This window comes from Ustilaginoidea virens, chromosome 3 (assembly GCF_000687475.1).
Source record: "Ustilaginoidea virens chromosome 3, complete sequence".
Taxonomy (NCBI): Eukaryota; Fungi; Ascomycota; class Sordariomycetes; order Hypocreales; family Clavicipitaceae; genus Ustilaginoidea; species Ustilaginoidea virens.
In genome coordinates this window covers 3528229-3657717 of record NC_057318.1, presented here as the reverse complement: position 1 = coordinate 3657717, position 129489 = coordinate 3528229, and the positions used below count along the sequence as shown (strand labels likewise).

General features: G+C 47.8%; 35 protein-coding genes across 35 annotated transcripts; 18 read left to right on the top strand and 17 right to left on the bottom strand.

Annotated features, from left to right (window-relative positions):
- Window positions 1-2516: 2516 nt before the first annotated feature.
- On the top strand, window positions 2517-7129 carry UV8b_03877 (uncharacterized protein; the record flags this gene model as incomplete). Its single annotated transcript, XM_043141375.1, has 4 exons — window positions 2517-2739; window positions 2893-5591; window positions 5657-6407; window positions 6525-7129. The coding sequence occupies 4 exons, from the start codon at window positions 2517-2519 to the stop codon at window positions 7127-7129; spliced, it is 4278 nt and encodes a 1425-aa protein (XP_042997309.1).
- A 4060-nt stretch (window positions 7130-11189) lies between these two features.
- Window positions 11190-14145, top strand: UV8b_03876 (uncharacterized protein; the record flags this gene model as incomplete). The annotated part of the gene is made up of 4 exons (XM_043141374.1): window positions 11190-11361; window positions 11487-12341; window positions 12408-13000; window positions 13069-14145. The coding sequence occupies 4 exons, from the start codon at window positions 11190-11192 to the stop codon at window positions 14143-14145; spliced, it is 2697 nt and encodes an 898-aa protein (XP_042997308.1).
- A 15357-nt stretch (window positions 14146-29502) lies between these two features.
- UV8b_03875 (uncharacterized protein) lies at window positions 29503-32074 on the top strand (the record flags this gene model as incomplete). The annotated part of the gene is made up of 4 exons (XM_043141373.1): window positions 29503-29870; window positions 29997-31071; window positions 31198-31371; window positions 31454-32074. 4 exons carry the CDS (start codon window positions 29503-29505, stop codon window positions 32072-32074), a joined length of 2238 nt encoding a protein of 745 aa, XP_042997307.1.
- A 5647-nt stretch (window positions 32075-37721) lies between these two features.
- UV8b_03874 (uncharacterized protein) lies at window positions 37722-38870 on the top strand (the record flags this gene model as incomplete). The annotated part of the gene is made up of 1 exon (XM_043141372.1): window positions 37722-38870. One exon carries the CDS (start codon window positions 37722-37724, stop codon window positions 38868-38870), a length of 1149 nt encoding a protein of 382 aa, XP_042997306.1.
- Window positions 38871-40014: 1144 nt separating this feature from the next.
- On the top strand, window positions 40015-40658 carry UV8b_03873 (uncharacterized protein; the record flags this gene model as incomplete). The annotated part of the gene is made up of 2 exons (XM_043141371.1): window positions 40015-40132; window positions 40336-40658. 2 exons carry the CDS (start codon window positions 40015-40017, stop codon window positions 40656-40658), a joined length of 441 nt encoding a protein of 146 aa, XP_042997305.1.
- Window positions 40659-42332: 1674 nt separating this feature from the next.
- Window positions 42333-43226, bottom strand: UV8b_03872 (uncharacterized protein; the record flags this gene model as incomplete). The annotated part of the gene is made up of 5 exons (XM_043141370.1): window positions 42333-42353; window positions 42460-42783; window positions 42862-42945; window positions 43036-43074; window positions 43152-43226. The coding sequence occupies 5 exons, from the start codon at window positions 43224-43226 to the stop codon at window positions 42333-42335; spliced, it is 543 nt and encodes a 180-aa protein (XP_042997304.1).
- A 158-nt stretch (window positions 43227-43384) lies between these two features.
- On the top strand, window positions 43385-44462 carry UV8b_03871 (uncharacterized protein; the record flags this gene model as incomplete). The annotated part of the gene is made up of 4 exons (XM_043141369.1): window positions 43385-43405; window positions 43890-43922; window positions 44159-44259; window positions 44414-44462. The coding sequence occupies 4 exons, from the start codon at window positions 43385-43387 to the stop codon at window positions 44460-44462; spliced, it is 204 nt and encodes a 67-aa protein (XP_042997303.1).
- Window positions 44463-45390: 928 nt separating this feature from the next.
- UV8b_03870 (uncharacterized protein) lies at window positions 45391-46128 on the bottom strand (the record flags this gene model as incomplete). The annotated part of the gene is made up of 4 exons (XM_043141368.1): window positions 45391-45567; window positions 45652-45822; window positions 45879-45976; window positions 46062-46128. 4 exons carry the CDS (start codon window positions 46126-46128, stop codon window positions 45391-45393), a joined length of 513 nt encoding a protein of 170 aa, XP_042997302.1.
- A 656-nt stretch (window positions 46129-46784) lies between these two features.
- Window positions 46785-47055, top strand: UV8b_03869 (uncharacterized protein; the record flags this gene model as incomplete). Its single annotated transcript, XM_043141367.1, has 2 exons — window positions 46785-46803; window positions 46865-47055. The coding sequence occupies 2 exons, from the start codon at window positions 46785-46787 to the stop codon at window positions 47053-47055; spliced, it is 210 nt and encodes a 69-aa protein (XP_042997301.1).
- Window positions 47056-47938: 883 nt separating this feature from the next.
- Window positions 47939-48590, bottom strand: UV8b_03868 (uncharacterized protein; the record flags this gene model as incomplete). Its single annotated transcript, XM_043141366.1, has 4 exons — window positions 47939-48271; window positions 48328-48448; window positions 48499-48532; window positions 48587-48590. The coding sequence occupies 4 exons, from the start codon at window positions 48588-48590 to the stop codon at window positions 47939-47941; spliced, it is 492 nt and encodes a 163-aa protein (XP_042997300.1).
- Window positions 48591-48974: 384 nt separating this feature from the next.
- UV8b_03867 (uncharacterized protein) lies at window positions 48975-51269 on the top strand (the record flags this gene model as incomplete). The annotated part of the gene is made up of 4 exons (XM_043141365.1): window positions 48975-49257; window positions 49315-50410; window positions 50527-50788; window positions 50841-51269. The coding sequence occupies 4 exons, from the start codon at window positions 48975-48977 to the stop codon at window positions 51267-51269; spliced, it is 2070 nt and encodes a 689-aa protein (XP_042997299.1).
- A 45-nt stretch (window positions 51270-51314) lies between these two features.
- Window positions 51315-52020, bottom strand: UV8b_03866 (uncharacterized protein; the record flags this gene model as incomplete). The annotated part of the gene is made up of 3 exons (XM_043141364.1): window positions 51315-51467; window positions 51623-51702; window positions 51795-52020. 3 exons carry the CDS (start codon window positions 52018-52020, stop codon window positions 51315-51317), a joined length of 459 nt encoding a protein of 152 aa, XP_042997298.1.
- A 451-nt stretch (window positions 52021-52471) lies between these two features.
- On the top strand, window positions 52472-55535 carry UV8b_03865 (uncharacterized protein; the record flags this gene model as incomplete). Its single annotated transcript, XM_043141363.1, has 5 exons — window positions 52472-52668; window positions 52744-52846; window positions 52921-53797; window positions 53892-54451; window positions 54576-55535. 5 exons carry the CDS (start codon window positions 52472-52474, stop codon window positions 55533-55535), a joined length of 2697 nt encoding a protein of 898 aa, XP_042997297.1.
- Window positions 55536-56211: 676 nt separating this feature from the next.
- UV8b_03864 (uncharacterized protein) lies at window positions 56212-57138 on the bottom strand (the record flags this gene model as incomplete). Its single annotated transcript, XM_043141362.1, has 1 exon — window positions 56212-57138. One exon carries the CDS (start codon window positions 57136-57138, stop codon window positions 56212-56214), a length of 927 nt encoding a protein of 308 aa, XP_042997296.1.
- A 1088-nt stretch (window positions 57139-58226) lies between these two features.
- UV8b_03863 (uncharacterized protein) lies at window positions 58227-59084 on the top strand (the record flags this gene model as incomplete). The annotated part of the gene is made up of 1 exon (XM_043141361.1): window positions 58227-59084. One exon carries the CDS (start codon window positions 58227-58229, stop codon window positions 59082-59084), a length of 858 nt encoding a protein of 285 aa, XP_042997295.1.
- A 1204-nt stretch (window positions 59085-60288) lies between these two features.
- Window positions 60289-62495, top strand: UV8b_03862 (uncharacterized protein; the record flags this gene model as incomplete). Its single annotated transcript, XM_043141360.1, has 5 exons — window positions 60289-60556; window positions 60644-61335; window positions 61430-61738; window positions 61830-62213; window positions 62304-62495. 5 exons carry the CDS (start codon window positions 60289-60291, stop codon window positions 62493-62495), a joined length of 1845 nt encoding a protein of 614 aa, XP_042997294.1.
- A 670-nt stretch (window positions 62496-63165) lies between these two features.
- UV8b_03861 (uncharacterized protein) lies at window positions 63166-63441 on the bottom strand (the record flags this gene model as incomplete). Its single annotated transcript, XM_043141359.1, has 2 exons — window positions 63166-63270; window positions 63313-63441. The coding sequence occupies 2 exons, from the start codon at window positions 63439-63441 to the stop codon at window positions 63166-63168; spliced, it is 234 nt and encodes a 77-aa protein (XP_042997293.1).
- A 664-nt stretch (window positions 63442-64105) lies between these two features.
- On the bottom strand, window positions 64106-66569 carry UV8b_03860 (uncharacterized protein; the record flags this gene model as incomplete). The annotated part of the gene is made up of 2 exons (XM_043141358.1): window positions 64106-66506; window positions 66559-66569. 2 exons carry the CDS (start codon window positions 66567-66569, stop codon window positions 64106-64108), a joined length of 2412 nt encoding a protein of 803 aa, XP_042997292.1.
- A 466-nt stretch (window positions 66570-67035) lies between these two features.
- On the bottom strand, window positions 67036-68794 carry UV8b_03859 (uncharacterized protein; the record flags this gene model as incomplete). The annotated part of the gene is made up of 10 exons (XM_043141357.1): window positions 67036-67158; window positions 67247-67327; window positions 67381-67716; window positions 67769-67927; window positions 67975-68116; window positions 68167-68258; window positions 68308-68402; window positions 68455-68517; window positions 68573-68586; window positions 68658-68794. The coding sequence occupies 10 exons, from the start codon at window positions 68792-68794 to the stop codon at window positions 67036-67038; spliced, it is 1242 nt and encodes a 413-aa protein (XP_042997291.1).
- A 464-nt stretch (window positions 68795-69258) lies between these two features.
- Window positions 69259-70537, top strand: UV8b_03858 (uncharacterized protein; the record flags this gene model as incomplete). The annotated part of the gene is made up of 3 exons (XM_043141356.1): window positions 69259-69526; window positions 69580-69815; window positions 69896-70537. 3 exons carry the CDS (start codon window positions 69259-69261, stop codon window positions 70535-70537), a joined length of 1146 nt encoding a protein of 381 aa, XP_042997290.1.
- Window positions 70538-70857: 320 nt separating this feature from the next.
- Window positions 70858-73096, bottom strand: UV8b_03857 (uncharacterized protein; the record flags this gene model as incomplete). The annotated part of the gene is made up of 5 exons (XM_043141355.1): window positions 70858-71319; window positions 71428-72293; window positions 72377-72615; window positions 72674-72923; window positions 73081-73096. The coding sequence occupies 5 exons, from the start codon at window positions 73094-73096 to the stop codon at window positions 70858-70860; spliced, it is 1833 nt and encodes a 610-aa protein (XP_042997289.1).
- A 563-nt stretch (window positions 73097-73659) lies between these two features.
- On the bottom strand, window positions 73660-74716 carry UV8b_03856 (uncharacterized protein; the record flags this gene model as incomplete). The annotated part of the gene is made up of 5 exons (XM_043141354.1): window positions 73660-73868; window positions 73924-74111; window positions 74180-74261; window positions 74324-74461; window positions 74539-74716. The coding sequence occupies 5 exons, from the start codon at window positions 74714-74716 to the stop codon at window positions 73660-73662; spliced, it is 795 nt and encodes a 264-aa protein (XP_042997288.1).
- Window positions 74717-75534: 818 nt separating this feature from the next.
- Window positions 75535-78299, bottom strand: UV8b_03855 (uncharacterized protein; the record flags this gene model as incomplete). The annotated part of the gene is made up of 5 exons (XM_043141353.1): window positions 75535-75708; window positions 75828-77137; window positions 77194-77316; window positions 77423-78065; window positions 78186-78299. 5 exons carry the CDS (start codon window positions 78297-78299, stop codon window positions 75535-75537), a joined length of 2364 nt encoding a protein of 787 aa, XP_042997287.1.
- Window positions 78300-79154: 855 nt separating this feature from the next.
- UV8b_03854 (uncharacterized protein) lies at window positions 79155-79670 on the top strand (the record flags this gene model as incomplete). The annotated part of the gene is made up of 3 exons (XM_043141352.1): window positions 79155-79204; window positions 79261-79440; window positions 79538-79670. The coding sequence occupies 3 exons, from the start codon at window positions 79155-79157 to the stop codon at window positions 79668-79670; spliced, it is 363 nt and encodes a 120-aa protein (XP_042997286.1).
- A 182-nt stretch (window positions 79671-79852) lies between these two features.
- Window positions 79853-80631, bottom strand: UV8b_03853 (uncharacterized protein; the record flags this gene model as incomplete). Its single annotated transcript, XM_043141351.1, has 3 exons — window positions 79853-80030; window positions 80098-80192; window positions 80296-80631. The coding sequence occupies 3 exons, from the start codon at window positions 80629-80631 to the stop codon at window positions 79853-79855; spliced, it is 609 nt and encodes a 202-aa protein (XP_042997285.1).
- A 462-nt stretch (window positions 80632-81093) lies between these two features.
- UV8b_03852 (uncharacterized protein) lies at window positions 81094-82925 on the top strand (the record flags this gene model as incomplete). Its single annotated transcript, XM_043141350.1, has 3 exons — window positions 81094-82221; window positions 82281-82422; window positions 82477-82925. The coding sequence occupies 3 exons, from the start codon at window positions 81094-81096 to the stop codon at window positions 82923-82925; spliced, it is 1719 nt and encodes a 572-aa protein (XP_042997284.1).
- Window positions 82926-83332: 407 nt separating this feature from the next.
- On the bottom strand, window positions 83333-84108 carry UV8b_03851 (uncharacterized protein; the record flags this gene model as incomplete). Its single annotated transcript, XM_043141349.1, has 6 exons — window positions 83333-83440; window positions 83493-83507; window positions 83588-83680; window positions 83735-83803; window positions 83929-84011; window positions 84078-84108. 6 exons carry the CDS (start codon window positions 84106-84108, stop codon window positions 83333-83335), a joined length of 399 nt encoding a protein of 132 aa, XP_042997283.1.
- A 672-nt stretch (window positions 84109-84780) lies between these two features.
- On the top strand, window positions 84781-85671 carry UV8b_03850 (uncharacterized protein; the record flags this gene model as incomplete). The annotated part of the gene is made up of 3 exons (XM_043141348.1): window positions 84781-84857; window positions 85043-85258; window positions 85371-85671. The coding sequence occupies 3 exons, from the start codon at window positions 84781-84783 to the stop codon at window positions 85669-85671; spliced, it is 594 nt and encodes a 197-aa protein (XP_042997282.1).
- Window positions 85672-86042: 371 nt separating this feature from the next.
- UV8b_03849 (uncharacterized protein) lies at window positions 86043-87956 on the bottom strand (the record flags this gene model as incomplete). The annotated part of the gene is made up of 1 exon (XM_043141347.1): window positions 86043-87956. One exon carries the CDS (start codon window positions 87954-87956, stop codon window positions 86043-86045), a length of 1914 nt encoding a protein of 637 aa, XP_042997281.1.
- A 1229-nt stretch (window positions 87957-89185) lies between these two features.
- Window positions 89186-92135, top strand: UV8b_03848 (uncharacterized protein; the record flags this gene model as incomplete). The annotated part of the gene is made up of 3 exons (XM_043141346.1): window positions 89186-89850; window positions 89904-90624; window positions 90774-92135. 3 exons carry the CDS (start codon window positions 89186-89188, stop codon window positions 92133-92135), a joined length of 2748 nt encoding a protein of 915 aa, XP_042997280.1.
- Window positions 92136-93352: 1217 nt separating this feature from the next.
- UV8b_03847 (uncharacterized protein) lies at window positions 93353-94512 on the bottom strand (the record flags this gene model as incomplete). Its single annotated transcript, XM_043141345.1, has 3 exons — window positions 93353-93829; window positions 93922-94190; window positions 94410-94512. 3 exons carry the CDS (start codon window positions 94510-94512, stop codon window positions 93353-93355), a joined length of 849 nt encoding a protein of 282 aa, XP_042997279.1.
- A 16567-nt stretch (window positions 94513-111079) lies between these two features.
- UV8b_03846 (uncharacterized protein) lies at window positions 111080-111532 on the top strand (the record flags this gene model as incomplete). Its single annotated transcript, XM_043141344.1, has 2 exons — window positions 111080-111214; window positions 111281-111532. The coding sequence occupies 2 exons, from the start codon at window positions 111080-111082 to the stop codon at window positions 111530-111532; spliced, it is 387 nt and encodes a 128-aa protein (XP_042997278.1).
- A 544-nt stretch (window positions 111533-112076) lies between these two features.
- Window positions 112077-114707, bottom strand: UV8b_03845 (uncharacterized protein; the record flags this gene model as incomplete). The annotated part of the gene is made up of 3 exons (XM_043141343.1): window positions 112077-112297; window positions 112391-114512; window positions 114603-114707. 3 exons carry the CDS (start codon window positions 114705-114707, stop codon window positions 112077-112079), a joined length of 2448 nt encoding a protein of 815 aa, XP_042997277.1.
- Window positions 114708-115395: 688 nt separating this feature from the next.
- On the top strand, window positions 115396-115911 carry UV8b_03844 (uncharacterized protein; the record flags this gene model as incomplete). Its single annotated transcript, XM_043141342.1, has 3 exons — window positions 115396-115490; window positions 115692-115708; window positions 115784-115911. The coding sequence occupies 3 exons, from the start codon at window positions 115396-115398 to the stop codon at window positions 115909-115911; spliced, it is 240 nt and encodes a 79-aa protein (XP_042997276.1).
- Window positions 115912-115999: 88 nt separating this feature from the next.
- Window positions 116000-118093, bottom strand: UV8b_03843 (uncharacterized protein; the record flags this gene model as incomplete). Its single annotated transcript, XM_043141341.1, has 2 exons — window positions 116000-117760; window positions 117827-118093. 2 exons carry the CDS (start codon window positions 118091-118093, stop codon window positions 116000-116002), a joined length of 2028 nt encoding a protein of 675 aa, XP_042997275.1.
- Window positions 118094-129489: the final 11396 nt, after the last annotated feature.

Genomic DNA, 129489 nt, shown 5'->3' with positions numbered 1-129489 from the left:
GATTGTTTACGGTACAAGAGGCATACACAAGTGTGCCACCGTGTCACCGTCGACGTTTGGAGCGGCTCGACATTTTAGGAACTTGGGTACGGGACAAGTCTTGCACGTCGTCTACACGGAAGTCTGGGCTGTGGCAATGGGTGCATACGCCGAGGGCATTTTCGGTGATGAGACAAACGAGGGGATTGATTGGTAACGGGCTTGGAAAGTACGCAGTGCTCACCATGATGGGTTCATGACACGGGTTTAGAGTAGACCAGACCAGACGGTATAGATGAGATGAGAGTGGGTAGGAAACGTGGGAGATGAGCTAGTTCCCTGTCCATGTCTGGGATTTGTGGTGTCTTGATTGCCACGTTGAAACTTGATGTTTGGTACGGCTGGTGAAGCAAGCAGAATGGGAACTCTCCGAGCCATGCATGGGTCATCGAGTGACCATGACTTCAACTGGCAGTAAGAAAACGTTTGAGGCCTCCCAGGCCCTATGCAGCGCTATGACGAGGAAGCGGAGGCGTCAATGTCAAGGTATTGCTGGAGCTCGGTGTCCAGAACTGGTGGAGGAAAGCGGTTTTTGTCGGCCAGAATGAAAAAGTCGGTGCCATTGCCTAGGTGCCTGACCGTCTTTGAAGGGACTCTTGAGGGAAAGGGCAAGTCAGAAGTGAAGAAGTCTCTGGGTTGTCTCGGTTGTCTTGGTAGTCTCAGCTGGTTGGTAAGTCTTGGAAGTTGGAACGTGACGGACGACGTTGGGGAAGAGGTGGGGGGGGGAAGGGGGCGGGTTGGTGCGAGGGATTGCGATGCGAGTTGACGTAGGGCAACCAAAACCCACATGCACCTGCGTGGATCCAGGACGGCGGAAGGGGGTTGGCCAGCTTGTAAGCGTGGCCTCAGGGGGTTGGTTGCCAGGGCCAACTTGATCTGAGTTTTTGCTCGAAGAATTTGCTTGATGCTTTTGCTTGATGCTTTTGCTTGTTTTATGATTTTTGCCCCGCGTGTGTAAGTGAGTTTGAGCTTACCTGCTGGATTGGTTCCGCGAGAGGCACTTGAAAGGAGTTGGCAGGTGCCTGGCAGTTTCTCTTCTGTCGTCTGAAGCTCTTTTCTCGCTGCCGTCGCTGCCGTCGCTGGGGCGGGTCCCGAGTTTATTCCGAATACCTCTTGAACACTTAGGTACCTACCAGGCATGTCGTATGTACGGAGTACCTTCTTGGTGCTTGGGTGCCCACTGCCTACAGCAGCGCAGAAAGGGCAGGTAAGGCGCCTTACGGCGGTGGAATACGGCGGATACCGGCTTGGTACATGCCTCTTTGCTAGGGGGAACATTGACATCTTGCAAAAAGATGCTGCCCATCGCTTTACAGGCCTTTTTTTTTTTTTCTTTTTTTTTTCCGATTAACGAACCCAGGTACCTTAGGTACATTAGGTACCTATATCTCCCAGTCAACTTGACCATAATTTCTCCATTCCCTAACGAGAAAAAAACCCGGCTTGCCTGAGCTCTTTACTACCTCGCCACATGCACGTGTGGCGTTTATGTCTGGTGCCTTTCGCCGTCAGTCAGCCTGCAGCCAAGTTGCCATCAGTGGGGGTCCCTTTGACCAGACTCCCAGCTGTCGTCGTGTTTGTTGTGGCCAACTTGCCTTGCCTTGCCTTGCCTGTATCCGCATGGTAAAGTTTTGCCCTTCTCCCCCTCCCCTCCCCTCCCCTCCCCCACCCTTCCCAAAAAGCCCTGTGCTGTCTTGTACCCCCTTGGTATACAGCCGGCATCGTCTACGCTGTCCTCCGTACATGTAGGTCTAACGCCTATTTGCTTCATGTCAAGTACCCACATCACCCACTTGGGCAGTTGGTAACACCCCCCCCCCCCAAAAATCTGAAATTCCTTTCTTTCCCTCGGAGGGGGGTTGTTGCTGATTCACACAGTCCCTGACTCCCTGGATTTTTTCATCTCCCTGTACCACGACTGCCGAGCCGCCCCAAGCCCATTACTGACTGATACGTGAGGCTCTGTCGCGTCTTGAGTTGCGACACGCAGTAGGTTTCTGCAGCGTTGCCTCTTGTCAACTCTTGCCCTGCCCAAACCCAACCACCGCCAAGAGCTGCCCGGGCAGCTCGCTCTCAAGACGTCTTCCTCAAAGAAGAGAAAGCTCGCCCGCCCACAGCAATCTTACCCGGCAGAATTGGACCCGGCCAGCTCGCCGTCTTCTGAATCCATCTTGACCTCGTGCGAACCCGATGACGATCCTACGCTCTCCTTCTCTGCCGAATCTTTAGTACCTGGACTCGAGCCTGATACAGCTCCCTTCTCCCAACCAGACTTACTGCCCGTTCTGAGCATACCGCGTCGCGTGCAAACCCTTGCTTCCGGCCTCGTCTCCTCCGACTACGCTTCATCCACCGCCTCTTCGCCTTGTGCCTCTGCCTGCGCCGAGTTGTCTCTCGAAAACGACAGAGACGACACAGGCTCTCTCGGGTGCACAGGCAGAAGCCACTCTCCCTTTTCGGTCCCTAGAAGAGCCATTATGAATGGCGGTGCAGAGTTGCCTCATCGATCCTCGTCACCGCTGAAGAGAAGGGCGTCAAGTATGAACCCAGACACCGCGCCGACCGAGAATGGCATCATGGATGTCGATGGCTCTGAACATGGCCGAGACGTGTTGGAGGCGTCCTCGAGGCAGTTTTCACGTGCCATGAGCGTCGACAACCCCGATGCATCCGGGCAAGAAGAACCTTGCATGGCTCAACGTAAGATGAATCCTTTCAACCATTCAAGCTGGAATCGGCTGAATGCCCTTTCCGTCTCTCTTTCCCTGCTCTCCTGCGTCCAACATGCGATAGTTTTATCTACATTTGCGTCAAAGAAGCCGACGCAAATGACTGACAGCCTTGTTTTTATAGCTCAACCTCCGTTGCTGGAACAGATCAAAATCATCGAAATGCTTCTAAAAGCATTCGCCGAGGCCCCGGTTCGAGAAGGCACCGTGGCGTATTTAGTATCGCGAACATGGGTTGACAAGGCCCTCGCGTTGCGGGGCGGCTCCAAATCTGCCTCAGCAGTTGCTGCTGAAGATGTATCCTTGGGACCGGTTGATAATTCGGATATCGTGCTAGAGGTGATTCAGGATTCCAGCGCCAAGCCGTTTGTGCGCCTATTACCCGGCCTAGGTCTCGAACACTTTGAACTGTTCCCGGAGGATGCTTGGAACTTGGTCATGGACTGGTACGGCATAAAAGAAGGCCAAAGCCCCATCGTTCGTACGGCCGTCAACACGGCCGATAGCAAGCACGTAACCCCCAATATCCTGTTCGAATTTCACCCGCCAGTCTTCTACATTCACCGGGCATGGTCGGACATCAGCCCCATACCCATCGAACAGTCTCTCAAGGCCAAGAATCCACCGCCTCTGGTGGTGGCAAGGAGCTCGGCAGCGCATGCGCAAACTTTCCTAAAGGAGATAAAGACCCTTGCTGGAATCAGCCTGGAGCGCAAGGTGCGGCTTTTTACAGTCCCACCCACGGTGACGATGCTAGAGAATGATGCTTCGTCGGCGCCCACGCCGCCCGACTCTCCCGGAGGGGCTCCAGGGAGAAGTGCCGGACGATTTATCTGGCCTACCATGCTGGTGGATAGAGCTTCCATTGCGCAAGTTCGCGACACCAAAATTTCGGTGCCTCTCGCTGACCACACCACAAACGACAAGTTCAACGGCCAGACGGCTTTGCGGCATTACGACTTGACAACCGACCAGACTTTAATCCTAGATGAGGCCATTGGAAACGCCTACGTTAGCAACTATTCGCGTCGAGTAAGGAAGGTCGTCTCCTCCCGCTTAGCTGTTAGCTCAGTGTCTTCTAAATCCAACACCAACAGTAACCGAAGTAGCCCAGCTCGTGAAGGTCCCATGACACGAGGCCAAGCGCAGAAGAAAAGGCTTGGAAAAAGCGCTGGCGTTGTCGGCCTGCACAATCTCGGAAACACCTGCTACATGAACTCTGCACTACAGTGCGTGCGCAGCGTTGAAGAGCTGACCAAGTACTTCCTGACCGAGTCGTATTTTGACGAGATCAACAAGGCAAATGTGCTCGGATTCGAAGGTAGAGTTGCCATTGCCTATGGGAGCCTTTTGCGGGAAATCTATGCTGAAGGTCGAGGCTCCGTTAGCCCGCGAGACTTCAAGGCGACTGTTGGCCGCTGCCGTCCCACCTTTTCGGGATGGAGTCAGCAGGATTCTCAGGAATTCCTGGGTTTCTTGCTGGATGCCCTTCAGGAGGACTTGAGCAGGATCAAGAAGAAGCCATACATTGAAAAGCCCGACTCCACCGACGACATGATCAACAACCCAGCAGCCATCAGAGAGATGGCGGAGAAGGTCTGGGACATCACTTGCCGCAGAGACGATTCCGTCATTGCTGATCTCTTCACTGGCCTGTACAAATCGACACTGAAGTGCCCCGAATGCGGCAAGATTAGCATTACTTTTGATCCCTTCAACAACTTGACTCTTCCACTACCGCTAGAAAACATGTGGTCAAAAGCTGTCAAATTCTTCCCACTCAACGACTCCCCTGTCAAGATTGAGGTCGAATTGTCAAAGCACAGCTCGATCGAGTCCCTCAAGCAGTTCATTTCGGATCGAACCGGTGTACCCGTTGATCGATTGATGGGCGCCGAGGAGTTCAAGGATAGGTTTTTCAAGATCTACGACAACAACCAGGATGTCTCGGAGGAGATTCAGTCCTCAGACACTCCAACAATTCACGAGCTAGAGGCGGTTCCAACAAACTGGCCGAGCAAAAACCCCCGGATGAAGCCTCGTTCCATGTTGGACATCGATACTCCTCCCGAATCGTCGGAGTGGAGCGAAGAGGAGTGCGATACTATGGTGGTTCCAGTTCTCCATCGAAGACCAGAGATGGGCGCCCGAGGGCCAGAAGGCGTCTCCCCTCCTCATTTCATCACACTGACCAGAGAAGAAGCCTCAAGCTACGGGTCGATCCAACGCAAAGTGTTGCAAAAAGTCGCTACGTTTTCTACATGGTCCAAGTTCAGAGACGATTTCAATCCCGACACGTGTGATGGGGCTGACGGAGACGTAGTTGTTACCGCTTCCTCAGATGCCGACTCGTCTGGGGACAGTAAAGTTGCTGCCAATTCGGTAGAGGGTGAAGACGATATGGTTGATATAACCATGAAGGACGCAACCGACGGGACCTACAAAAGAAATACCAACGCTGCTTCACAGTCCAAGATACTCCGTCATTTCAACACGGTCGCGCCGAAATGGGCCCATCCTGGCACTTTTCTGAATGCGGACCTGCAAAACCTGTTTGAACTTTGCTACTTTAGGAACGATTCAGACGGCCCCGTTCCAACTGGTTGGTCTAGTGTCGATAACACCAGAAGCCTTCCCAAGCTCTCTGACCGCATACGCGAACCCAGCCTGAAAGACGGCGATCAGCCCAGTCCCGAAAGTTGGAACAGTGCGGGCTCCGGCAATGATGAAAGTGCTGGAGAGGAATACGAAGCAGCACCGGAATCCACCGCGACGCGTATGGTGGAGGAGTCCAGCGGTGAAGACACGCCGCCAACAGTCAAGGTAAGACTCATCTGTCCGAATCCCGCGTTGTACAAACCCATGACAGCTCACGCTTTCCATCACAGTTCAATGGCCGGCCTGGCAAACACAACGCCAAATTCGGTCCTGGGGGTCACAAGAAGCTCAAGGGACATAGAACCTACGGGAAGAAGGGCAACAAGAAGCGTGACAAGCATGGCCGGGGAAGCAAACTCGGCCAACGAGCCAACGCAATCGCTCCCCAGCCTATGCCTCCCGCAATCGCCGACGGTGGCCCCCTGATTCGACTTTTTGAAGGCATCGTAGTCGACTGGAGCGAGGAGGCTTGGGACGCTGTGTTTGGGAACAACAGCAGGAGACCAAACGCTTCGCAAGGAAGCAGAACATTTATTGACGTGGACACCCTGCAGGACCCTGATCTGAAGATGACGCAACGCCGGCGAGCCACGCGCCGTACTCGCGGCATCACGTTGGAGGAATGCCTCGACGAGTTTGAGCGTGCAGAAATTCTATCGGAGCAGGATATGTGGTATTGCCCTCGATGCAAAGAGCACCGGCGGGCGAGCAAAAAATTCGATTTGTGGAAGACGCCGGACATTCTGGTAGCACACCTCAAGCGGTTTAGCAGCTCCGGTTGGCGTCGCGACAAGCTTGATGCCCTCGTGGACTTTCCCATAGAAGGCCTGGACCTTACGTCCAGGGTTATACAAAAGGAGGAGGGGAAGGCGGAGATTTATGACCTGATTGCCGTGGACGACCACTTTGGCGGCCTCGGCGGAGGCCACTACACAGGATACGCCAAGAATTTTGTAGACGGACGATGGTACAATTACAATGGTATGTGTTTTGCCCGTTGCTGCAACGAGTTTTGAATGCTCCCACGGAGTTTTTTTTTTTTTTTTTTTTTTTTTTTTTGCCTATTGACGGGCTTCTGACCTTGATGACGCCAATCAGACTCGACTGCCCATGTGGTTTCCAATCCTGCAGCGGTCGTCACCAACGCGGCATACTTGCTCTTCTACCGTCGCAGGAGCAGCGAGCCGTTGGGGGGGCCTCGGTTCAAGGAAATCATGGCAAAATTCGACAATGAAGACTCGGATCATGACGCGACCGAGTCCAGCGAGGACGGCGCCACGGGTCGATCAGGCAAGACAGCCCCAAGCCTTTTGACGGGAACTGATGACGACGAGCTCCTCCCGGGATACGGCGGCAACACGGTTCGTCGAAGCATCGAGGACGAGGGACCCGGACCCCACCAGCGAGTCGGGGCCAGGTCATTGGACATGACGCAGGCATGGAGCTTCAGCAGCCTGGACCGCCAGCCCGGCATGGACGCCGCCGAAGCAGATTATCCGAGCGATGACGCGCAGTTTGATTCCTCGGGAGATGATGGCGGTCAAGCACTGTCCGAGAAGGACGCGGAGATGGCGTCGACGGGGCCCTTTGAGGATAACGCGTCGTGGGACAACCAAGATGTCATGGCCGTGCCAGCCGACGGAACAAGGGAAGGGAGCTTGGACGAAGTAGCTGAGATTCACCTGGAAGGAGATAGGGCTTGACGCAGAGTGATTGATGAGAGCGGGGGAGCAGACGGGGCTGGAATCGAATAGTAGGCATACGGCATCCTCAAGACACCAGCCCTCTTTATGATTATATCACATCACAGTCTCTGGCGTTTTGCGTCTCGAGAAATATGCTACAAGGGCTTAAATGGAAAAGAAAAGAATAAGGGGAGGGAGAAAAAAAAATAGAAGGGAATAAACAAGGAAAAGAAGAAAAACAGGGCGGCAGGGCGGGTTTCAAATCAAAGAATGGAGTTGAGAGCGGCACGGTAGCAAATAGATATTAGAAAGCGTCTTGTCAAGGCGGCGCAGCGGCATGAGAGACGGCGAGATGAGGGCTCGTCTGTGTCTGTCACAGCGGCAGGATCGTTGCTTGGCGCTGTTGGTTTTGTTTTTATCACAGCATTACACTAGGTAGAATGACGGGAATGACGGCATGGGGAGGGGGATGGAAGATGGGAATACAGCTGCATGCATACTTGACACGGCGTGTGGCGAGGTGATGCAGAGACCCATCCATCATGGCAGCGAGCACGTCAGCAGCTTTGCCCCGGGGGCCGGGGGGGGGGGGGGGTCACGGAGCCACGGCGTCGGTGTCGAGGTCGGGACGAGGCAATACCAAGACTGTAGTGTGTAGTGTACTGGACTGACTCGTACTCGGCGCGGGAAACCGGGGTGAATCAGGGTTTCAAGGATGCGCATCCGGGTGGCCGTTGCTTCGTGATGGGAACCCATGTCAGGCGGCAGAAGTCTCTCGCTATAGGGTAGGAGGTACCTGGGTCTGGGTGCTGGAGGTACAGGCCCAACTGAACCGCCAGAAAGGCCCCGAGGTAATGCGGGCCCGCAGATCAGCTGCCGGATTCGGCGTGGTGCCCCCGGTGGGGCATCGGAAATCCGACCATGGAGCGTGCCAGCTGGCCCCAAGTTGCCTTGCCGTGTGAGCAAACCAGACAGGTGAGGTGCAGAGGACTCCTCTCCAGTCTGCTTTGTACCCCTGGTTTTAACCGCTCACTCATGCAGGTACTCGAGTCGAAACCAAGCAGACGGAGCAGATGGCCTGCCGTGAGCCGAGCCGAGTTGGGCGGCGATTGACGGAGCACCGTTGTTGGTGTAGGTGTTGGAGTTTGTCTTGTCGTGCGCTTGCGATCCGGGCCTAGGTTAGGTACATACATGTATCATCTTGCCCGAGGAAGGGTGACCGGTTACCTGCGGACTCGCGGAGTACTACACCTCTACAACTGCCCGACAGTTGCGACTTGAGCGGTCGATGGAGCCCGGCAGGCAGGCAGGCAGGCAGGAAGCACCCTGATAGCAAAGGCGTCGTCTGGTACGTACATTTAACCAGCTCTTTCCCCCCCGTTGCTCAATCACTAGGTTGGTCCTGCCCCGAACGGGGACATGTCCGATATCGCACATGTCCATCTGTTAGACATATGGTCTATGAGACGCTGCCTGCGCAAGCGCAAGTGCTTAGGGCGTCTTCACCATGGGGGATTTCGACGGTTGACCCTGGGTGATGTGGTTATCATTAACTCATTGACAACTTTGCGCCCCATCAATCAGAGCTGAATCTTGCCCCTCCCCCCCCATCCTCCGTCCAACCGAGATCAGCGCCCTCATAGCTACCTAGGTAGGTAGGTATGTATTCCCCGGGACGGGTGCATGGTTGGACGACAGTCTGGATTGGGTCCCGCCATGGCTGGGAAGGAAAAAAAAAAAAGAAAAAAAAAGGAAAAAAAAAAAGGACACGGTTGAAGCTGCGCCTTTGCCCGAGATCAGATTCACCAGAGACCAGAGAGTGGGGAGTTGATTACGATTACGGAAACAAACATGCCGGACGAGGGATTCTTGCGCGCGGTTGACCCTTTTTTCTTTCGCAGGAGAATATCTCGTGCCGAGTACACACACTACGCATACATACTGTACATATACGTACGTACCTTAGGTACCTAAGGCTCGTACTGTAATTGTATTGTATGTAGTGTGCAATGTTTTAGTCTCGCACTGGGCGTCGTCCCTTTGCCCACGGCGCAAAGCCCGCCTGGGCCGTCTTAGTCATGTCCTCTGTCAGAAGGTGGAGCTGTCTGCCTTGTCTTGCTTGGGTGGGTTGAGCAACTTGACTGTATCGAGTACAGTACAGAAGCACGCATGATTCCGACCAATTGCGAGGCGGACGGAAACACGAGTTGCTTTGCATCTTCACTCACTGCGCCGCTCGACCTAGTCGTCCGCTGAGGCATGCATAACTCGTCCAAGTGGCAGTGACTGCTTCGGCGCCATGGCAAGCGTTGCGACGACGCCTCGTTCCCTCGCCGTGGGGTGTCATGCCGCGGCAGGTACCGAGGTACATGCGGTACTTGGGCCAGTCCGCCCAATTGTCCGGCAGGAGCCTCGCTCGGGATTTCGAGAGGCATGGCAGGCCAATGGCGAAAAGCGCCTTGATGCCGCTACACTTTTTTTTCAATATTCCGTCAGTATCCTAGACATGGCCGCCTCGGGGCCGTGCTGTGCTGTGCTGTGCTGTGCTGTGCTGTGCTGTGCCGTCGCTTCTCGTTCGATCTCGAATGCGCGACGGTACCTGGCTGAGGCTTGAGCACGTCAGTCCATGTCGCCTTTTTGGCGGATGGGATGGGATTCGACGGAATGAGAAAGGGTCCACTGCCGATCCCTTGCAAGACGCTGACATCAGTCCCCAAATTCCCATCCCCACCCTGTCTCCACCCCGTCCCCACCCCTTCGCCGGTTGTTCTTTCCCTCTTCGAACCGTTTGACTTGCTAGCCACCAGACGCAACACACCCACTCGTCTTGTCGACTTGCTGCATGGGCCTGCCTGCTGTCACGTATCGTACATGTAGGTATCTGGTATCTGCCATGGCTGGCATCTTCCGTCTCGCTTCCACTATCCGCCATCCGCCATCCGCCATCCGCCATCCAGCTTCTACCCTACCCTACCCTCTAAAATCGTTGCATCGTGCTGCCTCCTACGCCAGCCGAGTGAGGGTTTCGGGCCAAGTATCGTCTCGTCAGATGTCTGGTGCCTTCCCCCCCCACCAACCCCTGTCGCGCCCAGCTAGGAGGAGGTAGTCAACCAGGTGTGCCCCAGGGCCCTTGCAGCGCAGCGCACAGTTGGTTAGCGTGCGACAGGCCGTCGCAGCAGCCCCCTTGTCTGCCGCCTTCTGGAATTCTTGACCCGAGTCCTGAGGGAACCCTCTTCCCCCCCCCCCTTAACCCCCCCCAATCCACTCCCCCATCCACTCCCCCATCCACTTGCTGCGACATGTCGACGGTCGCGCCTGTCGTTTCTTCTCTCGACCTTCTAGATTCTCCCAACACCCATCCTCCCCACGTGCGACCCCCTCCAAACAAACCGGTCATTTTTCAAGATCCGTTTTCTCTCCCTTCCTTCTCCAACAACCTCGCTCCTTTCCTTTCCTTCGTCTTCTTTGTTTCTTGTTGTTTTGCCTTTGGATTCTTTTTCTCGACAACGCAATTTTTTCAACTAGGTAGTCGGCATTTCCGTTCTTCACAACGTCCGCGCAACGCTTTCCCTCCCCTCCCCCCCAAAAAGAATAAAAACAGAAATCTGGGCGATAACTTTCATCCTCCTCATGCCACTTACCGCCACTCGAGTCTCCTCTATTGGCAAAAAGCTCGCTTGTCAATGCCGCGTACCACACCTCTCTGCGATCGCAAATAACGAATGCATTCCTCCTTCCACAGGCTCCAACAACTTTTACTTCTTTTTTTTTTTCCCCCCACACGGACCCCCCGCCTCAACTCCGTTACTCCAGTCGCGCGACGAAATCTCTCTACTCTTGAAACAATACCATTGATTCCATCTTGAGGTTGGCGAGCGCCACCCTTGCGATTCACGTCGTTGGCCGAGGCCTGGGAAAAGGATCAACCCAATCGCTTCCGAGACTAATCTGACTTGCGCGTTCAGTCCATCTTTCGAGAACATAGTTGGCTGGGCGGGCTTGCTTTTCGCTTGTGGAAAACCCTGCCCGTGTGGTCAACGTGCTCCAGTCGCGAGGCTGGCAGCCTCCCGTTGCCACCATGGACCGACTTTCTTGCCATGTTATATACGTGAACCGTGTCGTTGGCGAGGACGGCTTGATACACGCCTCGTCTGACGTCTCCAACCCCCCTCAACCTTCCAATCCGTCCGAGTGGAAACGAGATCACGTCCGAGAACTGGTAAAGCCTCTATTGGAGGCTTTCGGCGACGGTGAGTTTCGCTCTTCTATCCTTGGCTTGTTTCCTCCTTTGCCTAACCCCCGCCCCCCCCCCTTCCGCTGCCCTCTTTTTTCGTCTATTCCACCGTCATGGCAACAACTAACAGCATGCTTGTAGTTCACATCTGTAGCTCAGGTTCCGCCTGCTTGTCAACCTTGTTTCAACTTCAAGATGGGTCCATGACCAGCATAACGCCAACCTTGGTACTACTCGACACCCCGTTCGACGACCATTTACAGGATCAACTTGCTCGATCTAGATCGTCGTCCCCTCCTGCCGCTGCCGCTGCCGCTGCCGCTGTAACCTCTCTCACTTCGGAAATTCACACCCCCAACGAGGAGCTGTATGGCTTAGGTCTGCTGCAAAAAATCATTACCGAAGCCCATCTTCGCAGCATGTCGAAACTTGTCGTTACGGTTCCCGTCATCAGCTACTCGGGTTCATCCATGTGCAGTACAGGTCACGAGATGACGGACGGTGCCTCTGAGAGCCCTTTGAGTCCAGAAGCCATACTCTCAGTCAATCGTCGGCTGATACGGACATGTTTGGACCTGGGCGCCGCTGACGTGCTCATCAGTCCCATTAGTTCGAAATGCGTCACCACTCTCGAGATATGTGCCTATAAAGCTCAAAGAGATGCGACCAAGGATCAGCAAGAGATACTGGAAGTCACCAAAGGTCGAAAGCGCTCTTGGGTCGGAATCAATGAACAGAAGCCTTTTGCCTACCTGCGTGAGGCCATGGTTTCCGGACTGATGAATGGTATCTGTCGACTGGATGGCAACGACGGCCAGATTACTGGAGCACATGTCGCTGTTTCCTCTCGCCGCCAAGTGGAGATTGCCCATGCGGTGGGGCATTGGCATTTCTGCGCTCACTCCTTTTCAGACGACGAACTGTTAGTGGCGGCCTTGGTCATGTTCAAGCACGCACTGGTCTTGCCCGAGTTGGAACCGTGGCGGCTATCGGCAGGTATGGGCGAAGAAACGGCTGGCTAGAACTTGGCTTGTAGCCCCTCGCGCTAACTATTCATCGTAGATCAGCTCGTAAGCTACCTTGTTGCCTGCCGGGCAGCTTACAACAGTTTTGTCCCATATCACAACTTCCGCCATGTCGTGGACGTGCTGCAAGCTACGTTCAATTTCCTCGTGCGAATCGGTGCGCTCCCGCCTTATCCCTCTGGGCACGAGCAAAGAAGCTTTGCGGAAAAGTCACCCATGGCAGGATTATTGACGCCGTTTGAGGCACTCACGCTCTTGATCACCGCCATCGGTCATGACGTCGGTCACCCCGGAGTTAACAACGGCTTTCTGGCCACTCTCAACGCACCACTGGCGCAGCTTTACAACGATAGGTCGGTGTTGGAGTCGTTTCACTGCGCCGCATACTCGCAAATTCTTCGTCGCTACTGGCCATCCGCATTCGAAGACCGAAAAATGCGCAGCTTGATGATTAGCTCGATACTCGCGACGGACATGGGCTTACACTTTGACTATATGAAGAAGCTTGGGGATGCCCAGGAGCGGTTGCAGCATAACAAAAGTATCAAGGGGTGGAGCGGTCGCCAAATCGAGGATCATAAAGCCCTTGCCTGCTCGCTTCTGATCAAGTGTGCCGATATCAGCAACGTGGTGAGTTATTCGCAGAGTGGACTGTCGTACGCTCTTCATGGACGTGTATCCTGACCCGTCTGGACTAGGCCCGGCATCACGATGCAGCCCTTAAATGGATGTACATCCTGTCGGAAGAGTTTTCCAGACAGGCTTCCATGGAAGAGGAATTGGATATCAAATCATCGCTTCTTGCCCAGCCCAAGAAAGATATCCTGTCGCTGGCCACTGCTCAGCTTGGCTTCATGAACGTGTTTGCCATTCCCTTGTTTGAAGGCGTCGCCGATATCATGCCGGCAATGCGATATGTCGTGGATGAACTCGAAACCAACAAGGGGCTTTTCGAGAAGAAGTTGCAAGAGGAAAAGGCGAGGCAAACAACCGAGGTGGCGAATTCGAGGTGTGGAATCTGCGAGGGCACCTTGCCTCCCAGGACGCCGAGCCGTCTGGGCGAAAGCAATGGCCAGCCATATAAATCTAAAGTAAACGTCCCGGCGGAGCGGCCTGAAAGCACGACGGATGGAGCAAACGAGGAAAGCGGAGGATCCCCCCGAGCTGTCGCCGACGACGTTCAACAACAGGCGCGATGTGCAGTCGACGAGCTCGCAGAAGTTGGCGGAGCGATGCCAAAACTTCACTATACGACGCACGACGAGAACGCCAACGCTTCAGCAGTCGACAGCGTACGGCACTTGGCTGATAACGATCCGTTCAACTTTCGGTTTCAAGGCGATGGCGGAACGGAGAGCAAGGCTACTACGCAACTCAGTAGGCAGCGTTGCAGCGAGAATACGGAAGGCAGCACGTTTGGTGCCTCTTCTGGAGATTGGCAATCACAGGCTACGACAGCCACCACGGGAAGGCTAGCGCTCTCCCCAAGCACGCAGGGTACCAGCATTGTCAGCACCGAATCTCTGGAACGAAGATTGAGCGCCACCGGCCTCAAGGTGTCGCCTCCCAGCACTTCGAGCCATGAATCCCCCAGAACCGTTATTCGCGAAAGCGTGGTAATCGGGGACAAGTCGGCCCACGGAGGCAGCATCGGCAAGGCAGAGGGCAAGTCACTGAGGAAAAAAACGAGTCGTTTTAGGATGAAGGACTTTTCTTTTTTCAGGAGACAGAAAGCGGCGAGCCCGCCCCTTCCAAGCTCGGATACCACGACCTGATGGTGATGTGACGGGGCACGCACCATCTTGAAGTCGACCAGCTGTCTTTGTTTGGATGTCTCGAGGCTCATTTGACGACGCGAGATGAAGATGGCGGAGCCACGGGCCAGTCCCTTTGTTTCCGCCACGGTTGCAACACGTGTCTGAGCATGGATGGAACGGAACCGACTAGGCCCATTCGTGAGGATATTCTCGTTGACCTCCCGAAGTCGACACCCAAGTCGATACCTCTGTCGAAACTCTTGGTACTGTACACTGGCAGCCTCCGGCCGGATTGTTTTGGTTGGAGACGAAAGAAGATGTGTCAAATCAGACGGCTGGCTGTTCAGGCCAAGTGACCATGGCACTGCGACGGCACCAGGCAATGCTTGCAGAGGTATCCTTTACGTCTCGCCTTTAGAGTCCACTGTACATAGTATTCCCCCCCGGTTCCTTTGTCACAGCAAGCCGTTGTGCTTGTTGAGCAACGAGTTTTTTTTTCCACAGGGAAGGGAGGCTTCTATCATCGCTTTTTACCGTTGGTAGCATTCCTCCCGTGTTTCTCTCTCCTCTCTTTTCTTTTTCCCTCCCCTCTTTTCTTTCGTCCCCCTCTTTTTTTTTCTTTTTTTTTTTTTTGTTCTTTCCTCATTTTCCTTTTCTTCCTTTTCTTCGGTAGGGGTGCTGTATACCTTAGGTGAAGGAGGCGAGAAGGGTTTGTACAACTTTGGAAGCCCAAAATTCAAAGGATGGCGTTTGTTCTTTCCCTCCCTTTTGTTTCGTCGGATGGTAAATTTAGCGTAGGCCTATCCCGAAGGCGCGGGAGTGCATCGTGGCTTGAAATTGGACGTCATGAGGCATGTATGTGGATGAATGGACAGGACAGCATATGACGATCAGGTGGTTTATCCAAAGTAAGCTGTCCGAGGCAGTCGGATCTAAGCAGCAGATTCGAATCTGTTGGGAAGCTTGGCATGGAGGAAACGAAAACATGATCAATGCAAAAAAAGCTTAACCGTACCTTTCTTTACCGTGCCGGTGTGTATCACCAAGTACAGTAGCATCCAAAGCGGCCATTTTTGCGTTGCATCTGAGTTTCTGATTTCGCAAAGTCTTTGCTTGGCCTGCCCGCCCCCGGTTGCGACTCTGGAATACAGCGCACGTGCTGCAACAAGTCCGGTACATGGTATGTGGACAGTGGGCACTGTATCCGCACGGAGTACGAAGTACGGAGACTCGTACATACCTAAGGTACCTAGCTGGTCGATGCATGGAGGGTATAGGTCAACCGACCTGTGTCCCCCCCTTGTCATCCGACCCCCCCATAATAACTTAACTAACCTGACCATTACTATAGGCTGTATCATTAATGCGATTGGTTTCTTAAGTCTGCGCATCTTTCCTAAATAGTTATAATGAAATAAGGCTTATATCGCTAAGAGATTGCATTATTCGTATTCCTAAATTGATCTTGAATGCAATTTAATTCAATCCTAAATACATCCATCATAGTACTAAGTTATCCTATACCGATAATAACTTTAGAAAGATAAACTAGACGCATTTTACTAATAGAGTTTAATATAGCACTTCCAAATCTTCAGACTGAAGATAGCGATATTGCATTTACAGTCATCTCATCAGATAAGGAAGATTATTTAGACCATTTTTTAAATAATAATAATATATTAGATAATAAAATCGATAAAGTATTAAATGTGCCTCAAGTAAGAAATATTAATATCTACAAAATATAAACTATTAATAATATAAAATCAAGACTGAATATTACTAAGTACTATTACTTCTTTCTGTATTCCCTTAAGTAAATAAATGCTTAAGATTAAGTCTTACTATATTATATGCTTCTAAGGTTATTTATACTGTATCAGTACTAGAATACCTGCAAACCTCAATAAATTGTATAGTAATATTTATTCCAATTGAAGCATTATCTGAGGATGAAAAAAAAAAACTATAGGAGGTAATTCAATATAGTATATAATAAGCCTTTCCTAGTAAAGAGACAACCTTAGCTGTATTTAGAGGTAGTTAAGTTATACGAATAACTTATCGCTATACTAGTGGCTTAGTATGTCTATATTTGCATAAAGATCTCCGCAAAATATCGCATATAGCTATTACACCTAAGTTGGTAGAGATATTATTTAATATTCGAGAGTGTATATTAAAGATTACGCTTAAAAAAAAAGCTGTAAGCTAGGCCTTTGCTATTAAAGGTCAATTTTATTTAAAGACCTTATATACTAATTTTCTACTAATATGCCGCCTAATTATCGAAGAGTCATCTTTCTAAAGTATTACTAAGTTTAACTAAATTTATATACATTATATTAACCACCTATTAATATTTGATCCTAATAGTGGTAATTATTTATATTTAGTACTAGATATTAATTTAAAGGATGGATTTAAGATTATACGCTAAATTTTTAAAGATATATATAAAGATGATAAGGTTAAAGAATATTTATTTTTTGTAAGCCGATATAAGCAAGAGAAGAAATATAGTAAAAAAGAAATCCCCTCTTTAAAAAAATAAATAACTAATAATTTTAGAATATAACTATATAAGTTAAAATACTCAACTTAAAGTAATTAAGTGTGAAGTATAATTTAACATTTTCATCCTAAAATTACTAAATATAATACTATAGATTTTAATCGCTTTATATAGGGAATATAAATACCTACTATCTCTACCCTTAAAAGTTCCCTAATTAGTTATTTAAAGCATTATAAAAATAGTTCGATAAATTAGCAAACCTTATATAAGTCTTAGTAAGTACGATTATATTATTTTCAAATGATAATACTAATAAATTTTTTAAGATGCTTTTAAAAAATCAGCCGAGCTTAAACTCTTTCTTAATAAATATTATAGCTAATATCTTACTGATATTTATAAAGGTCTTGCAAATAATAATTTTATTCGTTTAATTATCTAGAAGGAATAAATTATTATATTTCCTCTAGGAATATTACGACTTATAATATTTTATGATTATTATAAAGAATAAAAAGATAGATACTAGGTAAGAATTATTAAATATTTTATACTCATTAAGAGTTATTATTAATTATTTAGTGGATTCAACACTTTACCGATAATGGTTACTATTAGATGGCAATCTATTTCTATAAATAGTAAGTTAAATAATAAAATCAAATAAATATAAATCATTTTATTTTTAATGCAAATTATAAGTAGCTATATAGGTTAGACGAGATTGAGATTATTTAGTATTAGTATAGCTCAATATTAGAAAAAGGTATGCTCTTTACCTACTTTAAGATCCTAAGTTAATTTATTACAGCTATTCCTCTGGTGCGTATTTTTATAAATAGCGAAACACAATATATATTTCGCTATATATTTACAATAGTATTTAGTATTTTTAAAGAAAGGTATAACGTAGACGTTAAATGGAAATATCTTCTACTAGAGGATATAAGCTTAAAGGAAAAAAAGTTAAATCTTTTTAGTATTATACTTAACTAAGATTAGGCATACATATAAGGTAAGACTTAACTAGATTAAGTTCTAGATAAATTTAGGACTAATTTAGGCCTGATTTCTAATTATCTAATATTTATTATTAACTTATAATAGGATTAGGATTATACTTAAAACATAATGTTGATTAAGAGTATTGCGAATAGGATTAGTAGATTAAGAGATATATACGATTCTGCTATATGCATTTTAAAAGAGGAGTATAAAAACTATATGCTAAGAATGATTGAGGTTATACTAGTAAATATGAAAGACTATTAATATTATTATTAGCTAAGTCTAAATCTTAATATGATAATTTATACAATTTAATTAAAGGTAAGTTCTATATTTTATAAGTATTATTTATTATCTATTAATAAGTATAGAAACTTAGCCAGAGTTAAAGGCATAGGTTGCGTATAAACGACGACCGGTTATTTGCTTAGGTCTTTATCGAGGCATATTAAAAATCCTTATAGCTGATTGGGACCTCCTTCCGATAATAAATAATATAGTAGAAGTGTCGGAATCGCTGTCGCAAGGTGCCCAATTGGGCACAATTGGGCACATTGCGACGGATGTGCCGCGCACACCCGTTGCGCACGATATGGCCACTTTTGCCCCTTTACCCCTGAGCCCGGTAGGGCACGCGGGCAGCCCGGCCCGACTGCGCCGATGCACGTGACAACGGCACACGCACAAAAAGGCCATATCGTGTAATTACCCTCTTTTGCTTCCTTTCTTTCCTTTTAGATATTCAGTCATTAGTAAAGTCAATAAATCCTTTACTTGGTGACCTTATGGTACATAATACCATACGCGCGACCCTACGTATAACTAGGTACCCCGAGTTTATATTAACACTGATTAGTGGTGATAACTACCACTTATAGGATAATTATATCCCGCAAAGAACGGTGCATTATAGATTAGTAAGATATTGATTTCGAAGAGGCAGTTGAGCTTTCTTAGCTATACTAACTAGAGGGAGAACGATTTATGACCTCTCTTTCCCCTCGTCTATCACGAGGAAGAATAAGATATACTAAATATCACGATATTTAAAGATACCCTTAGTATTTAGGAAGAACGATTTGTGACCTCTTCCTATTCTTTCTTTCTTTTACTACTATGGTAAAAGCCCTTTCGAATCTTGCACTCTTTGCAATATATCCCCCCCCCTCTCTCTTTAAACCCTCATCTCAACACTATGGCCTCATCATAATAACCACAAGAGCTACTTGAGAGGATATAACGATTTGCCTCACTCTTTGACGATAATTAGACTAACGCTATAGAGCCCATCGACCCTGATAATGCTATAAATATATAGCTATATAACCGTATCGCGTTCCTTATAGATACCTATGAGGAAAATACCTACCTGGATGATGATCTTTGGGAATAATTCCGCGAGGATTATAGCGAGTGGAATGAAGCCCTATTCCGCCGTATTAACGCTCAGGTTTTACGGCAATTCCGCTCAATATTATAGGAATGCGGCGTATATATTGGAGTATCGGGTTCCCTAACAATACTAACCCTACTTGAATGCCTTTAATAATAACAGAATCCACAATGGCCTCAAGAGGAAGTAACCCAGCAACTTACTCGCAGCGTATTCCTATCCCGGCTCAACCCTACTAGGGAAACCTCACTACCTATCGGTAATACCAAGCAAGAGATGCAAAGGCTCCAAAATACGCCCTCATATATACGCATAAGGCCCTTATTATCATCATCATGAGCCCCTACAATAGTTATGCGAATCCCCTCACTAAGGCTTGCGTTACGGCTCTTATAAGCCCTATTAACGCTAAGGGAATTCGTAATACCAATAGCATAATCACAGTCATAACAACCTATCGTCCCCCCCTCTATATCAAAGAAGCATTATGCCCCTATGCCTGCCCCTATTAAAGAAGAAGAAGATAGGGGCCGGTCCTAATAACCAAAAGGGAAAACGCCTATTTATAATAGGCCGCTATTCGAAATAAAGGAAAGCTCCCGCTATTAACAACAATATATAACGGCCGATGATTATAGCCTATAAAACCGACCCGATGAAATATATTACTCTAGGGATTATACCCCTAGTAGGGCTAGCCGAGGCGGCTATCTTAATGCCCCTCGAGGTTATAGTATGCCTAATAAGGGTCGAGTTATAGGCCCCGATAATATGCTTCTTTTAATAGAGGACCCTAATGACGATAATACCCTCTAAGCCAATACCGCCACCGCCCGTAATACTAGATATCGGGCCTAAATGCCTTATCCGATAATGCCAAAATTAGGCACGGCACCTAGCCCTTCCCGTTAATATCGCCTTACCTAGGCCGATGAACGGACCGTCTTAATGGGAGGACCGGTAAACTTAGACCGACCCGGGTTATAGGATAACCTAGCTAGAGCTCCCGCCAGCCTACCGTAAGGCTACCGATAAGCCGTTCTGGAATACCCTCCGGAATAATAATACTACTAAGAAGATTATACCCGAAGAGCCTACGTAGAGGCTAGGTTTAATGATATATCGAAGAAGATATCTGACCTCTTACGTAGCTATCGCATAGAGGATAGATATAGCGGCAAAATAGATGACTTTATTATACCAAAAGTCATTTCTTTTAAGAGTAAGTACCGCCTATTAGGATTACCCGATAATGTATTAGCCAGAGCCTTCTAAATTATGCTCATCGGCGATACTAAGACTTTTTACTTTAATAATATTGAACGCATTCGTAATACCCTTACTTTTAACGATATAGTCCGCAAAGTTAAGAGCCATTTCGAAAATAAAAGCATAGAGCAATTCTATTTACACTATTAGAATAGAATAACGCTCTAATTAACTATCGCGAAATATCCCGATAAGTCAAAGCTAGAATGCCTTAATATCCTATTAGAAGAACTTCAACGCTTATATTATAGTCTTTTTCCCCCTTTTATAGCTGATATAGAGCTTTATCGGCAAGTGCTTAACGCTATAAGGGATACCCCTAAGTATAGCTAGGCCTTATATCGTTATGCCCCTATATTCGAAGGCCTTGCCGCTGACCTATAGCAATCCCTTTCTATCTACGAGACTACCTATATAACTTAATAGCATCATTTCCTTTAACAGCAGCCCTAATAATATTAGGATGTTAAAGATATTGATGGTAATATGGCGTTATTTATAGATCATAGATACGGTTAATCTTATAATCGGTATTAATGCCCCTAACGATACGGACCCCCTTAATAGCAATAATAGAATCGCGCCTTTCTAGCTAGGCCCCATCAAAAATATTGCTTTATTTGTAATAAATCAGGATATTGGTTATCTAACCATACTGATAAAGAGTAATAAGAATTAAAGGCATAATAGCTAAAGAACCGCTCCAACCGGACCGCCCCTAATGATAAGAAATTCTGTATTTTCCTATAGGAATATAAAGGGACTATTAATTAAGCCCTCGAAGATGCCGATTTTGATAATATCGTTAAAGATATTAAAGTTATAATAGCAGGGGTTACACATTAGGATACAGAGGACGCTATCGCACTATAAATTATAGCCACTTAGTATTTCCAAGCCCCCCTGCAAATAGAGGCATTACTAATTGAGATATTGCAAGCCTTACAAGATAAATTATGCCGATATTGTCGGAATCGCTGTCGCAAGGTGCCCAATTGGGCACAATTGGGCACATTGCGACGGATGTGCCGCGCACACCCGTTGCGCAAGATGTGGCCACTTTTGCCCCTTTACCCCTGAGCCCGGTAGGGCACGCGGGCAGCCCGGCCCGACTGCGCCGATGCACGTGACAACGGCACACGCACAAAAAGGCCACATCGTGTAATTACCCTCTTTTGCTTCCTTTCTTTCCTTTTAGATATTCAGTCATTAGTAAAGTCAATAAATCCTTTACTTAGTGACCTCACGGTACTTAATACCACGCGCGCAACCCTACGTACAACTGGGTACCCCGAGTTTATATCAACAGATATACCTTCCTACAAATTGACCCCTTCCGAATGCCCTTACCCGACTATAATTCTGCCTTTCTAGAAGAAGAACAGTATAGTGACTACACCTTCTATAGAATCCTACTGGATACTAGCGCTTCCGGCTTATCAATAGCAGGCCTAGGTCAAGCAAAGGCCCTAATAAGATTAATAAAGACCCTAACTATCGAGGCAACTAATAAGAAGCACACAGTAAACTTTAGCGCTAGTTCTACCACATCTTCCGGTATACTAAATATCCTAACGATATTCGGCAATATCCCCTTTCACATCCTTAATAGCGGCACCCCTTTCCTTTATTCTATTACGGATATAGATCGGATGGGTGTAAAGCTTAATAATATTAATAATCTATTAATCCAAGGGGATATTAAGGTTCCAATTATCAGGAAATAGGGACATCTATAGTAGGCTCTTAATACTATAGATACTATAGCCTTCTATCTATCGTCATAAGAAATCTATTAACTATATCGTCGATTCGGGCACCCTTCTATTAATAGGCTTACTAAATTGCTTTAGCGGGCTGGTTATAATGATATTAATCGTAATATTATCGAAAGCATCACCTATATATGCCATTAATGCTAAATAAATATAAAGGCACCCAGCCGATTCAAATTCACGCTTAAGGATAACGATACTAGCCAATTCAACTATAAAATTATCATCGATATCCTTTATATTGATAATCGGCCGGTATTATATATTATAGATGCCGCGATAAGCTTCTAGGCAGCCAGATTTCTTGATCCATAAAGATAGAAGGCCCGCGATATTTAGAATACCCTTAAGGAATGCTGGATAGATACGTACCTTAGCCCGCCGGATTAGATTATTCATAATGCCGGCCCTAATTTCGCCTCCGCTAAATTCCATCATAATGCCCGGCTTCTATCTATCAATATAGATAAAATTCCTATAGAAGCCTATAACAGTATTAGCAAAGTCGAAAGATACTACGCCCCGTTACGCTGAGCCTATACTATTATTAACAACAAAGTAGGCGACCAAATAATAAAGGAATAGAAATTACAGCTTACTGTAAAAGCTATTAATGACTCAGCTGGACCTAATGGTCTGGTGCCTATATTATTAGTCTTTAGAGTATATCCTCAATTTACGGATGACTTATTGCTTAGCCTATTAGTATTATAATATGCCTTAACGTTACGAAAGGCTATTAATAAAGCTAGAAAATGCCTTACTAGATGCTAGGTTCACGATGCCCTCACCTAACGGAATAGCCCGGATATATGGCCTATCCACCGACTACCCCTATAGTCTAATATATAGGTATAAAGAGAAAAGGGTGGATAGTATAGACCGTACCGGCTAATCAGCCTCGAGGGTAAGACCTATATTGTGCAAATGCCTTATGGCCCCGTTAAATTTAGATTAACGGTCGTTAAGCCCTATAACCATGATTTTAATATAGACGATCCCGAAGATATCGTCTATACTAAAGGCCCGGCCTACCCCGGCAGGCTAGAAATCAGAATACCAGCTGCAGCCGCACCTCTAGCCGCGATATTATCGCCGACCCCTAATAGACTACCTGCAGCCGCGGCATTATCGTCGCCAACCCCTGGCCTTAACCCTACTAGGATACCGATGTTACGGCTAATATCACTTTCACTAATAAGGGTGGTATCCAACGTTATGATTAATAAGGACCAGGAAGAGGCTCTCATTAATGCTATCGCTTTTAATACCGTTATCGATGCCTCTTTCCTAACCGCAAAAGAGTAAGCCGACCTATAGCTTACTAGTCAATTATACCGGGAAGGGAAGATAATAACCCTAGGAGCCCCCTTCAAACAGTCTAACCGTATAGAGGTAGAAGCGTTACAAGCCCGCGATATATTCCGATTTATTACCTTTGATATCGGTAAATATAGAGCCTAATATCTCTTTAACTTATATATAGTACGAGAGATTAAGGGCAAAGGTATAGATACGCTATATAAGAAGTTACGACTCGTTATATAAGGTCATAGTAATAATGAAAAGCAATTAATATTAACTCAGTCCCCTATAATCCAACAGGCTAGTTAATGGTTACTTATATCATTGGCCCCATCACTATAACGCTCTCACGGCTTATTCCTCTGGATACGTAATATTACACAGGCTTACATACAATCATCTACTACCTTTAATAGATTGATTATCGCTAAGCTACCTAAGCAGATAGCGCATTAATACCCCGATAATACGATTATAGAAGTGGTAAAGCTATTATATGGAATAGCTGAGGTAGGCACCTACTAGTGGGCGACGTATTTCTGGCACTATCGTGAGAAGTTGGGTATGACCATATCGACTTACAACCCCTGTTTGCTAATATCTGCCGGTAATAATGTTCCTGACTATACTGACGCCCCTAACCGTACTAATGCTCCTAACCATACCGGCGATACTAGTATATACTTCGGCATTATGGGTATGCAGACTGACGATACCCTTGGCCTAAGTAATAATGCCTTCTTCTAATAGGAGGAATTAAAGCTTACTAAAGCAGGCTTCAATACTAAGCCTAAGATAAGGCTATCGCCAATCATACCCCTAATATTCAATAGATATATACTAACGGCTGACAATAACGGTATGACCTTATGCTAGAAAGGGCAAAGTAAGAAGATCACGACTATCAATAAAAATACGCCTATAGCCCAGCGTAATTATATCGAATAACGCGCTTATAGCGCTTATATGGCTATAGTCTGCCAGCCCGAGGCGTCTTTTAACCTATCTATCGCAGCATAATACTAGCAACCTGACCCTGAAGATATCGCGAGGTTAAATAAACGCCTTTAATGGCAGCGTAATAACCAGGATCGTGGCTTGCGGTATATCAATCTGGCCTTTACTATAGCCAAACTCTTTGTATTTATTGACGGATCCTTTGCCAACAATAAAGATTTAAGCTCCTAGATTGGTTACGTAATTATGCTAGGGAATAAGGCAGATACTGCGAATAATATCTTCTAGCTGACCGGTAATATTATTACTTATAGCTCTACAAAGAGTAAGCGGGTAATGCGTAGCGCACTCGCTTCGGAGCTATATAGTATAGTGTAAGGGGTCGATATCGCATATACGATAGGCACGACCCTCAATATAATTACTAGCAGGCTGGGATTGCCGAAGATCCCCACGGTTGTGTATACAGATTCGTTTTCGTTGTACGAATGCTTTATCAAGCTAGGTACTACTAAGGAAAAGAGGCTTATAATAGATATTATGGCCCTGCGATAGTCATACGAGCGCCAGGAGATATATAAGATCCGTTAGATTAATGGGAATAATAATCTCGCCGACGCAATAACTAAGGGAACGCTAAATAAAGCCCTTAAGACCTTTATCGACCGCAATCAGGCTATTATATATATGGAAGGGTGGGTGAAGAGGCCGGTTAATATCTAACTGAATTTAGGTATGATTGGTGATATCATAGGTGGCAAATGTGTGGATTTTCCTATGTTTAATATTGTGTGCATTTGCTGCTTTTACTGCGTTTACTATTGCCCCTTTGTTTTGGCTACGATATTTAATATACCGGCTATACGGTATAATGCCGGCCGCGCGGCGCGACGATATTATCGCCGGTATAACCTGCCGAGACCGCGCCGCACTCTTCTTTCTATATGTGCGCTTTATATCCTAGCGATTCCGATATTTGCTTCTATAAAAAAGAGAAGCTGCCAGTATCGGAATCGCTGTCGTAAGGTGCCCAATTGGGCATAATTGGGCATATTGCGACGGATGTGCCGCGCATACCCGTTGCGTACGATGTGGCCACTTTTGCCCCTTTACCCCTGAGCCCGGTAGGGCACGCGGGCAGCCCGGCCCGACTGCGCCGATGCACGTGATAACGGCACACGCACAAAAAGGCTATATTGTGTAATTACCCTCTTTTGCTTCCTTTCTTTCCTTTTAGATATTCAGTCATTAGTAAAGTCAATAAATCCTTTACTTGGTGACCTCACGGTACATAATACCACGCGCGCGACCCTACGTATAACTGGGTACCCCGAGTTTATATCAACAAGAAGTCTTATATAAAGGCTTATATAAATAGGTAGGGAGATATATGCCTTTAAAATATGCAATTAATGCTAGTCGCGATTATAATTAGGCTTTATTATAAGTAGATGCTAGAATATATAAGCATTAGATTCTAATATTATACCGTAATACTTTATTATGAGGTCGTTTTATATATTAGGAGAATGTAAAAAGTAAGTTATAAAATTTCTTAATAATCTTTTTATTACTAATTTAAATTATAGAGTATAAATGCAACTAGAAGCGTAATTAGAAGCGTTATCTTAGTAATAATTCTAATAATACTAATGAATAAAGTATTAGTCGTATTAGATTAGATAGCCTATAGGGTATAGAAAGGTCTAGTAGCTCTAATAATAATAATTTAGTTTATAGTATATCTAGTAGTGGTATACCTTAATATCGAAGCTAAAGCCGTTAATAAAGGTAAAGAAATTCATCCTAAATTCATCCTAAATTTACTCTAAATTAATCCCTATAGTAAATAACCACGACCTTAATAATCTTAATTTAATTTTCATCAGAAGGCAGCCTAAATTATAGGCCAAAATACTCTTAACTATGAGAGATACTAACTATAAATGCAATATAAACGGGCTATTTTAGCCAAAATTGAAGTAGAAACTTAAGAGATTAAGTAAATAAAAGAATAGAAAAAAGAAGAATATACTTTACGATTTTATCTTTTATATTAAGAATTAGAATCGCGAATTTAATTACTCTAATAATAAACGCAACCTCTAGCTTTACAATTTTAATAATAAATATAACCTCTAGCTCTATAATTTCAACAATAAGCATAATCTCCAGCTCTATAGCTTCAATAAGTTTATCTTTTATTTCAATAACAATTAGTAGAAACCTTCATAAGGATATTACCACTCTATCCAGACTAGTAAGGTTTAAATTAGGTTAGAAAAGAGAATGAATTATTTACTTATACTTAGCGTTTTCTAATGTAAATAAATTACTTAGTTATATTTTATCGCGGGCATATTTATAATTTATTATGTGTATATTTGCATTTTATCGTGTGTATATTTACAATTTATTATATGCATATTTGTATTTTTTTATATATTAAAGGAAAAGAGATTCCGACTCAACCGTATTAATTCATTATACGAAAAAAAACTAGGATATATATCCTTAGGTATCTAATTATATTTAATTTAAAAAAAAAAAAAACTGCGTTTGGCATCCCTTCTAATTAGATTTTTAAAAAAATCTAATTATCTCCTAAATTTATTTTTTATCATTATCTTCTTTATTATTAATAGTAGGAGTAGTAGGATAGGCAGAATTAATTTTGCGACCTCTAGTGATCTGCTTCTGGATATCGCAGGCATCTAAAATATATTAGAATTAAAATAAAATGTATTATTGAAAAGATATACGGGCTCTTGCGGTAGTATTACTACTATTAGGGTAGCGAAAATGATTCTAGATAAGATACTTATCGGTATGATTGGCAGGAGGATAATTTCGAGTTATAGTTATACAAATAGGGCATTTATATGCTAGCGTAACGCTAGCCTGCTTATGCATTTTTTCAATATCTGGCTAAAATTAAAGTTAGATAAAATTAAATTAGAATAAATATAAGATAGAAAGACTTACTATATACGCTACGTTAAGGGGGATATCGGGCTTAGTCGAGGTGCGATATATACTATTATCCTTACTCGGTATATTTAAATTAATATCTATACCTATCGCCAATTTATGCAGATTTTTATAAAACTTTAGTTGGGCAAAGAATTAGTCTCTAAGTAGACTAAAATTTATTCTAAATAAACTTACTAGTGGCGCTAATATTATTAGTACCCAAAAGGGCACCTATTGCAGAATCGGTTGTGGTGGCTTTATAGAACGTCTTAATATACTTTTTGAGGGACGCGGTTGATGCAAATATAGTACTTTAGGAGGGGTAAAAATTAATTAATAAATCAATAAAATAGTAGAGTAAGTTACCTTTAGGCATAATTCCTTATTATCGAGCTCTATTCGATAATAAATTTCACTAGCTATAATAATGATTTTTCCTTCCGAATTAGTCTTATATAGAGGCAAATATAGTCGGCACTCTTTTTTCTTTTTGTTTTTATACTAAAGATATGCCTTCTAATGAAAAAATAGATTAGAATTAATTCTAAATCAATTCAAAATTAATTTTAGACGTACTATTCGTGTATACGCAGACATTTTCGTTATAAAAAAAGACGGTAATAATGTGTATACTAGAGGGATTTAAATGTGTTAAAAGGAAGGGAAGAAAAATAGCATAGGTAAGTAGGCGTTTACTTTAGGGGTTACATATAACCTGCAGACAATTCATTCCTTACTAAGCCAATCGCAAATGGATTTTAAGTGCACTCTTAATAATATAATCTATATTAATCTCGTATTAATTTTAAATATCCCTGACTAGTAAACCAATTAAATTAATGATACAGCCCATAGTAATGGTCAGGTTAGTTAAGTTATTATGGGGGGGTCGGATGACTAGGGGGGGGCATAGGTCGGTTGATATGTAGTCTCCGATGCATGTACCGTCATCACCCAAGTACCTACCTTACCTACTACCTCTTGGCCAAAGGGGAGGATCGAAATCCCGAATGTCGCAGATTTAGCGGCCCGTGCTGTATTTTTGCTGTATTCTTGCTGTCAACAGTGCAGACTTGAGGATCCACTACTTTCATGTTTGCGTTTGCGTACTCTCTGTACGGAGTACTCCGTAGTCAAGGTGGGTACGCGTCTGGGACGGGCAGTTTTGCCGGCTAAACCTATTATAGGCATCTTCGCGGCCCTTGCTAGCTCGTATATTATACACCTGTAGGCACCTACCTAGGTACCTTGCATGTACCTAGGTTATGCGGGCTTATGCGGTAATTGGTGAAGCCACAACCTCGCTCTTCAAACCAACCAGACCCTTTTGATCTAACCTTACGAACCGCCCCTACGTTATATCATTCAAAGCGAAAGGAACGGGAAAACTGTCAACAGCTTTGAAGAAGAAGCGACCTGATGCGTGCTGATGCGACCAATCGCGGTGATGGCCATCGTCCCCGCGCCGGCTGCTCCACAGGCTGCTCCGCACTAGTCATGGAACTATTGATTGCTTCGCTGTCGATCGTCGCCGCACCAGACATATTGAACTTTGCACCCTTTGCACCCGTTGCACCCGTTGCACCCGTTTTTGCGACCCGGCAACGGTGCCTCGGCAGAAGAACAAGCTCCCGTCCTGGTCCCGGCCGTGCCTCCCTAAGAACACATGCACCCTAGCCAAGCCGAGTCGTGTCTGGATTCATCTGGTATTCATGCAGCAGCTTACTTTACGACCTCCCAGTACGCCTACCTCGGTAGGGGTAGGTATTCAGGGCTCATGAGGCACAGCGGAGGTCTGTCTGTCTTCCACACCCGGCCCTTTGCCTCCCAACTTTTTTTTTTTTTTTTTTTTTTTTTTTTTTTTTTTTTTTTTTGGCTATTCCAGAGCTAATCCGCTTATTGCCCTTGCCGCAGTGCTTTCAAAAGTCCACGGCTCCCATCCCAGACGCATCAGGGGCTTCTCATAACTGCGAATCCGAGCCCGAGTTTTGTCGACCTGCTTTACCCCAAAACCTCGCCGCCTCGTCTGTCCAGCTCCACTACCAACTGTCCGGTTTTGCGTCTCCTGTCCTCACGCCGAGGAACTCACCTGTCGACTTTGCCAAATCGCGTGAAGACGCGTTCCCCCAGCGAAATCGGGACCGACTGCTACTGCTTGATAAATCTCCTGCGGCATGGCCAATTCCAATGCCGAGGGTCCCCAGCCAACCCTGCTGCCGGATGCTCCATCCAGGGACTTTATGACGGAAGCTCAATGGGAGACCTTGTTTGCCCTTGTCGATGGCATCTTGCCGTCCATCACCTCGGCTACCTCTTCTGCGGTGACGGACAAGAGGGGTAGCATTGTTCTATCAGACAGGGACTTCGAGAAGCTTGTCGACGACTGCGTCTCAGCTCTTTCCAAGCCCCCCCCGAGAAACAAGGTCAAGGACTATCTCGAGTACCGTCCTTCTCAGGATGCCAACGTTAGAGATAGCTGCCTACGGTCGATTGCGGATAATCCCCAGCGTGGCCAGTTGAGCACAGTCTTGAATCTCCTCGGGTGAGTCTGGACCTCATGTCATTCAAAGGCTACCACAATGCCGTTTTCATGCCGTTGAAAAGCCGCTTCGCTTCTGCGCAACTCGACATTCTTCATCCTGGCTGACTCGTCATGCGCTTGCGACAGCGGGTACCTGGGTAGCAGGCTCCTGACTGGGTATTGGACTCCCATCGCCCAACAGCCCACCAAAATCCGACAAGAAATCTTGCAGTCTTGGGCCTCGTCTCGTTTCACTGCTCTCCGGATGCTCTGCAAATCGATTGCATCACTGGCCCAACTGGCAAATTCTGTCCAAAGCCAGTGGTTCCGGGACATCTCGGGCTATTCAGACGTTCCTCGTGATTGGAAGCCAAACCAAGGCCACGACTACGACTTTCTCCAGGTGCCTGCCGGAACGGGGATTCACGAAATTTCGACCGACGTGGTCATTGTCGGATCGGGATGCGGCGGCGGTGTCTCGGCCAAGAACATAGCCGAAGCTGGACATAGAGTTATCGTGGTCGACAAAGGTTACTACTTTCCGCCAACGCAGTTGCCCATGACTCAACCTGCCGCCTCTCATTATCTTCTTGACGCCGGCGGCGCCTACTTCTCGGATTCCAACAGCACGGGGGTCATTTGTGGCGGCTCGTGGGGCGGCGGCGGCACCGTCAACTGGAGCGTTTGCTTTCGATTGGAAGATCATGTCCGTGACGAGTGGGCCGCGAGTGGGTTGCCGCTGTTTGCCTCGAGCGACTTTGACGACAGCATGGATCGGGTTTGGGACTTTGTCGGCGCCAGCAAGGATGCGATCCGCCACAATGGGCGCAACCAGGCCTTGCTGGATGGTGCCCAGAAGCTGGGCTGGAAGGGCGGCGCTGTCGAGCAGAACACGGCCGGCAAGGAACACTACTGCGGCCACTGCCACCTTGGCTGCGGCTCAGGCGAGAAGAGAGGCCCCGCCGTGGCCTGGCTCCCCGCTGCCGGCAAAGCCGGTGCCGAGTTCATGGAAGGATTCGCCGTGGACAGGGTCCTTTTCGCCGAGGACGGAGTCACGGCAACGGGAGTAGAAGGCTTGTGGACCGCACGAGGCGAAAATGGGCATCTGCATGAGGCGACATCCTCCCGAACCCAGCGACGAGTTGTCATCAAGGCCAAAAAGGTCATTGTGTCTGGCGGATCCATATGGAGCCCCGTCATCCTTGCCAAGAGTGGCGTCATGGTGAGTGACTGACGGGAGAGGGGAAGTGCTGGGAGCGAAATAGGGGGGCTCAAGCATCCTTTTTTTTTTTTTTTTCTTTTTTTTTTCGCGTGTTCCTGACACATTGGCATTTGCGCGAAATATTAGAACCGTCAAGTCGGAAGAAACCTTCATCTGCACCCGACGAATCTTGTTTCCGCCGTCTTCGGAACGCGGGAGATGCTGTCGTGGGAAGGAGGCATCATCACGTCCTACGTCAGCGAGTTTGACAACCTGGACGGAAAAGGCCATGGAGCCAAGCTGGAGCCTACCTGCAACGTTGTGAGTCGGCTCCCGTCTCTGGCCGTTGTGCCGCACGTTGAATGTATACCCACGCTGACCGCGAGCAAACTTGTCCGTTAAGCCCTACACGACGTTTGCCGTTCAGTCGTGGAAGGACGGTGTCGATGCCAAGGTGTTGGCGCTGAAGTATAGGCACCTGGGAACCTTCATTTCCTTGGTCAGGGACCGCGACACTGGCCGCGTGTATGCAGACCCCGACAAGGGCACGCCCCGGATCGACTACACCATGTCCGACTTTGATCGTCAGCACGCCCTTGAGGGTGTTGTTGCTTTGGCCAAAATATGCTACGTCACAGGAGCCACCGAGATCCGACCCCACTACCATCACCTGGCACCCTTCACACCCAAAGACGGCGGCAAGAGGCAGGCCGAGCTTCAAGCCGGCGAGGACCCAGAGTTCACTGACGCCGACTTTGCGGCATGGATCAGGGAGCTCCGACGGGTCGGAAACGAGCCGCCGGTGGCGATATCTCTATCGGCTCATCAGATGGGATCCTGCCGCATGAGCGCCGACGAGGAGTCCGGGGTCGTGGACATGCATGGCAAGGTTTGGGGCACCAGCAACCTGTACGTGGCCGATGCCAGCGTTTTCCCCAGTGCAAGCGGCGTCAATCCCATGATCACGACCATGGCGCTCGCCGACTGGATCTCACGAGGCGTGGCCAGGGAGCTGGATGGATGACCAGGCGCGGTGGACTGGGCAACACATGTTTTCTTTTTCTTTTTTTTCTTTTTTCTTTTGCAGCTTTTTGTACGGACATGGAGGAATTTATCTTGGTTGACATGCTATTCCATGTCCAGGGCGGTTCTAGCACGGCATTTCAACTTGCGCAGCACGTTACTCACAGACGACATGAGGCCACGCTATGGCTATTATCGAGGAGGACATTTGTGTGGTGGTGGTGGTGTGTGTGTGTGTGTGTGTGTCCAATCAGTGAGGAGCAGGAAAACACTGAAGTGATGGAGATGGGATGGAGATGGGTTGGGATCTGAATTTGATAATCCTTATTATTTCTTAATCGGGGACTCTCTGTGACTGGGACTTGAATTCGCCGCGTGGCAGTGACTGATGCAGCCAAATCAGGGCACCCGCAACAAGACACCACACTGTCGAATCGACAAAGGCATTCCATTACGTCCAGCTGCCCTTTCGCAGCAGCCAATTCCCCGCGCTTCGACACGTGCGCAACACGGCAGACGAGGGAGACGTTTCGCATCTGGCCACCTGATCGAGCCTCCGCGGCGGGGTTTTCCCAAGATACGGGCCTGGTGCTGCGCAATTGGCCCGCCCCAATGCCATGCCGAGGTACGCCGAGCCGTGGTGGTTCCGGGTTCCTGGAAGAAAAGTTCTGTCGGTGAGGGGAGACGGGCGGCTGGTCACGGGACGAGGTGTCACTCACGATGGACGATTAATGACATGACGGCCCTTGAACTCTGAAAACCGACGTCATGACGCGGTGAGGGAAAAAAAAAAAAAGGGGGGGGGGGAGGGTTCAATGGGGCGGGGGCGGGGGCGGTGGCGGTGGCGGTGCGGAGAAAGCCGGGAACATAGCCACGCGGCGGGGTGTGGGGGGGGGTGGGGGGGAAGGCGCGTGTGGGCTATTGGGCTCATCCGTAGTTTCCCGTAGCCGCGCAAGGGTGGGGGGGCGTGATCCTATCCCGTGCTCGGAGGCTGCGGGGGATCTTGTACGGGCCGGCATTGTCGACGTGCGCAAGTTGAGGGCTACGAATTGCTGGGGTGACATGACGGCGCTGGCATGGCGGTTTTGAGCGGTGGCGCTGGGGTGAGACGAGACTTGGCCTGCTGGGTGTCGGGGGCTGCTACGGAGTATGGCGTCTCTTGTAGGCAGGTGCAGAGGTGGTGCAGGCAGGCGCAGGCAGGCGCAGGCAGGAGCAGGCAGGAGGAGCAGGCAGGAGCAGGCAGGAGCAGGCAGGTGCAGGCAGGTGCAAGCTGCGATTCACGTTGCCGCAGGTCTAGGGATGGAGCAGCTGGATTGTGCACGGGCCAGGGCCAGCGGCGGCCTGGCCATGCCCTGCATGGATGGATCGCTAAAGGTTGTGGCTGAGTACTCTGCAGCTCTCGATTCTTTGCTTCCTGCGCCTCGACCCAACTTGAAGTCTTCCATTGCGGCCAAAGACAACAACAACAACAAGCTCCCTCTCCCAGACGCCAGAACCCTGATCCTGGGCGCATCGAGACTCCTACAGGGGTCGGAACTTGGTCAGAGTCTTTCAGCCGGCATCTTCCAAAACCCCACCAGGCATGGCGTGGACGTTTGCCATTTCCATCTCGGATGGAGTCGAGTCGAGTCGCCATACCGCCATCGCGGCAACTGCTCCAGAGGCGGCTTGATGCGCTTACCAGCGAAAACATTCTTGTGGTCACCGAGCCAGCGCCGACGCCACGCAGAATCTCTTGCCAGGGTGCGTGACGTGACGGAGCATGATGCGAGAGGAACGCACACACCAGAGAATGGAAGCAGGCAGGTCCACGGCCGTCTACGGACCCATAGGGCTGTCGAATGCCACCACCATTCCAGACATTCCCCTGTCGCGGTAATCCCCGTTGAACGTTGGCGCTCATCCATAATCCGCTTCTCCATCAGATTGGCGACGCGACATTACGGACATGTTGCCTGTTTCTGCCATTCACCTGGTTTCTTCTTTTGGTCGCCCTTTTCGCCGAAGCGCTAGCCCCCGTGTGTTTCCCGAATAGGACACACTTCATTGCCGACTATTAGGGAGGCCGCCCGTCCGTCGACGGGGGAAAAGCCTCCCAACTGACGACTAGTCGAGTATGCCATCACCATTGGCCTCTTCGCAGTGAGTTGTGGCCAATCATGGCGGCTTCGTTGCGGGCAACACCTGCGTCAACTCCACCAGCACCACATGGACTCGCCGTGGTCTTGATTTCTGGAACCAATCACAAGCCGGACGTGTTCGGGTTCCTTGCCGTGCTTTGGCGGTTTGTCGCCTCAATACCTTGCTGCTCTCCGGATTTCGTGATCCCTGGCAGGCAGGCAGGCAGGCAGGCACCTTTACTGCCATGGTCTCAGGCCGAGCTTTTGGCGAGACTCCCATTGCTGCTGGAACCCTGGATATGTGCGCTAGCTTGTGCCGAGCGGCAACAGCCTCTGACCAACCGCATGGCCAGGACCCTGTGATGTTTGATCAATCATTAAACTCTGGACATTTTAGTCTTGCGTTCCATTTGCTCAGGGATACCTCAACGGAGCAGGCTTCCTCCAGACGCATCCGTCGGCAGGCGGCGAATGGCTATCGCCGGATCCGATTCCCACGAGATGAGGTGAAAACGCCTTGAGGGGCTCGTCATGTTCAGGGGCAAACGGCAATCTCCCAGCTTTCCAAGAGGCGGCCATTGTCTCATGACTTACTGGTCTCTATCGCGAGGTCCGGACCACGATGACTCTACCCCCCCTTGACTTGGCCGCCCGACTTGTAAACTCACCACACTGTGTTGGGCGGAAATGGTACATACCCTCTGTCCATAGTATCCGGTTTAACATGTCTCGACGATTTAAATTTCGCCCTTTTGATGCAGCCCCCGCGTTAGCTTGGTCGGCGCGTCGACGCGTGTCCGGACTGATGCGCATACGTGAGAGCATGTGGCTCTGTTGACCCCTTGGTTTGGAATTGTCTAGGCTGCTACCAGTGGATGTGGCAAAGCGTTCTTTGGCGTCTGCGCCACGAAGGAAAAAAAAAAAGGTTCCCCGTAGATCTTTTACAAAGATGCTACATCGCAGGGCTTACTTGCCCTGTTCCAGACTCAGAGCCAAGGGGGGGGGGGAAGGCTCGTTTCCGCCAGAACAGGGAAGCCGGATATAGACGAGGACGGTATCGGATACGCCGTGTATGCTGCAAATCGGCATATTTTCATCTTGTTGAGAAGCCTGACCTGGAGCTACGGAATACAGGCAACTACGAACATGATGCGGACAAGGTTGATTCAACCACGGGGACTTGGGGGTTGTTGGGAGCGGGTCAAGAACCTGCTTCTTTGCTTCTGCAGCGTTTGCACCAACCTAGCTGCCAGGCAGGAGAGGGAAGATTTACGTGATTGAACAGAACAGAACAAGCCTTGCCTTTGCCATTCCGCTGGCTGCCGATGCCGCGCAAGTTGCACTCTTCACCTCGTCGGGAGTGGAGTGAGAAGATGATGTCTCGAGCCTTTGCCGCTCTGGGAGAGGGGCGATCCGGTAGGTGTCATGGGAGATTGTGGGATTTTCTGACGGCTACGACGACGCGACAGGTTGAACGAAACGCCCCCAGTACCAGGGATGCGCCGTGTGTGTGGTGCGATGGAGTGAGTAGGCGGCACAATGCATCATGACTCGGTATCTGTCTTCAGTCAGTCAATGCCAAAAAGTAGCCGCCGTCGGCTTTCAGGACGCTCATCTTGCGGCCATGGATGGGGGGTTGGCTAACCCGAGTCTCGTTTTAGGACAAACACCTGCATAGGTACCTACGGAGTACTCGGTACTCTGTCCAGCAACGCAACTCCTCCTGTGTTGAATGCTTCTGCTTTTGGTTCGACACGAGGCTCTCTCTCTCTCTCTGCCTTGGGTCGGCTTCCTCTTTGGCTCCCTCGCAAGAGTCGAGTGACGGGTAGTATGGGCGTGTCGTGTCGACTTTGCGCAAACCAGGTTCCCTTGTTTCCTTGCGCTTATGGGGAGTGGAGTTGGGATTGGCATACCGGAGCAATGCCAGACGTGGACTTTTCGGCCGTGGAAAGGAACAAGGATACGAGTGCCAACAAGCCCACTCGCGCGGCAAAGCGAAATCGGACTAGCAGCACCGCGGATCAAAGGACAGGGCAACGTTGTGTGGTGGCGTTGCAACGCAGCTTTCAGCTACGGAGTAGGGAGTACGGAGTACTCGGCAGACAAGACAAGATGACGACGGGGGACAGGAGAGCAGCAACCCGGAGTAGCTTGAAATGCTCCGAGTTCTTGGCGCGCACACAGGCCGCGCAGGCAAGAATCATGAAGCAAGAAAAGGGGTCTTTGCTGGGTGGTCGGGCCGTTGGGTCCAGATGGATGGATGGATGCCGTGGATCCAGGATGGCAGCCAGCGGGCGTGGCAGATGGGAAGATGGGATGATGGCGCAGATTGATGACGGCACACCCCCCAGCCTGCCGATGAGATGCGGCCCGACCTATTTTTGCACGCCACGACCATCGTAACCCAGCGGCGCTGAGCTTGTGTACAGAGAACAGAGTACAGAGTACATAGTACGGAGTACGGGTGTACGGAGCACCAAGCTGCGAGCTCCAGCTTCCAAGTTTGCAAACCCTGGTTCGGTAACCGTCGCGCGAGGAAGACGGCTGGGACCAGACGACGGGACAATCCAAAGTCAACTGGGCTGCTGGCACCGAGGGAGAGGCGTCTGGGTTGCCGCCAGCCAGCTGGGCTTGCAGCGTGCATACATCCAAACATACCTAAGGTATGTACCTATGTAGGTACATAGGTGGGCGTGGCGGAGTCAGTCTGGGCATGATGGAGTTGAGTTGACCGTTTTGACGGGGTTTCCGGCGGCGCATAACCAGGGTCGATCAATGGGGTCGGTGCAGGTGGTGCAGGTGCAGGTCCAGTCCAGCGGTCGGTCGGTCCAAGGCAAGCCCATCAGACGCGCGCTGGCAGTCAGTTGGCAGATCTCGTCAGTTGGCCGCAGCTGGCCGTGATGCTCCAGCCACTTGCATGTGCCTTGCTGACCACAAGATTGGTTACCAGGTACCTACCTACCTCCTTCCTTACCTTAGGTACCTAGGTATGCACCTAGGTAAGGTACCTAAGGTAGGTACCTAAGGTATGTTAAGCAGACTGGAGAAAGTATATCTCCACCTGGCCGCCACCCCTCCGCATTGCTGAAGCGCTTCCTCCCAGCTCTCCACCAACACAACAACCTTCGTCCGCCCTTGTCTTTTCTGTTTCATCTTTTCATCTTGGCCGCGGCCGCCCAGCAGGCGACGACATCGTGCCATCTCCACGGCCAAACAGCTGCCGATAAAACCGCCTGCTTTGCCTCGCCGCCTTGGTCATTTTCTCTCTCTCTCTCTCTCTCTCTCTCTCTCTCTTTTTTTTTTTTTTTTTTTTTTTTCATTTTTTTTCTCACTTTTTCCCTTTCTTCTGTTTCTCCCCCGCCTGGACTGGACTGGACTGGACTGGACTGGACTGGATGTCTCGCCGACTCGCCGACCGCTGACCGCTGAACCATCTCCGACCGAAACACAAACCGCCCCCCCCCCCCCCCTCGTCTCTCAAGCTCTTCCGCTGCCACCCAACGCAACGCTCCCAACCGCTCCCAAGACATGCCAGTCCAGCTCCTCCCTGCCTCGGCTGCCGCCTTCGCCCCCAGGGCCTCCTCGGTCAATGTCGTGCTGGGCAACAAGGTCGAGCCTTGGCTGACGCAAACCCTGAAGCGAGTCAGTCGCGTAAAGCGCCCGCTCAACAGCGTTCCCCAGCACCAGAGATGCCTGGCCGACCTGCTGTCGTCGCCCAACGCCATCTGGACCCTTGCCTCGCTCATGCTCCCCAACCTGGCCGACGCCGACCACCCCGACGCCGACCTCGACGCCGATCCCGACATGCCTGCCGATCCCCTCGAGCACCACCTCCTCTTCAGCCATCGCCTCGTCCACGTCGAAGCCTACATTGTCCACGTCGACATGGTGCTCCGCAACGAAGTTGCCTACAAGCTCACGCCCGACACCATCGCTGCTCTGGTCGGCTACCACGAGCAGGTCCACTGCGTCGACGCCAAGGCCAACACGTATGACTGGCCCGACAAGGACCAGCAGTGCCGCAAGCTGCACGACGACTTCGTCCAGGCCGTCAACAGGTTCGTCTATCGCGCCCACGCCACCGCTCTGGAAGGCCTCGAGGAGGAGGGTGCCGGAGAGCTGTTGATCGGCAAGAGCGACGAGGTCAAGTCCAGCCTCATGGCTCTCATGAAGCCTCTGCTGCCGCCGCCGCCGCCGCCGCCGCCGCCGCCCCCCGCGCTGGCGCCTCGCGTCGTCCATCTCGTCCGCCAGCCTCCGCTGCTGCCCAGCTCTTCTCCCGCCAGTGCTTTCTGGTCGCAGCCTCCGCCAAGCAGCTCCCTCCCCGCAGTCGACGCCTGGCGAGTCCTGCCTTCGAGCCCAGGCCTGGCCACCTCGTCGGCCGAATCCGATAGCACGCCGGTGTGGACGACCCTGGGCATGAGCGACGTCCAGATGCCCTCCTCTCCTCCCGCCCTGGCCTTCACCCAGCCCTACTCGTCAAGCCCCTTCTACTTTGGTTCGCCGCCCATCCAAGGTCCGATGCTCGCAGCAGCGCTGCCTCTGCCCAGCATGCTTGCCTCTTCTCAATGCGGCGTGAGCGTGGGCGTGGGCGTGGGCGTGGGCATGGGCGTGGGCATGGGCATGGGCATGGGCGGCTTTGGCTGGGATCGCTACCAGGAGTATGCGACCATCATGTGACAACCACAAACGACGGCATCTGGGGACGGCCACGACATGGTCACGACGACGACGGCGACGACATCATCATCATCATCATCATCATCATCATCATCATCTTCATCGTCTTGATAATATGCGAACTGCGGCTTATGAATTCCAACTTCCATTCGGGGCAAACAGCGGAGCAGGCATCTTGCACCATTCACACAGCGACATAGACGACACATTTGAAGCGGCATCCTGCGACTTGGGCGTTTTTTATTCCATGATGTTCTGCATTGGGAAAGGAGTTTGAGCAATCTCGACTGCAAATACCACTCTTCAAGCACTCCTCTTGCTTTGGGTCTCTTGCCTTTTTTTTTTTTTTAATCATTTCTCTTTTTTTTCCCCCGTGTTTTATAAAGCAATCTCGGCTCTTCTCGTATCTTGCTGTTCGTTTTTCATGCATCGAGTCAAGCTTTCAAGCTGGACATGTTTTCGGCTAGTCGGGCAGGAATCCTGACGATGCCATGCCGTTCGCCACCCTTTCTCTTTCTCCTTTCTGCAGTGTTATTTTCCTTTTTTTCTTCTTTTTTTTTCCACCCCCAATCATGTATTCTTCTTATTTTGGATATTCCTGGGCTTAAGACAAGAGGAACCTGCAGCAATGCACAACACTCGGCATGGACCGAGGGTCTTCTTCACTGGATTTGCGATTTCCTGGCATCCCGATTCTTCATCTTTATTCCAACTGTTGCCCCCCCGCTGGCGGGTCGTACAAAGACACCTCTGACGGACGTACCTTGGCCGCTCACAACGTCAAACTCCCATTCAGCTACCCCGGGCTTCTCCCCCTGTCTTTCAGCTGTTACCGGATTAACGAATGCTCATGGACAACCAACGAGCCACAGCGCACCGACATGCATCACAATACGATAGATAGCTTGTGGGAGGCTACGGAAAGCATGACGTCGCTGGGCTTGATGCTTGGCTGATTGACTGACTTTTTTCCATGGCCCCTTACGAAGTTAAGTTGGTCACTTTTGTCGCGGAACAAGGACGATATCAAACCGGACTTTGCAATTCGGATCCTTTGTTGCTACGACACTTGATTTTTTTTTCAAGTAATTTTTTTTTTCTCCCTTCGTTATTCCGCTAGCTCGGGCAGTCGTTGTCTGGAATAATGCTGCCTGAGCTAACCCCCGACACTGACATGGCAATGGAAATCGAACAGCGCAGAGTCGACCCGCTAGTTCGGGGCGGCCAAGACGCTGAAACCACGGGGAAGACTGCGGAAGAGGGTTTCTAGGCGACTCGAAGAGCTGGGCCGTACTCAACACGCCTCCCTCTGCTGAGCAGAACGGCAGTTGGCACGGCGTCTGGACCCCCGCTGCCGCCCCGCCCTTGTTTTCACCGCGATCCGCGATCGTGGCAGCGGCAGCGGCAGCGGCAGCGGCAACCCGGATCTCCCGCCTGTTGCGCCGACTCCCCCTTCCGGGCCAAGTGGGCAGGAAACCCCGGAGCGTGGCAGCATCGCCCGCCACAAGCGGGTTGACGTGTCCCGGGCCGCTGTGGATCAGCGGGCACCCGGCACCGTCGCAAGACCCCCGGTCTGCTGCGCAGGCTTGTGAGCGCCGCGATGCGGCAGCACCTGTCGTGAGTCTGTTTTTGTTGGGGGAATCCGCGAGACGGGTGACGGGCAAGGCGACGGTTCTTGACTCTCTGGATGAGCAGAAAGCTGCTGGTCTTGTTCTTGCCCGGCTCGCTGTCCCCCACATCCCTATCCCCCTCTGGCAAACAACACCCCGCCGCGCATGGATCTGGTAATGCATGTATCTCTCTATCAGCGTATGTAAATCAAGTTTAATCGAGGACAAAGCGAACCGCTGTCGCGCGGCGGAAAATAGCCCTGCTCGTGCGTTGTTTCTGCCTTGCCGTCGAATACACACACATGCAACAAACCGGCCGAGCTGCAGGCTGGCCCGCCCGGCTGATGCATGCGCCGCGCCGTCATCCGCTACACTACCCGGCGTTGCCTGCTGTGATGGCATCGATCCCAGCTATCCCTGCAACATGACGCGCCTGGCACCCAACTTGACTCATCCACCCAGCCAGGCGCCCATCCCACCATGCGATGCGATGCGATGCGATGCGGTGCGAGCCATGCCATGCCATGCCATGCCATGTACAAAGCAGACCCTCGATTCGTTTCAGTCCCTCGCACCCCGCAGTCGCAAAGACGAACTGGACCTTGGGTCGCGCGACAAAATAGAATAAAGTAGAATGAAATGAAATAAAGAAAAGAGAAGAAAAGAAAAGAAAGGGGGGGGCTCGCCAGCTGCCCTGGGCCGACGCTTCGCCGGCTCACGGAGCCCTCGCGCCAGCACGGCGACGTTGCCAGGTCGACGGGCGAAGAATAGGGGTCGAGGGCTTTCCGCAGCCGCGATTGGGAATGGCCTTGTACGCCGTGCGCCTGGACGGGTGCCGCAGAGCCAAAGACGGCCGTGGTGGCCCGCCGCTCACACCTCTCCACAGCAGTTCGTATCGCGCCGTCTCGGTGGCGTCTATACCTGCAGGTATCCGGGAGGGTGTGGAACGAGTAGAACGAGGAAGAAATCAAGTTGGGGAGCCGCAACCCGCTGCGCGCTGGGTATATGCTTATCCCGTGCGCGGTTGCACGGTCGTCGTATTCGCCAGGGTCGAGGTGCTCAAGATGTGCCTGGGGCGGAAGGCCTCCTCGTAGGGGGTGCATTCGGAGCCCAGGGCCGTCGTGACGTGACGTGACGTGACGCGACGCGAGGTTGGGAGCGACGCTCTCGTCTCGTGTGGCGGTGGTGTCGCGGCGCTCGCTTTCCGACTCGGGAGGAGCGTCGCGTTGCAGTGCCGTCTCGACACCGGTGTTGGTGGACTCGGTAACGAGAGACGAGCGAGCGAGCGAGCGAGCGCTTCGCGTCCGATGGTCAACCGGTGGGTGGGTGGTCTTTGGTGGTCTTTGGCGGTCTTTGCATATTTGAGCCGGGAAAAAACACACGCCGTAAATGCGCTACGCAGTTCTTTGGCAAGGAGTCGAGGGGAGGACCTTGGCGGACCCCCCAGCCCAGACTATTATTATTATCGTACTAGTAAGCCTCATTGATGGCCTCAGGGCCTCTGCGCCCCCCCGGATCCCACGCTGACGGATCGATCCCATCTCGTCGGGCCGATTCTTGGGACTCGGCTGGCACTGCGGTGGATTTTGTCGCCTCCACGCGGCTGTCCTGTGTGCCTGTCTCCCATGAGCTGCTGCTTGGGTGCGAGAGAATCGTGAGTCACGTTTGTTCATCACGTCGTTGTTATTGTTACAGGTATTTCTTTTCTTCGAAATGATTGCATAGGAATGAAAATGACACAAATAGGAGAATAAAAAGGAAAAAAAAAAAGGGGGGGGACAAAACAAAACACAGGAGCAGGCACGTTCGATCTGGCCAGATGGAAAACCAAAACGGTCGGTCGTGCCAGCGTTTACTCCTGGTTCATGGTTTGCTATCGTGGGGGGAGGGAAAAAAAAAGGCGTTAGTCGTCGGGACAGCAAGAATGACGGCAAGGCCATGTCCCAAGTGGGATTCTTTTGCATGTCGTCTAGACTCACCACCAGCCAATCCATGCCTTCGTTAATGCCGCTGCCGTCGACAGCAGAGCAGGCCATTATGCTCCAGTTTCTGTCTCGAAGCTCGCCGAGTCTTAGAGCTTCCGAGATTTCGCCCGCACCCTTGGCGCCCGGCTGATCTTGCTTGTTGGCAAAGACCAGCAATGCCGCATCCTTCAGCTCCTCCTCGTTCAGCATCGCCGCTAGTTCCTCGGCCGCCGTTTGCAATCGTTCAATGTCGGTAGAGTCGACGACAAATATCACGGCCGCAGTGTTGGCGTAGTAGCATCGCCAGTACGGCCGAATACTCGTCTGGCCACCGAGATCCTACAAAAAAACGTCCGAGTAAGCAGCAACTCTGGAACAACCGTCCCACCCCCTAGCACGTGCCCAGCGCACACATACCCAGACGTTAAAATTGAGATTCTTGTAAGTGACTGACTCGACGTTGAAGCCGATGGTGGGTATTGTCGTGACTACCTCGCCAATCTGTTGCGCAACCAAAAGTCAGTTCAGCTTGGGTCATGGCCGGCCTTGGCTTTGACGCAGAGGAGCCTCCTCGGTCGGCCGATTGATTACCTTCAGCCTGTAAAGAAGCGTTGTTTTGCCAGCATTGTCCTGCGCGAGGGTCCCGTTAGCAACGTGGGTAAGAGATATCTCGCTCAACACGCGCGCTCTCGCTCGTGCCCACGTACAAGGCCCAGGATCAATATTCTAATTTCCTTCTTTGCCCATAGGAGGTTGGATAGCCATGACATGCCCGCACCCATGGTGGCTAGTTGTGACGATGTTGGCGATGCTGCACAAGTCGGACCAGCAAGTGGCTGTGCCTTGCACGGAAGCCGCGCGGGTTCGCAGTGCAACTGTAGGAAGAACCTACGTTCGCCAGCGACTTGAGAATCCTCGAGGCCTCGGATAGACAACGACGATGAGAGGCAACAAGTTCAAGGTCTGGTGAGCAACGACAGAACAAGAAAAAAGGCGCTCCTCGCTTTGCGTATGTCTTTTCGTGGAAGGGAAAAAAAAAAAAAACCTGACCAAACGGCTGACGAATAGCAAAAAACAAGAACAAAAAGGAAAACTTGGTGGCGAGAGGGGGCGTACGGGTGAATTAAAAGTATGTAGTTAATGAAATGTCCCCTTTTCTGGAAGCTCATCGGGCATCGTCGCCTCACAACGTCTGGCTGGGCATTAGTAAGTGACGAGAGCTTGTGCGAAACGGCAGGGCGGTGTTAGTCAGCCGCAGCTTCGCGCAGAGGGGCACATGCATGTATCGGCCTCAGGCATCAACAGGTAGTCCCCACTGCAAAGATCCCCCCAGCACAGCCCCCGTCAGGGCACAAGCCACACCTCCCGCTCGCTAGGGTTTTACGCCCTCTTGGTGCGGGCCAAAAATCCTCTTGACCCCAACTTCACGATTTCACCCTCAACAGACGACTCGACACGCAAAGTCAGTCAAAATGCCGGTACGCACGCACTCACGCACGCTTCCTGTCACCATTGTGCCCACGACCGCAGAAAAACTCCCACGAGAATTGTGATGCTCTGCTGCGATTAGTTCTCATGATGCAGGCTTTCCGCGCGTCGTGGGCAGATGTGCACAAATCACATCTTGTGGCAAAAAAAAAAAAAGAAAAAAAAAAAAACTCCCCGTCGATAGAATGCCATAGCTAATCATCGGGTCTCGATGCCCTTTTCGCAGAGCCACAAGTCTTTCCGTACCAAGCAGAAGCTTGCCAAGGCGCAGAAGCAGAATCGCCCTGTGCCCCAATGGATTAGACTCCGAACCAACAACACCGTCCGGTATGTTTCTCTCGAGAGATGAAAATCCCGGAGCTGCTTTCCAAACACGCAGAAATAACGGGCCACGTCTCTCGACACCAATCCTTCTCTCATCTGCCATCTCAACATGCTCCTCGACCACAAAACTAGACAACAAGTGCTAATTCGTATGCAGGTACAATGCCAAGAGACGGCACTGGAGAAAGACTCGTCTTGGCATCTAAGTTACTCGGTCCCGATTCTCACTTCTACCCATCCTTTCGCTGCCGACAATTCACGCCCCTTTCTACAATCATGGCTTTTTGAATCAGGTCGAATGAGAAATAGAAAAAAAAATGAAAACCATTCACAGGATTGCGCTGTTCGGAGCGCCCCCGGAAAGAGTTGTTTATGTACTAGATGAGGGGCCGGTCGGGTAGCCTGGTTGGGTCGATTTCTCGCTATTACTGCATGTTACGGTCGGGTATGGGGAAATGAACGCACGCACAGATTTTGAGTCCCCTGACTAAAAAGGAATACTATCACGAAAATCCAAACTCAGTCTACGTTCCCGTTTGCGTCCGTGTGTTGTCCATCCTTACGCTTCATAATCTCTCTATTCACTCCATGTCCATCCTCACCGACCCAATTCCTGGATCTGGCTAGCTACCTGCCGCCAAGGGTCTGATTTCTGTAAACTCCATTTACGATCAGCCCTTGTCCAGTCCAATGATGCCAGACGATGGTTTGTGGTTTGACTAGATGCCAGTCTCCAAGCCGACCGGTGTCCATGTCTCCCTGGCTGCTCCATTTTAACTTTCATCGTAGACAAATCCTTCTCTTGACTTCGTATATGGATCGTGAGGTAGGGTGAGGAAACCAAGATGAGTCACAGGCATGAACAGATTAGTTTTTTTTTTTTTTTTTTTTTTTTTTTCAGAGCATGCATGATAATGTCATTAATTTCCTGCCTCTAGTCGGAAAGACACACGTTCGAAGCAAGTCTTGGCTTCCGACTCCCTCGACCTTTCAAATCAGCCCAACGAACGCCTGAATTGCATTGCAAAACAAAAAAAAAAGTATTAAAAAAAAAGACTTCTCAAGTGAAGCTCAAGCCAGCGACATGTAATGGCATGTGTTCACCGCGAGTCACACGAGTCGTACATGGGCCATTCATCGATCCTCAGCCCACTCGTTTTCCCGGCGAATCTGCTCTTCCTCTTCGGGTGTGAAGTCATTGGTGATGTTGAAAGTCTTGCGGATTTCCTCGGGGGACTTGCCCTTGATCATGTTGGCGACAGTTTTGCAGCCCACGTCGAGCAAAGGCTTGATATCGAGGTAGTTGGACGCCTGTTTCATCTCCGTGTTAGCATCTGTCGTTTTGTTGGCGTCTCGTGTCGGCCGCAGAAACATGAGCAAAAACCATCGACATACCAGAATGATCTCAAAGAGCATCTCTTGATCAACCTGCATGAACTTCTGGTCCCATTCTTCAATGTCGGTGGTTCGACGGCGGCCGTCGGACTCGTCGTCCTGAGCCTGAGGGGGGTCGTTCCGGTGATGCTCGCACCACTCAATAACCTTGCGCAGGACCGCCTCGTTCACCTATTCAGGAGTCAGCAGGCTCATGGCTTTATGGAGATGGAGATGGTACGACATACGTTGGGGATGGGGATTGGATTTCCTTGGTTGATCATGTCGTCACCAATGTCGTCGAGCATGTTTTTAATCAGCATGGAGCGCTCAGCGACCACACGATCTAAAATTTCATTCAGCACAAGTTGAAGCCTCTGGTATGGTATGTGGCGACGGCGGAGGGGGCATGCACGGCTCCGTGAACTCACCAACTTCGATGGTCGCATTGTCATTGGATGCCAACCAGACCTTCTGTGCTGACTTGATTTCGGCCATTTTGGGCTAGTGAGGTGAGAAAGGACTGCGTCGATGCTTCGATGCTTCGATGCTTCGATGCTTCGATGCTTCGATGGTGAATGAGTAGGCGACAACAGCGAATGGCGAGGAACAATCTCTTGATGGCGGGGAGCGGTGTTTTGGCTGTTAGGACTTGGAGGTGTCAGGTTGGACGTAAGAGAGTCGTGGCTGGCACCTACAGGTCTGTCTGTGGGGGTTCGGTGGGATGTTACGGAGAGGCGTTTGCGGTGGCATGCATGATTGGTCCGCGTCAAAAATTCGGCTTCGCGCTGACCGCCGTGCGGAAACGACTTTGGCCTTTGCTCTTGTATCAAACGTTCAAGTCTCCTGCTGCCAACCTAGAGCCTACTGAAGTAGCTGTTGGCAGGTGGATTTTTGCAAGAGGCTGATGTCGCTTTGGGGACTTGCTCGCCCAGCAAGCACTGAAGCACTCCGCAGAACTTGGAAGAACTTGGAAGAAGAGCACCGGGCAGCGAGGAGCGGCTGGCCCGGCTGGCTCAGCGAGCAGACCAGCCAAGAAGAGGCTGGCTGGCACCTGTCGGGTGTTGGAACAAAGGAGAAGTTGGGTGCCTTAGGTACCGCCGCGCGCCAGCACGGATGCTGGAGATGAATCTTTAGATGATAATTCTCGAAGCATGATACAAACATTAGGAGGTGGGTAGCTCTATGCTATCAAGGTCTTTCGAGAGCTCGAGTGTCGCCAACCGTCATCTAGGCCGGGGCGCGATTCAGTCTAGGCACCTAGCTGCTTCAGTTAGGCAAATACCCGAGGAGTCGAAAAACGAGACGGAGAGGTACACGAGTCTAAGGGCATCTCAAGAGGAGCCTGGTACCAGACCTCATACTAATATCAAATCCGTGGTCCCTAGAGCACCGACAGCTTCAAGCACCAAAAGAAACAGATAGGGAAATAATTATTCAACACAAACATCTCTGTAAGCCGAGGCAAAAAAGCATACGGAGAAGTACTGCTTGATGTCCCAAATAGACCACTTGTATGGAAATGCGGAACTTTTTAGAAATCATTGTAGAGGATTAAACAGAGTATAGAACACTACATTATGATGACGATTTCAGCATCCCCGGCCGACTTCATAGCTTTCTTCCAGTTTAAGCTTCCTGCGATACTCACCAACTTTGGCCGATCGGTTTCCCTGTGTGTATTCCAACAGAATACTATATCCTACCAAGGTAGGCATCAAATATGGGGGCAGCACTCGATACCTAGGTAGCGAATAGAAATCCTTTACATCACAACCTTATCACTTGCCATTACACGCAAGGACTAAGCCAGCATCAACTACTTGGCAACATGCATATTCCCCACAGCAGTCACTGCATTTGTCCTGATATGCTGTCATCCCGCAATGTCGACCACGGGCGGATAATTACGCGATCAAGAACATGTAGGCCTTATTCATGGACCACTACACCCATATAGCCTGAGGCTGAGGTGTCGCGGTGAGTAGAGGGCCAGTATTAGATTAATCTGCCTTGTACAAAAATTGAAATGAACCACTGCAAAGGTTTGGTAAATCTCAGAGTGTAGTCAAGGCGTTCATTCGACTGCATGGTGCTGGACCGTCACATTTTACCTCACGACACAGAATAGGACATCGAGAAAGACAGAAGTGACAACTGGCATGTTCGTAGTGCTACCAAGTGCAACCAACGACCGAGTTACTGCCGCCATGACGAGTTCCGAATCAGGAATGACTCATTCCTCAGGAACTATTCAAGCAAGGTTAGTATCATCACGCCAGACGAGTCTCAGGACCGTCCGTGAAAGTTACGTACTGTCAATGTCGCCGCTGTCGATGCCCTCAATGATGACTTTTGGGGGCTTGCCATCAACCTGGCACCCAACACTATAAGCGGTTCCAAGAATCTCCTTCACAGTGCCCTTGAGCTCCTTGGCAAAAGACTTGTATCGCATGGTTCTTGCGATCTCAATAATCTCCTCAAGACTGACCGACTTGCTGTGCTTGATATTCTTCTCCTTCTTCCGATCACGGGGCGGCTCCTTCAGCGCCCTGATAATCAAAGAAGAAGCAGTAGGGACAACAGACACAGCGGCCTGACGATTCTGGATGGTGAGCTTGACAGTCACGCGCAAGCCTTTCTAAAACACAAGTCAGTCATGAGAAAGAAGCCTGGTTTGCGGAGGAGTCAATTTACCCAGTCACCAGTTGCCTTGGCGATATCTTCTCCGACCTTCTTTGGGGACAGACCGAGAGGACCAATTTTAGGAGCCAGTGCCGAAGAGGCACCAACCTCACCACCTGTGGCTCGGAGGTGGCTAACACAGGTCAGTATTTGCTGTCGATGCGTGCCAGGGGTAGGGCGAACATGATTTTAATCTCGTTGGGGTCAAACTTGGGAGCTGCAGCACCTGTCAGTTGGCTGGTGTCGGAAACATGGGGAAAGGGCCACTTACGCATTGTAAAGGTAGAGGATGGCAGAGGCTCGTGGTTTGCGTGCCAAAGAGTTGAAGACGGATGAAGAAGGTGAAGGTTGGAGACTGTGGAAAAGCCCGAGCGAGATGAGGAAGGAAATTTTGTTGTTGTGGCCCCATTGGCCTGCCCTAACCGACTTTAACCAGTGAAATAAAGTGGGTCGGCGGAAGGTCCTTCCGGAGAGTGAGGGGTTTTCGTTGAACCAGACATTACGGACTACATTACGGGGGAGTTGATTCCGAGAAAATTGGGCTGTGGCCCCATTACGGAGTACTCCCGTAGTAAGTGTACTGTAGTGAACCTTCCTGGCTGCCCCGCGCGCCATAGCTCTACCTTTACCCCACCCGTCACAGCCTTCCCGTCCTTGTGATGTATGGGATAAGAGGCCGCTGCCCATTACCCTCGGTAAACAGGCTCATCACGCAGTTGAACGGGAAAGGGGCCTTTCTCTTGCTTCAACCTCCTAATTCGGCAACTTTTTTTCCATTCGATGCTCGTGCTGTCTCGTTTTCCCCCCCACGTCATACGGCATCGCCTTTCTCCTCATCTCGCGCCCCTGACGCGAGAACCGCAGCTAAAAGAATGGCAAGCACATCCTCACGACTCGCAAAGCTGAGAAGCTTGATGAAGGAACGAAATGTCGATGTTTACGGTGAGTGGTGATACGGACAGCTCTTGCAGTCGCGGATTTTCTAACAGGCCGACACAGTGATCCCGTCTGAAGACAGCCACAGCTCGGAGTATATTGCGGCCTGCGATGCTCGGCGGGAGTTTATTAGTGGATTCACTGGGTCAGCCGGATGTGCTGTTGTGACGCTCGATGCTGCTTCTCTCGCCACCGATGGTCGATATTTCAGCCAGGCAGCGCAAGAGTTGGATGCTAACTGGACCTTGCTGAAGCAGGGGCTTCAAGATGTCCCGACCTGGCAAGAATGGACCGCCAACCAGGCCGCGGGGGGGAAGACTGTGGCAGTGGACTCTACACTCATTCCTGGCTTAGCTGCTAAGAAGTTAGACGGTCAGATACGCAATGCCGGAGGCGCTGCGCTAATTCCCCTGGGTGAGAATCTCGTGGACATGGTGTGGTCCTCCGACCGACCAAGTCGACCACAACTACCTGTGACAGTGCTGGAAGATAATTTTGCTGGTAAATCAGCCGTGAGGAAGATTGATGAGTTGCAGCAGGAACTCCGCAAGAAGAATTGTCCCGGTTTTTTTGTCTCCATGCTCGACGAAATTGCCTGGCTCTTCAATCTCCGAGGCAGTGACATTCCATATAATCCCGTCTTCTTTTCCTATGCCACAATCACGCCCGATGCAGCCATTCTCTACATTGACGACTGCAGATTGACAGATGCATGTAAGGCCCACCTGGAAAATAGCAACATTCAAGTTAAACCATATGACGTCTTTTTCGCCGATGCCGAGAAGCTGCATACTGAAGTTGCTGCGAAGAGACAATCTGCCGCAGACGAGAAGCCTCCTGGCATGTTTCTGATATCCAACAAAGGTTCCTGGGCCCTTGGCAGAGCTCTTGGGGGCGACGGCTCAGTAGAAGAAATACGAAGTCCTATCGGCGATGCCAAGGCCACGAAGAACGAGACTGAGATGAAGGGCATGCGAGACTGCCACATAAGAGATGGAGCCGCCTTGATTGAATTTTTTGCCTGGCTGGAGGATCAGCTAGTTGCGAAGAAGGCCATGATTGACGAGGTGCAAGCCGCGGATAAGCTAGAAGAGATCAGGTCCAAGCATCAACGATTTATGGGTCTCTCTTTTACGACAATCTCATCAAGTGGACCAAAGTAAGTTTACCTCGAGGAGCTGTCAAGTTGACAACTTCAGCGGCTTTTTTTTTTTTTTTTTTTTTTTTTTTTCCCTTGGCCACGATCTGGTAGTTGTTGACACAAATATCAAATAGCGCCGCCGTCATTCACTACGGACCTAAAAGGGGTGATTGCGCAACAATAGATCCCGCCAGCGTGTATTTATGCGACTCTGGCGCGCAGTACCTTGACGGCACCACAGACACTACCAGAACAGTGCATTTCGGACAGCCAAAGGATTCTGAGAGAACGGCTTATACCCTTGTGCTGAAAGGTCTCATCAGTCTCGACACGGCGGTCTTTCCCAAGGGGACAACTGGCTTTGCTCTGGACTGTCTTGCTCGTCAGCACCTTTGGGTTAGTAGACCACCAATATATTTCAGCCCGATAGAACTAACCTTGGGTGTAGAAATCCGGACTTGATTATCGACATGGTACAGGACATGGTGTCGGTTCTTACTTGAACGTTCACGAAGGCCCAATCGGCATTGGAACTCGTGTTCAATACACTGAGGTACCTCTTGCTCCTGGAAATGTACTCTCCAACGAGCCAGGCTATTACGAGGATGGCAACTTTGGCGTTCGCATTGAAAATATCATGATGGTCAGGGAAGTCAAAACGAAACATTGCTTCGGAGACAAGCCATTTCTGGGCTTTGAACATATTACAATGGTGCCTTATTGTCAGAGACTGATTGACAGGGACCTGCTAGGTCCTGATGAAAAGGCTTGGCTGAACGAATACAATTCGGAAATACTAGAGAGCACCAAAACGTTCTTCGAGAATGATGCCTTGACAATGACGTGGCTCCAACGAGAGACAGCATTGATAGATTAAGTAAAACCCGAGGATAATACAGTATGAGCACTCGAGTGATCTTGTCTACAGACGTGCGAAAGTGGCCAGCGCAAATGCTACCGCAAACGAAGATGTGAACCACGGGTTTTCCACGCCAGCCTGATAAATCGTCGACGATCCAAGCAGACGACTGATCCGGGGCATGTAGGAAAAGCCCCGATGGAATCTGGACGAGATCTTTTGAGAGGATATCGTTAACTCTGGTACGGGATGCGGTCACGGCAGAACTGGCATAGTACGCTCCTCTCTGTACCAGTGGCGCGAACACGGCAGAGAGACTCGAGCAGTTCGCGAGACACAAAAAAAAAACCCGAGTATTTAAGACAACTCACGTGCAATGATAAGGCAATCAAGCTTCCAATGAATATCAGCGTTTTCGAGAGCATGGCAGCGAGAAGCCCTGTGAGGCAACCTGCCAACCCAGATAGCATTAGTTTGAACGGTCAAAACCAGGGTATGACGACTCTAGCTAGACACGGCTAGATAGAAAATCGATATACTGACCCGCGAGACTACCACTGGAAATTTGGCGTATGACGCTGGTTGAGAATCCAGAGCGCTGAACTGTAGTTCTAGGAGTCGTCGAGGGCCTCTCAACGGGTGATTGGACATGGAGTTGAACATTTGGATTGCGAAACACGAGGCAACTGGTGCATGCCGCCGCACTGATGCCGACTGCAAGGAATCGCCTAGGTCCGCGCAAGGTTCGGGGGATCAGTATCCTATTCATGATGAAAGAAACGGCAGATGACAATCGAGCCACTATGTCATGCGAAGCTTGCTGTTGAACAGGGTACGTTATCAGCCTTCGAGTCCTCATGGCCCGCCGAATCGAACAAGCCGATCGCAGTTAGAGCCAATCGCACTGTGCGGCCCGGTGCCCTTGCAGAAAGCCCACAGCAATGACAGTATCTGATTGGCCAAAACGGGCCTGTTCTGATGAGTCAGCCATAACACCTGACACAGGCAGGGCGCGTGAATGGAAGACTGAACAATGTAATGTAGCCTTTTCGAAACAAGCCGCGACAAGTGCTGTCTGCCTTTGAAATAGCGCTCGGCGGTAACAATTACTTGTGTTGTGATGACGTTGGAACTGATGCGAAAAATCCGCGATTAATCCGGCATAACTCACTTTCTTTTCTTTCTTTCTTTCTTTTTTTTTTTTTATAATCTTGGTGGAGATGTCCGACCAGCGCAGTACTGTGGACGATGCGAGCGGTTCGATCGAGGTCAAGGAAGCAGATCAAGACGTGGAAATGAAAGAAAGCGCCAGCACAGCACCCACTGATGCCGAGAATCGCGCATCTGAAGAGGGCGAGAAAGACGTTTTTCAGGTGATACAGAGTCTGACAACTTACCTTTCTACAATCCAAGAGGAGTGAGTCACTGATGCAACATGCAACACTTGCAGAGACCTGAATACATGTACTAAGCTTTCATTGTTTTCCTCCAGCGGTGAAGAACTTGCGGCAGCTTTTCAGCGCATCCCTAACCGACGTACATTGCCGGATTATTTCGACGTCATTACTCATCCTGTTGCATTCAGCACCATTCGCGTACGGAAGCCATGTAAACGAAGAATTATATTTTTTTTTCTTAAAAAAAAGAGGGATTCTAACTTTGACTTTAGGGGAAAATCCAGAAGAAGCAATACCAGGCTTTCTCGGGCTTTGTCGCAGATGTCGCCCAAATCTGTCACAATGCTCAGGTGTATAATCGTCCTTCCGCACCAGTATTTGCCGCCGCCGTTCGTCTGCGGGATATATTTAGCGAGAAGTTGCAGCAGCTGGCTGCCAAGGGGGACATATCTTCCGACGATGCGAAACTGCCCGATCTGGGCGAACTCCCTCCTGTGGAAGACTCTGTGTCGCTGCAATATCAAAACGACGATGAGGAGGATGAGGAAGATGCGGACAAGGGCGATGATGGGGAGGATGATGAAGAGGATGACTACTCGTCTGATGATGCTGATCGGCAACGGAGTCGCAAGGGAAGACGTGTTCGAGGGCAGCAGACGCCCAGCGGACGCAAAGAACGGGATGACGATGTCGACGACGAGATGCACAAAAAGAGGGGCCGGCCCCCCACGGTGCCAACACCGATGGAGGCTCGCATAACCTCAATCCTTCGGGGGCTGAGAAAGTTCAAAGACAAGGAGGGAAACCTTCTCATACTGCCGTTTGAAAAGCTTCCGGACAAAGTCGCCATGGCGGATTACTATCAAACCATCACTAACCCTATCGCTCTGGACAATATCAAAAAGAAGGCCAAACGCAAGAAGTACCGCAATGTCGACGATCTCCAGAAGGATATCGAGCTGATGTTTGATAATGCAAGACTTTACAATGAGGATGGAAGCGCCGTTTATCTCGCTGCTACTGAACTTCAGAGACAATCGCGATCTCTAGCGGAGCAGGAAAAGGCTAGGCCGGATGATGACTTTAGGGATGAAGATGGCAAGCTACCCCTGGGTGAGATTCAGCATGACGGACGTATTTGGAAAGTCGGTAAGTCATATTGCCCGATGAAATTATCCCCCCCCCCTCGTCTCCCCTTCCGGCCCGGGGAATCAGTGTCATAGGCTGATCATGTATTCAACAGGTGATTGGATCCACATTCGAAACCCAAATGACCTCGCAAAACCGATTGTTGCCCAGATCTTCAGAACCTGGCAAGATGGGGCCGGGCAGAAATGGGTCAACGCATGTTGGTACTACCGTCCAGAGCAGACGGTGCATCGGTATGAAAAACATTTTTTCGAACATGAAGTGGTCAAAACAGGTCAGTATCGGGATCACCAAGTGAGCGAGATCGTCGAACGATGTTTTGTCATGTTCGTCACCCGGTTCAACAAGGGAAGACCTAGAGGCCTCCCGTCAGCAAGTGAAGTCTATGTCTGCGAATCGCGCTACAACGAGGAAAAGTTCCGGTTCAACAAGATCAAAACCTGGGCGAGCTGTGTCCCAGACGAAGTCCGAGACAGGGATTACGAAATGGATCTTTTCGACGCACCACGTCGTATGAGGAAGATACCAAGCCCCATCAAGCACTTGTTGCGCGAAGACGCGAAAGAAACCGATGAGCTTCCCCGACCTACTTGGGGCAGCCCAAACGCCCCGCCGATAGTTGGCGCTGTGCATCGGAGACCCCTTGAGCCAAACGTGAGTGAACAAGAGGTTCGGATGTTTGGCGATTTGGGGATCCTCGTTCGAGACAGACTTTTCTACAAGACTGGAACTCGGGCTCTCCAGGTCAAATTCAAGGCTAACCTTTCCGACCCGACAGGAATCGCCTCCACCAGAACCGACGCCGCCGCCGTCAATGCCAACACCTCTGGAGGCATCGTCGGATGTTGTCGCAAGGTCTTCGGCCTTACCCACGAGCCCGATGGATGCCGTTAGAAGCCCGCTATCCGCGTTTGCTGGGCCCACCCCCCCATCATCTCTCCCATCGGGTCAGTACAACAACAACAACATGGTTGCTGGCCAATTTGCGCCGACGACGCCTGGTGTCAACGGCCACATAGTCCAACAGACACCCGTGCCGGTTCCCAACCCTCCCCCACCAGCGGTGGCTTCACAAATCAACACTCGGCCAATGCAATACCAGAAGCAGCAGCACCAGCAGCACCAGCAGCACCAGCAGCAACAGACTGGTTATGTCCCAAACATTGCGCCCGCATTCTCTCAACAGCCACCAGCCTTCAACCATTCGCAACACACGGTGAGCCCGTCTGCTGCCATGACCTACAATCACCAGCCACCTGGACGAACCTCGTTTAGCGCAGCGGCCTGCAATGCTACCGCCACAAACGTATACAATCCCCCGAGACCACCAGAGGTCTACACACTGCCAGACAACATAAACGCTGCCCTCGATGAGCAGATCCGTCGCAATTACCAACATGATGGAGACGGCCGCGTCTTGTTTTTCGCGGGACCTCCACTGAAACGGAAAAATAACCGGCTTTCTCCTCAGGACGCTGGAATAGGACATAGCGCTAAGTATCTTGCGGGTCGTGAGGCATGGCTAGCAGATCGCAAGAGTAAGAAGATGAAGTGGTACGAAGGGCAGCAGTCTGGAGCCGAACATTCAAGTGCATCCACTCCGGTTGAAGATGGTGAAAGCGACTCCATCGCCACCCAAGCGGCCACCGCAATCACCCGGTGGCTCCTTTGTTACAATGATCAGACAGTCGAATGGCAGCGAGCCGCCGGCTTACAGGGCTGGCAAATAAATGCGTAGCTGAGAGTCCCGATACGTGCATAAAAGGTCTCGCCCGCCCGCCCGCCCTTCTTGAAAGAAATACAAGCGCGGCGGGATTCTGCTTCAAACGGTGTGAGAGAATCTATCTATCAAGCTGTGATAAGGATCATTCATTCGGTCAGCTCGCCTTTGTGGCAAGATTTCTTGCCCTGTCGCCATCATGTCTGATATTGCGTTTAAATCCAGCACGGCGACGCAACGCGCAACGGGAAGGCAAAATGTCTCTCTTGTTGGAGAGCCCGACATGCATGCGTGGCAGGGTGCGCGCTCTGGTCGCTTGATTTCGGTTGGCTTGGTAGTTGCGGTGCCACCTCCCCTCTGATTTAATATGCAGCAGCTGGGTGCCCGGTTCGTCTGGCTTTGGGAACGTGTCCCGTCTGGTTTATGCTTAGATGTATTGCGCGAACACAGGGGTATTCATCAATGTCTCTGGGGCGGGCAGGTTGCCCGTTGTCTTGGCTGCTAAACAGACTTGTATACCGTACATACGTGCGGTGCGTGGTTGACGTAGAGTTTGCGACGATGATGACCGGTTACTGCTTGGACCCGATATGTCGACTGCAGGTTTCTGACACGCTGCTGCGGTCCGAACGTAACAGCTGCATCAGCAGCTCCAGTGCTCTCAAGCCATCTATTTGCGCATGCTTGCATTGTTTCACTTTGCCGCGGCGCCGTCTTCCTTCTGTGACGCTTGAACCAGCCCGGCCATGACCCATTCGTACACTGCCCACTGAACTGCGTTGACAACGAAAGCACGGATGCTGCAGACAGTCAATCCCCGGAAGAATATGCTCAACCCACCTTGCCGGAACATGAGTCGGGCGATTTCCATGGATCCCGGCGGCCTGAGCGCGGCGCATGACGCCGGGTTGGGGCTCCTTGGCAACGCGGCAGCCTCTTGCTGGACGGTCGCATGCTGGGTTTGCACACGGGTCTTGATGGCGTCGAGCGGGAACACGCTGGCCCAAGTGACGACCCCCGCGAGGCCCCCGCAGAGCAGGATCCTCGGGGTCTCTGGCTGCGTGGAAAGGGCGTGGCCTTGAGGTTCTGCGGCTGCTGCTGCTGCTGCCGCTGACGGCCACCAGCTATGGGCCAGCTCGTACGACCAGAAGTAGAAGCCGTAGCCGACGCTGTCTCTTGTGGCCGTCAGCAGTCCGCCCAGGTACAGCCCGCGAAGCCCCTGGGCCTGGCAGACGTCCCGCGCGATGCGCCAGCTGGACTCCCGAGTCGCAGACAGCTGGGCGCGGCACTTGACGAGCTCGGTCGGGGCGCTCACTACCCAGGTGGCGAGGCCGCCGAGGGCGCCGGCAAGCCAGGTCGCGGCGAGGCTGTTATCCGACGCGAAGGCGGCCTGCAGCGCCGGCTCGCAGCGATTATACGACATGAAGAGCATGGCGTTCAGGGCGCCGTACCCGAGGACGGGAGCAGCCGTGCCCGCTGCCAGAGCCGCGGGGCCCCGAATGCGCGGGCTCCTGGTCGCGGCCTGGCCGGCCTGCAGTCGAACCTTGGTGATGTCGAGGGGATTGCCCACGAGGATTCCCACGGCGCCGCTGAGGTAGCCGGCCCAAAAGTCGGCCGACATTCCGGGCGTCCCTGGGCCCGAAGCCGCCGCCGCCGCTGCCGCTGCCGCTGCCGCTGCTGCTGGTGTTGTGGAGGCTCCGGAAACAGCGTGTCGCGACTCGCAGATATCTGCTGGTCGAGTTGCGATCAAGGCCACGTGCGCAAAAAGGCAGGGCTATCGGCTCTCGGTTGGCCGTATTCTGTTGGCTTGGAGCCCCAGAACGTGGTGCCGCAGAGCTTTCCCGCAAGGAGACGGGACAGGGCTGATGGCAAGGACAGAGGACGCGGTCATTCAATCCGAGTGGCTTCCGTGATGCCCCAGGCAGAATATACGACGACGTCTTGAATCAGGAGTTGTTGTTTCCAGAGTACCTCCATGGGCCTCATGGCTACTCGGTCCTGTCTGTGGCCGAACGGGATGCGTGATTTTATGTAGCGACCGACCTTTGCTATTCCCGTTGCTATTCCCGTTGCTCCCTTCTTTTTTTTGGGGGATTATTTCGACCAGACTTTTCGGGTGTTCAACGGTTATCGTGTGCCGGGCGTGACGGACCCATCCGATGAAAACCGAGGCTACTGCGAAGTAGCTTGCACAGCACAATCTAACCAGGTACCCGCTACCTAGATCCGTTGGCCAGGCCTGTCTCGTACTCCGTACACGGTACTCCGTGCAGCAGCTACCCACACCTAGGCCACAAGGCTGCCGCCTTCTCCGCTACCAAAGGCATGAGATGAACCGGTCTGTTCTGGTGCTGGAAGTTGGGGACGGCAAACATTTGCTATTCGCATCGGGGATTTTTGGACACTGCCTGGGACACTGTCGTCGTCAAGTAACCCGAGCCGGGTCTGCGCTTTGCCTCAGCCAGAGGAACAAGAAAGCACTTCGTCGCCTTTTCCCAAGCGCCAACAAATTACTCATTCGCCGGAGTTTTCCATCGCCAAATACCGCTTACTCCTTCCCTACCCACAGGTTCCGACCTCTCACCTGGGTAGGTTCTCGAGTATACAGGTCAGGGGCGGGCAAGTCCAAGGTATTTACTTACCCTAGGTATTGAGGGTGGGGAGGGAGGAAGGAAGGAAAGAAAGCCGAGACGAGAGAGAAAGAAAGCCATGGCTACCCAGCTGGCTACCCTTCCAGCCATCCAGCGTTTGAGTGCACGCTGTATCCGCATCCTTGGAGGCAACCCCGGGAAATTTACCCTGCAAGGAACAAACACCTACTTGCTCGGGCAGGGCCATCGCCGCATTCTCATCGACACGGGCGAAGGACGACAGGCTTGGATCGAATCCCTAAAGTCCACCCTGGCCGAGGAAAATGCAACCGTGGAAACGGCCATTATTTCCCACTGGCACCACGACCACAGCGGCGGCGTCGCCGACCTTGTCACGGCAGTCCCGGGGGTCAGGGTCTACAAGTGCGAACCCGGACCGGGGCAACTCGCCATCGTTGACGGCCAAGTATTCCAGGTCGACGGCGCCACCTTGACGGCTGCTCATGCGCCAGGTCATACCCGAGACCACATGGTGTTTGTTCTCGCAGAGGAGGACGCCATGTTCACGGCCGACAACGTGCTCGGGCACGGCACCGCCGTCTTCGAAGACATGGGCGAGTATCTTTCGAGTCTCGGCAGAATGCGGCGGCTGTTTTGCGGCAGGGCCTATCCCGGCCATGGCCCTGTGCTGGACGACGGGCCGGGCAAGATTGCGGAATATATCCAGCACCGACAGCGTCGAATAGACGAGGTTTTGCAGACCATACGGACTGGCAAGAGCCCGCAGGCCAATGCAGACATGTGGACTGCCATGGACATTGTCAAGGTCATGTATCGACATGTCTCTGTCGAGGTCCACCCAGCGGCTCGCAGAGGCGTCGTACAGATTCTCGAGAAGCTTTCAAGAGATGGCCTTGTGGCTCGAACGGGTGAGGACCAGTGGCAGCCGTGTATGGAACAAAAACCCGCTCTCTAAACGCCTGGTTCTGCAAGGCGCCAATAGCAGAAGTGATGAATGGTCACAAGTGTCAATGGGCATCCAAGTACGGACGGGGTACGGAGCACGGGCGAGCAATAACAATCATATGTACATATCATGTGCCCGTCAAAAGGCGATTTGCAACCCATCAGTATAAGACAAGATACATGTGGTGTAGTATCCGATGTCGGAGGCTGCCAGCCGCAAGCACGCCAGCCGCAAGCACGCCAGCTGCCAGCTGCCCAGCTGCAGATTGGATGCTCGTGTGACGCAGCAGATGCGTAACCCGGATCCACATGAGCTTCCCTCTCGCCCCGCTCGCCAGTGCTGCTTGCTTGTTGGCAAGCCCCAGATTCAGATTACAAATCGACAATCGACAGTGTCGCGAAGTCGAGACAGCTACAAGTGTAAGCTTTCTTTGTCGCCGGAAGCTCCGGATCTTTAGCGCTCACATTCGCGAAGTTTCTCGCAGTTGCTTCGCGCCACTGCGGTAGACATCGCGACGCGGTTGGTGGGCCAATGCCGATAATGACGTTATCTCGGGCGAATCCAAGGTCTGTATATTCCAAGACCATGGCCCGACTCTTTTCCACGAGCCCGTCCTATCAGTTTCTCGTTGGAGTTTGCCGTTGTCCTCAGCACCACACACACACCACGTGGATGCCTGTCGAGTGGGCTGCGTCTTTGTCCGTCATAAAAGAGTCTCCCTTCTCTCTACTCTTTGCTGCCTGCGACAGCTGCAGAAAGCGAGTGAGCATCGTCCAAACGACCCTCAACTCTATTCCACCACGACGTCCCATCGCATCGCGAAGGAGGCAAGAGCTGCCCGTGGTGTGGTGCATACGCTGGAGGTGCGACTGGCAGTGGCGGGGGGATGACTGATACGCTCTGTAGTCCTGCTACATGCCGAGAGATTCTGGGCTTGCACAGGTACAAGTAGACCGTGGAACGACTCCGACACTGAAGGCCAAGTATCATCATTATCAATCTCCCCGATTCCGACTCGGGGCACAGAGACTGAAAGAGACGAGAGGGAAAACCCGAAAGTGTACAGAATACTCCTTAGCGTCACAAACGGCAAGCTATAGAGCAGAGAAGAAGGGGAAGAAGGGGAAAAGGGGAGACGAGAAAGAAGAAGAAGACAAGAGCTGCTGAGGCGTCTTCCGCATTCTGCAATCAGCCAACCCATGCCCCTCGAGCAATGGCCGCCAGAAATACACGGCCTTTTCCTGTGGTTTCAACTCTCACCGGATTTGCCCTGCTTCTGCTCGTCCAACTTGCAGCTGCCAATACTCAGCTTGACCATCGGCATGGGCAGGATGCGGATGCAGTTGCGCAAGGAGCCAATGGGTCAACCCCCATGCATGAATCATACCCCCCAACCTACTTTGCTCTCCCTGATGGTCGTGGGCTCATCTACGGCCATGTTGCGTCCATGGTCGTAGCCTGGGTATTTATCTTGCCTGTGGGTGAGTATCTCAAGCCTACTATGCATGCATACATATTTATATATATGCTATTATAACGCGGCTTCTGACGCAATCGGCTCTGCCCAGCGGTTATGCTTTCCATCGCACGGTCCGGGCTGACGCTTGGTACACAACTTGCCTTCATCGCGGTCAACAGTTTCGGTGTGCTCCTTGCAGCTGTATACAACACCGGGACGCCAGATCTGTACCCAAACAACTCTCACCACAAAATCGGATGGATTGCTACTTTTGTAGTTTTGCTCCAAGTCATCATACGCCTGACTGGACGACTGACTGGTGCTGCCACGGGACAAGGCGAGAGCAACAGCAACACTAACAGCATGGAAATGCGGAACCGTGTGCTTGATTGTGTTCCAGCTCCGGTTCCAAGTCACCGACCGCTCACGCCCCCCGGATCATACGCTCAGCGCGATCCGCGTTTCTCCAACGACAGTGGGCAGGGGACAGAGCTTGGCACAGAGCTTGGCACAGAGTCACTCCAAAGTGATTGCATCTCGGAGCTGCATGACGAACAGGCTCCTTTAAATGACCGGACAAAAGATATTGACGAGGAAAGTGTCTACAATGGCAAAACTGCCGACGGCGCTACGTTTGTGTCATGGCGACCAGGACTGTTACAATCCCTCAAACTTGCCAACGCTGTTTCTCACTGGATGATTGCCTGTCTTGGTATTTTTTACCGTGTTGTCGACCGAGTAATCTTGCCGTTTGGGTTCGTAGCTCTGACCACGGGGATCGTTACCTTTGCACGCTTGTTTGTAAGTGATCCATCATCTGAGACTTTCTAGATTCGTGGCAATGGCAAGATCAAGATCCGCGTTGTCATTAACCACCAAACTGTGAGCGCAACAGGAAGGCCAGGCTGTTTTCAGCGGACTGGCTCACTGGATCAAGGGAGGCGTCTTCTTCTGGCTTGGATTATTCACGCTAGGCCGGTGGTCAGGGAGTTTTGCAGAGCTGGGCTGGGCATGGAATCTCCGGCCTGTGCTTCTCTCAAACAGACGATGGCACCCGTCCGCTGAGTTTGTGGAGAGCGCGCTCATCTTTTTCTACGGCTCCACCAACGTGTTCCTGGAGCACCTTGGCGGTTGGGGCGGCGAATGGAATGCTCAGGACCTGGAGCACATGTCTATCGCGGTGCTATTTATTGGCGGCGGATTGGTAAGTCGTTGCCCCCATGATGATCGGATCGTCGGCATCCTGATGCTCCTCCTTGGATGGACAGAAACTCGGGTGCTAAACCAGGTGCCAGTGTGGAATGCTCGTCGAGTCGTCTCGTGTTAGAACCTTTCTAAACAACACAGCATCTTCCGTGGCGCCACATGAACCGTCTCCAGCGGAAAGAATGGATCTCTGGCAGGCCCCAGAAACCGAATCCGTCTCCCTAAACCCCATCCCCGCGCTCATCATAATGCTCCTTGGCACCCTAATGAGCTCTCATCATCAGTCTACCGCCATCTCTACAATGGTTCATAAGCAGTGGGGGAACCTATTGCTAGGTGCCTCGCTTTCTCGGGGGCTGACGTATGTCCTTGTATTCCTGCGGCCGCCGAGATCCATCCTGCCATCTCGCCCTCCCACTGAACTACTGGCGTCTTTTTGCTTGATGTCGGGAGGCATCATCTTCATGGCGAGTGTGAGTGAATTCATCCAGCTGTGTTTTCTTGTTTTTTTTTTTTTTTTTCCGAGGCGGGCAAAATTGCTGAAATTGACACGTGCCTTGAAGAGTGCCGACACGATTAAAGGCATGATCCATTACAAGCTGGACCCCATGTTCATGTACACAATGACCATGGGGTTGGTAGCGATGCTCATGGCTTGGGAAATCACCGTGCTAGCCATCAAAGGCCGGGCCGCTCGCAAAATGTCCTTGTTTCATTCGAGGCACTACATGCAAGGCGTGCATTTTGCAGATTGAGCCTTTGGAGCACAGGGTGGATGCGACCAATGTCTGGACGAGCAAGACGTCGAAGATGCTATTTCCAAGCCGAAATTGCATCGCGTCTCAGCTATACGCACACACGAGGACGGATCTGATCATGGCTTGTTTTTTCCCCCTGCCTGTTTGTATGCTTTCTTTTCCTTTTTTATGAATTATCCTTGATCCGAACGGCTGGCCACTGTTTGTCATGATACCCTTTTGAGATTAGTCGTCCTTTTCAGTACCCTAGGTTGCTCATCACATAGTGGAGTCACATGGGAAAGCCTTCTTTTCCAAGTTTTATCAATATACCAACGTATTGCATCCTCGCAGGTGTCGTGGACAACAAAAAAGGGCCTCGAAATTCGGGCACATCTGTTGATTCCGTCCACTTCTGTTCCACAAGAGCGATCCATCTGAGACCGCTGCATAAACAACTGGCGTGCCTGCTCCGATCAAAGGGCGTCATGAATCCAGGAGCCAGGGTTCAACGGCTATCGCTCATCAAGAAGGCGTCTTCACGGTGCCGCGTGAATTAAAAACGCGCAGGGTTGCGCAACCAACAGCAGTAGCTGCTTGTTCCCAGAAACGAAAACGTGGCTCCATGACACGTCGTTGACAGAGACGGAGCAACGACACAGCGCTTGGCACGTCACACTGAGCGCACCTAGCGATCTGCTTCGCGGCGTTTCAACAAGCCTTGCGGCGACTCCCCGGACATGCGGCCCGAGACTTGGTTGCCAGCGCTCAATGCCTTGGACTCGGAGGAAAGCTGCGAAACGCCCTGCTTCAGCGCATGGACGAGGAAGGGTACCGAGTCGGATTTGAAGTCGTCGGCGTCCCTGACTTTGGTGAGGTCATCGGACAGCTCCTGCGTGAGCTGTTTGAGATGGTAGGCGGAGGCGCTCGTTTGCGTCGATGCTGTGCCGTCTTGGGAGGCCATTGTGGCTTGTTGGTTGGGTGTTGGGCGGGCTGGTTTCTCTCTCTCTCTCTATCTCTCTCTTTTTTTTTTTTTTTTTTTTTTTTTTTTTTTTTCGTATGTGGTCGTTGGCTTTCGTTGGCTTTCGTTGAGAAACCAGGCTGGCTGGCCGGACCTGGAGGACTGATCGGTCCCAAGTGTGGGAGCTCTTGCTTTCTTTTGGCACAGCTGAGAATGAGATTGTGCGTGGGCCCAAAGGGAAAAACCGCTTGCTGCTGTGCGAAGGATGGGAGTATCCGGGCTAATGCTAAATCAAAAATATCCATCTACATAGGTGGTTCGGGAGGTGGGGCCACACTCCATACCGAGGATTGGTCGGCAACGGGCGTGGACTTGTTGGTATGCGGTGCACCGAATTCGCCGAGTTCGCCGAGTTCGCATCCGCGAATCACCGAGGCGCACTTACTACGTCGACATACTGTAGCAAAGCGTTCACGTCATATTCGCTACCGTACCGAGTACTCCCGCACACACAACACCTCGTTCCACATGGCTGAGGCCGCAGACGCTCATCGTATACCCATCCATTTCCCGTAATGAATGCCGTCTCGTGCGCTTGCAATCCTTCCCAACTTTCGTCTCGAGCCCCCAGCTCCCGAAAAAAGCGATTCGGACAGTAAAAACGTGGCTAGTGCGATATGTACTGAAACACGGCCGACACTTCGCTCAAGTCGTGCTCCTGTCGCAAGAGCAAATCCTGAATGGACTGCAGAGCTTCGTTGACAAAGTGGTTCCACGTGCTTGTGTCCCCGTAGAGTATGGCCGGCGCTTTGATCTGCTGCTTGCCATCCGGCTTGCACCGCTTGCACTTGAACGTGTCGTGCGTGTCGCTTTTCGTGTTTGGTCGGTATTGGAACAGCTCACGAAGACTGTCGAGCGAGAAGTGCCGTTCCACGTCTTCTGCCGAGTCCACAACGCACGACGACAGGCTCTGTTTGTGGGATTGACGCTGGAATATTTTCTCCTCAATGGTGCCTGTCGCAATGAATCGGTACACGAAACAGTCCTTCTTTTGCCCGTCACGCCATACTCGCGCCAGCGCCTGTTGATCCGCGGCGGGATTCCAGTCCGGATCAAAGAGCACCAAGCGATTTGCTCCGATGAGGTTGATGCCGCAGCCTCCCGCCTTGCTGCTCAGCAGGAAGACGGATTCCCCGCCGTCCGGGTCGTTGAATCGATCAACCAGCTTCTGTCGCTTGTTCACATTCATGGTGCCGTCAAGGCGCAAACAGCCATATTGACGAGACCGGCACAGACGCTCGAACAAATCCAACGTTGATGTGTAGTTGCTGATAAGCACGATCTTGTCCGTCGTGTCTTGATGTATACGCGCGAGCATTCGGTCCAAGACCATCATCTTGCCAGAGTACTCGGGTTTCACGTGACGATCTCGGCCTCGTGCCTCCTTCGGCAGGTAATCGGCTGGGAAACAGTCTTCTGATCCTGGTAGATCGCTTCCTAAATCGAGCAAATCGGGGTGATTGCACAGCTTCTTCAGTATGTTGATCGCCTTGAGGGGCTGGCTCCCTTTCCCCCTGAGTAAGGCCTGAATGTCCGGGCTGGTGATGAAGTAGTTGTACAGATCGAGCTGAAAGGGTGCCAGATTGCAAAACACGACATGCTCATATTTTACTGGCAGATATTTCGACAGAATATCATTCGTCCTGCGGATGAGAAACTTATTGACGATGCCAAGCAGCTCCCCTGTGCATTCATCGCCGCGCCGACGATCCGCTTCCGAAGCATCGGCGTCACGTCCGCGAAGAATCGGGATTTCGAAACGCTTGCGGAATTCCAGGCGCGAGCCTAGCAAGTTGGGATTGGCAAAGCTGGTGAGCGAGAAATATTCTGTCAAGTCGTTCTGTATCGGTGTACCTGTCAGGATAACTCGCCGGGAAACGTTGAGGCTGTTCAGGGCGTTGAAAGTATTGCTGTCTCCGTTCTTGAGTCGGTGTCCCTCGTCGCAGAAAAGCAACCCGATCTTGGTGTGCCTCAGCTCTTCCACATTGAGCCTCAGGGTTTCATATGATACGATAATGACGGGCCGAGTGATTGATCGACCAGAGGCAATGGCCCATTGCCGTAATTGTCTCGTCAACTCCTCCTTGGACGCTTTCCCATCTATCGCAAAAGGCGTGATGGCGTTAGCGCCGAGCCACTTGGTTAATTCGTTGGCCCAGTTCTTCACCAAGCTCGCGGGACAAACCACAATGGCTTTTTGTATTGTCGGCCTTCCTGCTTCTGGCGATTGCTTTAGTAAGGTCCACATGAGAGTGATGCATTGAAGCGTTTTCCCCAACCCCATTTCATCGGCCATTATGCAACCGTTTGCGTTATTCTCAATCATACCAGTCACGCAGCGGTACATGAATTTGACTCCTTCGACTTGATGGGGACGAAGGATCTTTGCAAGCTTTGGATCCAACACCACCGGAACTTTCGGCCGCTCGTCGCCCACCTTCTTTCTCAAGCCGAGAATCTCCGCCAAGCTTTTATGCACCAGAGGAGCATCCAGCTTGGATGCTTCGCTGGTCGCCGTGCTCTCCATCTCGTGCTTTTGAGCATCCTCCGATTTTTCGTCAACCGTTGGATCATACAACACAATCGCGAATTCACCGCTCGGATCATGCAGCGGTCTCGGAGCTATCACGGCGCCTTGTCGTAGACCCAAGGTGGGAGGCGGCCTTCTGGAGTAAGGCGTGCAGCTTTTGTCCACAAGTGGTACAGAAAAAGCCTTCCGAAATACGGCATCCTTGTCTTTAGGCTGAAACACCGGAAATCTGTTGGCATCTCGAGTAGCCAGGGCCAATCGATCGTCATTAGTATATAGCTTCTCCTCGGCAGTGCTCCCATCTGCTCCAGAGTAATCTATTTTCCTTCGCTTGCGCAAGGGCTTTGATAATGTCGACTCCCTACGTTGAGAAGGGCTAGGACATTTAAAGGGCCGTTGAAGCGTGCTTAGAACCTCCGACGTTTGATGTCGACGGCCAAAGTTGGCGCGTTGTGGCTCAACTGCTGAGCCGCTTGTCCTATGCTATGTCAGTGACAAAATGCAGAGCGTTGCAGGGAAAGAACTCCTACTTCGGTGTCATTTGGTGAACTAAAGACGTTTTGAAAAAGGATCAGCCAGCTGGTGATTCAGCGTGAAGACATTCATGGTTCAAGGAGCTTCGACCTGCCTAGTCCCAGGTCCGCGTTCGCACGCGTCGTAGATTCGCGAAAACACGTGACTTACCAAACCTTTCACAGTGCTGGGAGGAGGCACTGCCCCACAGTACCACCGACAGCGACCCACAAGACTCACTCTCTCGATTTATCACGCGCACAGGCGTGCCGTGCCATAAGCCAAGACGGCAAGCCATGGAAGCTGTGGTTTACATAATCTATATACGAAAAAAAGGGAATATGCGGTTGCATGGAATGCGATTTGTTTCGAAAGGGAACTGCAAATAGGCAGACAAGCACAAACACCAGCTGCAGCTGCGCCGCTCCATGGTGAGCGAAAGGCTAACGAGACAAAAGCAAAGCAAGCGCCGGGTGTATTGTGTCGCCTTGATTTTATCCACAGGAAAAACATATGAAACTTAACTGTACATCAGCTGTGAAATCAGACATTGTCTCTCTACCGCACCATCTAAGAAATGAGCCGCGGTCTCGCACGGACAAAAGACAGTTGCCACTCTATAGAGAAGATCGCCTTCGAGTTGTGGATCGTCGAGGCAGCCACTTCTGGCCCTGTCCATACGCCTCATCACAGCTCGTCTAGTACGTGAATATACTTCTTGTCCTCTCGCTTCTCTTTTTCGGTTGCGGGGGGAAGGTCGTAGTAATTCTGGCTTCTGAACCCTTGCTGTAACGGAGTTAGGTGTAGAACAACATGGCATTGGTCTCCTGGTGCCTTACCAGATAGTGGTACGTAAAGTTTGCAATGTCGCCAGGCTCAATGTTGAGGTCCTTGAGCGTCTTGGCGGTAGGATCTATGACCTGGTCCAAAAACTCCCTCTCAACCTCGTCAGCAGACATGGTGTGCCACCATAGGGCTTTGTTCAAAACACCAGCCAATGGCTTGAGGACAGCCTTTGGCAGATTGATATGCCGTCTCTTCTTGAAAATTTCATTGTCTACCATTGTTGCGATTTGGCTCAAGCTGTACTCCCTTGGGCCATACAGCTCGAAGGTCTCGCCGGCGGTGGAGTCATCATATAGCATTTTCTCCAGTGCAGCACCAACATCAATTGACTGCAACTGGGTTAGAACAAAGCGGGCGAAACAAGAGTCTGCATTGCCTTACGTGCACGGGCCAGAACTTTTCCTGCATGTTGTTCGCCGTGAAAAGGTTGAGCACAGAGGCTAGCTTCAGCAGCAAGTTGTCTTCAAATCCGAACATTGGTGCTGGTCTAACAATTGTGGTCTCGGGGAAGATTCTCCGAGCTACCGCTTCACCTCGACCCTAACAGGCGTTAGAGACCTTGAACAGCCAGCGACTCGGAAACACACCTTTGTAGCATAGAATTCGGATGTGGAGAGAGGGTCGGCGCTGTGAGAGGAAACGTGAATGTACCGGTCAACATCGTATTTCGCCACGGCTTCAACAATGCGCTCTGTGCCTTCCACGTGAACATCTTGGAGGGAAAAATTCCTGTCCGTCATCAGAATTGCGAATGAGCTTGGAAATACGAGTGGGAATACTTTGTAGGGTAGTCTCGACCGATCAAGTTGTAGACAACGTCAGAGTGCCTTACACTTGCTTCGATTGAAGGTGTGTTTCGGAGGTCGTATTCCTAAACTTGGATCAGTCAAAGCCCTGGCCTTGCAGTCGGGCATGCTCACAATAAAAACGATGCGACCAAGATCACCAGTGACCTTCAGGTGGCGCTTGGCCATCTCTTCGCGGAATGGAACGACAACGGTGCAACCCTGACGAGCTGCTCCCTGGTAAGCGACTGGAGTGAGCTGGAGCTTAATAACCATGCTCACCCAAGCGATTCACAATGTATCGACCAAGTTGACCGGTTGCGCCAAACACAGTCGCCGTATGTCCTGCGTCACCTTTCAGCATTGGCCCGCGGAGACACACCGATAGCTAAGCAGTTACCTCCCAATGACGACCTGGAAAGAGCAATATTGTTAGCTCGAAACGCAAAGGGGTGATCTTTGAGCGCATGAGGCTACGAGCCCACCTTCCGCCCTCGACTCGAAGAATCGGTTTCCCTGTTCTGGTGATGGAGACGTCTGAGACAAATCTTCTGCCAGCAGCTTTGTGAGCAGCTTGGCTCGCGGCTCGCGCTGCTCGCGCAGCTTGTGGATAACAATGCATTTTCGCTCTTTGTAGAATCCGGGAGGCGGAATTTGACGATTTCGTTCTTGACCTTCGAGCTCAGCTTCCTGACATAAAGAAGCAGCTTACTCAAGTGCCTGAAGCCGGCCAACGGGACGTTTCAGCCACGTGCGAGATCACGGGTCCACCAGACCACAGCAGCTTGGGTCCGCGCTTGTGCCTGCGACGCATCCATCCATCCTAGCAAGTGTCTGGTACCGTACGACATCCCAGGCATCTCTAGCTAGCAGCTGGCCGCGTCAACAACGGCGGCCCAATTCCTTCTGCCCCCCCAAATCGTGTCTTCATGTCGACATAGGATTGCAGCGTGGGCTCAGTTTGGCAATCTCAAGTTTGTACCCAGCAAGCTACCAAACGCATCAGGTGTCACTTGTCGTCTAAACTCCGTTCTCAATAGGCGGGACTGGTCACAGACGGCCTTCTATCCTGATCAAGTCGCAACGATGTCGCTCGACACTATTCCAGAGTTTCTCGCCCAGCAACGGGAGAGCGCACCAGAGGAGCTTGAGCCTCTTATTCTTGAATTCGAAACCTTCTGGGAGCGCAAGCTCTGGCACCAACTCACAGATTCCCTGATTCTTTTTTTCAGCAATCCCAAAAGCGCGCCACAGCGTCTTGCGTTTTACAAAGTATTCATCTTGAAATTCGCAGACAGAATTAATCAACTCAAACTGGTGGACCTTGCCTTGAAGGCGGCAACCCAATGCAAAGGTAGTTTGTTAGTTCCCCCATCACAACCCGTGACTCTGACCAACATTCTGTAGGCGATCATGAACGGTTATCGTTCCTCTCTTCTGTCGTAGAGAAAGTCAACAATGCCAACTCGCAGGACGCGCTCGTATACGCTTCCGTGGCCGTGTCCCGTGTGAAGCTCAATTTGAACGATTTGGAAGGCGCGAGGCGGGACCTGGACGAAGCTGAGAAAATATTGGACTCTTTTGACTCGGTAGAAACGATTGTACATGCGTCATTCTATGATGCAAACGCGAGCTACTACCAAGTAAGTTTTCTTTCTTTCTTTCTTCTTTTGCTTCTTTACGAATAAGATGATGTCCGTGCTAACGCTGGTTGAACTTGAAGCGAAAAATGGACTTTGCCAACTACTACCGCACCTCGCTTCTCTATCTCGCCTGCATCGATCTGTCCTCACTTTCCGACGAAGAGCGCCATAAGCGAGCGTATTATATCAGTGTGGCCGCTTTAGTGTCAAGCAGCATCTACAACTTTGGAGAGCTTCTACTGCACCCTATCCTCGACGCTCTCACCAGAAGCAACGACGCCTGGTTACGCGATTTATTGTTCGCGTTTAACCGCGGAGATCTCGCCGCTTATGATGGCTTAGCCAACAGTGTTGCTTCAAATAAACTCCTCAGCGAGCATTCTGCCCATCTCCGTCAGAAAATACATCTGGCGGCTCTAACGGAAGCTGTTTTCCGGCGGCCCCCGCATGACCGTACGATGACCTTTGCGACGATTTCACAAGAAACCAAGGTACAGCAAAACCAGATTGAGCATCTGTTCATGAAAGCTCTCAGTCTCGGATTGCTGCGAGGTACCATCGATCAAGTTGACGAAGTCGCCCGTATCAGCTGGATACAACCCAAGGTGCTTGACATGAAACAAATTGGCAACATGCGTCAACGACTTCTTGACTGGGACTCCAACGTTAATCAGCTTGGCAATTGGATTGAAACCGCTGGCAAGGATGTATGGGCTGCATAGGCAGCCCACTGGCTCTAGCGCACTTTGTCAAGGCCCAAACTACGGTATTGGTTTCCGATGAGAATACTGCGGCGCGAAGGTATTGCCACGATGTAGAATCGGCTTGTCTTGGGGACCTCCGCTCCCTTTTTATTTTTTTTTCCCCAGTTGGCGGCCGCCCCATTATGGCTTGCGCAGAGAGGCTGGCCGTGGACTGATTTCCGATTAGACAGGCTTACATTATTTACGCAAGTACAAGTGATCATGTCAAGGAACTTCCTGATGGAGTTGCTCTGCTCTTCTTTTCTTGCTTCACCAATGCCGTGAGGACAAAAGTCGTCTTATCTCTGAAATGTACCTAGCACATTAACCATGGCGACTAGCCAGGCTGGCCACCAAATGCACCAGATGACGATTGGCGTGTACATGGCCCAAACGTCCCACCCAAAACTGGCCTCTTGCAACAGCTCCGCCACTGGCAAATCGGAAACTCGGGCTGCAGTGAATACGATGACAGGCGGCGCAACAGCGCTGAGCAACCCAGCCATGGTGTATTTGGACAGAGTAGTTGTACAAGGCTGGACAAAGGTGAGAGGACTGGCAAGTATACCAATGATGAACGCCAAAGAAAAGTTGAGAGTCGCCAGAGTGGCCAAAGCGATACCGAGAACCAGCAACGAAAAAGATTTGGTCAACTGAAAGAGTTGTGGTCGCAGTACAAATATGAAAGGTAGAAAACGAGATATGATGTACGGAAGTACCGCAGAGCCGAGACAGATGACGGTAAACGTGGCCGGAAGGTACTGCGAAAGCGTATAGTCAGAAAAAGAAATAACAGGCGAGCGAATGAAACACGGGCTTCCTTGTTGGACAGCTTGCATTTAACCCTGGGGAAGAATAGCTGTACTCACAGCAACACGGATGTTGTTAAATACAAACAGAGGCACGATGGATGCAGCATGGCAGCACGAAACGATTCCGAGGGGGGGGAAGAGGTCTCGTCCTGAGGGTTGCTGACCCGCAGATAGTTGGTTCGATTCTTTAACGGGTGCAACCTTCGAGTCTGCCAGCTGGGACTTTTCGGAACGCGTATTTTGGCCGGGTGGTAGAGGTAGAGGGTGCGCGCTCTTTACCCATAGGAAGATGGCCATGATGGTGAAATTGGCAGCTAAGAGCATGGCGCTAGGCAGGTAGGTCCCGATGCTAACAAAGCGATCCCTTTGCATGAGAAGATAGAAGAAGAAGCTCTGATGCAGATGCTCCAGCAAGTTGTTTAGACTCCTAAAGGTCCCTTCAATGACACGTCCCATAGCCATTGCATCATGCCATCCCTCACCGTATGGCTGGAGCGTCACGGCATCAACATGGTATGGAATGAAACTGCTGTGGGGGCCGGTGCTGATACCAAGCCCTTGCTTCAGCATGCCTCGCAGCATGGTCTGAAGCCGGTCCTTGTAGGAATTGTCATGATGTTTCATGCCTTGGATTGCTGTCTGCATTCCCATCTGACCACCAGCTATGTTGACAATCGAGTTGACTAGGTCGAGATTGGGTAATTGCCCATTCGTGCCATCGTATATGATGTGAAGACCTTCAAATCGCTGTTCGAGGGGAAAGTCTATAGCGACAGCCCCTTGCAGGGCGCCAGACTTGATCGGCAGCGAGGCGACTTGGTATGAGTCGTGTGCATCGTGATAGGCGTCGACCCAAGCTTGCGTGCCAGTCCGGCTATTTGGTGGCACGAGGATGATTATATCCTTTGACCATAACGACCATCCTACATTGATTTGCATCGGACGAGTTAGATGCGATGCTGTAGACGAAAGGTCAAGTTGCGGCGCCCATCCAGTTTGAACATACGCTTGAAATAACGAGCCAGGGTAAGCGCCAGTGCGACTCCGTTGCCGTTGAACAAATCATGGACACTCTTCCAAGCTGCGACCAATACTATGGCTTCAGTGGCATCGCCTCGAGGCGCTTGCAGTATTCCATAGAGGTTCTCGCCAAAGTAAACCTCGCCTGCTGAGGTATACGTGTAATTCTGTCTTCCAACTTTAGCTCCAATCCTGCCCAGTATAGCCTCGAGGTGGTCGTTGATTCTGATTTTGTCAGTTGGAGGTTGATTTGGCACGGGGCATGGCCCTGAAGAGAGCTTACTGGTGGTTGCTTTTGTCGGAAAACCCGTCCAGTTCGCGCCTGTAGGCATTCAAGACGTTCTGCTCGCTGCCGCCGAAGTATGTATGCACTTGTCCGGGTAGCAGGGCGTTTTCGGAAATATACGTATGGCGAGAGTAACTGTCTAGGGGCAACAGCAGGAGCCAGACGATGCCAACCACGATGCAGGTCAGAGATAGGAACGGTGGCAGCTTGAGCAGTCGCGGATCGCGGCGCAACGATAGCGCGGATGCTGAAACCAAAGAGGCATCATTAGTGATCTATTTACAAGCAGGACCTGCCCATCGTTTACCACAATGAGTCTGCGCGCAGGTAGAGAGAGGGAGCCACAAACGACACACGCAGAGGGTGGGCTAGGAAAGTAAAGGGCGAGAATCCATTCTACTTACACAGCAACCTCGACATGCCGGTAGCTTAGCAGGCCGAAGTGAAGCCCAGGGAATTGTAACAACCTTGGAAGGGCCTTCGGGCGGTTCCTGTGTTGGAAAGCTTCAACAGCCTGCCAAGGGGTGGGTCTGGTGGTTTGCAATTATCGGGGTGGGTGACTGCATTCACCACACCCCCCAAGTTTCCCACACACCCACCCACTCACCCGCCCCCGCCACCACCACCACCAAACCACCACACCTCAAAATCAACATTGAAAGTTATGTACGTGCCGCTTTCCCTCACCTGTTGATAACGAGTAAAAGTTGCTTTCTTCGTGGTTCCCATCCATCCACTGCGACAAAGAAGCTGGCCTCGTAATACCCCGCAAAACCCTTACCTGAGTTTGATGACATCCGAGGAAGTTACTATCCACAAGTACAAGAACAAACCAAGACTCACACTACCTTAGGTACCTTAGGTACCTAGGTACGTAGGTACGTTAGGTATGTAGGTACTTTGTCCCCATTCAACCCCAGTCCTGCAAGCTTTTTATATTTGTACAAAAAATTAATTCCGATGGCCATACCGGTTGCGCAAGCTCAAGGTCCAAGGCGCTGAGTGCTCCCTACCAGCTCCGTCGGGGCGCTACCCCCGGTTCGTGTCGTAGATGGTAACACGCCGAATCGACCATATGTTTTCTGATCAACGCTGACATAGTGTGGGAGAACAGCAAGAAGATTGAGCCGCGTTTCTATCCATCGAAGTGCCCACTCGGGAGGAGCAAGAAACTTGAGATAGCCAAGGCCGCCTTGGTGGCTTAGATTAGTCAAGCTGCCGTATCCAAACGGTTCAGATCAACGTACAAATGTATCCAGCTATGACGCCGCAAAGATGCCCAAGCAAGCTAGTGCTGGGCAGTAATGCGGCGACGGCAAACATCATCAGCAACGGCGTCGTCCACGTCGGTATGTGATACGTCCCGATTATCAAATGTGGGTTTGATCGATACGTCCGAATTGCTTCCATCCCTAGCAGCAGAAACACCCACATGCTGCATTGACCCATGTTAGAAAACTACACAGGCATCATCAAGGCGATCAGGGCTGACCTCGTGCTTACCTTGCTCCCATAATACCGTTGTTTGCTCTCAAAATTCCCAATTCAATGATGACATAGAACAGAGCAGGGATGGTAGTCAAAGCTAGATCTGATTAGCAATGGCTGCGTCCTCCTTCAAGAAATCAAAGTAGTTGAATGTCTCACGACCGAAAAACAGCGCCAAAGAGGTGAGTGTCCCGTATTCGTTTTCGAACCTCTCCATGAGGGGCGTTAAGGCGACCAGGTTGAGGAAAGTATGAACGAAGTTTAAGTGGATGAGCGGAAAGGTCGATAGTCGGTATGCTAGATTCCAAGATTAGCGCAACAGATTCAGCTTGCAATCGCATGTGAATAATCCAAGAAGGAGAGTGTCTAGGCACCTGTCGCGAACGAGATTTTGTCTGGAATCAACGAGCCCCATTGCCGCAAGTCCCAGAAAGAAGGGAAGCTGAGTATCCAGAAAAAAGCTATAACGAGTATGATGACGCGGGTGAACAGTGGCAGACGAAGGGCATAAGTGCGGGCTCGTATGGCGCTGAATCCTTGAATACTGGGCATCGCGAACGCTATGGTGCTTGCGTTCCCAAGCCCCAAGTCAACCTGAATGACACGGTGTCAAAATTCATAGAGGAGGAGATGATACGAAGATGAAATCGGTCGACAATGGGGCGCTGCGGCTCAATCTCTGTCTCTGTTGTTCGGTTCGAATTGCGAGGAGCCGTCCCCCTAAGCGGCGTCATGCACGGATGTATTATGCTGCGACACGAGGTTGCAGTTCAGCGCTTTTGCTTACTCCTTAGGCTGTTAGTAGGGGTACAAGAACAGGAGCTCTTATCAATTTATCTCCACGTGACAGCCAATGGAGGGTGAGGGAAGAGGGGCAAATATACAAATATACACCATACCTAGATTTAGGTAGAGGTAGGTACCTATAGTTTGAACTAGGAAACTTCCAGGTTGGTAATCCCTAGGTTAGGTTGCTCAAGGGCTGGCTTGGTGTCAGTACCAGCCCACGGAGCAGAGGTCAAACATCTGCTGTGTCGTCTTGATATTGTGACTTGTTTCATCTGGTCCACTGCTGGTCACTGTTGGCTTCGTGGAAGGTCATTTTGTGGTAAAGTCGACTGAACTTTGTTTGTATGGCGCGCCAATCATCACAAGCCACTACCGCCGTCAGGACCTACATTTGGACTTCCAAATTGGATTTAAAATCTTCTGCAATATTGGTATTTGGCTTTGTACAGACTACATAGGAAATTGTCGGATGGCATCCCCCCGCTAACATGAACACCAACATCCTGGCCCGTCCCTTTAATACATCTTCTATTTCGTTTACCTACGCTCCATGACAACGCTAAACCACGGCTCGCATAGCTTTACTGTCGAGCAGCCTTGGCCATGGTATTGAGTGCGCTTCCGTTCTTAAACCACTCAAGTTGAGGCTCATTGAAGGTATGCTGCAATTGGATTTCAAACGTCTTACCGTCCTTGGGATGTACAACCATAGTCACTGGTTTGCCAACGGCCAGCTGCGTGCAGATGATGTCGACCTAAGGAAACATCATATAGTTAGCAAGAGGTCAGGTCCAAAGAAAAGAAAAAAAAAAACAAAAAAAAAAGAGCGCCCTTTCGTTCTAGGAAAAGTCATCGTGTCTGCGGGCTTGTTTACCTTGTCATCCGGCTTGATTTTGTCGTAGTCAGCTGGATCGGCAAAAGTAAGAGGAAGCATGCCTTGCTTCTTCAGGTTCGTTTCATGAATACGAGCAAAGCTTCTGGTGACAATTGCTAGTCCTCCAAGGTGTCGAGGTTCGAGCGCAGCATGCTCACGCGAGCTACCCTCGCCGTAGTTCCAATCACCGATCACAACCCACTTGATTCCCTTCTTCTTGTAATCACGGGCCACAGCAGGAACCGCATCCCACTCTCCAGTGGTGAAATTATGAATCTTGTTCGCTTCATCGTTAGCCTCGTTGATTGCGCCAATCAGCATATTGTTGGAGATGTTGTCAAGGTGGCCGCGATACTTCAGCCAGGGACCGGCCATGGAGATGTGGTCAGTGGTTGTTTTGCCTTTGGCTTTGATGAGAATGGGGATGTCTTTGGCATCCTTTCCATCCCAAGGCTGGAAAGGCTGCAAAATCTGAAGACGGTCAGAGGAGGGAGAGACCTGGACGTTGACGGTGGCGCGTTCCTTGGGAGGTGCCTGGTAGGTGTCGTTCCCCGGATCGTAGCCCCGCGCGGGCAAGCCATCCCCAGTTGGAGGTTTCAGGAGAAATTCTTTTCCATCCTTGTCCTTGAGCTTATCAGTGAGCGGATTGAAGTGCAAAGTGCCAGCAATCGTGAGAGCGACAACGAGATCGGGAGAGGTGACAAAGGAGTGAGTGGCGGGATTTCCGTCGTTTCGGCCAGTGAAATTTCTGTTGTAAGAGGACAAAATGGAGTTGGCCTCGCCCTTCTTCACGTCTTGACGGTCCCATTGCCCAATACAGGGTCCACAAGCATTGGCCAAGACAATACCGCCAAACTCTTCAAATGTTTTAAGCTGGCCATCTCGCTCAATGGTGGCACGAATTTGCTCTGACCCAGGGGTGACAGTGAACGCAGCCTTGGCTTTGAGGCCATGATCCAAGGCATCACGAGCAATAGACGCAGCGCGAGACATATCCTCATAGGAGGAGTTTGTGCAAGACCCAATGAGCCCGACCTTGAGCTCCTCAGGCCAGCCATTTTCTTTGACGGCTTGACTGAACTTTGAAATAGGGGTGCCCAAGTCAGGGGTGAAAGGACCATTGATGTGAGGCTCTAGCTCTGACAGGTTGATCTCAATCATCTGGTCGTACTCGGCACCTTTATCTTCACGAAGCTCCGCGGCATAAGAGCGGGCAAAATCGCCGATATCTTTCCGCTTGGTGGCCGCCAAGTAGTCATACATGCGGTCGTTGAATGGGAACACAGAGGTTGTCGCTCCGATCTCGGCGCCTATCCAACAGTCAGTGCGTGGACGGTGCATCGTCGACTAATGAGAAAATGCCTACCCATGTTGGCGATCGTGGCCATTCCTGTTGAGCTGATGCTGTTTACGCCAGGACCATGGTATTCGACAATGGCTCCAGTGCCGCCCTTGACAGTAAGAATGTCTGCAACCTTGAGAATGATGTCTATATTTGCATCCCGACAGTTAGTTGACCGCCAACGGAGAGGAAGAGCTGACCCCTCGGGCCCAATAGGGAATAAATCAGCTTCTTCCGTGCTCGGGTAACGCACCTTTAGGAGCGGTCCAGCCAGATAGTTCACCCGTTAGCTTGACACCGATGACTTTGGGAGCCTTCAATTCCCATGGAAGGTTCGCCATGACGTCGACAGCATCAGCACCACCAACGCCAATGGCACACATGCCAAGACCGCCGGCATTGGGAGTGTGAGAGTCGGTGCCGATGAGCAAGCCACCAGGGAAAGCGTAGTTCTCTAGAATGATCTGGTGAATGATGCCGGATCCAGGTCGCCAGAATCCAATGTTGTACTTGGCACAAGCAGAAGACAGGAAGTCGTAAACTTCTTTGTTGATGTTGATGGCACGGGCCAGATCCTTTTCGCCGCCAACCTGGGCCTCGATCAAATGGTCGCAGTGAACTGTTGTGGGGTTGGCAACCTGATCCATGCCTGCAGACATGAACTGAAGGATAGCCATTTGCGCCGTGGCGTCTTGGCATGCAACACGATCGGGTCGCAATTTCAGATATGACTTGCCACGCTCGATATCCTGGCCATGAGGATCGTCCAAGTGCGAATACAAAATCTTCTCGGCATAAGTCAGAGGTCGATTCAGGCGACTGCGGACAATGGCCAAATTCTCGGACATCTTCTTGTAGTTGATGAAGTTGTTCTCCTCCCAGATATTTTGACGGACCTACAGGCAGTGATGACAAGAAGTTAGCAACACGGCTACCACCCTCATACAGAGAAGCCAAGGATGGACCTCTGCAGATAGAGAAAGGAATAGAGGTATAAAATGAACTGCATGCCATACTTTTCTGTCCAGGACGGAATTGCTGGCGGTGGCAAGGTGGCGGACACTGCTGGCAGCGCCGAAGAGGACGCGGTTCCGGGCAACATTGCCGAGAACCTGTCTAGAGGCAAGCATGTTGAGTGAAACGCCAATTGAGTCAGGAGGGATATGGTGGGTTGAAAGAGGAGGTGGATTTCCTCGCGAGGATCAGTCAAGTCCCAAACCGAGAACGTGACGAGAGACGGATGAGGAGGAAAAAGAAGAAGAGAGAGAAGCTGGCAATGGAGGTGGAGAGAGGTGTTTTTTTGGCCGAGAACAGAAACTACGCCAGGGTCATATGCTACCGAGTACAGGAAAAATGTGGATACCTCTGGGAGTGGTACTGGTGTATGTAGTACTCCAGCAAGCGATGCCATGTTCACTGGCTTGTGTCGATACCTGCTAGGCATGGGGGGCTTGCAAGGGTTCAGCCAGTCACGAGCTTCGAGATAATAATCCGCAACGTCTCTGTTTCGTCATCCAAGTTCCAACACCGTTCCTTCCCCCACATCGCGATCAGGAACAAAGTGCTTCGCCCAGGTTGCATTGTGTTGATATTTCGAGACGCAGTTCTCCGAGAAGTTCCTTCGGCTCCGGTCGGCATAACCATGAAAAAGTAATCCAGGGGTCATTGGGGCTTATGAGCGGATCCTTCCCACAGGGCATACATCTGGGTAGTAATTGATCTTCGTCTTTGTGACGACGCCTGAACAAAATTTACCTTACGGATACTACCCGTGCTAACCTCGGTTAAAAACACGCCTTCGGTCGCCGAGGATTTTGCCTCGCTATAACGAGCTTTCCCCGAGCTAAGGACTATCTGCTTAGCCGACCACGGTCCCACTTTATTTTTTTTTCCAGAAATCCCATGCAGCGAAAATTTGTCTGTTCCATGACACCGGGGTGCATCGCTTCGCCGAAATAAAACTATTCTCACAGTCTAAAGCCACAATGGGTGTTGGCAACAAGCGCACTATTACGAAGACGAGACGAAAAACGAGGTAAATTTTTTCCTGGTTGTTAAATATTCGAAAGGAAGACTAATGACATTATATAGGGATGTCGACCAGATCAAAGCTGATCTCCTCTCTTCCAAGCATCTCGCACAGTTTACGAGCAGCAAAGCTCCAGAAGACCTTCCAGGTCTTGGGCGACACTATTGCATTGAATGTGCGAAATGGTTTGATACAGAGGCTACCTTGTGCGCGCATAGGCGTGGTAAGCCACACAAACGGAGGTCTGTGTCCGTAATGATTGGTTTTTTTTTTTTGTTTTTTTTTTTTTCGATGCGTCCACTGGACGCAGCATACAGAGTACTGACTGGAAATTAATAGAGTCAAGCAGCTTCGCGAAGAGCCGGACCCGGATCCACGTACAGTTCCAGGTGCCAAACTTCAGCCTGGATCTGAAAACCAGTCTCAAACCGGATTGAATGACGCATCCGAAGGCATGGAACTTGCTGTATAAGTTTTTTTTTTCTGTTTTGTCCGGAAGCAAATCCATGTATACGGGTGATTTGATATGCGTGTATGCACGCATTGGTCTCTTGGTAGGTGAGCTTGAGTCATGCTCTATCCACCCAAGAACATAGGATCGCCTGCCAGCGCTTTCGTGCTGCTACTCCTGCGCCTCCTTATTGCTCGTCATTATCAAGTACCGCGTCCACGATACTTGAGCAGTCTACCTGAACCACGCGCAGCCGGCCCTGCTCTCGTTGTACTACCACGCACAGACGGTAAACGGGATTGACGCTGCTCGAGAGAACTCGACTCTACGGGCTGCTTTGTTGAAGCGGGCGGATTGTCGACAAAAGATGTATCAGTTGTCCTACTCAATAGATTCAGCGTAAATGAGACGTGGGGTTTGCCCGTTTCTCCAGACTAGTTGCGCATACATAAAGGTAGCTTCGCCATCAAGTTCAAGTCGAGACGAGCTTTGAGACGGCTGTGGTGTTTGCCGATCCCGGAGGAACGACTCTGAACTTGGACCCTACATAGTAGTAGCAAAGTTAGAAGGGAAGATTGAAGATTGACAACAAAATAAAAATAAAATAAAATAAAATAAAAATAATCGAGGTTGAGGACCGCTGTACCTCGGGAAAGTCGACGCAGAACGCATTCATGTTCAATCCGTATAAAAAGCTCGCAAAGGATTCGCTGAATCGAGCAAGGCTCTCGTGCATCAGTTGGAAATGCATCATGTTGGCCTCAAGATCAACCAGAGTATCTGAAAGTTCTCCAAATGCGGGCTCAAACGTATTCAAGGGAAAGTAGGCATCGTCGACGCTGGATTTGCGAGCGGAATCTCGGATCGAGGATCGCGATGATGGTCGCAATGGTGTTGTTGGTCTCGAATGTCCAGTTCTGGAATTGGAGCGCTTCCTACTCCTGGCATTACCGGCCAGATTTTCTTCCATTTCATTTCGCATTTTTTTTTTTTTTTTAGCTTTGGCTTAGGCTTTTTCGGTCGCGCAATCGTGAATAATGAGGTCGTCGTCGGAACGGAAGCTGCCTGTGGTGTTGTGTTGGTGTGTTGAGGGTGTCGGGCTGTCGGTCTTCACGACTTGTTGGTCGTCTGCGTGCTGGTGCTGAGAAGTCTGTGCTTTCAGGTCCCAGACCAGTTCAGCATCTAGCAGGTACCTCTCAATTCTTGCAGGGCCACTCATCTTGGCAAGTACCAGCTCCTAGCGTACTGGAACTAGCACATCAATAGGCTCAACTGTGGCCCTGATGGAAGGATTGAATTGATTGACGCTTGCCTACATGTATGACGCCAAGTTTCATCTCCATTGCAGTGCGTGATTAGTGCAACGCCATCTTGACGATCCGCTTGGCCGTTCATCGTGGCATCGTCGACATGGTCGTATTTGCTGTGCCCCTTCTTGCCCTGCATGTTTCGCATAATACTTCACAGCGAATTAACAGCCTCGAGCCGAGGACCCAATATTAACCTGCTTCGGAACCTTCGGTCTGGCCTTGTCTCCCTTGGCGCTGACGCAGCACAACCGGAAAGGCTGGGATTTCTGTCGTACGGCAGATTGAGCGCATCGAAAAGGCGAGGCTTTCTAACCAGTTCAGGGTCGCTATCCGCGCTATCCGTCCAAGGCAGCAAGCCCGAGGTCAGCACAAACCTCCAGAGCGCTATATGTAACCCGACTGTGACACCTGCTCTCGCTGCTTGCATAGCGCTCGCCATCGCCATAGCGTCTTGGTACTCCCTCGGAGACAACCCCGACCGTGACGGCGTGCCGGCACAGCTCAACGCCATGGCTCAAGAAATTGCCCCAGGCTGGGTGGGTAATTTGAGCCCAGAACAGGAGCACAAGCTGCGCGAACTATGGGACGCTCTTTTCAAAGTATGCGGCGTTTATGGTGATGGGGACTCGAAACGGCCCGACGTGTCTGCTACGGATCCAAGGCAACCGGACGAAGAAGTCGAGGTGCCCAGAAAGAAGCAAGGCTTCAGGTTTTTTGGAAGCGCGTCTCGAGCAGCAACTTCGGCTTCTGACGATCAACACGTCGACGGCTCACTTCACAATGACAAGTTCGGCTTGACGAAGCAGTATCAGGAGATCCTTGCCAGCCAGAAGCCAGAGGAGATACGGGAAGCACTCTGGTCCATGATAAAGCACGATCATCCAGATGCCTTGGTCCTGCGCTTTTTGAGAGCTCGTAAATGGGACGTTGAAAAGGCCCTGGTCATGATTGTGACGGCCCTGAATTGGAGACATTCGCAAATGAAGGTCGACCAGGACATTATGAAGAATGGCGAAGCCGGGGCCGCGGCCGATGAGAAGAGTGGCCACGGTAAATCGAAAACACTTGGGCATGAATTCTTGACGCAATGCAGAATGGGCAAAAGCTTCCTGCATGGCATTGACAAGAACGGCAGACCCATCTGCGTGGTTAAGGCGTGCCTCCATAGGGCCAACGACCAATTGCCAGAGAGTTTGGAGAGGTACACCGTTTTCATCATCGAAACGGCGCGTCTCGCCCTCAAGCCGCCAGTTGACACAGCCGCAAGTCGCCATTGCTCCTTCACTCCATTACGAATCTGTGGCTAATCAAACATGTACAGAGCATCATCTTCGACATGACTGGATTTACCTTGGCCAACATGGACTATCACTCGGTGAAGTTCATGATAAAATGCTTCGAGGCAAATTATCCCGAGTCCCTTGGTGCAGTTCTTGTTCACAACGCCCCATGGGTGTTCCAAGGTCTGCCCCTATCGCTGCTCAGCTCATACCAAAGCGGAAGCTAACGTCTAACAGGTGTTTGGAAACTGATTCGCGGTTGGCTTGACCCCGTTGTTGCTTCCAAGGTCCACTTTACCAATCAAAGGGCTGGGTTAGAAGAATTCGTCAACCCTGACCAGATCATCAAAGACCTCGGAGGAGACGAGGATTGGAAATATGAGTATACGGAACCTGTCGAGGGCGAAAACCACTTGATGGAGGATGTTCAGACCCGGGATCGCCTCGTTGGGGAAAGACAGAAGTTGTGCAATCTGTTTGAAGCAAATACTAAACAGTGGATACGACATCCGGAAGATGAAGAGACTCGGGCAATCAAGATGAAGCGGCAGGAGCTTGCGGCCAAACTCAGAGACGGATATTGGAAGCTGGATCCATACATTAGAGCTCGGTGCCTGTACGATAGACAGAATGTGATCCATCCAGGTGGTGATGTGGATTGGTACAGCTATAAGACGACGAGGTGAAGAAAGGCTAGACGTTGATATCATCCGCTCCCTGAATACTCTCAACCAGAATCGACAGAACCAGTATTGGTGGCTTGCAATCTTGTGAATGTTGGTCGAATATCTTCGAGGCTGACATCTCCGAAACTTTGTGTGGGGTGTCGGCAGGCCGGAATTCAACGGGGAATCATCATATCGGGCTCTCTTGCAGCATTTCCGCGCGCGGCGGACTTGTTACTCAATTTTCTTCATGACCTAGTGATAATGTGGCGTTGATCTCGTCGCAGATTTCGCATCCTCCGTCGCTGTTGAAGCCTGCATAAAGTGGCATAAGCGCTGTGCTCCCTCTGACTGCCTCCTTTTGCCAATACATGTCTTTTATGAAGTTACCACGAATCGGGTTTTTGCACACCTTGCATGCTTTCCCCCTACATCCTGGATTTAATATCCTCACAAAGCGACTTGAGTTTATCCATTTCGCCTGCTCGAGAGGGCCATTTGATGCCAAGCCCTTCCTCTTCGTTTGGCTTTGGAATCTGCAGTTTACGTCAGATCAAGCTCCGGTTGAGTCCTGGGTGATGCACTTACCATGTGGAAATGCACCTGCGGATGATGAAGAACGCGATTAGTATGCCAAGTCGAGATCGGGGTAAGAACGTCGAACCAGGCACAAGGGGACTTGCATGATGAACTTCCTGATGCGCAATGGTGCCATTATTCTGCAAGATGTTATAGTCTGTCGCTCCCGTGGCTTTAACAAGCCTCTTCAACGTGGGCTGTTTGGAGGAGGAGTCAGAGTCGCGTATCTGGTAAGTTGGGTCGATACATACCAGTACTTCAGTGAGCTGATCATCAGGGATGTCTTGGAGTTTGGCACCATGGTATTTAGGGATGACAAGCTGACAACGGTCAGTGAGCGATTGACCTGGGCGTCATGATCAGACGCATGGACGGAACGACAGTTCCTTGCCCTCCTACGATACCGATTCCGAGCCTCGCTCCATGAAGGGAAGTCGACACCTACAGCATGACCCTTGCTCAGTGGCCCGATGTCTAGGAAGGCCAACGTCTTGTCGCTTTCAAAGAGCTTCAAGGAGGGGATTTCGCCTGTTGATTACGCGTGTGGTAAAGTCAGTAAGCAGGGATGAAATGGGGACTGTGCTGCCTCGCTACCTTTGACGATGCGACAGAAGATGCAGTTCATTTTGGACTGCTTTCTGTGCCTATCCAGCGGTGGGTTTTGGGAAGGGAGATGCGGAAGGCAGCCTCGGAATGCCGAACCGGATATGTCACTCGTGTCTGTCTGTCACGGAATGCGCGCAAAGAAGGTAAGTTATCGTGAGGATGAACGCAAGAGAGTGGGATCATTCAGGATATTCAAACCCCGCTGCTGGCCAACGTAGATGGTTGCATGGTACGATAGGTTTAAAACCTGGGGGATGACAAGCAAACGCAACCACCCCAAGGGTGTGTTTAGAAAACCAAGCTACAATGAACGGATACTTGGGCACCTCTACTCCGTTAGGTACTGTAGGTAGTTGACAACATAGCAAGCCGCTGTTTTGCTCCGTCCCGGTACGATGCATCTGCTCATACAGTCCTCCAGAGTCCGCCGTACCGTTTCAATTAAATAAATGCCTCTGCACAGCCCACCTCGGCCCAACTCTTATCAATCCCAGCCATTATCGACAAGCAATAGAACTGCCCCGCAAGCTGTGGCTATTACTACTACGGAGTACTGACCGAGAATCTGTCGCGACTGGGGGAATAATCGCAAAGCAAAGCAGCATTGCCGCCCGCAGGAAGCTTACTATCGAGGAAACGTCGAGCCGCCGAGCGCCGTCATACGAAGCTCAGTGGCAGCGGCGGAGACGGAATGCCGGGCTACTGCGGGACAACTCTCTATGGAGGAGCTGTTGTCTGCGACCTGCCGGAGAAGTTTGCCGACGTCAGGTGAGTTTGTTGAAGGCTTCGAGCGAAAGCGGGCGCAGTGCGGCCCTTTGCGTCCTTTGTCGACCCGCTGCCGTCGTCGTCGTCGTCGTCGTCGTCGTCGTCGTCGTCGTCGTCGTCGTCGTCGTCGTACTACGCGCCGCGCCGAAACCGCAGAGGCTGACGAGAGATGATGCTCATCTCCACAGCAAACTGCGTCAAGTGCCAGACAACCAAGAAGTATGGATCGACAAGGATGGGTTTACCAGCATCATATTCGACATTACTGAGCGGGTTGGCGGCCCAGGCAATGGGCCGGAGATAGATGGCCATGCCATGACGACGCATCTCGAAGACATGGTTGGATCTGACATCGACACGGTCAAGATCTGGAATACCGCAGAAACTGAGTTTACGCGGCTCGAGTATGTGGCCCCTGTTCGAAACAAAACAAGACGGCACCTGTTCAATTTTTTTTTTCATGACCACACGTGTCGAGATGGACTGACGCATGCCCTCTTGGCTTGATTTGAATAGTCTAAAGAGCCCGGCCTACACCCTTATCGCAACCCAAACCCCCAAAGTTGGCCAGTCGCACGGCTCCGAATCAGCACCCGACTTCACAGCCATTATCATGACGCTCCTTCGTCTGGAAAGATACAATACCGACATTCTGATAACCATCAACGTGCCGCATATCAAGGGGGAATATGACGAAGACGAAGTCGATCTGGAGCTTGGCAAGCAGGGCCTCCTGATCGGGGACGCAGTGGAGTATTCGGCACGCATTTGGGAGTCTTTCAAGATCAAGGACTGGGGACTTTTCGGCGATGCCTGAGATGATAAGGCCGGAGAGCTGCCGGAATTCAAGTTTTGGGAGACTGTCTGCACTGGAATTTGGGGGGCGTTGGAAGCAGCATGACATTCGGGAGCTACTGGCTGTCTGTTTTGCTCTCCCCACAATGGCCTAGCTCCCTTGGTATGATACAGGAGTAAATTCGTAAACCATGCTTTATCCCCGAGCCCGGCACAGGCACAGGCTGGTCAGATGCCGGTCAACGTATGTAAATGATGCAATGTGGATATGGAAACCCCAAAAGTCTCGAGCTTCTTTGTGTAAACCAATATTGCTACTCTCCCAATCCAATACGCCTTATCGATGATGCAAGGAAAAACTTTGACCGACTTCGTCCCACCATGTACACACGCTCACACTCTTCCCGGCGTAATCGCCTCATAATTCATGGTCAGCTGCTGACCCTTGGTGGCAAGTGCTGCATTCCCTGGCCTTCTCTCCATACTCGCGGCGCGGTTTTCGGAAGGACTGCTAGACTTGGACGCAGCCCATTTCTCGGCAATGATTCTCAAGACATCTCGCTGTGGCAATCCGGGATTTTCCAGCTTGACCAACTTCACTTGCTCGCTCACGAATGTTTGGTAATGGCTTTTCTTGAGGGAACCGCCACCATCAGTAGCGCCTTGCCTTGCCGCTGGCTTTGTCTGTTTCAGGTCGCCTTTGCAGCTTCCACACCGATGACGTCGAGTGTCAATGCTTTTAGAGTGTCGCTTGTATTCGGAGCCACAAGAGACGCACTCCCATACATACTTGAAGTCGATTGCGTATGAGTGTTTGGTCGTGACGTGAATGCCTCGGCTCGCAAACGCCTCGGAGCACTTGGAGGCCCAAGCTTTGAACTCTTTGCCATGAGGGTGGGAAGTGACACCATCCAGCATGAACGTCGCCAGATGACAGAATTCGTGCGCCAAAACGTTGAGTAATTTGTCTTGGGCATCAATAACCTTCTCGGCCAGTTCAATGGACACGTAGTGCTGGTATTCTCCTGCAACGGGCCGGCCGCAAGGCCCTGTTTGTCCAAGAGCTTCTCGGCGCCAAGTTGCCCTCCCAGCTGTCGTGTTTAGGCTTTTAGACCATACCAGCTTTATCCCACCAGTCGACTCAGACAGTTGGGCAATTCGACCGTCTGTGATCGTCTTGTCCAGTTCTGACAAGAATTCCCTTGCTAATGCGTGTTTCTCTGCATTGAAAGCCTTTTTGCTAGAGACGGCTCTGCTTGCTCGTTTGCTGGTCAGTGAAGCGGTTGGCACGAGCGATACCTGGGTCAGATTGCTCTTGTCCTGAGTTCCAGGAGAGGAGTGATTCGCACACGATCCCTGGTTTGGTTGAGCTCTGGTCTCTTGGAGAGGATACCTCCGCGGCGGGCTCAAAGTCCTGACAGACGTGTCGGGTAGCGGGACCTTGCCCGAGGGCACGGTGCGCGCTTTCGACTTGAATTCGGTAGGTGTCTGCTCGGGTTCAAGTCGCAAGTCTTGCAGCTGGCGTATCATCTCCTCGGTGACGGAATGCAGCTGTTCGACCGGTCTGGAAACATTCTCGCTGGAAGTCTGCTCGCTGGAAGTCTGAAGCGGTACAGTGCAGGCCATTTCTGCGGTGTCCAAGAAGTCTGGACTGCGTATCATGGAGGTCTGCTCCTCAGATAATCTGCTAGGAATCTCAATCCTCCGCTGAGTGTGATGTGATCTTTGACCTGCGCAGACAGTGGCGGAGCTGAAGATCCTGTCGCTTTCGAGAGAAGAGCTGCCAACGTCTTCATCGTCGCTCTCGCCGAGGTGAGAACTGCCAGATAAACCTCTAGACGACTCATTCGTGATTGACCTATCGGGAGTGGTGTCGTGTTTGACGGAGGAGTCGTGCGCGAGTGAAGGTGTTTGTTTACGCTTGGGAAAACGTGCAGAGTCGGCCTGAATATCTGAGACATGAGAGGCTCGCGCTTCAGGCTTGACTGAAACGTGGACTTCGACATCGTCCGCTGAGTGCTGCGGTCCCGAACCCCAGAGCAGCCGGTTTATCCGATATGCCCTACTCCGCGCTGGACCTAACGTGGGTTTCTCGAACTCGGTCAAGAGACCGAATTTTGCTGGGGATTCTTTCATCAATGCCTGTGACCGGGCCTGCGATCCGTCGCTGTCTTGTGCGTTCCATGGCTGGAACAGAGTGTTGGTCTCTTGTCCAAGGCCATCAAGACGGCGAACCCTGCGCGCCGATCCGTGGGCCGCAACTAGTTTTGGAACGCGATCCTGCTTTGTGGGCGTAGCATTCGGCATGGTGTCGCTGAGTTCGTGACCTAGAGGACGGCCAAGATTTCCCCAATCGGCTAACGATGATTGTGTCAAGACGGCTTGAAGGACAGCCGGACGCGATTAGGTTCTTCCCGTGGTCACAGACGCTGGTCGTGGTAATCGCAAACTAGCGATACTAGCGATACTGAGTAGAGTTTTGCCAACCAGCCTTCTCCTGTGCCGAGTGTCTGGTGTAAAAATGGGAGTAATTGAGCGACCTATGAGTAGGTACCTAGGATGTATGTTTGGTCTGGGTCTGGATCAGGCAGGTTTGGTTAGGGGGTAGCTGGTGGTTCATTTGATGTAAGGAAGATTCAGCCGTTGGCGAGGCAACGCTAAAGGCGGAGACTTGTCACCAGAAATCAGCGTGGTGCGCCCTGAATATGGCACTAGGCGCTACTTGAGAGGTACCTTACCTAGGAGGTAGGAGGTAGTGAGATACAGGTACCTTAGGTACCTAGGTACTGAGTACTTTAGCCCTTCGAAGCTTAGATGCTGCCAACCTATAGCTAGGAAGAGTACTGCCTACCTGTGACACTCACCCGCTCGTCAGCTCTGCGAAGAAGACGCAGCAAACATACTCTGTAGTTCATGACCTTTTTTGAGCATGCCTGTGATGAGGAATCCAGGGTGCAGGGTGGCGTGCGGTGGGCTGTCTCATGAACGGAGGTGCGGAGTACTTATAAGTCTGTCTCATGCATGTCACTTGCGGCCGAGTCTATCGCAGTATATAATACCTAATAAAGCCACACATTGTGTGGCGTCCCACTTTTGGTGCAACAGAGTCCTTTGCCAGCACATGTACAGAGTACTGCGCAGTACTCCGTACTCCGTACTCCGCAGTATTATGGTACCTGCTGTGGAGCGGAGCGCGACATTGAAGCGCATGCAATGCACCACCCCCCAGCACTAACTAACTTTAGTCGCTTTCGTCATGGGTCGTGGATGAGTGGAGCATCAGCGACGGTGCAAGCTCCAAAGTAACAGTCACGTTGATCAACACCACATGATTATGATGACCAGGCATGTACAGAGCTCAAACCCTCGTGCTTTCTCTCCTGAATATATCTGACAATAGGCCGCCCGGTAACAAGACTCCCTTATGTCTTAAGCAGCACCGAGATGACACCTGCTGAATGCACACAGAAAAGCTGTCGTTGACAATGTACATAATCAGCCCGTCATCTGCCAAGAACTCTTGATCCCCCCTCACCATGCTGCCAAACGCCATTCGACAAACTGATGATGCTCCTCCACTATACCTTCCGAAAAAGAGCAGAGCAAGAAATTATCGAGACGATTCTAGAATACTTGAAGAGGCGGAGAGTCATATGGTGGTTGGTGATGAGCAGCAGCAGGTAGAAGCCAAGTTCGATGACGCGAGAGCAGAGGGATCAGTTATGGACTCAAGCCAGACTCCAGCTACAGCCTCCGTCCATGGGTTAAGACGTGGACAGCCTCGGGCTAAACTATTGGGCGCGCTTCAAGGCTGGGACCCCGAAGAAGATGTTGAAAACGACGTGCCGGCATCGCTGCTCATGGAACCCCATGAGAACCCGGGGCCATTACCATCCTTTCAGGCAGCACAGGCTCCTCCTATTCCGCAGGCGAGAGAGAGGGACAAGCCACCAAAAGCACACAGATTCACACTTACTGCCGCCACACACGACGGACCTCACCGTGAAAGAATCCGGAATCTGTCCACGCTATCGCGCCCACGGTCGTTGGCGAGCGATTTGAAGCTAAACGGGCGGAGGGAAAGAGCCCTATGGAGGTGGGCCAATGTTTCGAACCTTGACAGTTTCACACGCGACGTATATGATTACTACGAAGGTGGAGGTTTATTGTGCATTCTTTGCTCAAATGCTCTGTGGCTTCTGTAAGCCAGGATCCTGCGTTGAAGACGCATACCTGTACTAACGCTGCTAAAAGGGAAACGCTTTTCGTGACGGTCTTGTTGACATTTCTCACGCAGTGCGTCGACTACAGCAAAGTGCCGGAAAGCAGAGCTTTGGACCAAGTCATTGTCAAGCAATGCACTCGAAAGATGTCGATTACCTGGAGCTTGGGAATCTGGTTATACTCGTTCTTTTTCATATGGAAGTCGGTACAGTATTTCTTCGAGATCCGTCGATTAATCTACATCCGGGACTTTTTCGTGCATCTGCTCGAAATCCCGGAGCAGGACATGCAGACGGTTTCATGGCAGGATGTCGTGGCGCGAATAATGACCTTGCGCGACGACAACCCCAAAACTGCCACAAACATTCCCCGCAACCTCCGCCGGTTCATCGGGAGCCAGTCCAAGGAGAGACTGGATGCTCACGACATAGCGAATCGTTTGATGCGGAAGGAGAATTTTCTCATCGCCATGATAAACAAAGATGCTCTCAATCTCTCGCTGCCCCTGCCTCTTCTCCGTGACAGGCAGCTGTTTTCGAAAACCATGGAGTGGTATCTACACTACTGTATCCTCGACATGGCCTTCAATGAGTTTGGCCAAGTGAGACAGGATTTCTTGCGCGCTGACCGAAGGTCGGCGTTGAGCCAGAAAATGCGACAGCGAATGTACTTGGCCGGATGCTTGAATCTCATTTTCGCTCCCGTGGTTCTCGCCTACGTCGTCATTGTGTATTTTTTCACGTATTATAATGTAAGTTTACAATCGCAGCCCTAGACTGACTTGACATGACTGTCCGGTGGAACACGCCTCGCCGCCTCGCCGCCCTCCCCCAACTCCAACTCCAACCCAGCCCAACCCAGCCCAACCCAAGGAGAATGAAGCTCATTCTATGCTCGCAGGAGTATCAAAAAGACCCAAAGATGGCAGCGGCGAGAAAGTACACGCCCCTCGCAGAATGGAAGTTTAGAGAGTTCAACGAGTTACCCCACATATTCTACGAGAGGCTTCACATGTCCTTTCCGTTCGCGTCGCGATACATTGAGCAGTTCCCCAAGCGCATGACGGAAGAAATCGCCCGGAGCGTTTCATTCATGGCGGGAGCCATCATGGCAGTGCTCGCCGTCGGCACCGTCCTGGACTCAGAACTCTTCCTCGGCTTCGAAATCACCAAAGACAGAACTGTTCTATTCTACATTGGCGTGTTCGGAGGCATATGGGCCCTTGCTCGGGGCATGGTTTCTGAGGAAACGACCGTCTTCAATCCCGAGTACGCATTGCGCAACGTCATCGATTACACGCACTACATGCCCGATCACTGGCAGGGACGACTGCACAGCTTCGAGGTCAAGCAGGAATTTGCCGAGCTGTACAAGATGCGGGTCGTCATCTTCTTGGAGGAAGTCTTGGGCATCATCACAACTCCCCTGCTGTTGTTCTTCTCCCTGCCCAAGTGCGCGGACCAAATCGTCGACTTTTTTCGCGAATTCACGGTCCACGTGGACGGGCTCGGATACGTGTGCTCCTTCGCCGTCTTTGATTTCAAAAAGGGGGTGGAGCAAAGCGCCCCTCAAAGGGCCGGTGGCATGGACGTCCGAGAAGACTATTACTCCACAAAGCACGGCAAAATGGCCGCTTCCTACTACGGCTTTCTGGACAACTACGTCATCAACCCCAAGACCGGGATTCCGGGACACATGCCGCCCGGCAGCCGGGGCCAGTTCCACCCACCGCCCGTCTTCCCGAGCCTAAACTCGCCGTCTCTCGCCGTCGACGTACATGGGTCCAACATGGTCCAACCGGACTGGAACAGGACCCGAGCCCGGCACGGGAATAACCTCTTGACACAAAACCTGAGCAAGCCAGCGGCAGGCCCCGTCATTCCACAGCTGTCACCAATGGCCTCGATATTGCTAGATCCGCACAACCAGCCCACGGCTCCCCCAGTGGGGGGGACGAGCCCCCAGCAGCACCAGCAGCACCAGCATCACCACCACCGCCAGCCCAGAACTGGGTCTTACGCAGAAACCCAGGTCGCCGACCAAGACGTAGGTCGCAGAAGCGAACGGAGGAGGGCTGCAGAGCTCAACAACGATGCCTACGAGGATGCCGGGCTGGACGAGTCGACGTGGGAGACGTCCCCGGGCAACGGCCCCAGCAGAGAGAACAGCTCGACAAATCCTGAAGATGTGGAAAATGGCGTCCTGGGGCTGATATATAAATTTCGTCAAACCCAACATACCCGTCGCAGCGGCCTAGTCTAGTCTAGTTTAGTTTTGTTTAGTACTTATGTTTGAATCAGATCAACAAGTCGAGTGCAGCCACGTCGCAAACTGCCCAGGATTTCTACTCTCTTGTTTTGGAAAAAAAAAAAAAAAAGAAAAAAAGAAAAAAAAAAAAAACAGCAACCACTCCACCATCACAGCTTGGCAAAGCAGCAGCCATTGGCTTTCATGATAATGTATGCGAGACAAGTTGACGGGCAGAGATGTGCCCCAAGACCCCCGATCTACCAAACCAAAGCATTCGCCAGACCCATTGTGTACCACGCCTCCACCGGCTACTGAGACAGTTAAAAGTCTCTCTCTGCATTCTTGGCTGGCTGCTCAAAGTTGGTAAAAACATGGGTAAATTTTTTGGCAGCGTTGGCTATTGCACTGGCACCAGCTGGAAGAGACATAATTGATGGGTTTGGCCGGGGGCGGAAGGGGTCGATGGTCCATTCATTCCATTCACCTGCACGATGGGGAAATCTTGCGCATGAGCCCGTGTCAAATTGCGACGATGAGGTTGGAAAGGTTCGTCTCTCCCGGTGTTGCACGCCCTTGAGGCCGGACCACTGGATAATGCATTCATCTTCCATTGCTACTAGTGTAATCATCAAGGCTCCATAGTGCCAAGCATCCATCACATTCGTGTTTGCCCGAGTGCCGAATGATGAACATTGAAGCTCCCCGTCGTCGTTTCTCCCTTGGAAGTGCGCGCCCAAAGAAACCACGACTGAATTAGCGCAACGTTGGCACCCGAAAGACGCCCTTTTAGATACCGAGTTCGGGAGAAGAGCAACCAAACAAGACTTGGCTGGAGCATGGAGAAGTATGGAGCACAGGGGTGAGCGAGCCAAACCATGGTTAGACAAGACGTAGCCAGCCTCCCCCCCCCCTTTGCTACCGGACACCGCTGTATAATCGCTGGCCAGCCGTCAATAGCGAGCTGAGAAAAGACATGAGGATGACGTTACTTCGTACAGGAGTTGAAAGCGCCTTGACCCCGCGGGGTAGGCGCTTCCACCGTCTTTTTTTCTTTTTTTCTTTTCTCTTTTTGGGTTTGGTTGTGAAAATAAGAGACGACGGCAGAGATGGGCTCGGGACGAAAATGCTACGCCCGCTGCCCGAGTTTGTCCTCTCTTATTCTTGGCTATCGAGTGCTCCGCATGCCAAAACTCAGCGACGCCCTGAATTCTACATGAGATGGGGGTGTGTTAAAGGATATCCCACACGTCCTCGGCTGCATGGCAAAATTTGCTGCAGGCGACACTCGCAGACAAGGAGAAGTTGCTGATGGAGATTTTCTCGTCCACGACTGAATCTGCGAATGTGTCGGCACCCTTTGCCATGGCCCCAACAAATACGCAGATGCTCTCGTTGGGTGCTACTGTCTTCATGTACTCGCGGACCCGGACTAGGGGAGCATCAAAGCTCAGGGTGACTTTGCGACAATTGGCCGGTAGGTGGTCCGTAATCGGGTTCTGAATGACGCGGAGCAGCTTTTCGTTTGAGTTGGTGGATCGTATCGATAGGCGATGCAAAAGCTGCACCATGAGACCAGCAAAGCGTTTGAAAGTTCTGGGGATGCGGACAGACGGCGACACCTCGATCAGGACGCCTTTTGCGGTGTGAATGTAGATTTGCAGTTTACCAGCTTTGTTGATGGGCGAGTCCAGCAACGTCAGCAGACACTGCCGAAATAAACGGTAAAAAAAAAAGAAAAAAAAAAAGAAAATCAGCGCACGCGCCATGAGCAGATGGTTTGGTCAGGATCGAGGGTTACCTGGTGCGTGATATCCGGACGAGCATCGCTTATATCACGATTCATCTTGCGCATGACGCCAATGTGCTCATCGCTGTTGAGCAGCGAATATTTATCCTCGCGGTGAAGACCTGACCGGTTACTGCCGCCATGGGAGGCCTTGTAGGTTTCGAGGCTTGCGTTTGAGAGGACGACAATCAATCGCTGTGAAGCTTTGTCGGCGGGCAGAATTGGAGTGTGTTGTTCGGCAACGAGTTGAGGCAGAGCCGGGGGTGGGAGAGATTGTGTCCCTGCTTAGCCGAGGCAGTGATTGGGGTTAGCAGATGGGAGAGGAGAATTGCAACAAAAAGATGGATGGGGGCAAAAAAAATAAAATAAAATAAATAAATAAATAAATAAAAAAAAAAAAAAAAGAAGGAAAGGACGAGGAAGATGAATCCTCTTGTCGGCGAGGAGGGGCGGCTGGCAGACGTGTGGTGAATCAATGGAAGTTGGTGGTGGAAGCTTACGGGGTCGCTTGACGCCAGTTCGGCGATCGGGTGACGACATGGTCGTCTTTGAAGGGGCGATTAAGACGGCTGGTTTGGATTCTCTGCCTGGACTAGCGGCCATGGGGTTTTGTCGAGAAATTTCGGGCCTTGCCGCAACTCTGCTCGCTCCAGAGCGGGCTGCGACCGAATTGATGGCTAAAGATTCGCAGGATGGGGGGAGAGGAAGCAGAGCAGAGCAGAGGCAGTTGCGAGAACAATCTTTCCATTTGTCCCATTTGTCCAATTTGTCCCACGGTCCCACGGTCCCACTCATGATTTGCTCGGCGGGTGGCGGCCCATGCCCACCTTGATGACGGTAAAATTTAATGATTTTCTGTGGATAAGTTTCATGTCAGCTTTCGAGTTTGACTGACTGACTGACTGGCTGACTGGCTGGCTGATTGCCTGATTGCCTGACCGGCCGGGTCTGCATGACTAAGAAAACATGAAAGCAAAGCATCAACCAAGTCATACGCACAGCTGCACGACCTGCCCCAGGACTCGTGTTGAGTCTTGGAATACTGCCAAAAGTTTCAATTAAAAACCAAAGTCTAAATACGTTGTAATGATGACGAAATCCGGGCCGATCAGTCAAAGTAGACCTGGTTGGCCAAGCGGGAAGAAAGCTTCATGTATGTTCAAGGATGTCCATCTATGTACCAACAGCTTTTAGCCGATGTATCTCCATGCGTGCTGGCCAACGGCCGAGCGGGCTACTGTCACGATCAATGAGGTCAGAGTGTGTATTATAATAGGCTTGGTTTTCTCTCTCTAGCTAATATCTACAGGGAGCTAAGCTATATATATATATATATGGACGCTATTACGTGAGGGTTACGTGAGTGATATATAATAAGTGCCGCCCGTTAAAGAAAAATAGTGTCTTCGCTATATATAGATTGTAAGTAACTTAATTATCCTTAACGCTTAAGTTCTATTCCTGCCTATCACCCTAAGCCTTATTGAAGTGGGCATTATTATATAGTGGGGATTCCGGTCGTAAGAGAGCGGTAGGTAGTTAAATCGACTTTATTAAGGTTGCTAATAGAGATAGTATATAGGTCGTTTATTTCGCTAATTGAGGTCTCTTTTTTATTATCTTAAGAGTTAAAATTGCTAGTCTCTTTTTTATCTTAGGAGTTAATATTAGCTGCTTAAGAGTCGAAGATACTAGTTAAGGTATTAGATTCTTAGGGGTCGAAGCTAATAGGGGTGACTCTATAATAGTAATAGTTAAGGTATAATTAATCGTATTAGTGAGTTGCTATAGAGCTAATATATTATACGTAAAAGCCTTAGTAAGCTTAAATATTTGCTATATCTATTAAATTGTCTATTCCTTAATAAGTTTAAAGTGATGCTAAAGGGCCTCTATATATTAGAGTAATTACTCGAACTATTTCTTAGAGACGTAAATAAGTTAGGGCGCTAAATAATTAAAATCTACTATTTCTCTAATAGGATTAATTTAGGTATAATACTTATTAACGGCTTTAAATAGGTTAGAAGCGATTTGAGTTAACTTTATTAATTTTTAAGCTATATCGGGAGTAGGATAGCTTTATAAATCGCGATTATAAGTATTATTAGTAAGCTTAAAGATAAATTAGGTTAATTTCGTTAGTTCTATAAGTATATTGCTAGAGGGTAAATAAGATAAAGGTTGCTATTAGATAGCTAGAGGGGGCATAGGTTAAAAAGGTAATTATTAATTAATCGGGGTGAAAAATATAATTAGGGTCGGGCTAGAGGGCATTATATTTATCGGGGGTTTATCTCTAGTAGGGTAGAAATATTACTAAGTATTAATAATAAAAATAGGATATAAAGGGATCTAATCGAGAAAGGCCTAATAGTATTAATATGCATTCTAATATTAGGTATTTTAGGATAATATAAATCCCTAAATTATTTTAGAAATAACCGCTTAAAGGATATCCTATAGGTCTTTAGGGACTTAAGGTATAGTTAGAATTTTTTTAGTTAGGGTATTATTAGATAGTATAGTATATATATTAGTAAAGTTAAGTAAGGAAAGGATATTCGTTAGAGAGGCTACTTTAATAACCTCTTAGGGTAATACCTTTTAATATAAAAGGAAATACCTAGCGAGAATATATTACGGTAAGTTAAATCTATATACCTAGATAATACTAATGATATTCTAGTAAGATTATAATACTATAGATTATATAGATATTATAGGAGGTTATAGGTATTAAGTTTATATATATAGGAGGGTCGAAATACTAAAATATATATATAGGAAGGTTAAAATATTAAAACGAAGTATAAAAAAGAAAAAAATAAAAAGATAAGAAAAAGAATTAAAAAGGTTAGCTAATATTAATTAGGTAAGGCTAAAGTAAGGTAAGAGGGTCTTATTATTTAAATAGCTATATCGCCTAATAGGCTATATATTATAGGAGATCGGTAGGAAGTTAAGTCGATTAAGCTACTATTATAATAATCGGTTAAGCTATTAATATAATAATCGGTTAAACTGCTAATTAAGCTATTATTATAATAGAATTAGCTCGATTATTATTCTAATATTATAATAGTATTAGGCCGGATAATTTCTTTAGTATTATATCCGCTATTATCTACTAGTTATATAAGCTATTAAAATCGGTAAATTTAATATAGTATTAGGTTCTATCCTTTATTATTTTATAGTCGATTATCTATTATATATTATAATCGGTAAAGCATACTAATGCCGATATTAGGGCTAGCTATTAAAATAGGTTAGGTATAAAGGGTTTGAGATAATTAATAGAGATAATTAAGTATATTCGCTAAGTATCTAAAAGGTTAAGCTTATAGGCTGATCTACCTATATATTATATTACCTTAAATAGGCCGGTAAACTTAATAGAATACTTTTAGCTAAATTACAATAAGATTAAGTATCTTCTTCTATCGAAATAGATAAATATTTTATCGCTAGGTTCAAAAAATATTAATTAGTATTTATTATTATAGTACGATTTCATTTAGATAGTAGCAATAGCTATTGCATTATAGGCTTAAAGTCGTTCTTTAATATAATTAAATAAATCTAAAAGAGGGTATATAAATACGCTAATAATATTATTAGGGTTAAAGCTAAGAACGATTTAATTTAGTAAAGCTCTAATTAATATATTTAGAGTATTATTAAATTTAAATTAGAGTTTAGGTAGAATTATCTCCTACTAATATAAGTCTTCTAAGTAATAAATATAGATTTAGACTATCGACTTAATCTATTAGATTATTTATTTTATTTAATTATCTATTTAGGGATAATAGGCTATTAAATAGAATAGTTTTATACCTATTAGTTTCTAAAAATTAGACTATATAGTAAATAAGAATCTCCTATCTTTATCGCTAATAACTACCTTTAGGATCCCCTAATTATAAGATAGCAGTCTATTATAAAAGAGGGAGGCATATTAGTATATAGATAAGGCGTCTTTATAGGGTACTATTATTAACTATTTGCTAAATTTATCGATTATAACTAATATAGAGTTATTACTATTAAGGGAGGTTAGCAATAATAGCAAAAAATTAATAGAAATTATATAATAGGGATAAGGTAGAGGTAGTAAGGGTTATAGATTACTATATCGTTAATAATATCGAGGGTAGTAGATTTAGCAAAGGGGATAGCTTTAAAGGTAGTCTCTAAAATATTATAATCCCTTATAGATGCAAAACTATTAGACTGCCTTACTTAACTTTAAGTAACCTAAATAGTTTCTATTATATATAGCGGTAAAGACTTTAGTTATTATGTTTTTAGGTATATATAATTTAGGTAGGCAGTTTAAGAATATTTTCTAGAGTAAATTATTTATCTATTCGAAAGAAAAAAAGGCTTTATCTTCTATAGGTAATTAACTATTACTATTGATTATAGATTTAATATATAACTATATTAGGTCTTTATTATATCCTTTCTATAAGAGTCTGCAAAATTCTAAAGAAATACTAATTAAGTTTATTATAGGCCTTTCGGCAGTAGTAATAATATTAAAGGGGATAAGTAATAGATAAATAGGATTATATTAAATATTATAGGTAAAGGCAGTAGGGAAATCTATTTAATACTCTAATCAATTATTAGGAAGTTATTTAAATTAATTAAGTGCTATTAATTTATAAATCGGTAAGATAATCGGCAGATGACTTAATATATTAGGGATAAAGTAGTCTTTATCTAGTTTATAAATAGCTTTAATATTAAACTAGCTAATATATTTTAAGGTATAGATTATTTTTTTATTAATAATATATCGGCTAGAAATATTAGCTATATCGACCTATTGCGTTAGGTTAACGATTAAGTAATAATTAGTAAAGTAAATAATAAGAGGCTTTTCGATCGCCTCAATCTAATATCTAACCTTTCTTAGCATCTATATATATCTACAAATTTTAAGTTTAGTAGATTAATATTTCTTTTTAATATCTAAAAGTATCCTTAAGAGAAAAGCTATTAGTTATATACTAATATATAGGGGATATACGGTAATAATACTATCTATTTTTAGTTTAGGAATAATATCGTTTTTAATATAATAGACTATAACTCTAATTCCCTTTCCTAAGGTATTAAAGTCTATAAAAAAATGCTTAATAAGGGAGAATAAGTAGAGGATCTTATTATTTATAAGGGCCTTTTTAATTATATTAAATAAATCGACTTCTATTTTAGTAGGTAGTAATACTCTAATACTAATAGCCTATTTCTTCCTTATTGGTTTTAAGTTCTTAAGAGGGTCTTTTTTTAATTAAGTAAATTATAAAAAATTAATCTTATATTACTATAATAATTCGATAATAGATATATAACCCAGTATATTATATTAAAGTAATCCTATAAAGCCTAAAAGATGCTTAAGGGCATATAGTATTTTAGGGAATTATAGATTTCTAATTACCGTAAGTTTTTATTTAGTAGTAGCTATACTAAATAAGTCGATAAGTTTACTTAATACTACCGCTTTAAAAAAAGCGATAAATATCTTAGCTAGGCTAATAGAGATATTATTTTTTAAAAGTCGAGTAAATAAATTAATTAGGTCGAGTATATACTATTAAAATGAAGAGGAGGTAATAATAATATTATCGCAATATATATTGGCATTTAATCCCCTTAGGATATTATCTATCCTATACTATATATAAGCATTAGAACCCTTATAGCCTAAAATAAAGATATAAAAGGTATATTAACTATTATAGGTTATAATAGTAAACGCCTATCTAGAGTCTGGGTAGATAAGCTATTAGTAGTAGAAACTTATAGTATCTATAATAATTATATAAGTAGTATTAGCTAGCTTTATAATAATATCCTCTTATTTTCTTATTAGGTAGGCATTAAGTATTATTATTAAATTAAGCCTTTAGATATTAACTACTATATGACTTTTTCTCTTATTAGCTATACCCTACTAAATAATAAAGATTAAGAATGCAAATAAGATATAAGAGGTAGTATAATATACTTTATCCTTTGCGATTAGACCGTATATAATATCTTTAACTACTTTATAATTATTAGGGCCAACTAGGTAAACTTTATACTTTTTAGGTATTATATCCTTTTATCTAGGTTTTATTTAGATATATATCTACTCTTCTAGTAGGATATAGGCAAAACCTTTATCTTTAAATAAATCGGCGAATTTATCGATAAGTTTTTAGAATTAATTAAGTTCTTTTAGGTTACCCAAATCGTAAATATTAATGCTTATAAAGTAAATATAGGTTAATATAGTATTAGCGGCTATATATTCTAGTATAAGTATTCTAACTTTAGGGTTATAAGTTAAGATGATAGCTAAATCGGCTATTTTTGCGGAATTTATATAATCGATAAAAAAGGCTTAAGTATAATAATCTATAGGGTATATCTATCCTATAAGTTGATTTTTGCATATTAGAATATATTATAGGGAGGTATTATAGATAATAATATATATTATTTTATAATTAATTATAGAAGCGAATTATTATAGATTTAGAGTAATAGTTAGCTCGAAGATTATTTAGTAATCCTTTAGGACTCTTATATTAACTAGTATTAGTATACATAAGTATAGAGGGATGACTATAGTGCTAGATACCTTAATTAGGTAGATAGCAGGAGGTAACTAATATTAAGCGGATATTAGGATATATATATCCTCGCATTTAGTAAGGATAGTATATCTTTTACTATTAATAATATCGATTTATTCGGGATTAAAGCAGTCTATACCGATTAATATATTAGCTTAGAATAAGTCAATAATTACTATTTCACGGGTAAATACTATAATAGCTAGACTACTATCCGGTTTCTTATTTAAGAAGTTTAATATTAATACTATATATCTATCTATAATATACTTATTTAAACCGATGCTGCTAATAGTAATTAGCTAAGCTTAAATTCTAATTTAATTATTAGGGAAATTCTTTATAAACTAAATAGAGTCAATAAGACTAATAAAATATCCTATATTAGTATATATATCGAACTAGTTATAAGGATTATTAAAGTTAAGAGAAATTTAGAATCTTAAGTAGGTCTAAGACCTAAAAGTAAATCTAAGGCCTATATCCCTTTATATATTAATAAAAAAGTAAATTACTAGGATATCTATATAATCGGTATTAATTAGGTTAGATTAAGAAGATCTTATATAAGTAGTATAATTAGATACTTCTACTTTATAAGTAGTCTAATCCGTTTAATATAAGGGGGGGATAGGGTAATATAGCCGATTTATTAAGGAGTGGCTTACCGTTATATAAGTATAGAAGGCAGAATTATTATATATAGGGTCGATAGGGCAAATAAGAGAGTCTTTATTATCTTTACGGTTAAGGCCGTACTTATTAACTAAATATTTAAATAGTATATTATAAGAAGTAAATATTATATAGTATATTCAATAGGCAGACTATATTCCTTAAGTAAAATAGGGTTAAGTCATTACGATAAATTATATATCTTAAATATCGCTAATTAGAGGAAGCGGATCTACCTATAATTCCTATTAAGTAATATTAATCTAATCTTTATTTAGATATAATTATTTATTAGGAGGGAAAGGCTCTTTAAGTTCGATAAGGTTATCCTTATTAAATTCTTCTTTATTAATATAATAAATAATAGCTTTCTATAGTCGATACTACTAATTATTATTAAACCTATTTTGCCTATATTAGTTATTTTGCCTATATTAGTTAAATCGTAGAGGGTTATTTAGACCTATAAATAGCTAGCGCCTATTGGGTTAATTTAGCTACTAATTAGGATTATCTAGTGCCGATAGTCTAGCTATAGAAGTAGGTAGAGGCTAATAAAGTTAATAAGCCTACTACTATTAAGGTGCATATAGTTAGCAGTATATCTTTTAGTAACTATTATTATATTACTGCGGGAAAAACCTAGGTTAAATAGGTCGAAAGGGTTATTATCTAGTAGAATATAAGGTAAGTTATTAAAAGCATTAAGTTACCGCGGTTTAAGAGACGAAATGCTTTTTAGCTAATTACTAGATTATAGGTTCTTTATTTCGGATAGAAATAAAGAACTTATTAATAGATATATAGGCATCTAGAGGGTTTAATAAGGCCTAAATAGATACTTTAAAGCCTAAGTAGACTATCTAAAGCTAAAAGAGCGTATTATACTTAGCTGCTTAAGTATTATAGAGAAGATTATATATAAAAGAGGTAAGGTCTTTTCTTACTACGCACTTATAGAAAGAGTAGTAAGCTTTTTTAATATAAGCTAATACCTTCTATTAGGGTTCTTTAAAACGTTTAGTAAGTATATAATATAACTCGTCGAGTGAAGCGTTATCGAAAAGCTACTTATTAGCTTCTATAGTGAGTCTAATATGCTAATTAAAGGCATATCCTTAGAGATAAGCTATTTAAACTCTCTTAATAATAAGTTTAGAATCGACTTATACCAAAGTCTATAGATATTAAGTAAAAGCAAAAATATATATATAAGTTGTTACCTTCGAGTTAGATATAACGCTAAGTCCCTTAGGGTCCTTTAGGCCTAGGTCGAAATATCTAATATTAACTGCTCTAAAAGTATTATAAGAGTTATTAGTGATATTAGTATTAGAGGTATTACCTAAGCTAGAGGGGGTAGGGGTAATAGCCTATCGGTTAAATAGAGTTATTAAGCTATTATTCTAATAGGTAATCTACTTATTTTATCTTACTATCTATTCGGCTAGATAAAAGAGGGCGGCTATTAAATCTTAGGGCGTTGCTGAGGGCTATTGAGATTAAAAAGTATTAGACGATATAATTAATTAAAGTGGTTCCTAAGACTATTTAGACTATTTAAACGGGTTTTACTCTATCAATAGGGACTACTAGGGAGTAGTTAATAGAGACCTTTTAATTAACTATATAATAGTAGAGAGTAATCTTGTTGATATAAACTCGGGGTACCCAGTTATACGTAGGGTCGCGCGCGTGGTATCATGTACCGTGAGGTCACCAAGTAAAGGATTTATTGACTTTACTAATAACTGAATATCTAAAAGGAAAGAAAGGAAGCAAAAGAGGGTAATTACACGATATGGCCTTTTTGTGCGTATACCGTTGTCACGTGCATCGGCGCAGTCGGGCCGGGCTGCCCGTATGCCCTACCGGGCTCAGGGGTAAAGGGGCAAAAGTGGCCACATCGTGCGCAACGGGTGTGCGCGGCACATCCGTCGCAATGTGCCCAATTGTGCCCAATTAGGCACCTTGCGACAGCGATTCCGATACTAGCAGCTTCTCTTTTTATAGAAGCAAATATCGGAATCGCTAGGATATAAAGCGCACACATAGAAAAAAGAGTGCGGCGCGGTCTCGGCAGGTTATGCCGGCGATAACGCTATCGCGCCGCGCGGCCGGCATTATACCGTACAGCCGGTATGAATATCGCAGCCAAAATAAAGGGGCAAAAAGGGGCAGTAGTAAACGCAGTAAAACAACACAACATTGAACATAGGAAAATCTACACACTTGCCACCTATGATATTATTAATACCTTCTAAACGCAGTCAGATATTGACCGGCCTCTTTACCCACCCTTCCACACGTATAACAGCCTGATTACGGTCGATAAAGGTCTTAAGGGCTTTATTCGGCGTTCCCTTGGTTATTGCATCGGCGAGGTTATTATTCCCGTTGATCCAGCGAATCTTATAGATTTCCCGGCGCTCGTATAACTATCGTAAGGCTATAATATCTATTATAAGCCTCTTCTCTTTCGTGGTGCCTAGCTTGATAAGGCATTCGTATAACGAAAAAGAATCTATGCATACCACCGTAGGAATCTTTGGTAGTCCCAACCTGCTGGTAATTATATTGAGGGTCGTGCCTATCGCATATGCGATATCGACCCCTTATACTATACTATACAGCTCTAAAGCGAGTACGCTGCGTGTCATACGCTTACTCTTTATAGAGCTATAAGTGATGATATTACCTATTAGGTTGAAGGTATTATCTGCTGTATCTACCTCGTTCCCTAGTATAATTATATAACCAATCTAGGAGCTTAAATCTTTATTATTAGCAAAGGATCCGTTAATAAATATAAAGAGCTTGGCTGTAGTAAGGGCCAGATTGATGTACCATAAGCTACGATCCTGGTTATCACGCTGCTATTGAAGGCGCTTATTCAACCTTGCGATATCGTTAGGGTTAGGTTGCTGGTGTTATGCCGCGATAGATAGGTTAAAAGATGCCTCGGGTTGGCAGACTATAGCTACGTAAGCACCGCGAGCGTATTGCTCGATATAATTACGCTAGGCTATAGGCGTATTCTTATCGATAGTCGTGATCTTTATGCTTTAACCTTTCTAGTATAATGTTATTATGCTATTAGTCTGATTAACTGTGAGGATATATCCGTTGAATATTAAGGGTATGGTTGGTAATAGCCTCGTCTTAGGCTTAGCATTGAAGCCTGCTTTGGCAAGCTTGAATTCTTCCCGTTAGAAGAAGGCATTATTACTTAGGCCGAGGGTATCGTTAGTCTGCATACCTACGATACCGAAGCATATGGTATCGCCAGTACGGTTAGGAACGTTAGTATCGTCAGTGCGGTTAGGAACGTCAGTACGGTTATTGCCGGCAGATATTAGTAAATAGGGGTTATAGGTTGATATAGTTATGCCTAATTTCTCGCGATAGTGCCGGAAGTATATCGCCCACTAGTGGGTGCCTGCCTTAGCTATTCTGTATAGTGGCTTTACTACTTTTATAATCGTATTATTAGGGTATTAGTGAGCTATTTGCTTGGGTAATTTGGCGATGATCGACCGATTAAGGGTGATTAATGACTGTACGTAAGCCTATGTGATATTATGTATCCAGAGGAATAAGCCGTGAGAGCGTTATAGTGATAGGGCTAATAATATAAGTAGCTGCTGATTAGCCTATTAGATTGTGGGGGACTGAGTCAATATTAATTGCTTTTTATTATTACTGTGGCCTTGTATGATGAGTCGTGATTTCTTATAGGGTGTATCTATACCTTTACCTTTAATCTCTCGTACTATACGTGAGTTAAATAGATATTGGGCTCTATATTTACCGATATTAAAGGTAATAAATCGGAATATATCGCGGGCCTGTAATGCTTCTACCTCTATATGGTCAGACTGTTCGAAAGGGGCTCTTAGGGTTATTATCTTCCCTTCCCGGTGTAATTAACTAGCAAGCTGTAGGTCGGCTTGCTCTTTTGCGGTTAGGAAAGAGGCATCGATAATAGTATTAGAAGCGATAGTATTAACGAAAGCCTCTTTTTAGTCCTTATTGATTATGATATCGGATATTATACGTGCTGGCGGTGGTGATAGTAATACTGGCCTGACTTGACTAGAGCTAGTGGCTGGTGATGGATATATTACGGCTGTAGGTGTTATCGCGGCTAGAGGTGCGGCTATAGCCGGTATCCTGACTTCTATCCGGCCGGGGCGGGCCGGTCCTTCGGCATAGACGATATCTTCGGCATTATTAGCAGTAGGATCGCTATTAAGGTTATGGTTATAAGGTTTAACGACTATTGACCGGAACTTGATGGGGCTATATGGTATCTGTATGATATAGGTCTCACTATCGAGGCTGATTAGCCGGTACGGCCCGTGCTATCCACCCTTTTCTCTCTATACCTATACATCAGACTATAGGGGTAGTCGGTGGATAGGCTATATGTCTGGGCCGTTCCGTTGGGTGAGGGTATTGTGAATTTGTCGCTTAGCGAGGTATTTCCTAGCTTTATTAGTAGCCTTTCGTAACGTTAAGGCGTGTTGTGATACTGATAAGCTAGGGGGTGAATCGTCTGTGAGTCGAGGATATGCCCTAAAGACTAATAATGTAGGCATTAGACCGTTAGGTCTAGCGGAATCGTTAATAGCCTTTATAGTAAGCTGTAATTTCTATTCCTTTATTATTAGGTCGCCTACTTTGTTGTTAACAATAGTATAGGCTTGGCGTAATGGGGCGTGATATCTCTCGATTTTACTAATGCTATTGTGGGCTTCTATAGGAATTTTATCTATATTGATAGATAGAAGCCGGGCATTATGATGGAATTTAGCGGAGGCGAAGTTTGGACCGGTATTATGAATAATCTAATCTGGCGGGCCGAGATATGTATCGATCTAATATTCCTTGAGGGCATTCTAAATATTGTAGGCCTTCTGCTTTTATAGATTAAGAAATCTAGCTGCCTGGAAGCTTATAGCGGCATCTACGATGTGTAATACCGGCCGATTATTAATATAAAGGATATCTATGATTATCTTATAGTTAAATTAGTGGTTATCCTTAAGTGTGAATTTGAATCGGCTGGGTGCCTTTGCGTTTATTTGGCATTGATGGCATATATGGGTGATCCTCTCGATGATATTGCGGTCAATATCATTATTATATCTAGCCCGCTAAAGCAATTTAGTGAGCCTATTGATGGAGGGGTGCCCGAATCGATAATAAAGCTGATGGATTTCCTGTGACGATAAATAGAAGGCTGCAGTATCCGTGGTATTAAGAGTCTACTATGGATATCCCTATTTCCTGATAATTGGGACCTTGATATCCCCTTGGATTAATAGGTTATTAATGTTGTTAAGCTTCACGCCCATCCTATCTATATCCGTAATAGAATATAGGAAGGGGGTGCTACTGTTAAAGACGTGGAAGGGGATATTGCCGAATATCGTTGGAATATTTAATATGCCGGAAGATGTGGCAGAGCTAGCGCTGAAGTTTACTATGTGCTTTTTATTAATCGCCTCGATAGTTAGGGTCTTTATCAACCTTATTAGGGCCTTTGTTTGACTTAGGCCTACTATTAATAGGCTGGAAGCGCCGGTATCCGGTAGGATTCCGCGAAAGGTATAGTTACTATACCGTTCTTCTTCTAGAAAGGCAGAATTACGGTCTAGTAGTAAGGGCATTTGGAAGGGGTTAATCTATAGGAAGGTATATCGGTATAATTTATCCTGTAGGGCTTATAATGTTTCGATAGATGAAGAAGGTGATGGTTCTGTTTGCATAGGGGCTAGGAAGTATTAAGTGGCTGTAATTTATGGTGCGATAGTGTCCTTTGCATCCTACTGTGTAACGTTAGCCATTATAACTTCGATATCTTTAACGATATTATTAAAATCGGTATCCTTGAGGCTTTGGTCGGCGGGCCCCTTATATTCCTATAGGAAAATACGGAATTTCTTATCATTAGGGGCGGTACGATTGGAATGGTTCTTTAGCTATTAGTCTTTTAATTCTTATTGCTCTTTGGCAGTATAGTTGGATGACTAATATCCTGATTTATTATAAATAAAGCAATATTATTGATGGGGCCTGGCTAAAAGGGCACGATTCTATTGTTGATACTATTGATGTGAGCTAAATTGGCGTTAAGGAGGTCTGTATCATTAGGGGCGTTGATACCGGTTGTGGGATTGACTATATCTACGATCTGTAAATAACGCTATATTATCATCAATATCTTCAATATCCTGTTGTTATTACTATTGAAGGAAATGATGCTGTTGATTTATATGAATTAACTTGTAGATAGAGAGGGATTGCTATAGGTTAGCGGCGAGGCCTTCGAATGTAGGGGCATATCGATATAGCGCCTGGCTACACTCAGGGGTATCCCTTATAGCGTTAAGAACTTGTCGGTGAAGTTCTGTATTAGCTGTAAAGGGGGGAAAAAGACTATGATGTAGGCGTTGAAGTTCTTCCAATAGGATATTAAGGCATTCTAACTTTGATTTATCGGGATGTTTCGCGATAGTTGATTGGAGTATTGTTTTGTTCTAACGGTGTAAATAGAATTGCTCTATGCTCTTATTTTCGAAATGGCTTTTAACTTTACGGACTATATCGTTAAAAGTAAGGGTATCGCGAATACATTTAATGTTATTAAAGTAAAAGGTCTTAGTATCGCCGATGAGTATGATTTGGAAGGCTCTGGCTAATGTATTATTGGGTAATCCTAATAGGCGGTATTTACTCTTAAAGGATATAACTTTTAGTACAATAAAGTTATCTATCTTTCTGCTATATCTATCCTCTATACAATAGCTGCGTAAGAGGTCAGATATCTTCTTCGATATATTATTAAACCCGGTTCAGGTATAATCTTTTTGGTCAAACCTGGCCTTTATGTAGGCTTTTCGGGTATAACCTTGGGGGTATTCCGGAGGGTATTCTGGAATAGCTTGCTGGTAGCCTTACGGTAGGCGGGCGGGATCTCTGGCTGGTTTATCCTATAACCTAGGTCGGTCTAGGTTTACCGGTCCTCCCGTTAAGGCGGTCCGTTTATCGGCCTGGGTAGGGCGATATTGACGGGAAGGGCCAGGTGCCGTGCCTAATTTTGGCATTATCGGATGAGGCATTTAGGCCCGATATCTGGTATTACGGGCGGTGGCGGCATTGGCTTGGAGGGTATTATCATCATCCGGGTCCTCTATTAAAGGAAGCATATCATCGGGGCCTATAACTCGACCCTTATTAGGCATGCTATGACCTCGAGGGGCATTAAGATAGCCGCCTCGGCTAGGGGTATAATCCCTAGGTTGATATGATTGATCGGGTCGGTCTTATGGGCTATAATTATCGGCCGTTGCATATTGTTGATGATGGGAGCTTTCCCTTATTTCGAATAGCGGCCTATTGTAAATAGGTATCTTCCCTTTTGGTTATTAGGACCGGCCCCTATCTTCTTCTTCTTTAATAGGGGCAGGCGTAGGGGTATAATGCTTCTTTGATATAGGGGGGGGGACGATAGGTTGTTGTGATTATGATCGTGCTATTAGTGTTGCGAATTCCCTTGGCGTTGATAGGGCTTGTGAGAGCCGTAACGCGAGCCTTGGTGAGGGTATTCGCATAACTATTGTGGGGGCTCGTAATAATAATAATAAGGGCCTTATGCGTGTATGTGAGGGCGTATTTTAAAGCCTTTATATCTCTTACTTAGTATTACCGATAGGTAGTGAGGCTTCCCTGGTAGGGTTGAGCCGGGATAGGAATATGCTGCAAGCAAATTGCCGGGTTACTTCCTCTTGAGGCTATTGTGGATTCTATTGTTATTGAAGGCATTTAAGTAGGGTTAGTATTATTAGGGAACCCGATACTCTAATATATATGCCGCGTTCCCGTAATATTGAGCGGAATTGCCGTAAAACCTGAGCGTTGATACGGCGGAATAGGGCCTTATTCCACTCGCTATAATCTTCGCGGAATTATTCCTAGAGATTATTATCTAGGTAGGTGTTTTCCTTATAGGTATCTATAAGGAACGCGATACGGTTGTGTAGCTGTACATTCGTAGTATTATTAGGGTTGACGGGCTTTATAGCGTTAGTCCAATTATCGTTAAAGAGTGAGGCAAATCGTTGTATCCTTTTAGGTAGCTTTTGTGGTTATTATAATGAGGCTATAGTGTTGAGATAAGGGTTTAAAGAGAGGGGGGGGGGATATATTGCAAGGAGTGTAAGATTCGAGAGGGCTTTTACTATAGTGGTAAAAGAAAGAAAGAATAGGAAGAGGTCACAAATCGTTCTTCCTAGATACTGAGGGTATCTTTAAATATCGTGATATTTAGTGTATCTTATTCTTCCTCGTGATAGACGAGGGGAAGGAGAGGTCATAAATCGTTCTCCCTCTGGTTAGCACAGCTGAGAAAGCTCAACTGCCTCTTCGATATTAATATCTTGCTGATCTGTAATGCATTATTCTTTGCGGGATATTATCCTGTGAGTGGTGGTTATTACTACTGATCAGTATTGATATAAACTCGGGGTACCCAGTTATACGTAGGGTCGCGCGCGTGGTATTATGTACCGTGAGGTTACTAAGTAAAGGATTTATTGACTTTACTAATGACTGAATATCTAAAAGGAAAGAAAGGAAGCAAAAGAGGGTAATTACACGATGTGGCCTTTTTGTGCGTGTGCCGTTGTCACGTGCATCGGCGCAGTCGGGCCGGGCTGCCCGCGTGCCCTACCGGGCTCAGGGGTAAAGGGGCAAAAGTGGCCATATCGTGCGCAACGGGTGTGCGCGGCACATCCGTCGCAATGTGCCCAATTGTGCCCAATTGGGCACCTTGCGACAGCGATTCCGACAAATCTGGCTCTTTCTCTTCTTAGTAGGTAAGTGAGATAAACTGACTTATCGATATTAAGAGTTATATTAATAAGGTTATCGATTAGAGTATTAGTGCCCGAAGTTAGGGAAGGAGGTTAGATATCGATAATATTATTTATCGTTAGGGCAAATTGCTAGGCCTTTTTAGTCCACCTTTTTAGGAAGGAAGTAAAAGAATAGTATAACTCAACCCATTTAACGGGGTAAATAGTATCTGCATTAAGTAGCGAGAAATTTTCTACTAAATATAAGGCAGTGTCTCGTTAATGCTAAGTGAGTTATATCGACTACGGATGACTTATCTTGCAGAAGATGTAGAGGCGCTGCGAGTCTAGAATTAAATCTTTGCTAGGGGAGTGTAAGGATATAAATGGCTTTAAGACGATACTGCCTTTTCTTATAAATAGCTTTAAAAAACGAGGGAGTTTAAAAACTTATCTATTTCGTCTGTCTAAACGGCTACGGGGAGGAATATCGCAGGAAAATGGTGGCGGGGCTCTACGGTATTATTAGCATTAAAAAGAAAAAATAAGAATATATTTAGTTCTAGTTCTGGTTCTAGTGCTATGCAATTGCTACTAATTGTCACGATCAATAAGGTCAGAGTATATATTATAATAGGCTTGGTTTTCTCTCTCTAGCTAATATCTACGGGGAGCTAAGCTATATGTATATATATATGGACGTTGTCACGTGAGGGTCACGTGAGTGACATGTGACAGCTACATTCTACTCCCTACTCTGGTAAGCGGTGAAGCGTTCCGTGACATTTTTACCAGCCGACGCACTTCCGCCAACGAGCCCATTCGGCGCAGTTGATAATTCAGGGAAGTCTTGATAACCCGGAACTCAGCAACCGGAAACGGCCTTTGGTTCTCGCTAGGCTCGGTCCTTTTCTCGAATCCACCCATCAAAACCGCCCGCAATCTTGGGAAACTTCCTTCCCCCCGCCCTTTCGTCCAGCCCAGCAAAGGATGGCTTCGCAAATCGGCAAAGCCGCACGTCGCGTGACCCACGAACTGCACGGCGTGGTCGTTTCCGCAGGACTGATGCAAAAGACCGTCAAGGTTCGCGTCGGGGGCCAGAAATGGAACAAAGTCGTCAACAAGGTGAGCTTTTGCTTTCACCCGCGCGCGAGTGGCTCGCTAGTCGCCGTCAATTGACTTGGAAACAAGTGGTTCCCTGACCCGAAACACTATCTCGTACACGACCCCAACTCCTCCCTACGAACCGGTGACGTCGTCTCCATCGCACCCGGTTGGCCGACCTCTCGTCACAAAAGACACGTGGTCAAACACATCATCGCTCCTTTCGGAACTCCCATCCATGAACGTCCACCAGTGCCGTCACTCGAGGAGCGGATAGCAGAGAGAGAAGCAAAGAAGACTGCGAGGGATGAGCGTCGGTCGCTAAGCAAAGCGGACTGAAGATCAATCAATCTCGAGCTCAGTGGGGCGAGACGAGCAATCCGGGCAAAAGCAAGCAGTCTTTCAAACCCAGCGGCGCGGTTGAACAGTTCCGTCACCATGTTTCACCAATACGGCCAGGCTAACGCTACTTGTCCTTTTTTGCGTTCGATACCAAATGCTCAATGCTAGCATTGTTGCTGGCAGACGGCAAGCTGGTATGAACGGTTCCCGCACCGAAGAGCGGAACTCCATTAGGTGGCTTCACTGGTTTTGTCATGCTAAAGGCTATGACAATTCTTCAAGCTGACAGCAGAAGGGTGACAAAAGATATGGCGGCAGGTATTCCGCCGCCGTGGGGCTTTGCTACTTGCTACCATCAAAGAGCTCGAGAATCTCAGCCGTGGGTCAAACGTGTGCCCATCTTTTAATGCGAGGGTATCAGAACTAGCCACCGCGATAGTTGATGTAGCTGGCCGTACAATAATAAATACGCAAGCCACCATGGTCGGCCATTTCCGTCAACTCAGTGATTCCCTTTTGACAAGTTACTTTGGCCTCTCCCCTAGCCTCCCCTTTCGCCAAAGTCCCGAGCCCAATCCTCGTACTCCTTCAACCCAGACTTGCTGACGCTGGGCCGTATCGTGCTTAGGCTTGATTCGAAATCGAGGAGACGGATAGGTCGTATATCATCCATCGTCATGTGAAGCAATGCTTCCCCTAATGAACGCAAGGGGCCCATTGCGGCATCCTTCGCCAATGCCGTAATATCCGATCCAGAGAACCCTGAAGTTGGGAAAAGGCAAAAAAAAAAAGGCATGTTAGTTTGCAAAAAAAGGCAAATGCTTTAAAATACGCTGCGATTTTGCTCAAGCTTACCGTCTGTCAATTCCACTAGTCTCTTAATGTCCGATGCTGAGATTTCGTGCTTTTGTTGTCCCAATAACGTCCGTAACTGCGACTCTCTCGTATGCGGCTCGGGTAAGGGGATATACTGCCGTCGAACAAATCTACGTCTCGCTGCTTCATCAATCGCCCAAGGCAAGTTGGTCGCAGCAAGTACCAGGACCCTATTTGCATCGCAGCGTTCCTTATCCCTATCTGAGGCCTCTTTCCCTGCTGCCGCTCGTTGTAAATCGCTCCACTGTATGAGAAACTCCGTCTTGATCCTTCTTGTTGCTTCATGCTCTCCTGAACCGGTCCTTTGTGACAGCAGGGAATCTATCTCATCCACAAATATGATGCTCGGTGCCAGCGATTTGGCCAATCCAAACAATGCGCGAACGAGCTTCTCTGACTCCCCCAAGTATTTGCTCGTTAAGCTGCTGGCCGAGATGGAGAAGAATGTGGACTTGGATTCAGTGGCGACTGCCCTGGCCAGCATTGTTTTACCGGTCCCGGGGGGGCCAAACAGTAGCATGCCTCTGGCTGGTTCGCGAAGTCCCATGAACAAGTCTGGGCGGAGAAAGGGGTATACCACGGTTTCTCTGAGAGCATTTTTGGCGATTTCCAATCCAGCTATGTCGTCCCAATGAACCTCATCGCCTTGTATAATAATGTCGTTGAGGATTTGCTTTGCTGCCCCTTCGTCAACACCAGGAGGTAGATTCTTCAAGATTGATAGTTTCTTTCTCTTCCAATTCATATCCTTTGCACCGCCGTCGGATTCTGCATTGTCTGATGGTTGAGATTGCGTAATCGGCTTTGCGACCACGTCCTTGGGCTTCGCTCGATGTGACTTGGAAGACGACGTCTGGGCTGCCGAAACGCCGTGCTCGCTGGAAGAAATGTCTGTCAACGCCTGGTTTGGAGAACCATGCTGTCGGTAGTCACCTCCCTGCGGCGTAATGCTGCCTCTGGAGAGATGCTGAGCAGTTTTCGCCGGTCGATTGGCTACGGCTTTTCGCTTCGTCAGATCTTGGGATAGGTGCCTTCTTTCGACGTCTTTTCCAGCATCGCCGAAAGGCAATGTACCACTGCCTGGTTCGTCCCTACATTTACTCGCGAGCGATACAGAGGCCGAAGCTTCACGAGAGGAACCGGCACTTTTAGACCTGGTCAGTGACTCATTCGAATCAGAAGCTTGTTGATTGGATGATAAGCTCAGAGCACTCGAGGCTGCCGAGATGGATAGTTTGGCGGACTTGGATCTTGCATAGTCATCATAATGGTGACGGGATGGAACGTTTGAATCAGGGTCATGTGAAGGGTGTTCGGATTCCCGGGATGTGACGAGTCGCCTAGAATGACTATCCCATTGCAATGGATACGTTGAAGGCCTTTGCTGGCATGTGGTTTGTCGCGGGCTAAGTAGCGATGGAGGACCCTCTGCTGAAGAAGATGCTCTGAGGAGCGGGTCACGCGACGTTAGTGCGCTCCAGGCCAGCGTTGCTGCTTTACTCGGCCCGTCTACTGCTTGCCTCGAAGGTTTTGGCATGGCTCTATTTGGCTTGTCATTGGATCTTCCTGAACGCAAGGTTGTTCTCAAAGTGTGCTTGTCCGGGCTCGGAGAACGCAGCGTCTTGACCGACTCGGTTGATACGCTGGGCGATTGTGATGTCGGCTTTTTGTCTGGCGCTACGCCGGCCCTTGAGTTTTTAGCACAGCCGCTGGGGCTGGACGGTTCTGCTTGTCCTGGTGAAGAAGGAGAACGAGCGGGAGGCGCTGGCCTTCTTGGCAGTGTAGGGCGTGACAGCTCTGAGTATGTCACAGCTGGGATGGTTCCTTGTCCGATAGATCCTTTGGAGCTCTGCACACTCGCGACTACATCATGAGGTTTATTTGCAGCAAGCCTTGCCGGCAATCCCGCCCGTGAAACACGCAGTGCCTCCAAGAGATCGATTCTCTCCTTGCATTGAAGTTCAAGTTGTTTCAGCGCCTCGAAAAGAGCTCGTTCTGTGTCTGTTTGAGGTTCGCGGCTGGGAACTGGCCTGACTGCTTGATGCTCGTATATCTGTTCGAGCGCGTTTCTCCAATGGCGCATCGCCTCTGCTTCGTCACCCTAGGCAAAAAGTTTCTCACAGTCAGCCAGATTTCATGCCAAAACCCCGCTAACGACGGTGACGGTTGGAATAAGCAGGAAGCAGCAAACCTGGCCCTCATAGTAGACAGCTGTCGAGCAACTCAAGTAGCTCTCATCATATGTTTTCTGGAGAGCGGTGAAGACTTTGTTCCTCAGCATGGTCAATGATTTCATGTCATGTTAGCTTCCAGGGCAGCGAAGTAGCCTCTTTCGGCGTGACTCGTATTCCGAGGCTGAGACTTGCGCCGTCTTGTCAAGACTTGTCGATGTTGTTGGCGTGCTGCGTGCCTCTGACGGCGAGTGACTGAAGTAGGCCACGAAGAGATTAAGGCCTAGGGGACAAGACAAGAAAGACCCGTCCTAAGGATGCAACAGGATCAGAGTCTTGGGGTTGTGCGCTGACTGGAGCCACGGTGATGGGTCTGGTGTCAACGTTGTTGGCAACGTAGTACGCAAACGGGACGGGCAAGCGAGGCCGGCTGGTTGGGGGTGGAACAACAGGTACGTAGTCCGGAGTGTGTACGGAGTACCTTTCCTTGGACGGAGATGGATGCGTCAACGTCCAGTGACGTAAGACGGATAGGTTCAATGTTGCTACTCCGTACTGTCAAATGTATGTATCGAGGCCAAGGCAGCTAAGCTAGCTCGTTGTCAGTTTGTTTCAATGTTAGGTACATGTAGGTACCTAGGTAGTTGGCGGTGGGTGCCCGCCCTGCAGGCTGCAGCGGGTACCCCGCTTGTCCAGAACTGCACGTGCAGTTGGCGGCTCCACGGCTTCACGCCAAGTCTCGCCCTCCACGCAAAGAAATCGCGTTGCAGCTGGGCAACCTTACGGTGCCGAGGAACTGTTCGCTTTCGTTCCATGACGTGGCATCGGGTTTCGTACATTCTATACGATACAGTGTTCGAACGCGCCAATACAATACCCACAGGGCGTGCAGACCAGGGACTTGTGAGGTTAGTTGAACAGCCTTCGCTCGGACTACCCATGTCTGTACGATGGAAGAGGCAAAGTATATGCAGAGGATTCTATCACGCTTTCCTTTCCAATTTCGAACTCTTGCTGTTATGCTGCCCTCGAGTCGACTCGTATATGCGGAGAAAAGGAGCCGACTTTGCGGATATCAAGGCGACCTAATGTGAAAGCTTGGTTCCTAGGTACCTAAGACTAGGAGGTAGATACCATCCATCGTGCGCTTGTCTGGGTTTTTCTCGTGGCCGTGTTCAGGCCTTCACTAATCGCATCACAGCTAAGCATTGTCACAAGGCACACTCACACACTCACGGCAGTGTCTATCAACGCAGCTCCATGACTGTCATGGTTGGCTCGTCAGTGGCTAGTTGCCCATCTCAAGCCTCAATAAACGCAGCGCCCTAGTTTTGCGTTCCTCGTTCAAGACCTGCGCATTCGAGCAGTATAATTGCATGCGCCACGGGTACGGTCTAATGCAAAATGAAATTACATATCAAGACAGGAGGACGCGGATGTCTGTAGACGTCCGTGGGAACACGGCGCGCCACGCTCCCTTCTTGTCAGCGTCAGCTTCCAAGTCTCTCCTCTCGATTTCCTCCTCCAACTTCTTGAAGTCCTCAAAGAACAAGCCTGCAGCTTCGTCCGTGATTCGACGCGTCAGCTCCACGTCTCGTATGCATTTGATCCTATCAAGGGCGTCCATCAAAGCAGCAGGCAAGAACTCGTCCAGCTGTTGGCTTGCTCTACTGAGCATGTTCTGGTCCATGTCCGATCTGACCGTGGCCACGCCGTCATCTCCGCTGATGAGCAGCGACGCTAAGCCGGACCCTTGGCAAAAGAATTGATATTGGTTTTGTACAATGCTCGTCGCCTCGACCTGGATTCGAAGGCGGAGCTGCTCCGTATGTCTTTTTGTGAAATTGAAACCTGAAAGACACTTCTCAGAAGCCAGACTGCAGTTCATCAGGAATATGGAAGCCTTCAGCGGAGTCAACGAACTCGCCAGGTTCTCGCACCCGGAGAGAAATGGTTCGAAGGCATCTGCCATGACACCCTCAAACTCCATTTCACCATTCTCATTCATTGAAAGCGACGAGTCGCGTGTTTGCAGGATGGCCCTCAGCTGGTCCAAGGCATCTTGGAGGAAGATCGGCGGTGCCAGGTCCGCGGGAACATGCTGAGAATGGCCATGTACAGAAGCGATGCTGTCCTTGATAAGTGACCGAAATTGCCGTAGCGCCTCATCCTCGAGGTTCTGAAGGCATTGCCGTAGGTTCGATGAAGGTCCTAGAAGCTTATCAAAGGTAATGCTGTAAAAATTGAGAAGCGTGGCCAGTTTGTAAACCAGTATCGTCTCTTCAGTCGTCTGGATCACTTGTTCGACACGCTGGCGAAGCAGTCTCACCGTTCCAAACATGTCTTTATCGACGAGCTCATTCAGAGCTTTGATGGCATCGAAATCGCCCCCAAAGTCATCATCCGCCACGAGGCGCCAAATCTCAGCGTCCTTGCCGGTCTTCAGCCCCGTGGCAAGTTCTTCGCCTTCCGCAACAAACAAGACCTCGAGTGCTTCGCGTTCACTCACTGCTGCAGTGTGTATCCAGGCCAACATGTCTCCTACGTATCGAAGCGCATCATGAGCTGCCAAGTCGATCGGTTTGATGGAAGGCTCATCCATGTCGGAGGCCGCCGCCCCTGTCAAAGCGAGGTGGAACGCTTCGGAGAGTATACGCTCTCTTGCCTCGGAAAAAAAATCGAGGCATTTCTGAAAGAGTGATGGTCGCTCCGCAAGGACACGAAGAGCTTGCCGGATTGATGAACTCATTTGAGGATTCTCCAGATTGAGTGTTTTGAACTCTCGTTGAATCCACTTGTACAGTTTTTGAAACCCAAGGTTAAGGTTCTTGGTTGTTTGCTCCATCAGATCAAGGCCGAATGTTTGTTTCTCGAGGCCCAGTAGCAGCTCACAATCTTTGGCAATCCGCTTGGCTTTGGAGAGCGTCGCAAAGAATCGTCCATCAACAGGTTCAGCAGTAGAGGTCAATGCCACTTCCTCATCTTCGGTCAAGATGAACCGGTCTTTGAACAATGATAGAACTCGCTGCTTTACGAGGAGAGTCTCTTGATTCCTCAACATACTGGTTGCCTCGTGAAGCGCTGCTGACGTCCCTTCTTGAGCCCGCTCTACCCGTGATCTCATCTCTTCAAAGTCCGCATTCAAGCCTTTGAGTATGGTATTGACACGATTTAGTTGCTGATATATAAATGTCATTAAGGTGCTTTACGGGAGATTTTGAAAACCGGGGCAAGTCGAACAAACCTCTGCCACGCATCCAAATCTGTCAACTATGAGACCGTTATAGTCCATGACATCCTTCTGTAAAGATAACTTGATATTGCGCCTCGTTTTGCCGTCGTTGCTGAGATTTTGTTGATCAAACAACGCTAAAGCCTGGCCAAAATCTGCATCGGAGAAGGATGTTGAAAGGACAGAGGTTACCTGAGACGATAACGTGTTCGAGCTCCTGACATTGGGCGACGGCAAGTTGTTTCCCGCAGGAGATGGTTGAGGGCTTGGCACATCCATCTTTACATCCGAACAGGTGTCTATAGCTTGGAAACTTCAGTGCCGGATTCGCTCTAGAGGGATGTTTTGAATGTCGAGTCTTGTATGCGATTGCAAGCTTAGCCATGTACGGCCATGGCCATGTTGAGTTTTGAGCACAGCCTCTTGTCCAAATGGCCAGCTAAGCCGGTATGGCACGGTTCGACAGCTCGACCAAGGGGGCAAGGCAATTACCAGCCCAAATGCTGTCAGGCTACCAGGCAGTGTCGTGTCGTCAGGAGAGGCTGTTGAAGGGCGAGGTGCACAAGGTTCATCTATCCCTTTTGACTGAACGAGGTGGCACGTAGTTGTTGGCTATATAATGTGCCTACCCTATGCATAGTCCCTGCAAGCAGGTCCGAGGTCCACTTTAATGAGATACAGCGAAACACCTCCACCCCCCAACAACTGGCGTGGGGTCAAAGAGAAGTCCAGTCCACCACCACCAAGCTTCAACAAGGTTGTTGTTAGAGGGAAATTGGCTTGTCTGTAATAGGGATATCGGTCATATCCGAGGTCGGATATACCGAGTTCCCCCTAAATCAATAGGCCCTTAGGGGTACCCCTTTTCCTACTATAAATAGCTAGGAACATAAGTCTCTTTGAGGAGACTTAGTTCCTTTAATTAAGCATTATCGCATTTTCCCTATACATTCTAATATAGTAGCAATTGCGTAAATATTATAATAAAAACCTCATTCTTATCCCTTACCTTATGGCCCAGCCTTAAGATTAACTGTTATCTTTATTTTACTGTAAAAGCCACTATTTTCTAGATCTAATTTGAGTAAGCTTTAGGTTCCCCATTAAATCCATTAAAAGCCTTATTGCTGATATACTTATGTAGCCTTATTAATTAAAAAGGAGGCTATTCGGAAAATCGCAATATTTCCTTTAAAATTAACTAATAGATATCTTAACCGCTATTTTTATTAGATTAATTCGTGCCTTAAATATCGTTATTAGCGAAAATGGGTACTATTACTAATAATAGCTCTAAATTAGTAGTTAAGCTGATATCCCGATATAATTGGGATATCTAGTATAATTATATTTAAAAACGTGCTTTAGAGGATAATATTTAGATATTTATTAATTCTAAGGGCTTAGCAATATTAAATATACCCCTTCTGCCGGCGTAGGAATTGGATGAACCTATCTATTCTATATAGGTATTAGCATTAATACCTATATTAGTAGTAATAGCCGATTCATTAATAGAAACTGCAGATTATGCCCCTTCTGCAAATACTAGAGCTGCAATAACAGCTAAGGCATTATCGGCAGCACCCTTAGTAAGAATAAGAATAATCCAGCTGCAATAAATTAAGAATATTAAAGAAAACTACTATTTTAAGCCGATATAATGCCCTAGTGGTATTACTACTATAGAATAGATGAAATAAGCTAATATTTAGTATAACTTTTAGAACGACTATTATATAATATTTAGTCGGAATCTTCAAGTGTATATAGTATAGTTTAAATTAATATTAAGCCTTAGCTATAAGATATTAGTAGTAGGCAATCGGAACATTCAAAGAAAAATTTAACGCCTAATAGAATATATACGATCGGTTTAGCTTATTATCTAGGAATACCTTAAAGAAAAATTTAAGTAGGCTATACGATATAACCTTAGAAGATATAATATAAAGGAATAATTTAATAAAATCTCTATATTATATAAGCGATTAGTATAAATAGATTCGATCTTTATTAATAGGAATATACCTACTAAATAGCTAATAGAAGCTTTTTATTAGAAGTATCCTGCCTTTAAAGATAAAATCCTTAATCGAATAGTAAAGGCATAGGAATAAAATAAATATTTCAATTCTAATGATTATTAAATATATTTAATAGAAATAAAAGCTAAAAGAGAAGGAAAAGGTTAGTAGTAGTTATATAGTATTTATAACTGATGATACTAAACCTTTATTATAAGCTGCTTCTAGCGATGCTTTAGCTTTATCTTCGGTAGAGAAAAAGACTTATAAATACTATAGTAAGCCCTATATGGTAAAAGGGCCTTATTATAAGAATTATTAGATATTAACTCCATCGATAGCTTTATATTACTTAAAAGGTAAGATTAATAAGAAAAGCTAGGAAGCTATATATAAAAAGATAAAAAAGGAATCTAAAAAGGTGTAAAATATATTTAAAGCCTTCTAAGATTAATATAAAAATAAAAATAAGGGTAAAAATAATAATAATAATAATAAGGAAGAAGATAGATTAATAAAGAAAGAAAAGGAAGATAAGGTATTTATAATATCTATCCTTTCTATAGGAATTTACCTAAATAATTTAGGCCTTTTAAAGTCTTATATTATACTTATTAGTAGCGCTTTTGTTAAAATCCTATAGTAGCCTACTAGGCTGCTGGCCTAATGCCCTACTGGCCTACTAACCTTCTGGCCCTTATACCGCCTTTTGGACTTACGGTAGTCTTACCAACCTTAGGCCTTTGCCTTTTACCTTAGGATTTTCAGTGGATTATTTACTGTATATCAAGTAAGGTAGGCCTTGTTAAAAAGATGTGGCATTGCTAAATTAGCGTGGTGGGCCTACTAGTGTGGTGGTTAGTCACTAGCGTGGTGGCTAGTCCACTAGTGTGGTGGCTAGTATACTAGCGTAGTGGTTAGTCTACTAGCGTAATGGCTAGTTGCTAGTGCGGTGGTTAGGGTGGTTGGAAAGGCCGGATATAGCGGGGTTGCTGACGTATCATAGCGAGCATTACGGGGAGCCTTCTTACTGGCTACCCTGAATGCCTGGGCCCACCCCTCCTTCGTGTATATATAGGATAGCTTTCCCCCTTCTTTCTAGATAGTAGAAGGGTAGCACAATCGAGTCTGTTAATGCACTATATGCCTCTTAACTCCCACCTTCCCTGCGTTTCTGGTTATCTTATATTTGCCTTGCCTTTACACTTGCCCTGCTTTATAGCACTTGTATAGTCTTAGGACTTGGTGAAAAATCTAGTATTTATACTAAGATTAGTTCACTGGTCGCAGACAGTCTTGTGCCATTTAGCTAGCTAGTAAGGCTCTGCTTTTCTAGTGACCTTGAGAATTGCAATAGCTTTAATATATATTTTTAATAATATAAAGTGGTTTACTAATATCGATTATAATATCAATAAGTATATCGTTTATAATACTTATAATAGTATTTTGAAAGTCTTTAGTATTAGTTTTATTCGAATTATATTATAGGATGGAAGGGCTATTATTTTTACTAATATTCTATATAATCCGATAATTATAGCGAATCTTTTTGCTATAACTTGATAAGAAATAAAGGATTATTCTAGAATAATAAAGTTAATAAGATTTACCTATAGGAGAATAGTCAATAAGAAGTTATCTTTTAAGTTTCTTAGGTAGATAAAAGGCCTTATATCCTCTATTAAAGTAGTGGAAACGATATACTTATAGATAAATTTATTATAAGGGCTTAAAATAAAGCTTTAATTGTTAATGAAGCCTATTTAGCTTAAGGAGATAGCTATTAGCTTAAAACTTCGATAAAAACGCCTTATGCTATTTAGTATATTTATTTTAGGTATCTAGGTCGGGATTTAATAGATTATATCTTTAAGGATATATTATAGATACCTAAGGAAAAAGAAGCTTTAAATTATAAGGTTTATAGTAATATAAAAATCGTAAAGTAGATATTATAATTATTAAAATCCTATAGTAGCCTATTAGGCTGCTGGCCTAATGCCCTACTGGCTTACTGACCTTCTGGCCCTTATACCGCCTCTTGGACTTACGGTAGTCCTACCAACCTTAGGCCTTTGCCTTTTACCTTAAGGATTTTCAGTGGATTATTTACTGTATATCAAGTAAGGTAGGCCTTATTAAAAAGGTGTGGCATTGCTAAATTAGCGTGGTGGGCCTACTAGTGTGGTGGCGGCCTACTAGTGTGGTGGCTAGTCTACTAGTGTGGTGGTTAGTCCACTAGCGTGGTGACTAATTACTAGTGCGGTGGTTAGGGTGGTTGGAAAGGCCGGATATAGCGGGGTTGCTGACGTATCATAGCGAGCATTACGGGGAGCCTTTTTACTGGCTACCCTGAATGCCTGGGCCCACCCCTCCTTCGTGTATATATAAGATAGCTTTCCCCCTTCTTTCTAGATAGTTGAAGGGTAGCATAATCGAGTCTGTTAATGCACTATATGCCTCTTAACTTCTTACCTTCCCTGCGTTTTCTGGTTATCTTATATTTGCCTTGCCTTTATACTTGCCCTGCTTTATAGCACTTGTATAGTCTTAGGACTTAGTGAAAAATCTAGTATTTATACTAAGATTAGTTCACAGGTCGCAGACAGTCTCGTGCCATTTAGCTAGCTAGTAAGGCTCTGCTTTTATAGTGACCTTGAGAATTGCAACAGGTTATGAGCCCGGGTTTTACTTCTTTGTTTTAACCCTACCTTTTTGTGTTCACCCCTTAGTCTCTTTTGCTTATTAGTACTACTAATATAGCTATCTGTTAAAATCTTATAGTAGCCTACTAGGCTGCGGGCCTAATGCCCTATTGGCCTACTAACCTTCTGGCCCTTATACCGCCTCTGGGACTTACGGTAGTCTTACCAACCTTAGGCCTTTGCCTTTTACCTTAAGGATTTTCAGTGGATTATTTACTGTATATTAAGTAAGTAGGCCTTAAGGTAGGCCTTGTTAAAAAGGTGTGGCATTGCTAAATTAGCGTGGTGGCCTACTAGCGTGGTGGCGGCCTACTAGCGTGATGGCTAGTCTACTAGTGTGGTGGTTAGTTACTAGCGTGGTGGCTAGTTACTAGCGTGGTAATTAGTCACTAACGTGGTGGTTGGGGTGGCCGGATATAGCGGGGTTAGTCGGATATAGCGGGGTTAGTAATAAGCATTACAGGGAGCTCTCTTACTGGCTACCCTGGATGCCTAGGCCCACCCCTCCTTCGTATATATATAGGATAGCTTTCCCCCTTCTTTCTATATAGTTAAAGGGCAGCACAATCGAACCTATTAATGCACTACATGCCTCTTAACTCCCACTTTCCCTGCTTTATTCTGGTTATCTTATATTTGCCTTGCCTTTACACTTGCCTCGCTTTATAGCACTTATATAGTCTTAGGACTTAGTGAAAAATCTAGTATTTATACTAAGATTAAGTCACAGGTCGCAGACAGTCTCGTGCCATCTAGCTAGCTAGTAAGGCTCTGCTTTTATAGTGACCTTGAGAATTGCAATAGGTTATAAGCCCGGGTTTTTACTTCTTTGTTTTTACCTTACCTTTTTGTGTTTACCCTTTGGTCTCTTTTGCTTATTAGTACTACTAATATAGCTATCTTTTAGTATCTTCGGCTTACCCTTATTAACTTCGGCTTACCTATTATCACCTTTGGCTTACCCTCTATTACCTACGGCATTACCCTGCGGCAATTAACGGCATACCTAACGGCAATTTACGGCATAACCTTACGGCACTTTTAGCGTAACCTTACGTTATTTTTCGGCGTAACCTATAGCACCTACGGATTTTATAGTGTGATATCTACCACATTATACCACTGTATAACACTTTTACACCTAGTGCACGACACCCACTGCACTGTACGGCACCTATTATACTCTTCTACTTATAGCACTTTTGGTACGGCACTTACGGCACCTCTTATATTACGGCACCTATAGCACCCACGGCACCTACGGCACCTACGGCACTTACGGCACCTTTATATTACGGCACTAAATAAGCACCTTCAACACTAATGCTATAATACGGATTTGCACAACGCCTACGGCATCTATGCTTTTATATTGAGACCTACCGCTATATTCTGCGGTTACCTTTTATAGTAGGCTACTAGCCACTATATTTACTAACTTTCCAGCTTATTATTCGACTATTTTGCTAGCTATTCAGCTAGTTATTCCTCTGTTTTATAACTATCGGCACTATTTTTCAACGGATTTTTAGACCTTTTTTGCCTATAATGGCAGAAACAGGGTCTTCTACCTATAAGGTCCCTAAATCTGATATTGAAGCTGATACTAATATACAACTACAGCTGGATATAGACGATATGAAGTCCTAGATGAATATACTAACTGACCTTATATAGGGCCTAGTTAGTAGGCAAAATAACGATACCTAGGCTACCCAGGCTACTAATAAGAAGCCTACTAAAGCTATTAAAGCTGGACCTTCTACTACGATTACCACTAAGGATGATAATAGTGAAGCTGACGTTATGGAAATTGACCAACCTTCTACCCCTATAAAATATAAGGGTAAAGAGCCTATTTACATAACGCCACCAATAACAACTATTACTAATTAAATTAGTGATAGGGCTATTAAAGAATTAGCGAAGACTGCCAACCGCTTTAAGGAATCCTAAAAGCTAAAAAGCCCCTATAATTTCGACTAGTGGAAGCAGGCCCTTACTATACAACTTAGGGCCTTTAAAATAGCTAACTTTGTTAACGACCCCTCTATAGCAAGGCACTTTAATGAGTCTGAGCAGGCACTTCTACTACTAATGCTAAAGAATAGCTGTGGTGAAGAAGCTGTAGAGGCTATAGATTGGTGTAATGACCTAGAGGAAGCCTACCTTTTGCTAGTGGCCTAGTATTGCTACTTACTAGAAGTATAGCGAGTATATTTATATCCTACCTTTCATACCCTTATATTTACCGGTTATAAAGGCACTTTAGAGGCTTTTAATAGCGAATTTAATAGCTATATTTTTCGCCTTAGAATTTTAGGTTCTAAGATTGACTCTTTCGACTAAATTAACTAATACCTTTGGGCTATAGAGGGGGTATTTACCCGCTGGATGGAATGCTAATGCTCTATGATTAGGGCATATAGCGCCTAGGGCGTTATTAACAGCAGCAAATTTAACCTCTAGTATTTTATAGTTAACCTACTAGAAGAATAGCGTTCTAAAGGGTCTAATAAGGTAGCTACTAATAATAACCCTAAGCAGCTTAAGGCTTCTAAAGACTCTAAGAATAAAGGGTCTACTAATGCTGCTTCTACTAATAATAGTAAGAATAATTCTACTAATAATAGGAAAAAGAAATAGCAACAGAAGAAGAAATAAGACTCTAATAATAGCAGCAAATAGCAAGATGTTGAGGCCTTTATTATAGGCAATTATAATACTTAGGATACTAATATATCCTATTCCTCTTCTTCTACTACTATATCTACTGATAACTAGCCCTTAGCTATAAGCTATAGTGCTAAATTAGGTGGTAGGACTCTAAAGGATGCCTTCCTTTACGATACAGGCTCTACTTATTATATTATTAATAATAAGAAGCATTTTACCACTTTTTACTATTTTAAGAAGAATGATAAGCTTGTAATTACTACTGGTGGTGGCCCTATTTCCCCTACTAGTTGGGGTATAGCACGATTTACTGTGCTATAGGGCGTTAATCCTACTAAATAGGGTATTATAGAGCTTAAGAATGCACTATATATTCCTACCTTGGATATTAACATTATTAGCGGTGTAAAGCACTATGCCGCTAAAGGGGTACTAATTAAAAATCAGCTTTGGTTAGTAAGCCGTAAATGCATCGGTATTTTTAACTTTGAAAAATATGGTTTTTTCCTTCTATAGAAAGGAATAGACATACTACTACTGCATTAACCTTGCAGCTATTATACTATTACTAATAGTATAATAGTAGAGGTCCCTAGCCCTACTAACCCTACTGATTATAGTGATCCTGAGGATACTACTATTACCCCTGTTCCCGCTATTATGACTAGCGAAGAGCCTGCTATTACGACTAGTGACGTTCCTACTACTGCGACTAGTAAGGAACCTATAAAGGCTATTAGCCTTACTACTAACTCTCCCGCTATTACGACTAGCGAAAATCCTGTAGCGGCTACTAGCCCTACTCCTGCCCCTATAGCTGTTGATATAGAATATCAGAAGCTATTACAATTAGCCGGCATTTGGCATATGCGGCTAGGGCATATAGGTATTTAGCTGCTTAAAAAGACCTGTGCTAATACCCCTGGTCTGCCTAACCTTAATAAGGTTAAAGATGCTGATTTTCGCTATTTAGCCTGTATATAGGCTAAAAAGGTTAGAAGACCTTCTAAAGATGCGATACCTAATCCAGCTAAATGCTTGGATATTATAGAAGGTGATACTTTTGCTATATCACCTATGCTATATAATAAACGACCTGTTGCCCTTATATTAGTGGATAGAAAATCCCGATTCCGCTGGCTTTACTTACTGCCTAATAGGGAAGGCACTATTGTATTTAAAGCATTACAGAGCTTTATATAGAGCCTATAGGTCAGATATGGTAAAACGCCTGTTGAATTCCACTATGATGGTGGAAATGAAATCAATAAAATGCTTAGTGATTGGCTTGTCGAATAGGGTATAACTTTTAATACATTCTGCCTTTATATTTACGAATAAAACGGCCTAGCTAAGCGGTCTATTAGGGTTATAGCTGATAGGCTACGTGCTATTATGGCCTGGTTAAGGCTACTATCTAACCTCTGGTCTGCTGTAATTACTGGCGTTATTATGCTAGTAAATATAATAGCTGTTACTAATAGACCTTCTAGCCCCTATTAGGAGCTACTAAAGGATTACGACTAGATAATACCGGAGTACTACCCTGACCTTATTAACCTTAGGGCTATTGGAGCAGCTATTGAAGTGCTTATACCATACGAAAAGCGTATAAAAAGCTATAAATTAGCGCCTTGTACCGAGCCTAGTAGGCTCTTTGCCACTCTAGGTAATAATACTTACCTAGTCTACCTTCTAAAGAAGAAAGTTATTACTAAAATAACTTTTATTACCTTTATCTACTAAAATAAAGGTATAGGCCCTATTTCTAGTAGTCTAGAAGGAGACTTTTATAGAGGGCAAAATATAGGTTCAGAGGGGGTATTTAGCAGTAAAGAACCTGCTATTTTACTGGATAACCTAGAAAGCATTTCTAACCCTACTAACCTTACTAACATTAATAATACTAATGTTATACCGGATGACCTAGAAAGTATGCCGGACTCTACTAATATACTTTAGTCCCCGGCTACTGCAAAGGATGACCTTATAGATATCCTTATTAGCCTTAATCCTACCGACCTTGCTGGCCCTGCTGGCCCTACTGGCCCTACCGACCTTACTGGCCCTATTGGCTCTGCTGGCCCTATTAACCCTACCAGCCCTACCGACTTATTCCCTTAGGAAGGTAATACCTTATACCACCTGATATGGGATTCCTGCTATGCAGCTAAGCGTAAGCTAGCTAAAAAGGCCCCTGATGGTACGCCTAATAGCTGGAAGGATGTGCTACGAAGCCCTGAAAAAGACCTTTAGATAAAGGCATTATTTAAGGAATTTGAGCAGTTATTGGATACTAAAGTCTTCTAATTTATTCCTAAGTCTAGCGTTCCTATTGATAGGAAAATTATACGCAATAGGCCTGTTTTTCGGGTTAAAAAGAATGCTAATAATCAGCCTATAAAATATAAGGCTAGATTGGTTATTAAGGGTTTTATGCAAGTCGAAGGAAAGGACTTTCAGCATACCTATACTTCTACCTCTATCCCACCTACCTGGAGGGTTATACTGGCTTTGGCTGCTAGTAATAACTGGGAAATAGAGCAGATCGACTTTATAGGCGCCTTCCTAAATAGCGAACTTTCTGAGACCATTTATATGGATATTCCTGACGGATTTCTTAAATTTACAGAGAGCTTACTACTAACTAATAGCAATAGCAAGCTTTGGTCTGATATTTAACGGCAACGGCTACTAACTTTACTTAAAGAAGCCGGCTTTAATCCCTCTATTAAGCAAGCTATTTTACTAAAGAAGGCCCTATACGGGCTAAAACAAGCACCCCGCGAATAGCAACACCGGCTAAAAGACCTGATTTCTAGTGAAGGCTTCTTACCTTTAGCATCTGATGCTGCCGTCTTTTATAATAAGCAAACCAGCACCTTTATCGTTACTTATGTTGACGATTGCCTATTAGTTGGTCCAAATATAACTTATATTAACCAGCTAAAAAGGAAATTTCATAAGGTCTATACTATAGAAGACCGCGGTCCGGCTTCCTTTTTCTTAGGCGTATAAATTATACGAAATAGGAAGGAAGGTTTATTATAGCTACACCAAGCCCAATTTATAGCAGAGGTTTTAGCTAAATTCGGCTTACAGGATACTAAACCTCAGTTAATTCCACTTCAACCAGGGATTCTAAATGAATCTAGTGGAAAAGACCTTAGCCCTACTGATCAGAGCCTTTATCAGAGCCTTACTGGCACTATAATGTGGCTTATGATGATGACTAGGCCCGACCTAGCATTTCCTACGCAATACCTCTCTCGGTTTATGTCTAAGATAACTAATGTGCATCTAAATGCTGCAAAGGGCAGCTTTAGCTACCTTAAAGGCACTGAGAACCTAGCTATTTGCTTTAGTACTACTAAAAGCAACCAACAGCCTATTATAACCGCTTATTCTGATAGCAATTTTGCTGGCTGTAAAGAAACCTCTAAATTTACTGGAGGCTTCCTAACTACTATTAATAGTAGTCCTATTAGCTGGCGTTCTAAGCGAGCCTCTTTAGTAGTGCTATCTACTTTAGAAGCTGAATCTAATATATTACTTGATACTATCTGTGAGGTACAGTGGCTTTCTAACCTTTGTAAGGAGCTAGAAATTGATATCTTATGCCCTATACCGCTATACTGCGATAACTAGGGCTCTATTTCAAATTCTAATGACCCTAATCAGCATGCTCGCACTAAGCATACGCTATTAAAATTCCGGTATATTAGGGAGCAAGCTCAGCTGGGCTTAGTTAAAATTACCTACTTACCTACTAATAGTATGCCTGCTGATGGCCTTACGAAGCCACTGCCGGGCCCTAAATTTACTAGGTTCCGCGAGTTACTAGGCCTTAGGGCCTGCTAACTTCTACTAACTTTTACTAAGGTTTTTCTTATGTTTTTCCTTAGCACTTTTATTGCATTTTCTTTCCCTATCCTTATACGACGATTAGCTTGCTATTACAGTAGCTAATCAGAGGGGGTGTTAAAATCCTATAGTAGCCTACTAGGCTGCTGGCCTAATGCCCTACTGGCTTACTGACCTTCTAGCCCTTATACCGCCTCTTAGACTTACGGTAGTCTTACCAACCTTAGGCCTTTGCCTTTTACCTTAGGATTTTCAGTGGATTATTTACTGTATATCAAGTAAGGTAGGCCTTGTTAAAAAGGTGTGGCATTGCTAAATTAGCGTGGTGGCCTACTAGCGTGGTGGCGGCCTACTAGCGTGGTGGCTAGTCCACTAGTGTGGTGGTTAGTCACTAGCGTGG